Raw genomic sequence first — 144,179 nt, 5'->3', positions numbered from 1 at the left:
GCTCTGCAATGCAGCCTTGTATAACATAAACCCTCTGATTCATCGTGTCTGCTCTAAATGATAACACACACTTTGAACACGGGCCTTCTAGCCAAAGGTCTTGTCCATATCAACACCAAGGTACCTATAGGAGCAGAGCCGATTGATTGGTTCATCAGTTGTGACCTCTGATTCCATCTGACCCATGTCACAACCCTTTCCTCAGTTTGTGAAATGGTTAAATGAGATTGTTGGCATTGCACAACTGCACACAGGTTTCTGTTTCAACAAAATATGCCAAATGACTTGTGTTGGGATTTAACCCTGTAAATGCTGGATAGTGTGTGTATTGACTGCTTCAGGGCTCCTATCAAAGAGCATGAGTCACCAGGTGGAGTTCAACTTTTTTACTCAGTAGTGCATTACAGGCAGTCACAAGCTGTACATTGTTGCATGTATGACGCCGATTTCTTACGTAACTTAAGTAGCGTACGTAACTAACATAGCCGTAACTACACCCACTGTAATCTACACCCCACTCTGTAGGGTGAGGAATTCACAACAACTTGTGTCTGTGTGCAGTATAGGCTGAGGTAGAAGTGTGCAAAAAATGCCAAAACAAATGTTGTATATGTACACATACCCATACAAAGCTATATACATCTTACTCTGTGAAAAAAAACCTCGGCAACAATCTGCTAATCCTTTCAATTTCCTGAAAATGCTATTTTTTTTGTTTTTTCACAACAGTACAAGTATGTATTTCTAAACACTGGACTGTAGGGCTAAAAATACCAATAATAACAAAGCTGTATACAGCTTCTCTGCTGCAACCGACTGGCAGGAAGAATCGTGCTGTGATCACGAAAGCGCTTCCCACTGAAATACATTAGTTTAAAAAACGTGCTGACCAGGTGATTCTAGGATCAGGCTTTTAGGGAGTTCAGCCCCTTATGAGAATGTGTTACGGATACAGTGCCTTGCAAAACCTTAGAAGCCGGCCTCGGCTTCTGAGGTTGAGTTGAAAAACTGAACGCCAAACTAACTGAGTACGAGGATCGGGAAAGGCGAGTAAATCTACGCATTTACGGGTTCCCGGAATGTGTTGAGGATAAATAAATAAATAAATAAATAAACTTTTTGAGGGTCACTCTCCCCGAAATCCTTCAGGATGACTTCCATGGGGACTTAGATTTGGAGCGTGCTCATCGGTCGCTACTACCAGCTAAGCTCGGAGCCCCCCCAAGGCCATTCATCGTGCGGTTCCTGAGGTTTCAACAGAAGGAGCAGGTGAGACAACTTGCTAGAGAGATCGGGGACGTCCGTTGACAGAACCATAAGATAAGCTTCTGTCAAGACTTCTCTAAGGCCACGCCGGAGCGACAGCACTCCTTTTTGGAGTGTAAACATCTGCTTCACTCAGCCAAGATCCCGTTTGGCATCGGCTATCCTGCAGTGCTCTCGTTCACAATGCCAAGTGGGATAAAGCATAGTTTTGAAGATCCCAAGAAGGCCTTGAAATGCATCAAAAACCTTTGACTGTCCCCGCCCTGCGTGGTCCGAGATCGACTTTAAAAAGCAATGGTGCCCCTTTACAGGCCCCTCTTACACCACACCCATTTCAAAAATTGTTCCACTCTGCTGGGAGTACAAGGGGTTTTGTGTTGAGACTATACTGGTTCTTGCTGCAGTATGCTTATAGACCTCTGGCGTTGGACACGGTGTGGAGGAGAGATGTTCCAGATTTGGAACCTACATTTGATTGGGATAAAGTGTGGATCAGTGTGGGCTTAGCATCCAGAAACCCTGATCATCAGCAAATACATTACAGTTATATACACAGGGTATATTTAACTCCTAGGAAGCTTCATTTGATGAAGGTTATTGACAATCCTATGTGCACTTTCTGTTCCTCCAAAGTGATAGGCAGTTATTTTCACACGTTTTGGGAGTGTACGCCAGTGGCTGACTTTTGGAAGATGGTTGCCTTTAACCTCTCTAGGTTGTTTAAGATTAGATTGCCCTGCTTGCCTGCTACACTTATTTTGAATGATTTGTCAAGGCAGGATTTGACACTGAATAAGAAAAAAAGCATTGCTGGCTGGACTTACGGCTGCAAAAAAACTAGTTGCCACACGTTGGAAACCTCCACATTCACTTTCTTTTCGAGCTTGGGTTTTAACATATTTGGATATTGTTTACTTGGAGTTGTCGACAGCTAGAGTCTACGGAGCAAAAGAGTCAGCAGTAGAGGCTTGGCATTCACTTTTAACTACCCTCCACGGGCTTCAGGTGTAATATGTACCCGAGATTTGGAGTTCTGGATCCAGGGGGTGGGTGGGTTATGTCTGGGGTTTTATTTAGTTAATTATTAATATGTATATATATATATATATATATATATATATATATATATATATGTTGTTGTTTTTTTATCGTAGTTGTTAATCATTATACGTTTCTGCGTATATGTATAGGTAGGTATGTGAATATATGTTTTGTGCTCTATTTTTGAGGCGTATACATATCTGTACGTTCTATCTCTTTAAAATAAAATAAAAATTGTATCACAAAAAAAACAATTATTAATCAATCAATTAATAATTTGTATTATTGTGTCATGGATTTTGAAAAAAATATGCCCAGCCGGGACAGTCTTCCAAGTCAACATTATTTCCAACAAAGGACCAGATAATAATAATAATAATAATAATAATAATAATAATAATAATAATAATAATAATAATAATAAGTTTATTTGATATAGCACCTTTTACAGACAAAGTCACAAAGTGCTTCACATGATAAACGTTGATAAACACAAAAATATAGTACAAGCCAATAGAAGATTAACAAGGGAAAAAAGAAAATAAGATACCAGAGTAGCAACATAAATGACATAACAAATAAACCTTCTTGACGTGTTTCCCATGCTTTAGAGACAGAGTTTGCCAACTTATACACTTAATATTTAAACAACCACCCTCATTTGTCGTCATCACAAAACAATCTGGATTTTGAACAGGCATTTCATTTAAGATGGATGTCCTTAACTCATCATAATACGGACAATGGCCTATAAAAGAAAATGGGAATCATTCTCAACTCCTCCTAGTTCACATAGTTCGCATAACAGTTTTATCTTCTTGGATGTATGATTGTCTTGATCTGTCAGCCTGCCTCTGCTCGGTCTATGTTTTCTCGGGAAGCACACAGCAGGTCACAAACACCTCCCTCTCTGTGTGTGTGTGTGTGTGTGTGTGTGTGTGTGTGTGTGTGTGTGTGTGTGTGTGTGTGTGTGTGTGTGTGTGTGTGTGTGTAGCGTGCGTAGGCTCCACCACTGGCTCTGATAAACATGTTGACGCCACACAGATACCTGGCCGGCCTATAGGCTATAGTCCCCATCAGGCGCGCTACAGGAGAACGGCATGTACAGATAGGCGACGGCTGCTGCTGTTGCGAGCTGCATACTACAGAGCATCTGTGCCTTTAACTATACGTGTTCAGTGCGCCTCTATCTCAGCCCGCACTCAACTTCCCACAACTCCGACGCGCTCGGCGAGTAGACTAGAGACACCTTAACCGGAGAGGCACTGGCTCACCTTCACAGCTAGACCCATGGAATGATAACTATGGAATACCACTGGATACTGCTGACTGTGTTTTTGCAGTTAACCTTCCATCCAGGTAAGACTGAGCATATTTGCGCTTGATGCGCCAGTTTACGCACGCAGGCAACTTGTTGCTGTTTGGACAACGCAGGGTCGAGCATCTCTGAATGACTTCAGGTGTTTAGCTCCTTTAATTACATAAGGTAAAAGGGACTCTACATTATTGTGAATTGAATTGCTCCACGTGCTCCGGGTCGCCTTCATGATGCATTTCTCTACACTTTTCTTTGTTCTGGGAAGTGGTGCAATGAGATCTGAAGGCTGCTGATAAGACAAACGCGAAGTCACTGAAACCTGATGAGGAAAGTAGATACTTTGGCTGATGATCTGGATGCCAGCGCGCTACTTTAATAATTCATGTTTTAGTCCGAGAACAGAGCGCCATTAACAACAAAAAAGTAATCACACAGTGGAGGTAAAGTAAACTGCTGATATTAATCAGAGCGCGATGCAAAGAGACTATTGTACTCGATGGACGCGACATGTTTATGCGGTTTTGCTCTTCGCCCATAACCGTCGTTATGGAAATATATATTATATCCAACTCCTGATTTCTAGGAAAGATGCAAACTGCCAGCTGGTTTATCCTGAACCAGTTTGCATTCTGCTGTAATTTCTCATTTGTTGGATAAATATTGTCACGTTTTACGGAGTGCTTTAGGACATTTTGGTTTGTTGCTTTTGAAAACACATTGCAGCTATTATGGCCTTCAGAGTGTAGCTGCAGAGGTTAAGGTCCATAAACACCTAATTGTATTTTTTCTGCCTTTTTATTAATCACGCTCTGTTGTTTTTATTCGAGGGTTTTGTTGAAGTGTTGTTTAGTATGTTCTCATGCAGTCAACTCTATTCAAAGGCAGCTTTTTGTTTTTGTTTTTATCTTGTCAGGAAACAAGTTTGGAGTTTACTCAGAGTTTCCTCGCAAATTTATGTAAAGCTGTACTGGAAAGCTACACACACACACACACACACACACACACACACACACACACAAAGCCATCGTTGCTGAAACAAGTAACAAAGAGTGTTGCTGTCAAACTTTGCGATCCTTTTTCGACCATCATCTGTCCTCGCAGATGTTGAATTTTCTGCCTCCATTTCCATTTGATTTGAAAGTATACGATGCGCTCGTGGAAGGCTGTTGATGTCCACGCCATGTCGGTATCATCAGGGAACTTGAATCTTCACGCAGTGTGCGTAAGCTTGCCTGTCATGTGATGCAATAAGTCACCCCATGAAGTTTGCCTGTAAGCCAGTTTATACAGGCGAGAAAAAGCTATAGTAACTTTTCAATGTTTCTTGCGCTTATTCAAATATGATTCAAATAATTAATTATTAATTAATACGGAGAATTGTAGATCCTCTTTTTTTTTTTATCTCGCCCTGCCCTGTTGACAACCAAACCTTTACGGTAAATTCCACAGTTGTCAGCCAAATATTTACGCACAGATGCTCTGTAAACACAGAAGCAATTAGAACTAACAATGATTCATTGCTGTTTGCTGACATGTTACCAAATCACGATGAGCCAGTTACAAGCGTTTCTGTTAACACGCCACCACACCCATTTTTTTTTTTTACGTTTTATGGTAGATCTGTATATAGCCATCGTAGGCCTAAAGACTGTGGGAATGGGAGTGTAATTGATTTCACATTTGAGATTAATTCATTTATTGTATCAAAGGAGGGATGGGAGGATGGATGGATGGATGGAGGGAGCATCTTTGTCAGCAGCACCTTGTTTCGCACTCCTGCTGCAGTCACACAGTCCTGCAGTTTGTCACAGGTGGCTTCAATGGAAAAATCCCCACAATGGTGGTGTTTTCTCAGGGAACATCAACATTACTCATTCGCTTCCCCCACCTGTTTTCAGTTGGTGCAGCAGATTACATCTCTGTCTTTGAAAGCACTCCACAGTTTCTCTTGTCCTCATGCTACACATTCCTTCTTATCTTTCACCATGACTGGTAAACAACAGTACAGGGAGAAATTTGCATGTGGCAGATGTTACTTTCTGAGGACCATGAATGTTAACTTGTTATATAATATCACTTAATTTCCTCTGCCTTATGATTATCTGCTCAGATGTCAAAAGCCTCATGGTTCAGTCCCTGCTGTCATACTAACCCTCTTTACCTGCATTATGATGAAAGTCAAGACTCAGTCTGTCACTTTTCAAATATTCTAAAATTTATAAAAAAGTATAGTCACATACTGCATCGTTAATGTTGGAGCTATAAGAATATCAGAATCGGAATGTTTGGGTTTTTGAAATGATCAAACATAATAATAGTTTTGTTACTGCTGCTTTTACAATTATTACTAATGTAAACACACCTTAAACACAATGGATCCCAACATCGAGCCGGGACGCCCCCGCAGGAGGTCCCAAGATAAATCTGAGGGGTCACAAGATTATTCAAGCTTTATTTTTTTTTGTGCTCCTTACTTGTGAAATACTGCATAGTTTCGACTGTTTATGTCAACTAAACTATGGTTGAACTGCTCACAGCTTGTGTCCACCCTGAGGCTCTAATCCCAGTGCTTAATGGGCCACAAGCCATTATCTGATTGGCACCATTGCTGCTTTAACATAACACCTTTTATTTATATCGTATACAGGTGGTGTTGTTAAGTGTTAACCTGTGTATCGCCAAAAATCTCCCAATCGGTTTGGAAATGAAAGCGGCTGTGGCTCAGGTGGTAGAGCGGTCGCCTACCAATCAAAAGGTTGGTGGTTCAGTACCTGGCCCTACAGTCCCATGTCGAAGTGTCCTTGGGCAAGACACTGAACCCTGAGTTTCCCCTTATGCTGCACCATTGGAGTGTAAATGTGTGCAAATGTATATCTGAGGCGCAGGTGGCAGCCTCGGCCACAGTGTGTGAATGGTTCATGTACTCTGTGAAAGCGCTTTGAGTAGTCGTTAAGACTGGAAAAGCGCTATATAAATACAGTCCTTTTAAATCTCTTGTTTTGAAGTTTGGAGGAGGGGCGATCCTGTTGATTACTTTTGGATCAGGGATTATACATTTAAGCTGTTCAAATGCACATGGATCATGTGGGTCTGTAGGTGTTGACACAACAGTGGTGAGAAAATGACTTCCCTTCTGTAGCATTGCTCTAAACTTTGAGGTTTTTCAAATGGAGCTTGACTGATATCGGATTTTTGAGACCGATCGGATACCGATTTTAGAGTGGAAAAGCTCACCGATCACTGGCATGGCGGCCGATATATTGAGTTTTTGAGCTGGAATGAAGTTAGACTTTTCCTAAGTGGATTGTGCACCGATTTGGCACTGATATGAAAGGTACTCAGAAGGCTGCTTTCTTAGACAAATAACTTTATTAAAGCTATTTCTCAGTATGACTATGATCAGAAGATTGTGGTGTTAGGTGATTTTCGCTCGCAGAAACTGGAGTGAAGATAATGACCTCTTCTGAAGAGTCCGTCATGTTCTTTTAATCCTGCATGTCCTCCTTGGCTACTAGCAACTGTGTGGAGGAGGGGTGGGGGTGGTGCGAGATCACGGAAGGAGTTTTGTTGTCATTACTTAGAATTCGTCATGGGGGAGACAGAAACTACGCACTATAATATTTAACATTGTTATACATTGTCAACCAATTCTAGAAATGAACACTGAGAAAATAAAGAAAAAGAAAAGAATCCCTAAATAAACATCAGTACTGTTCAAGTATCAGTATCAGTCAATTGCTACGTAATGACAACATTTCTAAATCCCCCAAGCATCGTTTTCTGCATTATATGTACTTTAAAAAGTTTTTACATGGGCACACAACATACCGATAGATACAGATATTTCTATGATAAGCCAATATTTTCCGATAAACTCGTCCGACCAATCTATTTTCAAATTATAAAAACTCTTAACTATCTCTCTACCTGAGTGAACATAGAGAAAAGCAATGTGGCCATCATCATGTGTGATGTTTTCCTCCAGAGTGTGGTAAAATGGGACTGCTTTGTAACATATCAGTAACACAATTTGGCTCACCATGATTTTAGTATGTTTGACATGCAGTTGATTTCCCTCTCTATCTCTTTATAGGCAACACCAAGCCCACTATCACCCCCGTCGGCCCCCACCTTGTCGTCCCACTCAACGCACCCTTCGAACTGCTTTGCCAGGGTGAGAAGGAGATGCAGTGGCAGCGGCAGGACCGGCCGAAGGTGCGGGGAGAGAAAAAGAGCGCTGGGATGTCCTCACTGCGCATCCCCAGAGCTCAGCCCGTCCACATGGGCCGCTACATCTGCCTGGAGGAGAGCTCCAAGGAGCAGATCTCCATCTACGTCTATGTGAAAGGTAGCTGGATGGAACCGTAAATGCTTGAGTGTCTTTACCAGGGCTGGGATGATATGCTTTTGTCCCCATTCAATTCTTTCACGATGCATGGGTGCCAATTCAATAAGTATTGCGATTCGATAGTATTGAGTATTGCGATTTCTTTTTCCTTCTTTTACAAAAACAGAAGTTTAATAACACTCTTCTAGAGACAATATATCATGAGGCATTTCTAAAAAAAACTAATTGTTTTCTAAAAAATAATGCTCATCACATGTTAGTCAGTCAGTCTGACATTTACTTCATCTGTACATGACATGGATTTTCTGCATATTCTGCTTCCGCTCTGTTTGGCTGGAAACAGATATGATGTAGTCGCCGTCGGCGGTACTGTATAAACAAAAAATATTTAGGTGAATCATTGGTCATCAATTCCAGGGAAAAGAATCGTCACACCCCTAGTATATATGTATATATGTGTTTGCATGTGTTTGAGACTACATGGTGTTTTTGTGTAAGAGAGAGGAGAACGAGAAGTGAAATCTAGAGCGGTGGAGACAGAGGAAGGGAGCAGTGTGTGTGGGTGGGCTCGCAGAGAAAGGTGTTTGTTACTTTGCCCCGGACAGGTACAGTAGATACTGTAACTGTTTATCGAGTGCATGACTGAGTTTTACTGTATTTTCTTCTCGATGTGACTCCACATCCCCTTGGCACACTGCCATCACTGCAGGCCTATATCATGTGCCTGATCATTCACTCCACAATCCACACATCTACCACTGAAGCACCCAGAAGTTCTTAGATGAGAGGCTCAGATGTAGCATTTTTTTTCTTTTAAGATTTGGATTAGATTCACATGGACAACTACAGCAGAGTCATTGATTTGGCATATCAGGTCTTTGTGCCTGTTAATTCCACAAATTAGAAAAATAAACCAGTTGAATAATACGATTTAAAGTTGTAATCCCTGCGATTTCTGTTCCGGTCGATTTGGCGACACCTGTGGTTACCATGGTAACAGCAAGTGCCATTTAATAAGTCCCAGAATAAGTCAGAAATACAACAGAAGAGCAGCTGGTGTATCTGTTAACAGGGCAGCTAACCAAACTTGTGTTGTTTTAAACAAACATCTGCTGTCAAAAATCACTGTTGTTTTCTTCTTTGGACACATTTTGATAAAAGATTGCGGTCAGTGCTAAGCATGGTGACAGATACAAAAAAACGCTCATAGGGCACTTTTTACACCTATAGTTCAGTAGACTCTGTGTGATTCGTGGGTACAGTTACAACATTGTTGCATTTTTCATTTGGCTCTGTTAGCATTCACACTGCACTTTGTCAAGCAAACCAAACATTGTAAACACATGTCACACAGTCGACATCGGTTGCTCGTGGACAGAATATCCGAGCGAAACTCGCCAACACTTCCCGGTCTTAGAAATAATAGAGCATCACCAAATTTATGCTGTCTTGGGTTTTCAGGTTTGGCTTTGATGTTTTTATCAATCAAATATTTTAGAAGAAGCCGCTGACAAGAATTTGAACTTTTGCTTGTTTTTGTGTGCGTCCACAAGCAACTGTGTTATGCAATCGTCTGACCATATTTCAATGAAAGCTTGCACCTCCTCATTTGACCACGTCTGTCCCCAAGACATTTTTTTTATGCCTGCTACTATCTGACTTAATGTTGATTCCCAGTGCGCGATCAAAGTTTCCACTCACCTTTAACCCACAATGCACAGTTTCTGGGTTCACTTCCTATATATGGCACATTATGCGTTCTATTTAACAGCACAGCAGCCAGCCAATCACAGGGCCCATCACTGTCCGTTATGAAAAAGAGAGTAATTCCTAATAAACATATGGCAAGAAGTCAAATTAATAAAAAATAATGGCGGGAAAATGGATGTTAGCACTGTTACTGTATATTATGGCTGTCGCAAACTAAAGCTTCAACAACTCAGTGTGCAGCCCCACTTACACCTCTAACGCCTCCATTCTTTGGCAGATCCAGACAATCCCTTCAGAAAATCAATGGTGTTCAACATTCTCACTCGAGTGGGAGACAATGCTTCCATCTCCTGCCTGGCAACTGATCCAAGTCTGGACAACCTGCGCTTGGAAACATGTTCCAGTAGAGCTCTGGCATCTGGTCTCCAGTTTACTGCGAGCCTAGAGCAAGGCATCCTCATCCACAACACACAAAAGGCCTACGAAGGTTGCTATGTGTGCACAGGAAGACTCAGGGAAGAGTACGTCCGATCACACGACTACTACCTGACAGTAAGACCAGGTAAAGTGGTGTAAATGCACGTATATGCACAGATGTGCGTTGCTGCGTCAAAAGCACAGGTTGAAAATTCAGTCCTATTTGTTTTTGGTTTCCTTTCAGTCCCCGTTGCTCCTCCTGTGATTGAGATGGCAACCAAAAGAGTGATTCTTACCCGGAATGAGAGTCTCTCCCTCACCTGCAACACCTCTAATGTCAACGGAGAAATCACGCTAAAATGGGTCACGCCGCCTGGCTCGGTGAGACCCTTCTGCCTTTTCATTGCTCTGTACTGTGCCGTTGGTGGAAGATTCGACTAGAAAATACTGCAAATTGAGTGTTGATGGTTGCCTTGTAGGATTTAAACGGGCTTTGATCAGTTCAAACAGATATTTGACTTAAAAGTTTTGGAACCACTAAATATCAGCTGTCCTGGGGATTTATACCCGCCACCAGTGTCATTTTCTGAATCCACTGTAAACTATACTTCATAAATAACCTTTTACGTGAATTTAGGAAATGGCACTCAATCATAACTACCTCCCAGCTGCATTGATTATTGTCTGAAATCTGGTCAAAATTAAGCTGTCTCAACAGCTGGCCTTTATGTGTCCCAAACAAAAACCGGAGCGACAATCATGAAAAAAGTGGCGTTCTAATCCACAAAAACATTACAAATTGAATAATTGTTTTGTGTCTTATTGGTTTCCCTTTACTGAGGGGTTTTGTCCTTGTGTACAGTACCTGCTATCACTGGTTGTTTCTTATCATAAACAAGAGTGAAAGGGGTCAAAGTTCAGCTGTCTAGGCTTCAGGATCTTGGCTGTGTGTGTTCCATGTGGAGTACTGTGTGTATGCGTGTGATCGACAGTGTGTGTGTGTGTGTGTGTGTGTGTGTGTGTGTGTGTGTGTGTGTGTAATGGCATGCAGGCGGTTGTGTGTCTGCGTCTGTGTTTGTGTGCTTGGCATGGGTAGATGGGGTTAATCTCTAGAGATCTCTGGGCGTTGACAGGGTGCCGTCTGGTATCCACAGCAACCAGCAAAGGTTGACGGTGCTTCGCGTATCCTGACGGAGGACTTCACTCATGTGCGCAGCGTCACGTTGCACAACGCAGCGGTCAGACATCAAGACGCTGGGAGGTACCAATGTGAAGCACAGAATGAACGAGGGACCAGCTCGCAGTCAGTGTGGCTCGATGTTTATGGTGAGTATACCAAGACTCCAATACCAAGAAGAGATAATTGCTTTCAGTTAAAGCTGCAGTTGGTCACTTTTTAAGTCGTGAAAAATATGACTCCAATAAATATAGGCAAAATGTTACCTTTGCAAATCCTTGTAACAATATCTCATGTCCTTATTTTTCAGAAAAGGGATTCATTAACTTAACACCCACAATCAACGAAACCATCCAGGTCCGTTCAGGTGAGAGTTTGCCCCTAAATGTTGACATGGAGGCTTATCCAAAGCCTCACACTTTCTCCTGGAGCTTCATGGGCCGCGAGCTCAGGAACACAAGCGACCATGTCATCACCACACACAGCCATGAATACAGGTGAGACTGCACACAAACACACACTTGCTTTAAAGGCACAGACACACAGAGCCGACGGCCAAACGTCGGCAGAAAAGGCAGTTGGGCTGATCAGTCTCCCCAAATTGGTCAAAATAGTGCCTCGAACACACCAAAGCGACGAGACGTAATACGTCTCCATAACAGCAGGTGGCGCTAATCTGTATTGTCGCCCAAAAATGAAAACCGGCAGCTGATTGGACGAACGCGTCACGTGGGTCTGGTTTCTCCGGAAATTCAAAGACAGACTGTCATGGCGGCTTGTTCAGAATACGATCTCATATTGTCCTAAAATAGTTCACTGAAACGTGTTTCTGAAAACATTTTAAGAGAGAAATAGGCCGCGCAGTTGCTGAATCTGTCTTCATTTCAGATCAACAAAGGTCAGTTTGAAAGATTTTTGTCAGATTTTGAGAGACTCTAGTCACGCTCATTCCGCTGCCCGTTCCCGGGTTAGCACTCCACCAATCAGATGGGTGTGCCCGCCCCGCCGATTATATGTGTCAAATCGGCCAAAATGAAGGCCGGCGGCCCCTCGGACGGACGACGGCACAGAACACAACGAACAGACTCAAGTCACTGACCTCGCCAGACTGTCCAACGGCCGTTTGTCGGGTTGGTGTGCCTTAAGTATCCTAGTTTTAACACATAGATGAAAATGTTCATTACCCTCATTCAGTGGAATTTCACACCTTTGGTTTGCCTGCAGATTTAGTGGAGGTACTAGTGTAACAGCTGCACTTGTCACCGCTCCCTGAGAAATACAGCTTTCATTCTAAAGAAAAATGCTCAGGGGTTTTTAGCAAAACAGGAACTGTGAGAATATAAATGGCTTTCAGAGGAAAAGAAACCATGAAATATCTGCAGTATTACCCCTGTGCTGCATATAGAAGTATTACATAATACTATCCAAGGCAGCATGTTCAGCGTAATGCATTTTAGCTCGCACTTCATGGTGTTTGTTCCAAACATTTGTAGAACATGTGAAGAATAGGACATGACCTGTAAGACTTAATTGGATGTGGCCCCTTTAAGCAAAAGGGACACGAGGGAACACAATAATCAATAAGTCCATGTCAACTGTGGGAAAAAGAGATTTCTAAAGTAGCCTCGAGACTACTTGAAAACTGCAAAGCCTTAACATAAGACTGCAAATATCGGAACATTTAGAGTTCTTTCTCTGGCAGCTTTGGCATTTTCTGTTAATGTATTCAAAACCATTTTTACTGATAATTCTTAAACAATGATGACTACATGAATGCTCAAAATGTAATTCTTTTATGATTAGGTACAGCAGTGAGCTGAGGCTGGTGCGACTGAAAATGTCAGAGAGCGGAGTTTACACCTTTCAGGCCTCCAATGGTGACGCTTCAGTAAACCACACGTTCACCATCTTTGTGATCAGTAAGTTGTGTCAAAGAGTATTTTTTCAAAGGTTTTTTGTTCCCTAAAGCCACATAATGAGTCACGTTGCTCCACGCTGCATTAATCTTCAGGAGGTGACATGCGGGAAAAGGTTTCATTGACCTTTTTTCCTTGCGTGAAATGAGACGGCCTTGTTCTCTACCTCACCTCACTCTGTATTTTTCATGACTAGGGTTGCAAAATTCCGGGAATATTCAAAGTTGGAAACTTTCCATAGGAATTAACGTGAATCTATGGGAATTAACGGGAATATATGGGAATTAACGGGAATAAACGGTAATTAATGGGAATAAACTGGATATTTTTAATATTGCTTGTTATAATACTGTTAGTCTATAACAGGGAACTCAAATGTAGTTGAAAAAAACCCATCTTGCAACATAATCTTGGTTAAAACAACCTGATTTAATGCAACTTCAGTTGAATGTCCTCCCTATATTCATCAATGACATGCACACAGTAATCCGCATAGGCAACTACATACTTGCCAACATTTAGTTTTTAAAATACTGGAGTTTTTTTTGTACCCCATTGCTATTAACCTATGTGTATATGGCTTAATTATATAGCCCACTTGTTCTTGATAGGCTGGAAACAATAGACAGCGCTGATGGTTAGCTTAGAACGCATATAACCATAACCATAGTAAATCAAAGGCAGCATGCTAGCTACCTTCATATGTTAAGCTAAAGGTCAATGGTTTGGGCTACTACTTAGCCTATTGCAGGGCTATTGAGGATAACTCACTATAATCATCTCAACATAGACAATCATTTCTCTTTTTTTATTGCAGTATTTGCACATTAACATTGTACATTTCATATTTTATATATTATTACTGTATATTTGTTTTTATTATATATGTTAAAAGTCTGGATAATATATGTTGTTTGTATATGTTGTTTGTATACCTGGAGTGGTAACAAAAATAATTTCCCCCTGGGATTATTAAAGTATTTCTGATTCTGATTCTGATTCTCAACATTTGCTTGAATGAAACTTTTGGGGAGGGGGAGGGGGCATACGGAATATGTTTATTTTATTTAACGTTCATGTGTTTTTGTTGTTCAATGAAAGAATATTAAAGTTCTACTGACAAATAACTCAACATTTGTATTCACTGTATATGCCTGCTTATTACAAAACAAAATGTTTATATTTATGTTTGAATAAGATGGAGTTTGTATGAATTACCCAACATTTCCAGTTCATTCTCGTGAATTCCCATTAATTCCCATGATTTCCCATTAATTCCCATGAAAGTTTCCAAATTGGAATGTTTCCAAAATTCCCCAGCTTAACATTCCTTCTTTCCGCCCCTTTTTAACCCTATTCATGACTCACTAAGGTTCAACACAGTAAAATAAAAATAAAAGAAACTCTCTCCAGCTTGTTATTTATCTCTGACCTGACATATTGTGACATCAACTTGTGTTTGTTAGGTAAACCTGAGATTGTCTCTCGTGAGGGCCCAGTGGATGGACAGGTACGCTGTGTGGCAGAGGGGTTCCCCGCCCCGCAGATCACCTGGTACTACTGTGAGCAGCCCTATGCCAGGTGACAGTTATAAAGGCTATGAAATCCCTATTTCTCAATCAGCTTCTTATTCTATCAGTAGCAGGGTTTCCATTCAATTGTCAAGGGAATTTTAAGCAAACTTTTAAATGTTAGAATTTGAGTGAGAAAACAAGTAGATAATGTGCTTTCTTCCAATCATTTCTAATTGTAAAAGAAATAAATAGGCTAATCAAAGCAAAATGCAAAGGCAGAATACTCTGGGATTGTGCAATTAGTGCACTGAACTTTAGAACTACAGCCTAATGTAATTACATGGATTGGACACTGATATTAGGCAGAGCAGTCATGAAGCTGACTAAACAAAAGAAAAACTGCCAAACCAAAACCAAAAACAGCATGTGCTATCTAGCGAACAAAATGCTCTAAAATAATCCAATTATTGTTATATTATTTTCTGATTGCTAACAGATGTCATGGCTTTAGCGTTGGCAATGCGGCCTGCCTGTAGATACAAGATGTATTTTTCAGTGACACTCTATCGCTGAACCCATTCTTTGCAAAGCACCCACCCACCATTTCATGACATGTCTGAAAGGTCACACTAAAGACACATTGGATCGAGTCAGGAATGATGATCACGGTGGAATGTGGGATTGTGGGATTTGACGGGGCTGACTTGTGATTGGTTGAGTGATAAGTTGCCGCTCATGTGACAGGAGATTGGAAAGAGTTGACTTGTGATTGGTAGGGGCCCGGGACGTGTGCCTGAATGGATGCGGCTTATTTCGTGTCACACATAAAGTGTGTGGAAGGAAGAGCACCTGGTTGCTATAGCAACACCAATCCCAAATAGCACAGGCAGTGAATCATAAGTGATTATCCAAACTTTATCCTGTCATTTTTCAATTATAATCAAATCCACTTAATAGTCATTACGTACAGGCACACAAATGTCTTCAGTGGAAGAAGTATTCAGATCCTTTACTTAAGTAAAAGTACAAATACCACACTGTCAGAATACACTGTTAGAAGTAAAGGTCCTGCATTGAAAATGTTACTTAAGTAAAAGTATGGAAGTATCATCAGGAAAATGTACTTAAAGTATTAAAAATAAAAGTACTGAATGCTGAAAAAAATCCTCACATTTTAGAAACTGTAAACAATCAAAACACTTCTGTCAATCAACTAAGTGTTTAATGGTCTAAGCTGGACTTGTAGGCCTGTGTATTGTTGGGTAGTTTCATTTATAATAAAACATAGCATTTTATAAACTATATGTGTTTTGTGTGCAAACATCCTAATTTGTAACGCAACTAGTAACTAAAACTGTCAGATGAATGTAGTGGAGTAAAAAGTACAATATTTCTCTCTGAAATGTAGCGTAGCAGAAGTAGAAAGTGGCATGTAAAGTATCACTTGAGTACAGTACTTGAGTAAATGTACTTAGTTACATTCCACCACAGTCAAATGTACAGAAAGAGAAAGCAATGTGACCTAAATGAGTCTTTGACCAGAGAGCACATGAAGTAGATAACAGCTGCTTTTTTTATGGTGAGGTGATGTGAAATATGGATCCCTGGGTAATTATTTACACATTTCACCCATGAGGAATTTCCCGATTTTATTATGACTTCTGGTGAACATCTTTCTGTGGTTCTGCATGTTGTGCAAAGTTTGTATATCACAAAAGTGTTTTCAAGACTCAGAAAGAAAACAAGAATGTGTGTTTTGCAGAGACTTAGGGGAGAGATGCCTGCATGAGAGAATGAGGAATAGCTCAGTGATCCCTTAAGCGCATTGTAAACAATGTATAATCATCTGCCTTCAGGTGCTCCCAACAGGTGAATGCCACCCAGGAGGAGCACAATGTCATCACCGTCACCCTGTTCAGCCCTCTGTTTGGGAAGACGGAGGTCGAAAGTCGAGTGAACGTAAGCAGAGGACGGTTCAGTACTCTGGAATGTGTGGCTACGGTGGAGGGAGAGCAGGCCTACACACTCTTTTCTATCAGCGGTGAGTTGACCTCAGGTATATGCATGCTAGCGTAAACAAACCAAGGGGCCATGTGCTTTTAAAGGGGGCGCCTGTCAGTCTCATGTTTTGTTGCTGATGTGATGTAATCCTCTGCATGTCCTCACCTTCAGATTAGAATTAAGTGCAGAGTCAACAGCACAAGAGAGGACATACAGACATGAACATCTCCTCTTTTCAGGTTGCAAATCTTGATCCACCTGTTAGTTTTATTAAAACTTACTGACTCCCTGCCCTCCCCTGTGCACTAAAAAAAAACTAAAGATATTTTAGCAGATCTGTAAACCCCACATGGGATTTAACCCTCTACTCAGAGTATTTACTACAAACATGATTGTGGCAAGGATTAACCCATAAATGTAGTCTCACAACTAGAGGTTGGTCTTTTATAATCTGTTAGGTAAACATAAGCAAAATGCGATAAGAACATTATCACTTACACATAGGAATTAGCTTTAGTCCATTGTTTATTTTGTCTCCAAATCTGCTCTGTTATAACGGCTTCCCCATCTGCCATACAATTTCCCTCAAAGTGGTGCGAGTGCAGGAACTGAAAGTACAGCAAAGTTGCCCCTGCCTGAGCCTGGAGACCCAGGTTTATGCAGGATACGGGGGGGGGGGGGGGGGGGGATAACTGTAGCTACAGCGGGTATGTGGGAGAGCATTATGAGGTTAGGACAGTGTTTGTGGCCAGGCAGGACAGGCCTTTGGGAGCGTGTGCCCAAGACTTTTATGCTTCACCGAGTAACAGCAGACCAGGCGGAGGCGCTGAGAGTGTGGAGCGCAGTGGGAGTCCTGGCGGTGCTGGGCGTTCTGGGGCTGTGGGAGGCTTGGAGGTGTCAGTGTGAGCTGCAGCAGAGAATACACAAAGCTTTAGCAACTACTGACAGGTTTACAGCGGATTAGTTCCTGCAGACTCTGCATTCTCAGATTTGAAGTGGAGAGAAAGCTTCTTATCTCTAAAGAGCTTATTACACCGCACTGTACAGAGGAGCAAAACAATAAGGGATCACAAACAGCCAGACACAAAGGAACAGAACACTGATAACATAGAATTACTCACAGCCACAGCTATAGAACACTACAGTATGTTCACATATATAATTTGATTAGTTCGCTGTGATTTGACCAAAGTGAGCTTCACTGTGACTTAGCCTTCTCTGGCTTACCTTAATGCCCCATTTGCAATGTCATTTAGAGTGTGAAGATGGTAAACCATTGAAAGAGTCACTGATTGACTCTATTGCCACTGCTCTTGAATCTAACATTATCATTTCTGTCTCCCTGCAGAGAGAACTGTTCCCCATGATCTGTTCACCCCTCTGCTAATTGGCTCTGTATCAGCAGCATGCATCCTCTGCCTCGTCCTTATAATGCTGTTCTACAAGTACATGCAGGTAAGACAGTTCTGCACTTATCCAGCATGGCACACACTCTTCTGTCACATTATGAGTCATAGCAAGCCAAGCAAAAGAGTAAAGCATGTTGAAATAGCTTATGGTAATTGATGTTTTTGTTTTTATTCATACCAGAAACCCAAATATCAGATTCAGTGGAAAGTTATCGAGGGCATCCATGGAAACAACTATGTGTACATTGACCCCACCCAGCTACCGTACGATCACCAGTGGGAGTTCCCTCGAAACAACTTGCGTTTTGGTGAGTGTCCTGTACTCCTTTATTGAAAATGATCTGTGGCGTGTCTAAGCCTCATTAATTCCATTAATCTTTAAGTCATTTCTGACACTGAAGTGTACATCCTGGTTTTCATGTCATGGGTGTAAATCATCGTAGGAGCATAATAATGTTGAGATAAATGATGGTGTGTGTCTGAGACTATTACACTAATAGTCTAATAGTCATAAAAACCTGAAGTGCAGACCGCATGACATCACCGCTGCCAGCCTCAGGCTACTTCATGCAGATTGTCAAACACTCTTGTTTTCTGTGTATATGGATGCCATGTCTGTTTCAGCTATGTTTGTGGTCACTAACCAGTTCCACAGCTGATTAAAGATGAAACCCAACTCCCTCAATGCAAACATAATATTGTTGACATATTCTGGGTGTTGTTTTGAGCAAACCTCCTTAAACAGGATCCTGCGTGTCCTGGTGCCTATGTATACAGCCCGGGGGCTAAAAACTGGTGTTGTCCTAGGAACGCTGGCATGGGGCCAGTTTGTGGGAGGGAAACAGGATGGGGAATAACAGTATTGTGTCTGTCTTCTTGTCTTCAGGGAAGACACTGGGATCTGGTGCATTTGGGAAAGTGGTGGAAGCCACTGCATATGGACTCTCCGAAGCAGATTCAGTCATGACGGTGGCTGTGAAAATGCTCAAAAGTAAGCACTGTCAACACACCTGCAAATAAAATGGGACGAGCACAGCGTGGCTATTTTAACCCTCTGAGGTCTTAAAGGCAATTTCACATATCTTTTTAAATTTATCTTTTTAAGATATTTGCATAAAACTGACCCCAATGTGTTTCATATCAAAATGTTCAGAACAAACTCAGCTTTATGCATAGTGACGCCCACATGTTTTTCTATTGCAATGTGTAAAGAGATAATTTGGCGCTAAAGCTGAAACGTTGATGTTCGCTTTTTGAAATTCCTAAAATCTCTTTTTGAAAACAAACCTTAACTGATGATTTGTTGTATGAATTGTTTCGGTGCTTGAAATGAGTTTACCAAAGTCCATAAGCAGAGCGTCTTTCGTCCTCAGAGGGTTAACTATGGGACAAATGTGCACGGTAGCTGTGCGCTTTTATAAAGTAGTGATGATTAAATAACTTTCCTGCAGGTGTTTGGGTATTTTAATGTAGTGGCTTGAACACAGCTGCCAAATCAACATTTACTGTAACAGCCACTTTTAATAAAAATTTTCCTCCTGCAACAACCACTTTCTTTTATTCCTGCACATTACTGTATATGTACTATGTATTAGTCATCCTAGTTCAACTTCACCTGAGTTTACTCCCAATCCTTTTGATTCTGATACTGATTATGTTCCAATTTCTTTTCTTTTTTTTTCCCACAGCAAGCGCTCATGCCACAGAGAAAGAGGCGCTGATGTCAGAGCTGAAAGTTCTCAGTTACTTGGGAAACCACATGAATATTGTCAACCTGCTGGGAGCCTGCACTGTTGGAGGTGCGGCAGCCATGTTGTCGTGTAGTATTATTTAAGACTGCGGAGTGAAAATGGAAATTTGAGAGATTGTTGACAGAATTTAGGGGACAAATTTCATTGTGATTCTTGCTAATCAGTCAAAGTCATGTATCTTGAAAGATCATCAACATGAGGCATGTTTTCTTGATCTGCAGGCCCTACACTAGTGATCACAGAGTATTGCTGCTTTGGAGACCTCCTTAACTTTCTACGCAGAAAGAGGGAATCCTTCATCTGCTATAAGCTCGAAGAAGACTGCTACTACCGCAACGTCATGCCGCAGAGAGGGTCAGCTTCTTTTTTATTTTATTTTATTTCAGGTTGATTTATCAGGGGCATTGCACACTAATAATACATACAACCAAAATGTGCCAGAATTAGAATTAGAGATTAATTATTTTACATCTGCTGTCCCTGGACTGGTGGTAAGAGGTCACCTTAACAAAAAAAGATATAACGATTAAGCTATCAATAATACACACAGATTTGGCCCTATACAATAAAAGTTGATTATACTAATGCTAAAAGACGATAACATAGAAGCAAGAACAGTTGGTTAAGATCAACACACATATACACACAGCTTAACTGTCAGACCAGATAACAAACAAGGCACAATAGCATAGACATTGTGTATAAAGAGCGGTATATTGTGTGTAAGAGAAAAGCGTACTAAAGAGTAAAAGAGTACTAGTATTTACTATCCAGAACGTGCGTAGGAGGAGGGTATTTGGACAGCAGCGTGCCTATGTGTGGCTTTGCTCAGCTGAGACCAGACTGCTCCTTTCCTCTTCACAGTGGCAGCTTGAACGGCTACATGTCCATGAGGCCTTCTGCTGCCGGCAACCTGCCGTTCAGCTCATCATCGGAGAAGAGACACTCACTACGCAAAGGCAAGCCAGGCAGCCATTCATCCAGTCTTAAAATACACAAAAAGGCAGTTAAAGTAAAATGATCTCCGTCGTGTGTGTCCTCTCAGGTGACTCCTACGTGGAAGCAGATGTGGAGAGTGAGATGTTCGACGAGGATGGTCTGTCTCTAGACACCGAAGACCTTCTCAGCTTCTCACACCAAGTGGCCAAAGGCATGGAGTTCTTAGCCGCCAAAAATGTGAGCATCAAATAGCACACTATCATACTTGCTTTTTGGATGACCTCTGATGTGAATTCTACAAAGTATCTGACAGATCATGGATCAACTTTCCACAGCTAGTAAACAGATCTAAAACGCATGTTGGAGCATGCTGCTAAAAGATTTATTAGCTGTGGAGGCAAGATACTGTGGCCAGTAAGCTCATGTATCAGTGTCAGTGGTTGTGTGTTACACATCCAAGTGTGGAAATTCAGTACCAAACTGCGTGTGAAAAAGCACTTTATCCATGCCTAATTGATTGGTCATGTATATGACATGTATCATTAGATATTAAAGATAGTGGTGCATCTGTTTTTCAGTGTATCCACAGAGACCTGGCTGCCAGAAATATCCTCCTGACTCAAGGAAGAGTAGCGAAGATCTGTGACTTTGGCCTGGCCCGAGACATCAACACGGACTCCAACTATGTCGTCAAAGGCAACGTAAGTCTGCACTTAAGATTCGACACTTTGGAATTTGAAATGAGATGGATACAGGATACATCCATCATAAAAGTCCCCCTTCAATGTGTCATTGTTATCTTAAAGTAAACCCTGTGCTTCAGTGTCCTAGTTTAAAACAGATTGGTGGGCCCCTGCTAGTCCATCATGTCTTTCCTTGAGCTACAGTGTAAACCAACTTCGTCTTGTTGCAGTTTACTTAGTCTATAGCGACGATGATTCATTTACTGGAGTGTTCCGCAGCCACCAGAAGATGTGCCGGATCTCCCTCATTTTGGGCCGGATGTCCGTCACCTTCTAAACCGGTGGATTTATGAGGACTATGGTTAAAGCTATAGTGCGTAGTTTCTGTCACCCCTATGAGGAATTCTAAGTAATGACAACAACACTGTCGTTGCGTCCACATGATACAAGCCTTCACACTGGGAATTAATTCTCAGAAGGAGAAGCAGTTAGAAGATGGCTGTGTCTCATGTGATGTTGTTATTTGTACATGCTGTGACTATACAAATCACATGTAAATATGAAAATGAGAGATGAGAAGGGTATGTATGGACTTATCTGACTCTGGGGGATACGGTGAATAAGCTAAAGTCCCAATAAGTCGGCGTGTTCCTTTAACTGCTCCTCAGATCTCTGCAGGGTAAATCCAGACAGCTAGCTAGACTATCTGTCCAATCTGAGTTTTCTGTTGCACGACTAAAACTACTTTTGAACGTACACGTTCCACCAAAACAAGTTCCTTCCAGAGGCTGATTTGCAGAGACACCGTCATTGCATCTGGGGCTTAGCGCCGCCCAAGACAATTGTGATTGGTTTAAAGAAATGCCGATAAATCAGAGCACCTTTTTTTCCCATCCCGGAATGCTGTGTAGACTAACCAGACCCTCTTTCACAGCGCTGTGGAGGAAGGTCTGGCAATGCGGAACTACAGTTTACTAGACTGACAACGTCAGTTACGTAAGCATAATTAGATACTGTGGCAATGATATATTTGTTATGTAACTTCAGCTATGTACATGAAGTATTGTACGTAAGGTAATTTATATAGGTACTTTAAAATAAGTCAATGTTCACTTTTGGTTTCACACGGGACACAAACAGCAATTTCCTGGGTCCACAAGACCGCGACCTCCTTCTTACGCAGACTTTTTTTTCTTCCCATAGTGCTTAATGTATGAAAATGATGTGCCACCACCACGAAATGCAGAGCTCATGGTCATTTCACGTATTTCTGTGAGATCAGGCTGGTTCCGACCAAGCGGAAACCTGTGCCAAAAACTACAGTTCCTCGAATGGCCACTTAAGGCTGGCTCCAAAAGGGAGTCAATCCCCATAGACACCATGTTAAAATGCCCAACTTTAAAGCAGATTTAGTTAGATTTAATTTATAACCCATTTAAATTATATCCAGGCTTAAGCCTAATTTAAGTTTGCATAATAAGGGAATGCATTTTTATATAGCACTTTTAAGTTCAATATATCGTTTGGCCTTATATAACTGTTATTGTTGGCAGCACAGCTTGTGACGCTACATTGTCTTTAAACTAGCTTGTAGTTAGACGTCACACACAGACTTTGTAATGGATTTATAACCCAATCCAGAGGTATGAAGGTATATGTACCTGCAGCTGTCTTTGCATTTTTCAGTATTTTAGATCCTCAGGCGAACACTGTGTGCATATCTGGTATTTGGTGATTCTGTCCATTTAGCGGTCCTCACTCACAATAATTATAGACCTGAACCACGGTAAAGAAAAAAAGAAAGGAAACAAAAAACTGGGGAAAGGTTTCAATGAATGAGTTCAACTTTCCATCTACTCACAGAGTGTTCTTTTTTTGTTTAGGCTCGTCTGCCAGTGAAATGGATGTCTCCAGAAAGTATCTTTGAGTGTGTGTATACATTTGAGAGTGACGTCTGGTCCTATGGCATCTTGCTTTGGGAAATCTTCTCACTAGGTAAGTCTATCCATCCGTTGTGTGTGTTTGTCTGGCTGTCTGTGTGTTTTCGGAGGCACACAATGTAACTGAATCTCCCCACTGAACGTAGGAAACAGTCCTTATCCGGGTATGCCAGTGGACGCCAAGTTCTACAAACTGATAAAAGAAGGATACAGAATGGATGCTCCAGAGTTTGCACCCAGTGAAATGTGAGTTGTTGTTGCAATGAAATATGAGTTAAAGGTGTCGAAGTGAAATGTGTGCTTTAAAGGAATCATAGGGGAGATGGTGTGAAATGGTAGATGGAGGTGGTGAGACTATAAAAGAATGCAATGTGGGGGATTTGAATAGCAGTCGGCTCTCATCCTGTTGCATTTGGCTATCCACAAGCATAACTAAAACTCTTAGATGGAACTGGGGACAGAAAACAAAATACAAACAAAAAAGAAAGCGGATGTAATAACTGCAGAGAAATAAAAGTGTTTGTGTGTTTCTATGCTGCTGTGCAGGTATCAGGTTATGAGGTCCTGCTGGGATGCTGACCCTTTCAACAGACCCCCCTTCAGGAAGGTCGTGGAAAGGATCGAACAACGGCTATCAGATGCCACTAAACATGTAGGTTGCACCCCTTTGACCTTCTTTACTCTCACTATAAATATTTCAACATTCCATTCCTTAAAAATAATGAAAAAAAACATAGAAAATGTTCAGAAATATTAGGCAACATGAATCAAAGCATTGTCCTCTATGCTAAACGCTGAACCCAGACTAATGGACACTAGGTTTATTTCAAGCTGAAATGCTGAAAAAAAGTTTATTTGAATTTTTTTATTCTTATATATTTTTATGTAAATGTACACAGCTAGGCCTCGTAGCTACGTGTGTGATTGTAAGACACATCAGTTCTCGTTTTTTTTTAAAACACCTCCGAAATGTTTGTACATGATTAGCTAAAGGTCAGGGCAGCCTGCCCACCAATGCTGTTTCAACAGGTGAGGGGGAGAGAAAAAGTCACTGCAAACGTCAAAAATGCCTGGAGCACATTGGACAACGCCTAGGTGCTACAGGAGCTGTTAAATCTAAACAAAACTGTCATCACATACAAAGCTTTATGTTACATTTATTACTTTATATTTATTAATCAGAGCATTCACAATAATCACTCAAAATCAGCAGAGGGAGACGCATGGAAACAGCTGTTAACGCAGCTCTCTCTCTCTCTCTCGCTCTCTCTCTCTCTCTCTCTCTCTCTCTCTCTCTCTCTCTCTCTCTTTCTCTCTCTCGCTTCCCTTCTGTCTGTGGATGAAATGAAATTAAAGCAAGCCAAAAGTTCTATTCATAACCACAAAATTGACTTCCCTTAGGTGCTTCATTGCTCTGAGTTGACATTTATACAACGCTAAGCATTTAGTGCGAAAAATGTGAGACGCTTAGCTGTGGGGCTTACAGTAATCCTGTGCCAAAATATTCTGTATTTATTTTTTACTACGCTATTGATCTGCATGATGAGAATACTGAAACAATATAAAATATCGAATGATGTTCCCTTTTCTCTCCGTTTTCTCTCTTCCACGTCTTCCGTATCTTCAGATTTATCTGAACTTCAGCTCCAAGCTTCCTGTGACGCCCAGAGCCAGGGGGGGACCCAGTCCTCAGAGCGCTCCATTTCACCGTCTCAACTCAGCCAGCAGTAACAGCGGACCAACCCAGTCCTTACTGCTCCAGCACGAGGTCTTCCTCGAGGGGACAACCCTCAGAGCCCAACGGGTGTAAGGACTCACCCAACCAGTTGGGCTGCCTCAGAAAGTGCCTCTAATGTTCCGCCACAAACTACCCAACCACTACACCCGCCAACCTCCCCGGTACTGGCAGTACGTGTTGCAGACAAATGGTAATTGCCATCTATTACCAAAAACAACAAAGGAGGAATGGCTTTTATCATTGTTTTTTCTACTATTGCCTACTGATTACAGGGAGGACAGTTGGACTAAAGCTCCCCTGTTCATAGCAAAAACTTTTAAGGCTCCGGGCGAGGGTGTAGGGACATCAAACGTAACTCTAAAACTAAGTACATTATTACACTGTTATCGGTTTTGGTATTTTTCCTTCTTTTTTTGTGTGTGACATTTTGGCTACACATTTCATAAAAGGTTGTTTTGTTTCTTTCTATCTATTGGAGTTTTTTTTCTGTTCTGTGGTTTTTCTGTCATGGATATTTATGTTGCGTATTTTTTTTTTTTCTTTTGTTTGTTGGCGGTTGCAATTGTTTGGAGGAAAAGCACTTGAGGCACTTGAACTTCACGTCATTACACACACCACATAATGCAGCTTTCGTTTCTTTCTTTTTTTACTCTTTTTATTGTCAGTATTATTTTCAACTGTTCCGATCTACGTTGTCACGAATGAGATACTTTCTGGGGCCAATTTAAATGTAGATATGGAGAGTGGTATATAAGCTATTAGACAGCATGGTCGGTCATGCTTAGGGTCCGTAAGTGCTTCAAGTCGATAAGGAAATACATTTTTGCCCTTTTAATGTTGATGTCACCACTACAGAACTGTCTTTACTAGATCTGTTACCACGTGACATGGGTCAGCCCACGATTACACACACACAGTTGTCTTCAGAGATATGGTTCAGACATGGTACGCTAGCTTTTCATTTATGTGCTTGTTGACTGTAATGTATATGTGTACATATCTGCAGGTAATGATATTAGACATTGCTATACGATGCGATGGGAAGTTAAACATTTGACAAAGAAGACATTCTGAGAAGCCTTGGCATTCGTCTTAGCTTTGTTAAGCATGTGATGCAGGTGTATAGTTTGACTTTTTGACACCTGGACTGCTGGAAAGTTCTCTTGTAAATAACTGTTTGGGTTTATATGGTTTGCTCTACTGTCACATCCAGTGTATGGTCTTTGTTTACAAGCAGGAGACAGGTACTGCCATTTCTGACATGTGTTTTCTCTGCTTTTTCTTCCACTTCATGAAGGACCAGGAAACGGGAACCTTTGTGTTTTGCAATCGGTGTGTGTAGTTCCCTATTTTACAGTATTAGGGCTGCACCTTGCTAATTATTTTCATCATCGATTAACCTGTCGATTATTTTTTCGATTAATCGATTAGTTGTTTGGTCTATAAAAGGTCAGAAAGGGTTGAAAAATGTTGCTCGGTATTCCCAAAGCCCAAGATTTTTTTGTCTTCTTCTGTTTTGTCCACCACTTCCAAAGATATCATTTCACTGTCCCAGAGGAGAGAAGGAACTAGAAAAAAAATCACATTTAAGAAGCTGCAATCAGAGATTTTTGAAAATTACTCAAACCAATTAATCAATTATCACAAAAGTTGCCGATTAATGTAATAGTTGAAAACGAATTGATTCATCTTTGCAGCTATACACAGTATACATCATAGCTAAAGTCAGGGTGATGGGCATGTGAAATGCCATTAAGTGGACTCTGCAATGTTCCCTGCGAGTGGCGACAAGCTAGTCAGTCATCAAGGCTCTCTGTTCAGACGTCGCCGCTGGGTAGTACAGCGCTCTGTTTCAGTGTGTGGGTCATCTCATTGTTCTCTGACCAGTAGCTGGTTTCCCAGCAGTCCTTCTCTTCTTTGTATCCAGCTGTTTCCTCCATCAGAAGTGGGACTTTCAGCACCTCTCAGCCAGTAGTCTGTATCAGCCCAGACCATTATAATTCCCCTCTTCCTACTGGTGGAGGTTGTTGTGAAGAGCACCTGTGTGTGTGTGTGTGTGTGTGTGTGTGTGTGTGTGTGTGTGTGTGTGTGTGTGTGTGTGTGTGTGTGTGTGTGTGTGTGTGTGTGTGTGTGTTTGCGGGTGTCTACTTGTCTTTGTGTGCATGCCTGTATGATAGCAGAATTCAAAGAATGATATATCTTATATGAGTATCAAGAGGTGCCACTATTAAATATTCATCAAGTCCTTTAGGCTACTGAAACCCCACAGTCTTACTGCTCTGTCTTTTTGTAAATATGATTGTGCGTTTATTGTAAAGTAATGTTGATGCTTTTGAGGTTTATCTCAGTGACGATGTGGTACATTGATGCAGAATTTTCTTATGCTGTATTTTCTTATGTGTGCAGATTTCGAACAGTAGGTCCAACTGGAGAAAAAAAAAAAAGCTGCTTGTGTCTCTGTCACCATGGTAACTTAAACGGAAGAGATTCACTTTGGCTAATGTTATTTTGGCTGTTTCATCATTTCAATCAGTTATGGCAGTTCACTTGGTAACTGCCTCAGCAAAACAGACTAAACTGCTCCCATTGGTCATATCTGATCACCAATATTCACCGACATTAGTGAAATTTACAACCAGGAATGAGATGTTTCAGAATAATAGAGATTATTTTTCATTTATTGCTCCCCTAAGAGTTCTCCCTGCATTTTGCTACATATTTATTGAACCTGAGGCTTTAGTGTTACTGTGTAATTTTGATGTGTTGCTAATACATGTGTCAATGTAAATAAAATTGTGTATAATGAATTCCCAATGAAACTGTTTTGGTCCCTTTTTACAGTCTTGCACACAATCACACGTGCAGTTTTTTTTCGATTGCTAAACGACAGTGGTCACAATGATATTTTTTTTAATTTTATACCATACCAGTTTTATATGTAAACAAGAAGGAATGAAAATCAGCAGTTTGCTTTACTGTAACACACTGCCATTCTGTGCAGCTACTGGAAATGCATGGAAATCTTCTCATGGCTGACATATTATTCCAAGTGCAGTGTGTGTGTGTGTGTGTGTGTGTGTGTGTGTGTGTGTGTGTGTGTGTGTGTGTGTGGTGTGTGTGTGTGTGTGTGTGTGTGTGTGTGTGTGTGTGTGTGTGTGTGTGTCAGTTTGTCCCCTGAGGCGGTTGTCATAAGTAATTCAGATCCTCTCTGCTTTACTGTGAAATGGGGGTTCAAATGCTTGTGTAAAATACAGTAATGGATGACAAACTATCCATCCATCCATCCATCCATACACACAAACTATCTGATTTATTTTAACCAGTCTTCCAGCTCTACTCATAATCCTTTGGCTGAAGCCCAGAAAGGGACATCTGGTCGTGAGGGGAAAGCTCAGCACGGAGAGCAGACAAGCCGGGTGCACAAATTTGCGTGGGCAGAGTCCATTGTTTCACGATCTAACTGATAAGAGACAAGCAGGAAATCCCACCATTCAAGTAAATGTTTGTTTGTCAAACATAGGAGGAAGTTTTAAAAGAAAGAAAGGCTGAGATGTATCTTGTAGCATCATAGTAATTAGGCCAGTAGTGCAATATAACACTCGACACAACTCTTACAATATAAAATGTTACTTCTCACAACACTCACTATGGTGGAATTTACAGAAACACCATGTTGTGGTAAGATGAGACAAGGGGGAAACTTACATGTAGGTAACATCAGGTTACTCCTAGGTCAAAGGTCAGGGAACCAATAGTCTTGCATTGCCAGACCTTCCTCCACAGCGCTGCGCAGGAGGGTCTGACTAGTCCACACAGCACTCTAGGATGGGAAAGAAACGTGCTCTGGTTTATTGGCATTTCTTTAAACCAATCACAATCATCTTGGGCGGTGCTAAGCGCCAGGCAGAGTCACGGTGCCGCTGCAAAATAGCCTCTGGAAAGAACTTGTTATGGTGGAACATGTGTACGTTTAAAGGTTGTTTCAGTCGTGCAACAGAAAACTCAGATTGGACAGATAGTCTAGCTAGCTGTCTGGATTTACCCTGCAGAGATCTGAGGAGCAGTTAACCACAGTCCTCATACATTTTAAAATTTACAACACAAAGAAAGAGGAAGGTAACGGACATCCGGCCGAAAAGAGTGACATCCGGTGGAATTTCCGGCGACATCGGAGCAATCTCGGAAGTGAAACGTCGTGGATATAGACTAGGGGACCAGAAGATCTATTTGGCCATACTCCCAACCAGGGCTTTAAATTTACTTTTTTGATCACCAGCCAACATGGCTAGCATATTTTTAAAGATACCAGCCAATCAGATTTTCCACTAGCCACATGTTTGTTTTTTCCTAACTAACTTTACTACTTAATTTCAGCTCCTTTGGGTTGTCCATTCATCTTCTCCGTTTCAACGCTCTAGGCACGTAGCCAATGGTTGTATGACACGCCACAAACATTGTGTTCATGGGAAATGTGGGATTGGTACCACAACCAGTGTTGCCAGATAAAGATTATGTTTCCAATATTACGATTTCAAGCCAAACACACACAAGACCGCCCGAATCGTTGGCGGAAAACAGACCCATCTGGCAACACTGATTTGTTGCGTTGTTTCTGAAGCCTTCCAATTCGAACAGACGCAGTGTTATTTGCTTCATTCATCAACAGCCAAATTGGCTAGTAACTAACGTAACTAACAATGCTTTAAACTTTACCATGCTTTAAATTGACACCCGCTCAACCAACATTTGCTCTGTCATGTGATCGAATATGAATGAATGTGTCTTTGGAAATTGAGGGAGTTTAGGCTTAGGCAAGTCATCAAAGTCTCCCGAACTTTCATCACATATCCAGAGTCGAGCTGCTCCTGAGTTTTTCCGTAACAACTCGCAACATTTTAATGTCAATCAAATACACATAGATGTATTTATGAAATCTAATTTATCATCTTGCCTTCAGGATTGGCTAGGAGCATGGGTACAATAAACATATTAATGCTGTTTCCTAAGAAATATTTTTACTCACACAGTTGCTCCTTTTTAATAGTGTGAATAAATTAAATTACAAGCCCCAATCAACTTCTTTAAACCTGTAAACTCTGATCTCATTGTGTTGACTTTATTGCTCCAGGTTTTCCTCGAGGGCTAATAGGTGTGTGCACTTCACTGGGAATTCAAGTTGTCTTTAGAATAAAGATGTTCTTGTTGAAACAAGCATACTACAGTATTATTAATACAGACCGTTTTATTGTAGTGGTTTGTTTTTTTTAATCAGACTATCATGCAAAAGATCCATCATTTATTTCTCTTTTCTCTTTCCCTGAGAAAGATCCAACTTTGAGATGTGATCTGGCTCCAAAAGAGTAGACTCATTAGTAGTATAGTAGTATGCATTTTGTTATATAAAATAAAAAAAATAAAAAAATAAGTGAGAACGTGCATGTAGCCTCTGTGTTTTGTGCAACAGGTCCCCTGTCAATAAGCGCTGGCTGCGATTGCTCCAAAAGAGTAGACTCCTATTTTGTTATGTAAAATAAAAAAAAAAAAAAAATAAGTGAGAATGTGCATGTAGCCTCTGTGTTTTGTGCAACAGGACCCCTGTCAATAAGCACTGGCTGCGATTGCTCAACCTGCTGCGGTTCCTTGCTGCGGTAGTAAATTTGATAAGCATGTCACACTCCTTCCGACACTGTTTGTGGTAAATCTGGCAGTTTAATAGGAAACACCTCTTGTGTGTTTCTAAGCTTAAGGTAAGAAGGAAACAGAAAGGCTGGTGCACTTTGGCCAGTTCTAAGACTAGAGGCTGGTTCTGTGAACAGGAACACAACTTTTTCTGATTTAAGATCCAGAAATTCATATGTTGCGGAAACTGCCTTCAGCTTCTCTGAAGTTGCCTAAGAAGTATTTAACAGTATACCTCCAGGGCCTCTATTAAATGATCTTCCTTGACCATCACAATGTCTTTCATCAGCATCATGTGATGCTTCATACCTTACCATGTGATGTTTTTCAGTGAGCTACTATGTCCTGAAGATAGCATCAAATCTTTGGTTATAAAAAAGGGGTTTTCTTGATGTGCACCAGAACAAATTCCCATACCCACTAGCCTCCCACGGCTTGGCTGAGCTGAATACAGCCATTGTCACGGATTATGTCACAGACTGTGTCCTGAATGAACGAAAATGAACCAATACACCATAGTCTCTCAGTTGTTTTTATTGTGCACTTCCTTTTTCAGCAGTTAACCGATGTACTGGGGTGTAATAGGAAGGCAACATGGGTGCCACATATGGGTTAATTTTCGGGTCACCACCACTTCCTATATTTGCTCAAGTTGCTCAGGAAACATGCACCCCTGTGTGCACCCTGACAGAGCCGAGGAGGGGTGCTGCTGTGGCCTGTCAGCCAGAAGCGCCGAGATACACGGACCGCAGAGGGAGCAGGCAGAGATGGTTGTATGAGGAGGAGTAGTGTGTGTGTGTGTGTGTGTGTGTGTGTGTGTGTGTGTGTGTGTGTGTGTGTGTGTGTGTGTGTGTGTGTGTGTGTGTTCTTGTTTAACTATATTCGTGGGGTCCAAAAACCGGGAGTCCAGTATACTTGTGGGGTCCCGACAGCTTTGTGGGGCCAAAATGCTGGACCCCACAAGGTTAAAGGTCTGTTTGAGGGTTAAGACTTGGTTTTAGGATTAGGGTTAGAATTAGGTTATGGTTAGGGTGAGGGTAAGGGTTAAGGTTAGGCATTTAGTTGTGTTGGTTAAGGTTAGGGTAAGAGGCCAGGGAATGCATTATGTCAATGACGGGTCCCCACAAAGATAGTGCCACCTGTGTGTGTGTGTGTATGTGTGTGTGTGTGTGTGTGTGTGTGTGTGTGTGTGTGTGTGTGTGTGTGTGTGTGTGTGTGTGTGTGTGTGTGTGTGTGTGTGTGTGTGTGTGGAAGGGGGGTGTCGAGGGGCAACATTTTATCTAAGGTACACTGCACTTCCTCATGTGTTAAGAGTGAACCTTCTGTTCCCAGCACTGCGTGTTGGGTCAGTAACAGGCTCAGGGCTCAGGACTCCAGCAGATGGCTGTTATGACTCTGTTGTAAATACAACACTGAGCAAACTTGATGGACAAACAACTTTTTCATACTTTGTTTGATTTGTAACATTTTATAGTGTCTTCTCATCACATGTTAAAGCAATAGTGCGTAGTTTCTGTTGCCCCCATGAGAAATTCTAAGTAATGACAACAACACTGTATCGCGCACCACCCCCACCCCTCCTCCATGCAGTTGCTTGTAGCCAAGGAGGACATGGAGGATTAAAACAACATGATGGAGTCTTCACAAGAGATAATTATCATTGCGCGAAAGTCGCTGGACGACACCAATTTCTGAACATAGCCATACTGAGAAATACAGACAAAGTTGTGTGGAGCTGATAGTCTTAATTAGCTTTGTAGCAACTAATTTTGCAATGGCTTGAATGTAACGGACGTTCATTAATATAAAAAGTTACGGACTAAAGCTTTAAGAGACTATAGACATTTTCTTGTTTGGTTATACTGGTTGAATGTAGGCTTAAGGTCTTGAAAATTTAAGGGAACAGTTCAACATTTTGGGAAAAATGCTTTCTTGCTTGCTGCTTGATGACAAAATTGATGCCACCCTTACTTTTATATCTGTCTGTTTAATATGAAGGTAGAGCGAGGAGACAGATAGTTGTGCTTAGCATAAAGACTGGAAGCAATCCTAAACCCTAAACCTAAAAAAAGATCATGTTATATCTTATTTGTTAATTCCATATGAAACTTAAGTGTAAAAGCCATTAATTGTGGTTTTATGGTGGGGTATGGGTTTTTTGGCCTGAAAACGGTGACTTCTTGGAGCCATGTTGTCTCTCTGGCAGAGCATTAGATGAGCAGATAGATACGTCTCTCGTAGCTGTCTCTGAGGCTTTAGCCAACTGCCAATTAGCTTAGCATAGCACAAAGACTGGAAGCAGTGGTAAGCGCTAGCTTGGCTCTATCAGAAGGTAACACTATCCTTCTACCAGCACCTCTAAAGCTCACTAATTAACATGTCATATCAGGTTAGTTTAATCTGTACAAAAACCAAACAGAGAACCAGCAGAGACTCCAGGAAGTTATTAATCCCAGCCGGGTAAATATTTTGGGCATAAAACCCTGTACCCCCAACATGTAATTTTTACACTGTGGTTTTCAGTCTGTATGGGAAGTTTAACCAACCATCTCCTTGTTCCAGCGTGATATTTATCCTACAGAAATGAGAGTGGTATCGGTCTTCTCATCTAATTCTTGGCAGGAATGTGTATTTCCTAAAATGTCTTAAAATTCTTTAAAGTGCACACAACCTGGATTAATTACTATTATATTAATTACTTTTCTGCAATTTTTTCAAGACAATAAAGCATACTACATGTTTCACATATACAGAGCCTGACAAAATGCTTTCATGACAACACGTCCAATATTTGTTTTGGAACGTTTCACTTGAAACCAAAAATAGGGACTTCGTAATGTAATCGTATATGCATAGCCTATATATAATGTATATCATAATGCATAATCAAGATGAAAAGTCAGGGGATCACTAAAGTCAGCTGGCTTCATCCTCTGAAGCCAGAATGTCTGTACAAAATGTCATGGCAATCCTTTAAAAGGTTGTTGTGTGGTGGCCCGACAAACTTTGTTGTCCATAAAGCCATGTTCGTTGCATAACCAAAAATATATCTACAATATAAAAAAGATGTACTGTATAAGATATATAAAAAAGTATACACACATTTTTTTAACCAGTCTTATAGGGAATGAAAGTGCGTTTGGAGGAATGTGTAAGAGCCATGTCAGTATTTTTACATCTTTTAAAGTTGACTCAAGATGCCATTGTCCTTTTGCAATTAAGGTAATCCTAAAATTGACCCATCACTGCTCACCTCAGGTTTGATTCCACATTGTGTCGGCGCACAACAGGGCACAATGGCAACCCTGCTGTCTTTTTTAATAGGCCCATATTTCTGGGTGTCAGCCAATCATTTGAGAAAAATGTGTTAAAGGATAACTTTTAAAACCTGTAATTCAATCTCTGACCGTTCTCACCAGGATAACTTTAATTAACAGCTTTAATTCAACTTCTGACAGTTCTTACACCTGAGGTGTGTCACAGAGTCAGACCTCATGCTGACATCCCATTTGAAAGGTGATGTGTTACTTTTTTGTCCTGTATTTTTAACACTATTATTTCTGACTCATCTTCAGGGAATGGTTCTGACATATGATAAATTATACTCTCTGGTTTTACAATTTCATCAGCTCCCTTATCTCCACTAACCTTTCAGCTGTTCATTAGGGCCGGCTTTCTGTGCGCCGGAACATTCCGTTGGGCACGAGGATATCACCTGTCCGCTCATCAAATATTTAACTGGAGCTTCAAGGCTGACAAAAGCAAGGTATTGAGTTCATTTTAATCTCCAGTTTCCTTGCAACTGGCACATAGATCATGACGTTTACCGAGAGGTAACTCTGCCAAACATGCCATTTCAAACTATTGTTCGCTCCACTGTTGTGTCTGATCTTGACTTTGGAGCAATGTATTCTAATGCTGCAATTGAACCCTAGTTGATCACAGTATATTGTGCTTTATCACCAGTGATACATTTTATTATCTTAATTGCTCTGTGTATTGGAAAGTTGGATAACCTTCCATGCAATGGTGGAATGTAACTAAGTACATTTACTCAAGTACTGTACTTAAGTAAAAATTTGAGATATTTATACTTTACTTTTCTTTTCATGCCACTTTCTACTTCTACTCCGCTACATTTCAGAGAGAAATATTGTACTTTTTACTCCAATACATTAATCTGACAGCTTTAGTTACTAGTTACAAATTAAAAAATGTTGTACACAAGTAGTTTATAAAATAAGATGTTTTATTATAAATTAAACTTCCCAACAATATAACGGCCTACAAGTCCAGCTGAAATGATTAGACCATGGATCTTCAACAGGGGGTCCGGGACCTCTAGGGGGTCCTCAGAGTCAATGCAGGGAAGCCTCCAAATTATTGTTAATTTTTTAAAGGTTTTTCAAAAATGTCTTAACATGAATCCAACATATTAGCAAATATAAATCCCCATTGCTTACTAGCCTATAGGTAAGGTAGTCACTAAGGAAGCCATCCACAGATACAGTTCATCCTAAGGATTCACTGTGCCACATGTATTTTGAACATTAAAACATTATTTATAAAATGATGCCAACAATTAGTAGGCTATTTTAATAGCTCAGTATTCTATGCAAAAAAGGTATGTGTAAAGGCTTTAGGCCGCCCTACACATTATTGTAGGCCCAGTTTATTATGCAACTTCACATTATACAATATATGTAGTAGTCCTGTAGTAGGTCCCTGCTTTGTCTCTCTTTCAGTTGAGGGGTCCTTGGCTTAAAAAATGTTGAAGCCCCCTGGATTAGACCATTAAACACTTGACTGTTTTGATCGTTTCCAGTTTCTAAAATGTGAGGATTTTTCAGCATGGAGTACTTTTACTTTGAATTCTTTAAGTGCATTTTTGTGATGATACATACATACTTTTCCTTATCTAACATTTTCAATGCAGGTCTTTTACTTGTAATCTTCCAAACTACCACACGTCTCCACTCTCATTTTGATTTTGCAATTATGATACACGATCCAATACTTAACCTTGGAACGCCATTATTTGCTTACTAATCCTTGCAGGACTGGTCTTGTATTGCGCACCTTCAAAATGCTTGAACTGCAAACAACTCTGAAACGCAACTCAATATTTTGAATTACCAAAACTTGTTTAAACCTTAATGACACTTGAGCTTTTGTCAGTATTTGAAAGTCAGTTCTCTATTAGTTTCACTGTTCTAATGTTTCCCCTTATGCTTGGTGTATGTACAGTAAACTAGTTAGGGACTTTCTGTAAAGGTTATATTTGTTCTATGATACATCTTTTAAAAGATGACCTTATAAAATATAAGATTTACAAACATATGTATAATATGTACATACAGTATATTGCCATATGTTGCAGTGGATTAGGTGATGATTGCATGCATTGGATTGTGGAAGTCAAGCTGTTTCTCATATTCCCTAAACCCCTTTACATATGGTTTAAATGAGAGAGGAAATCTGGAAGAGTAGGCATGACCAGAGGCAGGAAACCAGGGAGTAAGGCCTTCAGTTCAGTGATACATAGGTCCCCTGCTTCAAATCCCACTCCATAATAAACTTGGGAAATTATTTTATTAAATCATTGTTGTTTCAAGTGAAACTCGTTTTCTTCTTTTCTATATCTTCTCAACTAGGCTCTAACAAAGATCTTCAGTTAAAGTGTTGGACTGGCTGTGAGGCTGTACTTAGGCACAGCGGTGCTTTGACCTAAATTAGGGTGACCAGATTTCCCGGAACTAAAACCGGGACACTTTGCGTGTGACCTTAGTGCTCGTGCACGCACACGCTTTTTAACATGAACATGTGCCAGCCCAGGTCAGACATAGATATAGACAGATTAGACACAATTTTGCCAACAGCACACATAGGCCTACTGCTCACAACATAATGGGGTATCTCAGTTAATATTCATGAATTTTCTTGGTATGTAGCCTACATATCTAAGAAATAATATTAAAAGACATTGAGTGAGTTTCGTGTGGGACCAACTTTATTTTTCAGAATTAAAGTATTCTTTTGGAAAATGCACCCACTGAACTTATGAAAAACTTTGTAAAAAGGTATTTTTCATTGCATGGCACTAAACGAATTATTTGGAACTGCTGCCATAGGCTTGAACTAAAGTTATGGTAACACGTTACGGTAAAGGTACATGAATTATGAATTCATGCATGAATTGTGCATTACTTCCATTATATTCCTTTATATCTTATGAATCATCAGGAACTGACATGAGTCCATAGCCTCTCATTCATGACCTCATGCATGAACAACACATCAACTAAAGCATTAGGTAAGGTGGGTACAACATCATTATGCACAAGTTGTGTTCAAATCAGAATTTGTGCAGTGATGACCACATTTTTTTGCAGAAAATAATAATCATGATCATGCTTAATAAATCATAATTCATAATTATGTGCCCACGTACCTAATGCTTTAGTTGTGTTGTTCATGTATGAGGTCACGAATGACAGACTATGAACACGTCAGTTCCTGATTATTCATGGGATATTAGGGAATGCAGTAATACATAAATCATTAATTACATAATGCATAACAATACGTACAATCAATTAATTCATGCATGAATTCATGATAATTCATGTACCCTTACCGTAAAGTGTTACCAGTGTTATTCTAACCAACAACACACACACACACACACACACACATAAATGTAATCTCATTTGATAGAGCAGATAGCTTCCCTATTGGAAACATTTATTCCGTATACAGTATTTGTTAGAGGAGTGAATTTGCACAAGAATCAATTAGTTAGCTGAAAGCCTACTGTGAAATGCAACACAGGTGTCAGCAAAAGTGGCCCATGTGACGAGTAGCGCCTTTAACGTGGGAATGGTCATGCGGTTCCTCTCGTCAGTCCATGTGTTGTTCATGAGAGAAAAGAGCCGCTCAACGGGAGCATCTGAGCCCAGTAGACACATGGCGAACTGACGAAGGGGACCTACATTTTTTAAACGGAATCTCCCTGCTTTTGAAATGTGCGAACATTTCCACCCAGCGCTCGTCAATTCCAGCAGACCTGGAGGGACTGGTTAAAACGAGACAGATAAGAAGAGACATTGCAACAATGTTTACAAATATACATTGTAACGCTGGCTGCACAGATTATGCAGACGCAGACCGCTACGATTGACTGACACACACACACACACACACACACACACACATTGTTAAAATCATACGCTGGACGCTTTATTAGTCTTTGTACATGGGTTTAGTTAATGATCACGTCGGCTATATAATTCCTGACAACTGGGACAATTTCATAGTGGTTGGTGTAAACCGGGACATTTTAGCGTCCCGACAGGATTTTGTCGGGACTCGTGACACGCAACTCAAAATCGGGACTCTCCCGGTCAAATCGGGACGTCTGGTCACCCTAACCTACATGCTAATGCCTGTGTGCTAACATGCTTATAATGTCAATGCTAATGCTGATGTTAAGCAAGTATGACTCAAGGTACTCACAGTTTTTCACATGGCACCAAAAAGAGAATGAGAGTCCAGCATGCTAGCTTTTTGGGGATTTTTACTTTTTGGGAAATACGCTTATTTGCTTTCTGACAGAGCGTTAGATGAGCAGATAGATACGTCTCTCGTAGCTGTCTCTGAGGCTTTAGCCAACTGCCAGTTAGCTTAGCATAGCACAAAGACTGGAAGCAGTGGTAAGCGCTAGCTTGGCTCTATCAGAAGGTAACACTATCCTTCTACCAGCACCTCTAAAGCTCACTAATTAACATGTCATATCAGGTTAGTTTAATCTGTACAAAAACCAAACAGAGAACCAGCAGAGACTCCAGGAAGTTATTAATCCCAGCTGGGAAATATTTTGGGCATAAAACCCTGTACCCCCAAGCAAGTATGGCAAGTATGATGCAATGTACTCAAAGTTGTTCATATGGCACCAACAAGGACAAAGAGTCTACAGCATGCTGTGAGCATGTGAGGCTATGGATGTATAATAACTGGATACCGGATCCCAAAATTGCGCCTACATGCCAAAAGCATTTCTAAGCTTCCAGGTTTACTTCAGTTATATGCACCCCACTGAATATGTGCGGTGGTGGTTCTCACGCAACCTGGGTTGTCTCACAAAACCCGCTCCGCCCTTAGACTTTACATTGTGGTGACGTCATAGGTTTTTTGGCTGCGCCAAAGACTGAACCCCTGAACATGGGGCGCACGCCAAGCCAGGTGTGCTACCAGGGCGCCCCATATTGGACACATGTCTAGATGAAAAGTCAGAGTATCACTAAAGTTATTACAATTCATCCTATGGGAATATGACTCGTACCAAATGTCATGGCATACTATCCTGGCATACTAACAGTTGTTGAGACATTTCTCTCAAAAACATTAATGTCAACCTCATGGTGGCACAAGAGAAAAGGTCAGGGGATCACCAAACTCATTAGGATTCATCCTCTGGGCCGTTGCTAGGTCATTTCACAAAAAATAAAAAATATCAACCTGCTGGTGGTGCTAGAATAAAGATCAGGGGATCATGAATGTCCGCACAAATTTTCATATCAATTCATGTGATTTGTTTTGTAGACATTTCAGTGTGGATTATAATAGCAGATCAACCAACAGACCGACTTTAGCGTCACGTCATTCCAACTAAACATAATGCCTGTGATGTATAACAACATACTTTAAGTGTAAGAAATACCTGCGGTTTTCTGTTTTTTTGTTGCTCTGCAATGCACTGCACACAAACGATTATTGAGACCTTTGAGCTGTACAGTTGTGACAACTGCAATTTAGCGGTCTTTGTTCTGTCGCATACCAGAGGGGTTAAGAGTATCTTTCATCACTTAAGCACTTGTGACTGAAGCAGATGCAGCTATTTGCAGAGGTTTAAAACAAGGCCTGAGGCTGTTTCCATTGCTCCACCTCTGATAAGTGCATGTTGACATACAGTGATACAAGTGTTGTTGTCACAAGGTTCTGTACCTACACCCCTCTGTACTACCACGAACCATGCAAAAAGCCAACAATGAGGTTATCCCTTCTAACATGTTGTCATAAGCATCAACATCAGCAATGATTCAAGTTCATTATTGTGGTTTGGATTGCTTCATTGTGAGGCAAGTTCTTTACTTTCATTCCGAGGAATTCTTCTCCTTCTATCTTCTCTTCACCCTGGGCTGATCTGTAGGTGAATGTGAGTTTTAGTAGATACTTACTGGGAAAGAGAAAGTAAAGAGGACAACGTGTACCGTTAACCTCTTGAAAATGAAAGGAACTTGATTTCAAGATATTTCTTCTCTATTGAATAAATTTACTTTTCATAATACATATTTTCGCCCCATGCTATTATACCTCCAATTTAAACATGTTTTCTGTGTTTTTGAGTTTGAGTGTTCCAATCATTAAAATGGGATTTTGCATCAGCCTCAACTCAAAGTCAAAGCCCAAGTAAGGAAAGCTCCATGTCAGGGAAGACTGCTCCTTGCTGACTCAGACTGAGGAAATAATTACAGTTTTTTCCAACTGCTTACACACAAAATCTTTTCATGTCACACGATTTTTGAAACCTCTCACTCAAAGTGCAAAACTACACACCAATCTCCAAAACCAGAAGCTATTTCTCAGCCTTTCACTCAGTTTTCAATGGCATAAAACACTTTTTTCAAAACACTACACACAGTTCTCTACCTAAGACACAAAAATGCTACACTTACACTTAGAAGCCTATGAAAGACAAAAGAGCTTTAGATTTAGAACAACAGTGTGTACATAGTATATCCAAAAATTTACTATTATGAAAAAAGCGTTTGATGCAAATGCTTCATTTTGAGATGTGTTTATGGTATTTTGAATGCAGTGTTTCATTTTGAAGGAGATGTGAGGCATTTGGCATTTTGTGTGTGCAGTTTGGGGAATTGTGTGTAGAGTTTTTTTTTTGTAAAAAAGGAGACGTGTTTTGAAAACGTGTGTAAGCAGTTGGAAAAAAAACTGTAATAGACTGTGAGGGAAAACTGCAGTTTGAGGTTCTGCTGGTCCAGGATCAAGAGGTGGAAGAAGTATTCAGATCCTTTACTTAAGTAAAAGTACTAATACCACAATGTAAAAAAATACTTTGAAAGTGGTACTTAAGGAAAACTATGTATATATCATGAGGAAAATGCACTTAAAGTATTTAAAGTAAAAGTACTGCATATAGAAAAATCCTCACATTTTAGAAACTGGAAATGATCCAAACAGTTCTGTCACTCAACAAAGTGTTTAATGGTCTAATCATTTCAGCTGGACTTGTAGGCTGTTATATTGTTGGGTAGTTTAATTTATAATAAAACATCTTATTTTATAATCTACATGCGTTTTGTGTGCAAACATCTTAATTTATAAAGTAACTAGTAACTAAAGCTGTCAGATGAAATGTAATGAAGTAGAAGTAGAAAGTGGCATGAAAAGAAAAGACTCAAGTAAAGTACAAGTACCTCAAATTTGTACTTGAGTGCAGTACTTAAGAAAATGTACTTTGTTACATTCCACCACTGCCAGGATCCATGGTAATACTGTTTTGTTTCCTGGAGATTATGTCACCTGCACATGATTTTGAGGCTATAAGTGAATGTTTTTTGTTCATGTGTGGTGTTATTATAAGCGGATTGTTGGAATTATTAGTTTTAACAACCCCGAAGACAGACTGCCCTGAGGATGCTTTTTGTTATTTTAGGGATCCATGGTTAAAGCTGTCTGAAATTCCACAGGATGTTTGGAAGTCATTGGCCAGAAGCTCCCTGCCTAGTCTCTAGTGCTCTGTTTACTTGACTTGTTTTCAATTTAGTGAAAGTAGATTTTGGAAAACACAAAATAACAAATTCACTATCATTTTATACAATCTATAGTGATTGATTTTCACTTATACTTCTGTAAAAGGACTCTACCTTCAGATCCAATCAGTAATTTTATGAGGATTGAGGATTTTAAGGACATGGGTCAGAATTCAACACTTGTTGTTTTCATTCTACTTGTTACAACAAATGCCAATTTATTCTCTTGGCTATCTTTGATTATAACAATCTGCCTGTTAGAAAAAAAACTCATTTAATTATATTTTGTCACATTTTTTTACGTTTTCACCTCAATATGAAATGTCGAGACTTAAATTGAGCCTGAACGACTTGAGGGGATGGAAGTCTATTGCAGCACTCCCAATGACCATGCTGTACACAATGCTGTTATCTCGTCACCTTGTACGTACCAAACATCCTGTTTCTGCATTCATTATTTTGAGAGAAAGGATATCAGTCTTCCTTCCCTTTCAATTTGAGCTGTTTACAGCAAAATAAACATCCATACGCACACATGCACACATTCTCTCTCTCTCTCTCACTTAGTCTTACGTCCCAGATCATTTAGCTAGCACCAGATTCACTCTCCCTCTGACCGTCAGTAAACCATCATCCCCCATTTAAGATGCATTAGAATCTAACCCATGCGTAACCACGAGTAGTTCAAAAATGTCAAATGCTGTGGTTCTGCTACTTTTACTAAAAATTACCATCTTGACGATCTCCTTTTTGTTCTATTTAAATATGGCGATAACTGCAGGTGTGAATTTGGATCTCACTTGCCAGAGATCTAAACAGTATCACCTGTGTGACGTCAGTCAGTTGGCAGTTGAAGAACTTTAAACCCGATTTGCTCTACGCATGTGTGAAGATTGTTGAGGTAGACATACACCTTGAATGATTTGGGTCAGGATAGCCAATTGGTGATCCAGGGGATAGGACCTGCTCCGCCTACCCTCTCTGGCAGACCAACCACTGCTGGGTGATGGTGATGGTGAAAACGTGTCACTAACTGTGCGCCGCTTGTGATTATTTCTGGACACCCAGTTCATAATACTGCAAATGCAAGGGCTTTCATCAGTGGGCTATAGACTCAATCACCATTGTGTTAGCTCATTTGGCGATAAATAGTGACTCAAAGAGCCCCTATTATACTCCTTTTCAGCATCACATTTGTACTCTTGGGGTCTACAAGAATAAGTTTACTTGAGCAAGGCACCGAACCCCCCCGACCTGCTCAGGGCGCCTGTTCAGCAGTCGCTGCCCATCTGCTGACATCTCTCCATTAGTGCATGTAAAAGGACCTGAGCATGTGTGTGTGTGTGTGTGTGTGTGTGTATTTCAGGCCTGTGTGCAGTGTGTAATAACAACAGAGTGTAAATTGTAATTTCCCCATTGGGGATCAATAAAGAGTATAAATTATGAAATTATTATTAAAATGATGTGAGGTCCCTGACCACACCTGGCAGACAGAGAGGGAGGGAGATACTCAGATAGCTGTTGGTGAGAAAGGAATCTTTTTAATACAGAAGCCACAGTCATGCTACATTTTATTTGTTTTATTTATTTGATGATTTAAAAACACAACACTTATAACACTGCACCGCAGGAATTGCATAGGACGATATTCAAGACAAAAGGTCTGCTTTACCATATCAGGATCCCTAATCTTCTCTCTCTCTCTCTCTTTCCTGACATGAGGCCCTCTATCTCTAAAGCATCTCTCACTATGTATTTATTTAAATACCTAACTGTGAGCCTGGTATTTCCTTCTAAACACCTGGAAAGAATAATAGCTGAACAATTATGTGGATATTACTCGAGTGAATTGGCTTTTGGCCCCATTTCAAACTCCCTTCAGGTAAAAGCATGCAGAGAAGTGTATTGTAGGGGGTAAATAGCACACCAATTATCAAGATTCCTCTTCCTCAAACAGTTTTAGTTCCTCTTCATTACTTCCTCCAGTTGAATTGATCAACATATCTCGACATTAGCACCTGTAAGACCACATTTAAGGATTGACTTGCAGAGTTTTTTTATTACAAAGTCATCCCCTGGTTGCTCTGAATTTGACTTGGCATACCTGAAGGTTCATTTATAGCCCCATGGCCTTTGTCTTGTAACATGTGAGCTATTGCCAAAAAACAATTTACCAACTAGATCTGCAAGGGAAGTTTGGGGTCCCCTGCTGGAGCTGCTGCCCCCGCGACCCGACCCCGAATAAGCGGACGAAGATAGATGAAGTTGAAGTTCCACCGAGTTTACATGCAAAAGGTCATGCAGATCAGACTCGTGGTCTAGAAGGAGTTTGAAAAAGTAGGTTTCACATACATCGCAATTTTGCTAAATATAAAAAAATAATAATAATCAAAACAGCGCCATCTAGTGGCCGATACCAATTAGGCCTAATGACAGATCCCAACACTAAAGGCTGTTTATGTATAGTCCACTAAGGGTTGCCGTTAAAATGAAATGTTCCCAAAAGATAAGCATGGGCCCTAGGAGAAAAAAACATGCTGCTAACAAATTAACATGTTTCATAAATAAACATATAACAGGATTGGCATGCAACAATTTCTGTTTGTTATTGAGTTTATTTGGTTTTATGATTTTGTCTTGATTTAAATGTCCGATTATTTTGAGGAATTGTGCAACAACACCACACAGGACGTCTCTGTTTTATGTCCCCATCACTGCGGTAGTTTCCCTGCCATGTTTTCCATCTGAGGACAGAGAAAACACATCTGCGGTGTAGCTGGGGAATGACGCGAGACTCCGGTGAGAGAGCTGATAACCTGAGAGCATCTCCTTCCTGTACAGCTGTGCTTGACCGGCACAACAACACTTGAATGAATGAATTATTCATTAAAGACACGTGTGCACACACACACACATACACACACAAAGACACAAAGAAGTACCGGTGACATAGATACCACTCTTTTCCTTGATATGTAGTGTAGTTACTGTAGTTGGACATTCCTTTTTAGAAGGAAGGAACCAGCAGTGCTATCATGACACGAGAGAAAAACATCCTGAAGGTTAATACTTTCTTGTCTCCCCCTGCCAGCACTACCTCAGCCACCCCGCTGGCTTTTCATATCCGAAAGCTAAGTGACCTAATGAGAAATTTGTGAATGGACAGACCAGCCAGACTCTTATCGGGCTCTGCAGATTTCAGCCCCTTGTAGGACTATGATACACAATAAGAGTGAGGCAGCACATCCTGCTTCACTCAATACATAATGGATAATTGTGCAATCAATTGTTGTGAATAACCAGTGCAGTTGCGTAGGAATCCTTCAGTTCATGCCCTGATAGCAGCTGCAGATAGCTGCATCGGAGTAACAATGTTTAGCTGGATCGGGGCCATTTTATTCATGTCCTTTTACACCACACTAACTTTTGCAAACAAACTGATGTGGATAAAAAGTACCATGGGAAATCTGAGGCTCTGTATTATTAAATAAACTTACATTAAAATAATCTCTTGACAGTGTTTGTTTTTACTGTGATCCAACAATGAGCATCACATCCACATTTTTCATCCCTAACAAAACTAACACACTTTTGAAAAACTTTATGACCAATCTTGCGTTCCCATACATTTTTGAAAGGCTTTGTGGTGTTATTTATTACATTCCCATTGCTGTCCTTGCTCTTCATCTGATATTTCACTTCCAATAGCTGGGATATGTGTAATAAAAGAAGGTATACTTTATTAATCCCTCAAGGGATATACATTTTTTTCTCACTCTGTATCTAATAAATATTCACACACACACACACACACAGGCTCAAGTGCAGTACCTACATGCACAAACAGGACCTAAACATACATGTTATGTATGGAGAGATGTCACAGTGAGGGGGTTGCCTCACAGGAAGTGACCGCAAGCAGTTGGAGGTTGGGTGCCTTGCTCAAGGGCACCTCGACAGTGCCCAGGAGGTGAACATGCACCTCTCCAGCAGCCATTCCACACTCCATACTTGGTCCATCCGGTGACCCGATGGTTCCCAAGCCAAGTCCCCATGGACTGAGCTACTGCAAAGCTACAAAAACTGAAGGGGTGTCTTGATAAATGGATACAAAAAAGCAATATCAGCATGTTTTTTTGTTTTTTATTTCATAGCTGATATTACAGTAATCAATGTGTGCATTGTTCAGAGTTTACACAGGTGTTTACAACATGCCGTCTGTACTGCAAAGCAATATTTCAAATTGTTTGCATTACTAAAGGTTAGTAAGTTTGGCTGTCTGTCAGCTGTTGGCTGAATTATGACTTCAAATCACACCTGTCTTGGCAGATGTTTGGTAAACCAGGTGTGTGTGTGTGTGTGTGTGTGTGTGTGTGTGTGTGTGTGTGTGTGTGTGTGTGTGTGTGTGTGTGTGTGTGTGTGTGTGTGTGCGCGTGTGTGCGTTTGAGTGTGTTTGTATTTGTTGCACTCACATTAAATCTGTCATCTGAGTTTTTAGAGAGAGAACTATTTGGTTTGGCCTTTTCCCCCTCTAAGACGAGCTGCTCTGAGGTGTTCATGGCTCCTCTAACGCTGAGATGGACTGCTGATGTTGACAGGGTCTACCACCTACCTGATACATATAGGACACTGATAACAACAAAAGCACCTTGGAGGAATTGGGAGAGAGTAAAGGCGTTAAAAAGAACCTGCTGTAAATCTGAGTGCAAGTGGCATAAAACCACATTGCAGGTTGACGATAATATCTATAGGGACATGCTCAATAAATGTAACAAAGAAATGAGAATATCAAGACATTACTTTTCTTGAATTATTAGTGAAAATTTGATCTTGATCCTTTTGTTCTTGACAACTACAGACCGATTTGAAACCTTCCATTCCTGGGAAAAGATTATTGAAAAGGTTGTATACTACCAACAATTGCAATGCATCAGTGTTCGAACTATACCGTGGCCTTGCGACTTACAACGACTTACAAAGATACATAACAGCTACAAGTGTATGCACTATACAGGATTTATCCTATTATACTTTATCAACAGGAATTGATCGGTCAATTAGGAAACAGCCACCCACAAATCGTCCATAAACAAAGCATTAGGCTGTCTTTGAGATTTCACATGAACAACTGTTAAAGTTACTCAGGCTACCAAAGAATACCATAATTCCTCCGTTCAATTAGGCCTAAGCGACGCACCCCAAGCTTCTATCCTTAACAAACAGCCATGTATATCGGCTCTTCCAGTCTCTCCACTGCTGGCTCTTCCAATTTAACGGGAGAGAGAAGCAAGAGGGGTTAGGATCTTGACCGGCCTCTGACGAGCTGTTACCACCACCATCTTCAGCCAGAGAGGACATTATTTCTTCAGCTTCTTCTTGCGTTGTCACCCTGGCGGGAGGTGTGCTAACAGAGCCTGCAGCAGTTGAATCGGTCGTGCTATTAACGTCATCGCTACACAATTTCTTAGTAAAAACCAAAATTAATTAAACTGCCTTGTTTTCGTTTTGCCTTGGCTGTATGATGCTAACTGCAGAATGGATTTCAAGGACTTGTTAACATGTACTAAAAATTAGTTGAATTTGCACCGCGGTGCCGCCACACTTTGATGCTCATGACAAGAATAGCATTTAAAGTTAACTTTATTGAAGTAAATTAGGTTAAAATCGTCACCATGCATGAATGAATGATATTTTTGCAATTTCACACATCATAATCCACGATAATCACGATGTCATAACAGTGTACCACTGAGGAGATACAGTATGGGCCATGATTTGTCCATATTTTCTTGATTTTAAGTATAATCCTGTGGAATATTGACATGTAAATTCAGTTAAAGGTGCCCTGCCACACAAAACCTTTTTTACTTGCATTTTTTGAAATATGTTAGGTCCATATGTGTTTGTGTTATGTTGTGAATGTGGAAATGAACTGCTACCTCCTCTGTCAGCTCTAGCTACTGAAAAGAAATAAGTGGAGAAATCAGGCCAATTACAAAAGCTGGTCAGTCTGACGTGGTGTTGCCTGAGCTCATTACTATTCATGAGCTCGCCCAGTTGTGTTGGGTAAAGGATGCTGATAGCCAGGCTCTCATTGGCTAGCTGTTAGCCAATCAGAGTCAAGCAGCTTAGCTCATTGAATATTAATGAGAACTGGCACAAATCAAGCTGAGTCTTCCTGCAGGCTTTCTATACCACGGTAGAATGGCTTGAAACAAGGTAACCAAGGCATTTTTTTCCACAATTTTTTTTACAGAGTCCATGGTAGAACTTCAGACATTACCACAAAGTAATGAAATATGTGTGGCAGGGCACCTTTAAATTACAACACTGAATTAATGAACACGTGTTGTTTTTTTACAGGCCATCATAAGGATGGGTAAGAGAAAACCAGTTCTAGAATTTCTTTCTAATTAATCAAATGATAATTACCCACATGCACTACTCTGCCAACAGCAGGTATAATCTTATTAAAAATCTCCCAGCATCCAGAGCATGTATGAACAGCTGGATTCAAAACACTTTTTTTGTGTTTGAGGAAGAATTTCCCTTCAACCTAACAGCATATCCTGCAGGCGAATGGCAGGTCAGATTGACAGGTTGATACACTGCTTACGGTCTGTGCCCAGAGGCTCCAACAGAACTCCATATCAAATACTGCTCCTGCCAGACCACGACTCCCCTTCCAGACACTACGCACAGTGAAACCAAAATGAAATGCACAGTCAGTCCCAGGCCTTGGGTAACTGTAATAATTCATCCAATTTATTCTGCCCTGCACACCATATTATATTGTCATTGCTCATTTGTGGTTCAGTTAATAATTTAACAACAATGTTGTATTTGCATGAAATCATCCCAGCTTTTATTTGAGAAACTTTCAAAGCATATTCCCTCAGAGCTTACCTATATCTCATCCCTCCCTGCATCTCAACACCAAAATGCCACAGGTGTTAATTTGTACACAAAATTATTGTTGTTTATCACAGAAGTCAATCTTGACTGCCAGCAAGTGAGTGACAGGCTTGTATAAGCGGCATTTAAAAGGCGGAGGATGTGACAAGAATATGAGATTAGATTGCGGGCCTGTCGGTGAAACAAGCATATCTATCAAATCAATGTGTGTATGTGGTTGTGCGTGCGTGAGTGCTTGTGTGTGTGTGTGTGTGTGTGTGTGTGTGTGTGTGTGTGTGTGTGTGTGTGTGTGTGTGTGTGTGTGTGTGTGTGTGTGTGTGTGTGTGTGTGTGTGAGGTTGGTGATGTGTTAAAGGTCCCATGGCATGAAAACTTCACTTTATGAGGTTTTTTAACATTAATATGAGTTCCCCCAGCCTTCCTATGGTCCCCCAGTGGCTAGAAATGGTGATAGGTGTAAACCGAGCCCTGGGTATCCTGCTCTGCCTTTGAGAAAATGAAAGCTCAGATGGACCGATCTGGAATCTTCCCTTTATGACGTCATAAGGGGAAAGGTTACCTCCCCTTTCTCTGGCCCACCTTCATTTGGCCCACCCATGAGAAAGAGAGAGACATCATGGCTTGCAAACAAGCGAAGCATGGCAGTTGGTCAATGCACATCCCAAGTAAAGAGACTTCAGATACAGTATTAGGGGACCACTAAGGCCTATATAAAAGAGACTTCAGATACAGTATTAGGGGACCACTAAGGCCTATATAAAAGAGACTTCAGATACAGTATTAGGGGGACCACTAAGGCCTATATAAAAGAGACTTCAGATACAGTATTAGGGGACCACTAAGGCCTATATAAAAGAGACTTCAGATACAGTATTAGGGGACCACTAAGGCCTATATAAAAGCATCCAAAAAGCAGCATGTCATAGGACCTTTAATGGTCTTAACCCTTGTGTTGTCTTCCTGGGTCAAAATTCACACTCTTTTAAACACTGTTTTTTTTACCTTTTTGATGCTTTTTTCACGTTTTGCTTGTTTATTTAAACGTTTTTGGCAATATTTTTTTTCTATTACCACTAGTATCTTCACCACTAGAACCAACTCATTTACACTAGTTTTACACTTCTTTTTTTTTTTTCGGAATTAATGGTCAATAAACCTCATTTATATGAAATTATACCTAATTTTTAAAGAAAAAAGCAGAAACGATGAATGATTTTGACAAATGGTTAAGATCAGAGGAATGAAGGTAATGGATAATAACAGATATGTCAAAGTTTGCAAAAATGCAACTGAGCACCTGTGTTGATTGGTAGCAGTTATTTTTTATATTTTAGATTATGTCATGACTGACTGAACCTGGTGAACCTGGTTTCACAATTCATTATGTCAGGATGACACGTCGATTTAAGTCTGACAGTTTCACAAGCCAATCTATTAACTCCATACTGATAAGTGTGTGTGTGTGTGTGTGTGTGTGTGTGTGTGTGTGTGTGTGTGTGTGTGTGTGTGTGTGTGTGTGTGTGTGTGTGTTGTGAACGTGTCATGGATTTCAGCTAATCTATTCTGATATGATTACGCAGATAAGTGGAAAGAGCAAGGTAGATTTCATGTACGTATGATCCTACAAGGCGCATACTAACCTGCCTAATTTCCTTCCACATACCAAATGTCACATACTGTCAGGTTATTGGGGCTGAAAAAAAGAGGGTGTGCCATCAAGTGACAAGAGATCCTGCTTGCTGCACTGCCTCTTTTTTTTTTATCTCAGACGTGGAGTTTGGGGAACTGATGTTAGAGCGCTACTACCACTTACTGGTGGAAGTTATATAGCCTCTATTAAAATAGAAGTCAAATGATCCTTCTGCATCATCCTTGTATGAGATCATGTGGTGATATTTCTATACTGCAGTGGTTTCTAACCTATTTCCTTTCAGACATACCCCCACAGCCAGATCAGATGATAATGCTGATAACACTGTACTTTATTGCTCAGCACCCACCCCAGACCATGCCTCTTGTCTTTTAACACGGTTCAACAGAATGTTTATGATTTAAAACTTGTTCTATTTTTGATATGCAAAATAATTCAAACCACCATACCTGCCTTCAAGCCTCACTTCTCAGAGCAAAAAGATTGAGTGTGTTTCTAAGTACAGATATCTTGGCATTTTAACTGACAAATCTCTCTCTTGTACACATCATGTTCAGCAGCTGGCAAAAAGATTAAACCTGAAACTAGGTTTTTATTTCAGAATCAAATCCTGCCTTTCTTTTGAATCCCAAAAGAGACTGGTTGCAAATAAAAACAAATAAATCAGATTAACTCAAGTATCACTGACACCACCCTCATGTTCCCAAAAATGTGTTTATCTGAATACATTTCAAACAGGGTATTAATTCATTATATAAAATATGATATTGTTACAATGTTCTTTGATACAATTGAGCTGTCAGTGTTTAGGTTTGTTTGGCCAAGCACTTGCAGTGGGAGGAACTGGATGTTTTTAACCATATATCCATCAATTTAGCTATTTCAATTGTTTATCCATCACTGTTAGGTTTTAGCTAAACTCCTTTGTAAGCTTGCTAACTTGTTCCTGCACTCTCCATCACAGCATTGCAGCTGACTTAATTTGTGGACATATTTCATCTCTATTTTCCCCGATTTGTTTTCCTCAAATAAACTAATCTAAGTCACAATGACACCACGTCCCTCCCTGGTACTTTTAACCTCACTAGCTATACTACATACAGCTGTATCATACACTCACATTTGTCTGTCTGTCTGCCTGCCTGCCTGCCTGCCTGCCTGCCTGCCAGCATGCCTGCCTGCCTCGCTGTCTGCCTGACTGCCTGCCTGCTTGTCTGTCCGTCTGTCCGTCCGTCTGCCTGTCTGACTATTTATCTGTCTTGTCTGACTCTATTTGGTGAGCTGGCAGCCCGGTTTGCTGGCTGTGTATGACATTGTGGCTGTGAATGCCAAAGTATTTCCTGGCGGTGCAGAGCTCTGCCCTCAGCGTGTCTGTCCATTCCTGAGGAAATTAGAGTTCCTGCCGTAGAAGATGTGTCATTCCTTTTTTTCAGATGTCCGTTTTGTAAAACATCAGCAAAACTCTGTGAGATTTCTTATAAATAATCTATTTATATTTACTTGGCAGCTTTACATATGTCAGATATCCACTGATCAACTTGTCTGACCTACTGAATTGCAGTCAGTTTTACACAAGGAAAAAACTGACATGTAATTACACATTTTAGTACAACAGAGGGCACTGTTGCTCAGTTATCCCTAACGATAAACAATGCTGTCATATTAATCTAGTGTTTGAAAGCCTCTGGACCATTCTGTGAATACAGGTTGTTTCTTAATCACAGTTATTGTGTGCCATTTGGGCTTCAGCAAGCGTCTGCAAGCCTCACATTAGGTTCAAAAATCCTCTGTCCCCGTCTTGAATGCACCTACAGCTGTCCTCCGGCGGTAATGGGAAGGATTTTCTAAATTTACCCCCCAGTGTTACGTGTGGAAGTGTGGAAACAACTCATTTAGAGGCTGCAAGTCGTTTCCTCTAGTATGCTATAATTAGCTGGGTTCGTCGGCCTTGATTGCAGACAAAATATGTTGGTTTTCTCATGACTATCCAGCAAAGTGCTCATATTATGCTCATTTTCAGGTTCTTATTTGTATTTAGAGGTTATATCAGAATAGGTTTACATGGTTTAATAAAAAAAAAACAAAAAAAAAACATATTTGTTATACTGAACATTGCTGCAGCTCCTCTTTTCACCCTGTGTGTTGAGCTCTCTGTTTTAGCTACAGAGTGAGACATCTCACTTCTGTTCTGTCTTTGTTGGGAGTCGCACATGCTCAGTAGCTAGGTAAGGACTACTAGCCAGTCAGAAGCAGAGTATGAGGGCGTGCCCTGACAGTACCTAGGTAAGGACTACTAGCCAGTCAGAAGCAGAGTATGAGGCGTGCCCTGACAGTACCTAGGTAAGGACTACTAGCCAGTCAGAAGCAGAGTATGAGGGCGTGCCCTGACAGTAGCTAGGTAAGGACTACTAGCCAGTCAGAAGCAGAGTATGAGGGCGTGCCCTGACAGTACCTAGGTAAGGACTACTAGCCAGTCAGAAGCAGAGTATGAGGGCGTGCCATGCTAGCATAGTGTACAAATGGCGAGCATTATAACGTGTGTTCCAAAGTGACCACGTTTGTCTCTGAAGTAAAGGCTGGACTACAATAGAGCTGTTTGGAGCAGTTTGTGAACAGTGGTTTCTGTTGGAGATGGTAAGTCCCTTTGGGGTGGACTTTGGGCTTTTTCACTTTGTAAACCTATAACGTGCACAAAAAAGATATATAACACAATAAAGGAAAGGGAAAACGCCAAAAAGCATAATATGAGCACTTAAAGTTTTAGGCCAACCATCAGTTGCACTGTCACAGTAATACATCCTGGCACAACAGTAAACCAGAGGTATAACAATGTAGTGACATGATCCTCAAACAAAAGTCATCAGTGTTACAGTAATAAAAAAAATAATATGTAAACAAGTACTGACATTCACAAACGAGACTGCGGTTACACGCAGTAGTGTGAGTATCATGCATGACTAAACATCCAGGATCCTGTGTGTGGATGATTTTTTTTTCTCCTCAGCTCTCAAACCTGCTTTTTAAATGTGCCCTGTTGGCCTTGGCAGGGCTATTATGGGCATTGTGTGCCAAACACGATTAAGAAAATACCAAAGGTTGGAAGGACATTGTTCCTATAGGACACACACACACACACACACACACACACACACACACACACACACACACACACACACAATTACGAAGGCTGAGAAAGTATTGTTTTCTTTGCGTTAGACACAGAGAAAGGAAATGAAATGAGAGGTGTATGATGCAAAGAAACAGACAAGCACACTCATGTGTTATTATGTTTGAGGTGAACAGAAACATACAGAGACTTTCAAATAAACGAGGAAACAAGACCATTGTTCTGTCGCACATGATACTGTCATGTATTTTGCTCTTTGTTTTTTGTTTAGTACAACAGATGTTAAGAGAGAAACTTTGTTGTGGGCTGGGACTGGGGGCGGGGGGGCTTGTTAAACAAAAGTTGTAATGTACAACTTATGAGTGCAATGAAAAATCAATAAAGACATTGCTAAAAGAAGAAAAAGAAAAAAGAAAGAGGAAACAAGAGCTGTCTTAAACAGAGTGAGTATTTTTTTATTTTATAAAACTAGTTACATGTATTGCCGGTTTAGTTATACACTTTCAATGAAATACTGTAAGTTATACATATATGCATAAGGGAACTGTACAAATGTGACTCTACAGATGGTAGAAATGTGTTCTGATTCTTCTGAGAAAACTGCCTCCTTACCAGACATTTACTGTGCCAACACAATACAAAATAAGTAGAGAATGAAAAGAAGAAAAAAAGAAAGAAATGACAACATTTGCAGATTGAATTTTCTAAAACTTCCAGATGTCATTTCCTGCAATAGAGGAAGTGGGGTGTATTGCGCCTCAGGAAGTAGGCGTGTGGTCGTGTCTCGGCTCCCCAGACCTTTTACTCGCTGAGGAAACATGAAAGCATTCCTCCGGCTGTCCAAAGAGAGCTACGCTTACAAACTTATCATACAACCTTCATTTTGTCCCAGCTGACTTATCAAGTTATCTCTCGTAAAAAAATTACCTCAACATGTTGACATTGTTCCTAAAGTGTAATACCTGTGGAAGGGAAAGAAACTCTGTACAGTGAAAAGACTCAGGGCTGCGGTGCTGGGCTCAGACAGGCGGCGTGCTGTAGCGGATCTCCATGTTGAATTTGTCAGGCGTCTTGGGCAGCGGAGGCTTCTTCAGCATCTTGTGCTTCATGATCATCTCCTCGTTAGCGTAGATTGGGGTGTCTGTGTCGTCAGAGTGGTACCCCGACTGGTATCCGCTCGTCTGATTGGATGACTCCGAGGCAAGGGACTCTTTACTCTTACAGCGCAGCAGCTGGCTGAGGAGAGAAAACAGGAAGGGGACATACAGTATATTTACATGGTTTCTACAGGAATCACCTAGTCAAATGGAAGACTTTTAATACCTTGTTAAGACCATTAAAGTTCCCATAACATGCTGCTTTTTGGATGCTTTTATATAGGCCTTAGTGGTCCCCTAATACTGTATCTGAAGTCTCTTTTATATAGACATTAGTGGTCCCCTAATACTGTATCTGAAGTCTCTTTTATATAGACATTAGTGGTCCCCTAATACTGTATCTGAAGTCTCTTTTATATAGACCTTAGTGGTCCCCTAATACTGTATCTGAAGTCTCTTTTATATAGACCTTAGTGGTCCCCTAATACTGTATCTGAAGTCTCTTTCCCGAAATTCAGCCTTGGTGCAGAATTACAGCCACAGAGCCAGTCCCACAATGAGCTTTCCTTAGTATGTGCCATTTCTGTGTCTGTAGCTTTAAATTCTATTGAGGAGGAGAGAGGGGGGGCAAGGTGGAGGGTGGGGGTGTGGCCTTGACCAACTGCCATGCTTCGCTTGTTTTCAAGCCATGATGTCTCTCTCTTTCTCATGGGCGGGCCAAATTCTCTGGGTGGGCAAAGCAGAGAAAGTGGAGGTAACCTTTCCCCTTATGACATCATAAAGGGAAGATTCCAGATCGGTCCATCTGAGCTTTCATTTTCTCAAAGGCAGAGCAGGATACCCAGGGCTCGGTTTACACATATCGCCATTTCTAGCCACTGGGGGACCATAGGAAGGCTGGGGGAACTCATATTAATGTTAAAAAACCTCATAAAGTGAAGTTTTCATGCCACGGGACCTTTAACACATCACCAACCTCTCACACACACACACACACACACACACACACACACACACACTTACGCACACATGCACACAAGCACTCACGCACACATGCACGCACACACACACACATACACACATTGATTTGATAGATATGCTTGTTTCACCGACAGGCCCGCAATCTTATCTCATATTCTTGTCGGTTTACACCTATCACCATTTCTAGCCACTGGGGGACCATAGGAAGGCTGGGGGAACTCATATTAATGTTAAAAACCTCATAAAGTGAAGTTTTCATGCCATGGGACCTTTAAGACCTATATCGGCATTATGGGGCTGGTGTCTAGATTGACTGCAAACTAAGTTGCATGTTGGTCTCATGTGTAGTCATAATACAGCAAATTATATTTGGAACTTAAACACCACAGAATACAAAAAACAAAAAAACATTTTAAAGCGCTTCAAGAACATTTCACTGAGCATTAGAGATAGTGTTACATTGACGTAGGAAAACACAGAACTGTTTAAAATTATTTAAGAACTAGAACACAATACTTCAGCGAATTTAAAACCTTTTAAGGCCTAAAATTTAGATTTTTAAATGTTAGACTTTAAACTATGATTTAAAACTTGATCTGCAGCTAAACTAGATCAGGAACTGCATGGGTCCCAGATAGATGTATGAGTAATAGATATGCTGATGGGTAGCCCTCACCTGAAGATGGGCGTAGTTGGCAGCTGTTGATTCAAACCCTTTACCTCCTCTGGTGAGAAGCCCATACCGCTGTCTGTGTGGCCCTCCTGTAGAAGTGGCAACATTTGAAATGAACACTAGTGGTTAGTGCCATATAGAAACAATGGGACTCCTTCACATTCTTAAATTGCCCCTTTAGTTTGTAAAGTAGGGCTGCAGTGATTATCCTCACTATCGATTATCTGCTGAGTCTTTTTTTTCTGTTAATCGATTAATCATTTCGCCTAAAACATGTGCTTCATCAAATTGCTTGCTCCAAATTTTTTGCCAATCGATTTTCTCTCAACTATCTACTAATCAACTAATGTTTTTAACTCTATTGCAAAGACTGACTTCAAATCGAATAATCAATTGTCAAAATATTTGGGGATTTATTTTCCGACAGTCCACTAATGGTCCACTAATTGAGCACCGACTTATTTCACACCATGTCATCTTAAGGCTCTGGCAAACCAACCCGACGGCCGACTCGGACTGAAGCAACGCTGTCTTGAACGTACGTTCTGCGTGTGCGAGACGTAATACAAAAAATGAAAACCGGAAATGACGAACGCGTCACGTGGGTCTGGCTTCTCCAGCTGACCGTTAATGGCTTGTTTGATACGATCTCTTATTTTACAAAAATAGTTCACTGAAACGTGTTGCTGAAAACATGCAGTTGCTGAATCTCTCTTCATTTCAGATCGAAAAATGTCAGTTTAAAAGATTTTCATCAGATTTTGAGAGGTGTTCGTCACTCATCCCGCTCACCGACGGACGACGGCACGAAACACTCCGAACAGGCTCGAGTCACCGACCTCGCCAGACTGTTCGACGGCCGATAATTGGGTTGGTGTGTCAGGGCCTTTATATCAAGTTAAGTCATCAGAATCATCTTTAGTTCTCATTTCAATTCCAGAGCCACATGACAAACTTCCTTTAAGAAAAATCCTGAAAAATAAAACAAGTAGTGACTCTCGTATCAAAGTATATTTTCTGTTTTTAAAATGTCAGATGTGTTTTATTTCATGGATTTTCAAAAATGTCAAAAAGAATAGAAATGTATGAAAGTATAAAAAAGAATGTGTGTGTGTATGTATGTAGGTTTATGGATGAAAAAAAATGACTGTACTGTACACTAAGTTGCCAGTTTATCAGGTACATCTGTACAAATCAGTACAACCGCTTCATCAGATTCATTTTTGTTGTGTCAGAGAGGGCTGATTCAACTCCATGGTAGTCTCCCATTGCCAGACCTTCCTCCACAGTGCTGTGGAGGAAGGTCTGGCTAGTCCACACAGCATTCCAGGATGGGAGAAAAAAGTGCTCCGGTTTATTGGCATTTCTTTAAACCAATCACAATGGGCGTCATGGGCGTCACTAAGCACCGGCAGCAGGCAAAATAGCTAGTAGTTTTAGTCGTGCGAGAGAAAACTCAGATTGGACAGATAGTCTAGCTAGCTGTCTGGATTTACCCTGCAGAGATCTGAGGAGCAGTTAACCATAGTCCTCAGAAATCAGCCGGAGTTTAAAAGTACAACACAAAGAAAGAGGAAAGTAATAAAAATCCGGCTGAAAAGAATGAAATCCGGCGGAATTTCCGGCGGCAACGGAACAATCCCAGAATTCAGAACATCATGGATCTAGACTAACTCCAAGCTTTACTTTGTGGCGGTGTGCATTTCTAATATTTCCTAATAATTCATGCAAATGTAGAGGAACATTTGGGTAAAGAAAATATCATTAAGTTCTCACAGTAGTAAGTAATCTGACTACATATGTGTTTGTTTGTTTGTTGAATTGATTGTGCAGAGTCCCAGACACTCACCATGACACTGCTGCGTGCCACTGGGATGTCCTCAAACATCTTCACACTTAGGGGCCGACTGCCCCGCTCGCTCTGTTGGGACAGCCTGCACAGAGGAGAGAAGTTATGGAACAAGATTCACAGCTGAGTAGTTTAACTTTTAGAAGTTAACAGTGGCGAGTGAGAGCGAGATTCTCATATTGACCCAAGGGACAGCGGTTTGTCATAGTGCAGCTGAGCCTCCAGGACTTCCCCACTTTGTGGCCTGCTGTAGGGGATCCTAGGATCAGGGGTCACTGGAGATCCATCTGCCTCGCCGCCTGCTGTCAGAGGGATGTAGTCCTTCCCATCCTGGAGACCAAAAGTACTCTGATGATATCTCAAATACATACTTGATCAATACATCCACACGAGTTAAGATAAGATAAGATAAGCCTTTATTGTCTCACGCATAAACACACAATAAACATACAGTTAACCTACATAGAAACATAATCATACATTATCTCATCCAATGCTTCAACTAACATCTAATAAACCTCACACAATATCCCCCCCACCCCCCACCTTTCCTCACAATCACAGAAGAACAGAACAGAACCCACAACACATCCTCCCCCTCGTATTACACTTCGTTTTGCTATTGATTGCACATTTCCCGTTAACTCATGCTGTGGTCAATAACTTCTGTATTGCACAATGCCCAATTGTATAATACCATATCAAATATAACATAGCATATATATATAAAAATATTGCACCAGTACCCTATCAGGCATTGCACATCCTATAACCATAATGGTAAGTACCACAAATATTATTTAGTAGTATTAGTCACACATACTTCACTGCAACCTATACACACACACACACCTCATATGAGTTGAAATATGAATTTACATTAAAGCAATCAATTAGTGATAATAAATGTATTCCAGTAATTATTTTTTCTGATGCTGTAATCAGCTTCTCCTTTTGCAATTAGTTTACATCAGCCTGTTTATGCCTGGGTACCAAATTCAATACTTTTTTAGGCACCGACCGAATTGCCTCTAAAGTATCGAGTATCGAATCAAAACGCCTCATCATTCAATACAAAATTTCAATACCTAAGCAGTGAATCTCATCAGAGTCAGTGAGCCAATCAGCACGCAGCATGCTTCTACCAAGAGCTAATGCTTTGTGATTGGCTGTCTAAAGATACACGTCGCAGAGACACGCAGGAAAAACTCACAGCTCACGTAGTAGAAGCTGAAAAAATAAATACAAAGATTTGTGCCGTAACGTGTAATTTCTTCTTGATTTATAAAATTGGTATCGAAAAAAGTATCATTTAGGAACCGGTATCAAAGTCACGGTATTGGTATTGGTACCAGTACTGAATATTTTTGAACGATATCCAGCCCCACCGTGATCGGAGGCAATATGTTTTCAGGTTGTTCGTCCGTCCATACCCCCTCGTATGAAGGTAAATATGCTGCAAAATGTGAGAGCTTGTAGAATACGACGTGAGAACTTGCAGAACAAAAAATCTGAACTTGTATGTTTCAAATTTGCATATTGCATTTGAATATGTATATATATATATATATATATATATATATATAAACAAGTTCAGATTTTTTGTAGTTCTCACATCGTATTCTACAAGCTTAACTTGGACTTTTAATTATGACAACATTTCACACAAATGTCTAAATGGATGAAATGTATGACATTTTATACCCAAACGGTCAAAGGTTAACTTCAAAGTGACATCATAATATTCTGGCCATTATTCATAACTCAGGAACCGAAGGGGAGACTTTCGGTAATGAATGAAAATGAATAATGAATTGGCGACACTAATCTTGACACTGTGCTGATTATACAGATCTTCTGTCCTGCTGGGTTAAAGAGCACACTTAATACCTTTAGATTAAATTGCTTCAAAGTCTTCACTATATATATTATATGAGTCTGGACGGACATGGATGTAAACCTGCTACTTGAATGTTAGACGGAGGCATACAACCGCGAGGTGGTAATCCTAGTGTTTCTCTACTTCAACTTCAGCTAACGACTTCCTAAATTACCCAGAATTACTTGGCACTGCTCAACGAATGGGTGTGAACTTGTTGCAATGGGTTGTTTGGGTATACAGGGAACACTGACAGCCAAACAATAGCGTAGTAAAACACTGGGACTGAGAGATATTACCAAGGAAACTTGTGTGCCTTTAATCAAAATTGTATTATGGACTATTGAGGCTGTGATGTCAGTGCAGAAACTGCTATATCTGCATCCTGTATGATTGGTTTCACAATGACTGTTGAATGTTGAAAGAACTTCTGTTTTTCTTCTATGTGACTGACAATATTTTAGAGAGCTTTAAATGTTTCACGGACACAGTAGACACGTTTCGAGCCAAACAGACCTGTTGAACGCTGGCCTGCAGCAGGTTGCCCAGATGTTCGACCAGCTCTGCGAATGTTGGCCTGTCTGTGGGACGATCCAGCCAGCAGTCCAACATGGTCTGGTATCTATGAGCACAAGTCAGTTGGATCACGGTAAGACAACGGAGCGACTTACATTACTGTGTGTAACTGCATCATGTTAACTTGCCACTCACATCTCAGTGGTGGCGTATTCTGGGGGTCTCATCCTGGTGCCTTCCTTCAGCCTCCTGCAGAATAACTCGTCGATGCAAACACCCGGATAAGGAGAAGCCCCTAGAGGAGACACAACAGGTGACATTCCACGTATACAGTGATCATTATGTGTCTAATGTTATGTGTACTGGTGATTACTAGGTTTCAGTGGTGGAAGAAGTATTCAGATCCTTTACTTAAGTAAACGTACTAATACTAATACTTTAAATATACTAATACTTTAAATATACTCTGTGAAAGTTAAGTAAAGTAAAAGTCCTGCATTGAAAATGTTACTTAAGTACAAGTATCATCAGGGAAACGTACTGAAAGTATTGAAAGTAAAATTAAAGTACTCCATGCTGAGAAAATCCTCACATTTTGATAATTTATAATAAAACATAGCGTTTAATAAACGTCATGTGTTTTGTGTGCAAAAAAAATGTAAAGTAACTAGTAACTAAAGCTGTCAGATGAATGTAGTGGAGTAAAAAGTACAATATTTCTCTCTGAAATGTAGCGGAGTAGAAGTAGAAAGTGGCATGAAAAGAAAAGTGTCAACTAAAGTACAAGTACCTGAAGTTTGTACTTAAGTACAGTACTTGAGTAAATGTACTTAGTTACATTCCACCGCTGCTAGGCTTACCCAGAGAAAAGATCTCCCAGAGAAGAACCCCAAATGACCAAACATCACTTTGTGTGGTGTACACCCGATCGAAGATGGTCTCAGGAGCCATCCACTTTAGAGGGAGACGGGCCTGCAACAAGAAGATGTCAGTTTCATTGTTTCACAGATCTTAATTGTGTGATTGATCACCTATGCGTGAGTTTGGGGGGGACTCACATCTCCCTTGCGGACATAGTCAGGGTCTTTGTAGACATCTCGAGCGAGGCCGAAGTCGCAGATCTTCACCACATTGTTCTCTGAAAGCAGGATGTTTCTGGCTGCTAGATCTCTGTGGATGCACTGCAGAGCAAACAGAAACAGAGGAATTCACATTCACACACAAAGAGGGATTATTATGTACAATTTTAAATGTCTACATGTACGTACAGATTTCTAAATAATTTCACCTTGCGGGAGGAGAGAAACTCCATGCCTTTGGCCACCTGGAAGCTGTAGCATATCAGGTCTTCCATGGTCAGATGGTCATCGTCTGAGCTCTCTGTAATCACACAATGCATTTCAAATCATAAATGTACACTCTGAATAACATTACATGTGTCCACAACCAGCAATGCACTGGTGCAAAAGTGAAAGCTGTGTCATTCGGAGTTGTTTTCCCCACCTTCCTGCATGTCCACGTTGCTGCCTAAAGACCTGTCTCCAGCTGTGGAGCAGACAGCCGTTCCTGTGCAGATGTCCAGCTGAGCGAACTTCCCCAGACCTAGATCCCCTTCGGTCACATCCTCCTCTGCAGATGCCCACTTCTGGCTGTTCAACCGCTTCCTCTGTTGACCACATGTAAATGCACAAAAAAAGAGTCTCATGATGATTATTTTATTCAGGTTGCACGTTTTAGTAGTTTTGTATGTACTGCAGTGTCGTCCATGTTGGATACAATCTGTGGGTCAGTACATTGCTGTGTAATGGTGCATGGTCAATTATGTGGCTGTGTGCAGCAGTCTGGGCTGACTGCAACCACATCAGAGGGTTGGCTGCAGTTTACTGGCTGCATGATGATTATCATCATCATTTACCTTGTAGGGGCTGTACTCTCCGCGCTTGCTTTTCAGGTAGCTGGAGAGGTTTCCGTGTTTACAATACTCCACAATCACCATCAGTGGCCCTGCGGAGAGAGGGGAAGAGCAAAGAGGTAAAGGATCAAAGTAAGACAACTCATAAGTGAGGCATATTAGAGAGAAAGGAAAATAAATACTAGCCACCCAAAGTAGACACAGATAACTATAATTAGGTCAGGGGAACGCTTGTGAAGTTCCATCACTAGCCCTCATAAAGAAGAAAATCAGCCGGGACATACTGCATGCTCAGGACACAAAAGGAGACAAAGTAAATAGGCCTATCTTTATGCTACAGTACAGCTATGTGCTTTGTATGACTCACCTCCAGGCTTCGTACAGGCTCCCAGCAGGTTGACAACATTGAGATGATGTCCTATATGAATGAGAATTTTTAGCTCTGACATCAATGCGCGGTACTCACTCGACGTGGCTCCCTCTGTAACACAGATGGATGCATTAAACTGTGTGTTTGGAGGTTTTCATGGTGCATAGGCCTACTGTTTGTCTGTGTGCATGTGTGTTTGGGTGGAGAGAAAGGGACTGGGAGGACAACATACTAACCCTTTAGCATCTTGACTGCAACAGTTGTGCACGTGGTTGCTTTCTCTATGCCAAAGGCGGCCGCTTCTACCACCTGACCAAATGCTCCTCGTCCCAGTGGGTCACCTTAAATGCAGGACATTTTGTCATGAAGACACTCTTGCAAATAACACCATTAGTGCCAATATTGTTTTCTCAGATGTAATAACTCTTCATTGACACCACCCATCATGAGATGTGTTTATTCAAATTTATTTTAAACTTGAATTTATGTAAACTATTAACTATATAAAAGGGGCTCCTTCATAGACATGCTAGCTGACTAAAGTGTCTCAACAACTACTGGATGGATTGCCAGGAAATTTGGCACATAAATTCATGTCACCTCAAGTGGAGGCCTGCAAAATGTATTACATTCCAATCATCCTCAGCTGTAATTTGTGCTACTGTCAGTTAGCAAATGTTAGTATACTAACACGCTAAATTAGGATGGCAAACATGGAGAACTTTATACCTGATAAACATCAGCATGTTAGCATCTTTTTTTTTTTTGTCTTTTGTCTCAATGTCTATCTAGCCATGCTAGCTCCTAAGGCTAGTCTTAGGTACAGCAATGCTTTATGCTAATAGCTAACATCAGTATGCTAAGATCACGATTACAAAACTAACACACTGATGTTTAGCAGGTAATGTTTACCATGTTCACCGTCTTAGTTTAGCATGTTTTTGAGGGTTGTTGAGATATTTCAGTGTGGACCAAAGTTGTGGACTGACTGACATGCACATTGCCATGCTGGCATGTCGCTAGCATGAACTGTGACCCAAGACCTAAAAATTTAAAGAAATGTGAGGGGAACTAGCTGAGCTGGGACTTGTAGTGGGCTCGGCGTCTTGCTCAATGACACTTCAGCAAAGCAGATGCTTGTTGAAGCACTGTCTCCTTACTCACTATGCCCCCTTGCTGCCTATGGTATTCTCACCCAGCTTCAGCCTATCCCGAGGGAACTCCCATTTGTTAGCATCATAAGTGAGCCTTTCACACTGCTCGTCCATGGGAATGTCCTCCGAGTCCAGGATCATAGACAGGTAGCCCGTCTTCAGATCCCCACCACTTGGCTGAAACAGTGTGAGAGAGAGAGAGAGAGAGAGAGAGAGAGAGAGAGAGAGAGAGAGAGAGAGAGAGAGAGAGAGAGAGAGAGAGAGAGAGAGAGATTATGTGTGATTTAATGAGCCTGAGTTCATTAATGTCTCTTCCCTGTCACTAGAATAAAACTGAACAGCAGTTTTCCAGTGACTCTGGTGCCCTTCCAGCAAAAGGGGCCCAATCAGTGCTGCGGGTCTACGTGACTTATGGGAGCAGAGAGTGGCCCTGTTTTTCCTAAATACAAAGAAGAGCGGCCACTGAGGGCCAGATCAGTCACTTCTAATCAGTGATACACCCCAGCAGTGTGTGTGTGTGTGTGTGTGTGTGTGTGTGTGTGTGTGTGTGTGTGTGTGTGTGTGTGTGTGTGTGTGTGTTTTAGCTGTAACTTTATTTGTAATTTTTTTAAGTCAGTATCTGCTCCCTTGTGTGTAACAGGAGGGAAAATCCAAGGAAGGAAAAGTGTTGCAAAGGGAGGATGAGGAAGTTCTTACTCTCTTTCGTCCACGGATGACAAAGACGATCAGTAACCAGAAAAACATGGCGATGACCACTGAGCCTATAGGAACAATCAGTTCCACATTAGTCTTTTCCTCTGCACCTAGAATAGACACAACAATATGAATTGCAGGAGTGTTCACAAACGGCCTCATGATAAAACGTGTCAAAGAACAGATCATACAACAATTTGACAAATTTTGAGACAGTTCTTTAGGGAAAAACGTGGGACAGTCACAGTGCAATGTTGGTTATAATTGAAGTGGCGTGCCTTGGCAGCGCTGCCTAAAGTTCAGACAGGTTTGTCATTGTCTTTGGAGTGTACACATGTGTATATGTGTGTCTCTGTTTGGGTTGGAGGAAGGAGACTGTTGGAATCTGGACTGTAAGCAAACTTACAAAAAAATGGTCAAATGGTCAGGAGTCCGCACAGACAAGTACTGTTAAAGACCACTTGGAAAAGGCCTATCAGAGCCATAGTGTGTAACTACAGGCTGTAATGAACGTCTCTCTCCACTGCCCTTCAGCTTAGGGACTGTACGGAAATTATTAGGGGGAAAGAGGGGGTCAGAAAAGGGGATTTTACTGCTATTCTTTCTTTTTGCTGAAGGGAGAGTAGTGTAAATGCTTTATCTTTTCACTTTTTCTTATCCCAGATTAATTCTACCCTTATGAAATGTATTGTAAACATGTTTTTTCAATCAAATAGTTACATTAGAAAGATAACTTCCATTTTGAAGAGATGAAATAAACATGCCCAGCCATGCGACTAAGGCACAATGTAATTGATTTGATGAGCAGTCAGACATCTGATCTCATAAATGTCAGGTATAAGATTCAACCCCCCTCCCAACCCCAAAAACCTACGCAACGTCTCTTTTAATTGCTTGCTCTCCCTCCCTGTTGCTCTGTGAAACTCCCTCACACGCGGAGACTTTCTTGTTAGCGGGTCCGTCCTCTACCCTCCCTCGTTCGAAGGGCTGGCGCCTGAGCAGGGAGCTGCTGTAACTGGGTCTACATTTTGCTGGCGGGGACCAGGTCACGTAGGCCCCAATTCTAGTCAGAGCATTTGTTTGTTTGTTGCTGTGTCTCTGTGTTCAGGACAGAAAAGAGTGGACAGGAGAGCAGAGGCTGGAGCTGGGGCAGGGCTGGCCTCTCCCTTTGTCCCGCAGTCCCCTCATTGTTTTCTATTTAGAAACTCCCGGGAGGATGTTTGCTAACTGGGCCAACTTCCTGTCATGTGGAAGTAACGTTATTCTTACATCTTTGATATCAAACATGTTGTATTCATGATGTCAATTGGTGAAGCCTTGAGGTCAGATATAAATACAGAGTCTTCATTAGTAGTGTGGGTATTGTCAAGATGTTAAGGCTAAAGTCTTTTGCATAAGCTATGAGCAATATATTTTTTACTATCAGCTAGGGATGGATTACTGAACGGGCCTACCGGGAACAGGCCCAGGGGTCCAAGAGGTCAGTGTCGCCCCTTACCAGAGAGTTTGAAGTGTGTGTGTTAATATTTCTTGTTGGAAAGTAAATGTTCACTAAATCTAGTAAATGGCTACAAAGAGACACAAAATGCCTACGAAGAGATGCAAAACAAATACAAAGGACATAAAACAATTAAAAGAGACTCAATACGACTAGAAGAAGACACAAGACGACCAAAAAGAGACGCAAATAAACTTCTAAGAGACACACACAAACCGATCGAAAATAGAGACACAAAGAGACAGAACAATTAAAAATAAACCCATAAAACATGTACAAAAAGCACAAAACAAGCAGTGTTGTGGAGGAGCGGAATACATGTACCGGCGTTACGTATTCAGAATACAAATTATGAGTAACTGTATTCCGTTACAGTTACAAATTAACAGTTGGCATTTAGAATACAGTTACATTGTTGAAATCAATGGATTACATAACGATACTTCTCTGTTTCACAAGTTTATTTACTCTCTAAATAAATTAAGGCGACCCCATTCATTTCCCAGAAGCCCCAATACGAGTGCAACTTTACATTCTCCTACGTGCTGATTTACTAGCCCCAGAGCCGTTGAAAGACTGATTAGCCCCGTTTGACATGTTAGCTAACGTTAGCTAAAATTAGCTCATGGTAGCTTAGACTGCAGTTAGATTTTTGTAGTATGCAGTTCGGGACTACAAATACAAAACTCTATCTGCTTGTTTAGGTACACATTCAGCCAGTTGGAACAGAAGAACACACCAGAATAGGCCTGTTTAGTAAGCTGGATGTGATGGCCGCATTCCTACACTTATAAAATGAAATTCAATGCGGAAGTAATCCAAGTATTCAGAATACGTTACTCAGATTGAGTTTGAGATTGAAATTGAAATGTACATTAAATTACAAATGACATTTATTCTGTATTCTGTAACGGAATACGTTTTGAAAGTATCCTTCCTAACACTGAATACAAGTACAAAGAGAAGCAAAACAATCACAAAGAAACTACATTGAGACAGAATGACTACAAAGAAACTCAAAAAGACTACAAAGAGACACAAAAAACTACATTGAGACAGAACAACTACAAAAAGAAACAAAACAATGACTCCTTTCAGTCTGGGGGGGGCTACATGTAGGTAGAAGGGGTGGGGAGCCCTTTTACATGTCTGTACCAAGGAGCCCATTGTCTTATAGTCCATCTATGCTAACAGCAAACAAAAACTAATATATCAGGTATGATTCGGGGAGGGACTGACCTTCAGTAGTCAAATAGGCCTGTGAGGTGTCACAGCCACGGCTGTTACAGGCACTGCATGTGTACAGACCGCTGTCCTCCTTTTTCACGCGCTGAATTGTCAGGATGTGGTTGTGCTGACTCAGAATCACACCTGAAAGTAGTCCGTACAGTTATTTTAAAAAGCTGTTGCAACTGATGACGTGAGTCCATGTTGATTGGAAAGCCATGCACCGTCTCACCTGAGCCCTCCACCACAGTGTGGTTGTTCTTGGTCCACACCACCGTCGGCTTCGGCGTCCCGGCAGCATCACAGAGGAGACTGATGGTTGCACTCACGTTAACTTTCTGATCGGTTAAATTATTAAGGATCCTTGCTGCCTCAAGACCTAAAACCCGGAATCAAAGTAAATTCATTTCAAACATACTATAACTTTACTATACTATAATACTTGCAGAGTAATCCTCATATTTTCTTATTGTATGGTATTTTATATTCTTCATGATCCTAATATTCAATATTCTGCCCTGTCTAAAGATAGTGTACCTGCACTGAAAACAAATAGAATAATCTCACCCTAGAGGCATTAAGCAGCACTTAAATACTGAAAATCTGACAAATCTTTTTTTTTTCAATTCACAAACCTGTGAGATTTACTTAAAAATTGGTCATTGTATCAACCTTTACAACTCAAACAGATGAAACACACAACATCTAAACCCTTCCTGATAATAGACATGTCATGATTGTGATGTTCTGTTTCCTGTTTTATTTTGAAGTCTGTCTTGTCTCCCTTGTCCTATCTAGTTAACTTCCTGTCTTTTGTTTTCCCGCCTGTTTGATTGTTGTGCCCTGATTTGTTTCACCTGTTGTGTCACCTGTTTCTTGTTAGTCCTTGTTAACCTGTGTATTTAGTCTCTGTGTTGTCTTTGTCTTGTGTGGGAGCATTCTGTTTCTGTTCATGCTGTTTGCTGTTTGCTGTTTGCTGTTTGCTGTTTGCTGTTTGCTGTTTGCTGTTTGCTGTTTGCTGTTTGCTGTTTGCTGTTTGCTGTTTGCTGTTTGCCGTGTGTGCTGTTGCTGTGTGTTCTGTGAGTGTGTTCGTGTCTGGAGTCAACCTTTCTGGTCAAAGTTCCGGTTTTTGTGATCCTGTTCTGTTTGTTCTGGAATTAGTTTTTGCCTGCTGCTTTCTGGACACTTTTGGTATGTACTTCATTTTTGTTTAATAAATCATCTAAACTGCATTTGGGTCCAAGCCATTCCTGACAAACCGTGACAAGACAACTGTACATTTTTCTTACTTTTGAGAGAAAGACGGCGTAGCAGGCAAGTTCTCTCCTGAGTCTTGATGTTTTCCACCTGACAGGCATACAGACCCTCATCCTGACGGGACGCGTTGGCCAGCGACAGCTCCAGGGCGACGTTGGCGCCCTGCAGGCTGGACTGCACGACGCGTGACAGTGCAAGGGAGCGACAGGGCTGTACCGGCGCAAAATGCTCAGACTCTGAGATGTTAGTCACACGGAACCATGCAAGGTTGCCGTAGATCAGCCTGTCGGCCTTACACCGCAGAACCACATGGTCCTCCTCTAAGGGCTCAGTGGATGGAGACACGCTCACCTCAAGGCCACCTATACCACGCACAGATGAGGACTGAGATGTAGTCATGGTTACAGAGAGAGCCAGTGGTGGAAGAAGTATTCAGATCCTTTCCATAGTAAAAAGTACTATTACCACACTGTCAGAATACTCTGTTACAAGCAAAGGTCTTGTATTGAAAATGTTACTTAAGTAAAAGAATGCAAGTATCATCAGGAAAATATACTTAAAGTATTAAAAGTAAAAGTACTCAATGCAGAAAAATCCTAGGCCATTATATTGCTTGAGTTAATGTATTTAGTTACATTCCACCACTGGAGAGAGCCTACAGGAGCGAGAAAAGGAAAAATTGCTCACGTGTAACGTGGAAAAAGATGACGTGTGAATCCTCTCCTACTTTGTTGGCAGCCATGCATCTGTAGAGGGCATGGGCCTCAGCTTTCTGAATCTTCAAGGAGCTGGCGATTTTCTGGGGAAATGCATTTTACTTTGTTAATAATTGCACATGAAATATAGTCAAAATGCAACATCCACTGTTTAACTGATAGGATTCTTATTGTGATGGACAGCAGGGTGAAAGGGGGTGGAATCAAGAGGAATCATTTACATTTTGGGCATGCTCAGCGTCCATCATAATTCGTTCTACAGGCTTGTGACCGGTGCTATTGCTGATATCTCTCCAACCTGTACACTCGGCCAGCTGTACCTCAGACTTTACCAGCCCTGACCTGTTGGCAAAAACAAACAGAAACCAGGTGATACTTGCATATCTTTTTGCTATGATGGCAATTTTCAGTGCAGTGTCACACTTTTGCAGAAGTTTCTTTCACTCGCTTACACCAAATACATTTTTTTACACTTACAAATGAAGAACTGTGACTTTCACGGTTACGGTCATGTATTTGTTTTCCATATGTATCATTTTGTTTCCATTTGCAAAAATGTCCAGCTTAATGTTTTATGCAACTTAAGAAGACACGCAGCTTCAGCAGGAAGAAGCCTTTTTGGACAGAGAGCACGACGGGAACAACAGGAAACATAGTGCAGGACTGAGGAAGTGCTCGGATGTGTAGGCAGGAGATAAGGGAACCTGCTGATGGTCTTCTCTGGCCAAAGCCGACACTCACACACACACACATACACCTCCTCCTTTCTATCAACACTCGTGCCAATCACGGCATACCTGAGGAAACTGTCGTGTAACCACCCGTCTGTGTACTGTACGGACAGAGCTGCCATCTTAAAGGAACACGCCGACTTATTGGGACTTCAGCTTATTCCCTGTATCCCCCAGAGTTAGATAAGTCCATACATACCGAGGTAACCGGCTCCAACTAGCCTACTGCTCCCAATAAGTGACAAAATAACGCCAACATTTTCCTATTTACATGTTGTGATTTGTTTAGTCACAGCGTGTATAAATAACAAGGTCACATGAGACACAGCCATCTTCTAACCATGTACATACTGGGAACTATATTCTCAGAAGGTGAAGCACTGCTACTCTCTGCTACTTGGGCGCAGTAATTTGCTCGCAGCACCTGAGAAGCCCCGTGATGATCGCCTGAAGTGCGCTCAGAGTTGGAGTAATATCATTCCGCCTATTTGTACACGCTGTGACTATACAAATCACAACATGTAAATAGGTGTTATTTTGTCACTTATTCGGAGCAGTAGACAAAGTCCCAGTAAGTCGGCGTGTTCCTTTAAAGGGCTAATCCAGAGAGGTTAAAAACAAATCTCTGATTGTACAAAAATACACTCTGAGTAACTGATGTCCTTCTAATCAAAATGGACATTGTGACAAGCATGAATCACATCCGCTGATCTGCATCAGGTCAGAGTGCACTCTCATTGTCTCCTCTCTTGTTTTTGTCAACATCACGAAAGCAGCTACTCCAAATTTAACAACCTGTTGACAATGAGTGACTGGGAAGCATGTGAACACTGCGTGTGTACCCAAAAGGAAGTCCCAAATCTTTTTTTTTTCTCTCTCTCTCTCTCACACACTGAAGAAAGGTGACTTACAGAAAGGCCTTTGGACAGTTCTCTTTAGACATCCACTGCCATCCAATGACAGAAAGTGTATGAAACCCATGACCACATTTGTACATTCTGTCATTGTTGTACTCATGGATGGAATTATTGGGAAAATAAATTATTATATTTGTTGCTGGGGACCCCCAGGAACCCCTTCAAGGACCCCTAGGACTTTGGAAACCACTGCTTTAGTGGACCCAGCAACATGAAGTATACTGTACTGTACTCACTATAATTCACTTTGAATATCCTGATAACTGTAAGAGACATTTCTAACCACACTTTACTGTAGCTTTTATACTATTTGTCATAGAAATGTCCAACTTTTCTCTCTCTCTCACTCACACACACACACTGAAGAAAGGTGACTTACAGGAAGGCCTTTGGACAGTCCTCTTTAGACATCCATTGCCACTGGATGTGTGCAGGTGTGGGAAATCCACGGGCCGTGCACCTTAGGGTGGGGCTGCTGCCGTACGGGTACACATCAGTGTCCACCGCCACCTCCTTCTCGATGATATGAGGAGGCACTGTAGAAGAAAGAGTGAAAACAAAGAGTTCTCACCACAGTCTCTCGAACCAAAAAAAAGGCAGCTCAAGAAGAAATTTAAAAAAAAAAAAAGAACCAAAAAGGTAAAGTAGAGAGAAAACATGCCGTTGACGAGCAGCTGGAAAGAGCGTCTCTGTTCCTCTCTGGTTATCCTATTGGTCAGGACCATGGTGTAATTCCCTGCATCCATTTCTGTGACTCTCCGGATGATGAGGGCATCACTTTTTTGTTTTATTCTGTAATCATCCTTCAGCGGCAGGCCATTTTTTAACCTGGGCAGACAACGGAAAGCACTGTTACAAAGTCGTCTGTAACATAAAGTATCTGGATCAACATACCAAGGTCTCAACGGAAAGTTATCCTCAGCACACAGACGATAACTTCTTAATATGCTACCAAAGATGTGTAGCAGGGATGCACCGAATCCAGGATTCGGATTCGGCCGAATATTGGGCTTTTTGACAGGGTTGGGTTTCTGCCGAACCTTAGAATTTTTTTCCACCGAAACGGAACCCTACGCTTGCACTACGCGCGCTACGCTGGTCGAGGTAATGACGCCGCCGTTGATTACGGGAAGGTGTTTACGTAGGTTGAGCGTTCAATGCAGCAGGCTGTGAGAAAGTGAAAATGGAACTCATGAGCAGAAAAAGTGATGTTTGGCAGTACTTTCAGTCAAAAGAAGGCCATTCAAGGCCAGCTACATGTTCAATCTGCAATGCTGATTTGTCTCGTGGTGGTGAGGACCCTAAACAACACACAACATCACCGCTGTTACAACATTTGCGTATGAAACATCCAAAAGAATACGAGTTGTGCATGAAGGAATCTACAGACAGCAGCCAAAATGCAGCAACTTCAGGTACGGCAAAGGAAGGACAGGGATTCGGTATTCGGTTTCAGATTCGGCAGAATCTTAACCAGTGGATTCGGTATTCAGCCGAACCCCAAAAATCTGGATTTGGTGCATCCCTAATGTGTAGTAGGCATTTAGCTGATTAACTGTATGACAAACTGCTACTTGTATAGTTGTTATGCTGCAACTGGTTCTTCTACTGAGAACATACCATTTATAGTCGGGCTCTGGGTAGGCCGAGTACTTGACAGGGATAGATGTTTGATCTCCCACATTTACCTCCGAAACCTTCGTCCACGGCTCTTTCATATCAATGAAAGGCTTTTCTGGAAACATAACCACAATCACAAAATATTACAACATAGAACTACGCTTACATTAAAGAAAAACAAACACATCACGTGAGATATCAAACACAGTCAAAGTGCTGAAAGGAGTATTGTAATCTGACTATTTAACTTCAATCATTGTTACTGGGGAAAAATACGGCCCATGTGAGATTTCTGTTGTTTAAAGCCATATTTTAGCTGAATTAACTATGGTCTTTTAAGAAAGAAAAGGTGGAATATTTTATGTAAGAACCTCCTCATGAACTTTTATGATTCACAATGAGCCCCAAAACTGACAAACTGTAGTAAAATGTTATCAGACAATAAGTCAAAAATGTCTCTATTCCTGTTGCGGATCTAATAAATAATTATCTTATCTTATCATATCCAGCAAAAAAACTACAAGAAAAAAAATTACTTTCTGGGAAAAGTAAAGGAAAAGTAATTAAAGGATAAGTAAAGATGATAGAAGAAGAGATGTTCACAGCTACTCCACCAGGGGCAGCTCTACTGATTTTGTACCTCCTAGAGTTAAAGCAAAACCAAAGATTCTTTTGTACCTTAAAGGTGCTCTAACCGATGTTTTTTAGGCTACAACATTTTTTGTCACATACAGCAAACATCTCCTCACTATCTGCTAGCTGCCTGTCCCCTGAACACACTGTAAAAAAACGTGGTCTCTCTAGACAGCCCAGGCTCCACAAACGGCAACAAAAACAAACTGCGCCAACCTGCACCACCAAACATAACAAACAGTCTTCCAGCCAATAACTGACAAGAAGGATTTTGGGGGTGGGGGTTGGGGGGTTAGTGCAAGCAAGCACGAAAGGGAGGGGTGAGCTAGCCTCTGTTTTGTTTGAAAATACTTCGAACGTCAACAAGACGTAACGTCACACAACATCGGTAAGAGCACCTTTAAAATAATGTTTCCAAAATCGTTTCAGTGGTTCATCAATTCGTAACAGGGTGAAAGGCACTTCTGTATTCGCTTTGCGGCCGTCTATCAGCTATGACCGCACTTGGTGTTGCTTTAAGAGTAATTTAGGTAAGGAGTCCTTTTTGTGCCTGTGGAACAGGTTGCGTGGAAATCTAAAGATGGTCAGAAGTTTAGGAGGTTTTAAGCAGGCACTGAAAAAATGGCTCAGATGTCAATCTTAGTATGTCCTTTTTATTACTGTATTGTCTTGATGGATCTATTTAATAAATGTATGGATGTGATGATTGATGCTTGATCTGCTGTCATCATGGGACCACCATGGAAATAAGCCCCAGGGCTTTATTGTGTTATCCTGACTTTGTTTTGTTTTTTTAATGTATGGTGCAAAGCTGTATCATATCTTATAACGAAAGGGTCAAATAAAATCAATCAATCAAAGGAACTAAAAAATGGTCCTCCTGAATGAGAGGAAACTACATGCGTTGTGATTAGAGCATAACCGACCCACTTTAACTTTCATATCTTTATATCATATTCTTAACAATATCACAGATTCTCCAAATATAGCATATATGTAAGGCTGAATTACAGGGAAAATACACTAATAAAAAAAAGACACACATCAAAACCCTCAGCGGTCTGTAAGAGAGAAAAACATGTCCTAGGGTCTCTAAGCTCTCATGAATGTAAGTAGCATAAAAGAACATAATAATAATAATTTGTCAGATAGTTTTTGGTCAACATACGTACTTTACTCTTCATTATTGACAAAGTATTAGAAACTGCTGCCTACAACAACATTATTTTACAGTTCACCTACCATACACTTTGAGAAATGCTGAGGCACTTTTCTCCATCTGCCCACTGGATGCAGTGCAGGTGAATTCTCCGGTGTGATCCACTGTCACGTTCTCCACTATGAGTGTGTTGGACAGCTCCAGGGAGTTCCACAGCTTCTTCTTGTGGGGTGTTGAGTGGCTCGTCTTCGAACCGTTCACCGAGGTCTGACATGAGAGAGACAATTATGTGGGCCCTTCAGAATAATTGTTTAAATTGAGACCAGAAGAGAGAAATGACCAAACGCTGGCTTCAGTCTACCAAGCTTTAGAGCTGCAACGATAGTCGACTTATCGCTAAGGTCGATTGACAGAAAAATCATCTATTATCTATATCAACTATTTTGATAATCGAAAGAGTAATTTTTCATGCACAAATGGCAGAAAATGCCGTTTTCAGCCTCTTAAATATGGAGTTGTCCTGCTCTTTTCTGTTTGATATCATATTAAACTGAATATCTTTGAGGTTTAGACTGATAAAACAAGACATTTAAAGACTTTGAGAAACTGGGATGGACATTTTTCACTATTTTCTTACATTTTAAGGACCAAACAACGAATCTAATCATTATTAACATAATCAGCAGATTAGTCGATAATGAAATGAATTGTTAGTTGCAGCCCTACCAAGCATATTTTTCTTATGTGAGCTGGCACGACATTAAAAACCCATCTGGTCACCTTTGCACTTTGGCCTGGTGTAGAGATAAAGGGAAGGATTCCTGAAAGCAGGAAGTAAGGAGTATGTGCCGAGACAATAGGAAGTAAGATATAACACTTCTAGTGTCTCTGTCTGTCTGTCTGTCTGTCATTAGCGGTGTGTAAAAGCGGCTGATAGAAGGCTGTCACATTAAGTAGAAGCCTCGGGCACTGACCAGGGCCCAGCCGGAGTGCGTCCAGTTGAATTCGATGCCCACGTTGAGCTCGGTTTTGGCAGTGCAGCTGAGCACCAGCAGCTCCCCCACAGACAGCCTCACATGCGTGGGGGTCAGGGTGAGTTCATAGATCTTGTATCCTGCGGAAAAGGGAGGGAAGACACGGCAGTCAATCGACGGCCCATTGTTCTCCTGAGACTACCGACTCTCTCTCTCTCTCTCTCTCTCTCTCTCTCTCTCTCTGCGCCTACTCTGCCTCGCTCGCTCAGTACTCCACCAAGTCCATCTTTCACTTACTTACTATCAGTCCACACTCTCACACACACAAACACGCACACACGCATGCACGCACACACACACACACACACACACACACACACACACACACACACACACTAAAATCTGCATTAGGAGGTTTGTTCACTGTGTTGGTAGTCATTCAGTCCAATAACACACACATGCAGTCACTTACTACTATTTTGACATACTTTGCTGTATGTGAATCTTTCTCCATCTTACCGACAACAGCAACAATGTAGCGAGGGGACTTGAACGTCTCATTTCCAATCTGGGTCTGGCAGTACACGACGCCGGCGTAGCTGATCAGATGACTGGGAACAGTGAAACCCGTCCTGGCGTCCCACAGAGAGTCCTTCCCATCAGGATGAAGCTCCTTATTTGGATACTTCTGACAGACACAGACATTTACTGATTTTGAAAAAAAACAACAACACCAGAACATTTTACACATGAGCACCCTTTTCTGGCTATGTAAATAAGATCATATTACTTTCTGTCTTTTTTTTTTAAACACCACATTAGATGAGCAAGCTGTGTAAACTGATATGAAATGATCAGGGGGTGTTGATAATAAAGGAACTGATGTCACTACTGAATTGTGTCTTTAAGCATGTTAGCCGGAAGCCACATTTTGTCTCGGTTCAACTGGTTTAAAGAGCCACTCCACTGGTTTTACACATTTTGTACACATTTAGCAGTTTACTCTTTATGTGGAGTACAGCTCATTGAAAACAGTTGTATAACATCTATATAATCTGTGACTCTAGAGGAGCTTCAGAAAACCAAGTCAGAAAAACACCCCCGATGATGTCATCATTGTTGTGTCTTGGGCTTGGAAACAGAAGGAAAAAAATATAGCAAGGAACTGGGGCACGAAGTTTGAAAATCATGTGCATCAACCACCAGATATGGAGTGGGAAAAGGTCATGATGCTATTGGTTGCATTTTGTAAGATCCTGTGATTTTAGAGCTTGACACATACTAGGGAGAAAAAAAAATCATAACATATTTTTTTGCTTTGATTTTGACCATTCTTTTTTAAACCTGCAACCCTTGAATGAGATGGGATATGAGTTTGTTGTCATGCCTTTCATGCTACAGAAGTTGCTCCAGCTTGTGCAATACTTTCTTTTCCCAAAGAAAGAACATGAGGAGAACGGAAACAATTCTTCCTTACAGTATGGAGCGTAACGTTGAGATTCTCCACCGAGCCTCGGCACGGTATGACCACCCGCTCTCCCTCACGGATGAACACCACCTCGTATTCTTTCTCAGACGGCACAAACGGCACCTTGTCATCTGAAATCAAATGTGCAAACATCAGATGATGTGTTAAGTTAAGAAGAAAGTGGAATCAACACAACACTGACAGGGCCACAGTGAGCAGGTGGTCAGGGTGGAACTGGCTGCTCTTGTATTTGGTCATCTTTTTTTTATGGTATTTTTAGGGTTTAAATGTTGACAGTGACACTATTTGCAGTAATATTACTCATAAAAAATTCAACAATTTAACTAAGGCTATGTTTAGATGGAAACGATCTGAAGAAAAAAAGAAAAAACGCAAAAGTGGCGTTGCGTTCTCACTTTTTATTCCGCGTTTAGACAAGCGTTTTGGGGGGGAAATCTGTGTGCATATGGTGACGCAAAAGTGTGTGAAATTCGATGTAGTATGCACACCAGGCGGCTAGGTGGTAGTGTGAAGCACTGCCACACAACACCACCAAGTCTGCGTGCCTGCGTAGAACCTTCCTTCTACTTCTCTCCCTCTCCTCCTCCTCTGCCTAGTAGCGAGAAACCAAAACATGGCGAAGCGCACAACAAAAGCTGACAATTTGGTCTGGATAGACGAGGAGGTGGAATTATTGCTCCAAACAACCTTAGATTACAAAGCCACAAAGGCACAACAGGGCGTGGACTGGGAGTCCTGCCAGTCAAAATATATAGACATATGGACCGACTTTCTTCAGCAGTATCCTGTACCTGGAGAGACGTCATATCCACTCGAGAAAGACGCTATCTGTAAAAGTCAGATATCATCAAAGCTGAAAGTCATCCGGACCAAGTATAGGCAGGCTGTGGATACCTAACGGCGGAGTGGCCATAGGCGAGTAAACACTCTATATTTTGATTTATATAACGAAATATGGGGGTGCCACCATGAGCAGATTGGAGCAGACTTTTGCGTTTTTACCCTTTAGACGGGAATGCGACGGTGGAGCGTTTTTAAGATTTCCACTCTGGAGGGTGGTTTCACTTTTTTGCGTTTTTAAGCCCCAAAACACGCCGTCGCCGTCTAAACGAAAGGCACATCTGATAAAATATTTTCACCCGCGAGCATCGTCGTGTAAACAGGGCCTACATTTTACCAAATACATAAACACGATGTCACAACAAACCACAGCCTCATCATGCCACTGCCATTATCATCACTGCAGCTACCACAAAAAAAAGGTTAAAATGGGTTATACCGCGAACAAACACATAAGCGGCTGCTGAAGTCTTGCCATCTTCGACTTTCAGGTCTCTGTAGGAGCACTGGTACTGCCCGGTTTCATTGACAGTGGCGTTGGAGATGCGCAGTGTTGTGCAGAAGAGTCCCGATCCGCTGCAGTCACTGGTGGAGAAGCGAGAGCTCGTAGGAGGGGTCTTCCACCTCAGGTACTGACGGCCTCTGTTAGTCAAGAGATAGAGAGTTCTGTCTGTATGTTTGGGTATGGATCAATGGATGGATTCAACTCAGTAACGTTCATACATACCTGCATGTCAGTTCCAGGTTGTCAGATCTGTTCATCCTGTGAATGCCATAGATGTTCAGCATTGGTGGATCAGGCATAAACCGCAGTTCGATCGCTGCAGGAATCAACAATTAAATCACAACAAAGACACGATCAACAGAGATGACGTCAGCCTGCGGGTAGAGATGTTCTGTAAAAGCTCCGATACTGCCTGAAACGCTGGTATCGGTATCGGGAGTTTATGCACCGATCCGATACCCTAAAGAAAATCTAAGTTAAAGTAGTTTATTTATGTTATTTTTCCGTTATAACTGACTGTCAAACTGCATATCGGCCGATACGCAAGTTCAGGTATCAGAATCGGTATCGGGAAGCAAAAAATGGTATCGAACCATCTCTAATAAAAGGGTTAGGGGTCTTTATTGTTCCCAATAACTCGCCCAGTATGGTCCTTAGACATGTTTTATGGAAATTAAATCAGGTCAGAAGCATGAGGTAGAAACTTGAAGTACAATACAGAAAACAGTAGGGCTGTTTTGTAACTGGCTCTCTGGCTACTCTGGGCCATTTTTCCACTGCTGCAGAAAATAGCGGAGCTGTGTCAAAACAGGAAGCAGGGGAAGATGGGAAGGGTCGGGCTCAATGACCAAGCACAGTGTGGCCTAGGTGGAGTTCCTGTTTCTGAGGATACAGGCTGCCCACCTCCTCCCTGTGAGGCCCTAAAGCACATAATGCATTGTATGGAGAAAAAAAAAAAACGTTTTAGGCCCGACCAATTAGGCATTATATAAGTTTGCCTTAGTTTAACTTAATGGCCTCTACATTAGCGTTCCACTTTAACAATTAAAAGCTAGAATTAAGACTGCAATAAATTCTTCTTTGATTTTCTATAATAATAATAATAATAATAATAATAATAATTTCCTTCCTTTTCGCAACAGAAATTAGCTTGCACACACTACAATACTGTTCCATACTCTTCCTATTTCAAATGTATCCAGTGAACAGATTTATGCAGCTGTTTATAAATCACAAAAGTATTCAGCAGTATGACAGTCCTCATAGTCCCAACTGTTTGGACGAATTGACAAAGAAATAAAAACAATTTGGTAGAAAATGATTTTAGACTATGACAAAGCTCCTTTAGTTTGTTATTTATCTGAAGACATTAGTTAAGGTAAAAAAGAACTGATGAGTATTGAATGTATTCTCTTACCAGCAACGCAACTGATTTTCAGAATAATGCCAAACAGTGGAATGACAGAGACTGCCTGAGCCATCATCCAACTGAAGACATAGACAGAGTCCTCATGAACATCTAATAAAATTAAAATAAAAAACTTCACTGCAGTATTGATGATCCTACGCGCTCGGTGCTAATCCATTGATTTGTGATGTTTTATATTCCACTCCGGAGAAAGTTTGCGGCGCCACAAAGTCACGAAAAGTAGCGGCAGCAGAGCGGCAGTGGCCGGAGATCAGCAGCGGGACTGTAGAGTGTAAAGTGCGGCGGGCTCAGTGTGTCCCCATGGAGCTGCTACTGCGGAGAGGATGGAGAGACGGAGACGCGGGGCAGTGGATCAGCCTGCAGGGGAGGAGCGACACTCTCTCCCCCTGGAACTAAAAGCTACCACATGAGCAGTGTTGTAACGTGACGAAGTACAAATACTTAGTTACTGCACTTTACCCTTGTGTTGTCTTCCCGTCGACCAAGCAAGTTTTTTGTCACCTTTGCCGTGTGTTTTTTTTTTGTAGAAGGTTATTCTCTTTTTTTTTTGCGCCACGTTTTTGAAACTTTTTTTCGACGTTCTTTTAACATTTTTTTTTCTTCAAATGCTATAAAATTGAATAAAACACCCAAATTCAATGTAAGTAGTGAACTGATCATTTCTTTTACCTGTGAGGAGCGTTGTATGGAAACATCCACGTTATGTTTTTGGACAATTCTGTTGAAAAAAACCCAAATTTCTGATACACAAACTTTTTGAAAATGGGTCAGATTAAGTAGAATTGTCAATTATCTGTACTTTACTTCGTTATTTATATTATTGGAAACTTGTACTTTTACTCCACTACATTTCCTCTCGGCGTCTTCGTTACTCGTTACTTACAAGACATGTTTTCGGACGTTGGAGTGAACAAAAACTTAAAATTCTGTTTCTGTTTTTCTCTTTGTTGATGTCAGACTTTGAATTTGATGTTTAATAAGGTGTGGAGACCCTGAATATTATGCTTTACTAAAAGGAAGCCACAATAAAGTTCATTATCAAAGTTTTTCTTTACTTTCACTTCTAATAGTTAAGTACATTTAATATAAGAACATTAGTTCTGATACTCAAGTACAATAAATGTCAGATACTGTCAGACTTTTACTCAAGTAATATTCTAAAAGGAGACTTTAACTAATACCAAAGTCATTTTCTTGTAAGATACTTGTAACTTTTACTGAAGTATTGCTTTGAAGTACTTTATACAAGACTGTACACAGTGGTAAAAAAGAATGTAAATGGTTTTAAAACAGTATCCTGAAACTGAACTTTGACATAAACTGTGATCCACTCAACATCCTCTGATCGTAACTCAAAATAATTCCTAATTTTTGCTCTTTTTAGATTAGGGTTATTGACTATGAATTACAAAAGTGTTGAAAAAAGTGACAAAAACTTTTAATAAAAAGTGTCAAAAGCATCGTAAACATTTTTCAATTTCGACCCGGAAGGAGAACAGGTTCATGGTCGACGGGAAGAAAAAATATCAAATAATAGCAATAATACGGTATATAAATGATACAAGTAAAATCCATCCATGCAGTTTTACTTTAGTAATACAAAAGTATTAGCACCAAAAATCTAATTAGCCTATTAATTATGCAGAATGGCCCACTTTAAAATAATACATATTATATTATAGGAATATAATTATTGATACATACATTTGAGGCAGCGCTGATTTATAGGCCTATTATATAGACCTAACGTTTTGTATTTCTAAGTAAGCTAACTACTGTAGTTGTCTGTAGTTAACTAAAGATGTTAGATGAATGTGAGTAAATAGTACAATATTACTTAAGTAAGCCTCTACAGAACTTGAGTAAATGTACTTAGTTACATTCCACCACTGGTAGTTATTAATAAGCTACTTATCACTAAGTCAAGTATTTATAGTATATTTATGTAAAACTTTGATTTTTAAATAACATTTATTAATCTGTTTTCCACCAAAAGAACTGCTGCATGACTGCAATGTTTTTTAAAATGCATTTAATGTAGAATGAGAAACAACTGAGCACTTGATTACATATAAATGACAGCTGGATGCCGAATCAGGCCAGGGGCGTAAAGCATTTTTTTTTTAAAGAGAAATATTGTGAACTTATTCAAAAACAATTGCTTATTCACACTTCCAGGAGATATGGAGCAACATAAGCATTGATTTGGAGTAATGCTTGTGCCCACCTGAACAATATGGTCCAACATTCACTCTCCTTTTAGCTTTGTTTTTGGTCTCCACCCAGTCCACTTTGTTCACCATCGTTTTAATATATTTCTATTTAGACTGTGTTTGCGTACCAGTTCACAAATGGAAAATGGAACTGACACAACTGTAACTCAACAACAAAAGACTATGACATGTCATATTTAGTAGTCTTCTTACAGGGCCAAATAAATCTATGGATCCAGTTTCATCGCCTGCCCAAAGATATCTTAATTTAAGTTTTGGAAGTTAGAGCTTAAAGGTGCCCTGCCACACAGAACCGTTTTTACTTGTATTTTTTCAAATACGTTAGGTCCATATGTGTTTGTGTTATGTCGTGAATGTGGAAATGAACTGCTACCTCCTCTGTCAGCTCTAGCTACTGAAAAGAAATAAGTGGAGAAATCAGGCCAATTACAAAAGCTGGTCAGTCTGACGTGGTGTTGCCTGAGCTCATTACTATTCATGAGCTCGCCCAGTTGCGCTGGGTAAAGGATGCTAATAGCCAGGCTCTCATTGGCTAGCTGTTAGCCAATCAGAGTCAAGCAGCTTAGCTGGCACAACTGGCACAAATCAAGCTGAGTCTTCCTACCACGCTAGAATGGCTTTAAACAAGGTAACCAAGGTATTTTTTCCACAAAAAAATGTTACAGAGTCCATGGTAGAACTTCAGACATTACCACAAAGTAATGAAATACGTGTGGCAGAGCACCTTTAAATTGTCAAATAACTTGGGACAGTGCCAATACATGCCAGCAGGAAGCAGCATTTCACCTGTAGAGGAGGAGGAAAAGGAGGAGGTGTGTGTTTTCATGCTGGCATGGATTCAGGAGGGTGTATGTGCTACATCCACATGTTTCCTGACCTGGTCACTTCTACAGGGACTCCCTGCTTACTAAAGCGCCTACCCCTCCTCCTAACCAACACTTCCTGGAGGGTATTCCACACCAACTACACTTCTGGAAAAGCTGGAAACAGAAGACATTTTCCATTTCTCTATCTGCTTTTGTTTTCCAAATTCAACATGAGATGATTGCTTTGAACTCTGGCCCACTCAAAGACAAAGAGACACATAAGAGGTGATTTTTAAAGAATCTGGGGGGAAACGCAAGAGAAAAAAGACCGAAGGAAATGTTTGAAGTTGTATGGGACATATTACATTTTTGGGTCTTAATATGAGTGATATGTGCTCAGTGTCTGCATCACACTTTAAATACAGCATGTTGTCCTTTCTTTCTGATAAAAACAAAAACAAAGCATAAAGACCCCAAATAGTTTTTTTGTTTTCTGCCATAGAGAGCTAGAAGAAGTGGCTCTCTGAATTCAAAAACAGTGTTTGCATTACAATCACATTACATCACAACTCCTATTGAAAAGTCTTCACAAGTAAAAAGCTGTGAATTGTCTTGGCACTGTTTGTGTTTATGCTCTGAGATCACAAGAGGGATTTCTAAAGTCAGTGTCCCACAATTCAATACAGAAAGAGTATGCACACAAAGCACTGACGCACTGAGAGAGAGAGAGAGAGCGAGAGAGAGAGAGAGAGACAGAGAGGAGAGAGAGAGGAGAGAGAGAGAGAGAGAGAGAGAGAGAGAGAGAGAGAGAGAGAGAGAGAGAGAGGAGAGAGAGAGAGAGAGAGAGAGAGAGAGAGACAGAGAGGAGAGAGAGAGGAGAGAGAGAGAGAGAGAGAGAGAGAGAGAGAGACAGAGAGGAGAGAGAGAGGAGAGAGAGAGAGAGAGAGAGAGAGAGACAGAGAGAGAGCAGAGAGAGCGAGAAAGAGAGCGAGAGAGAGACGAGAGAGAGACAGAGAGAGAGAGAGAGAGACGAGAGAGAGAGACAGAGAGAGAGAGAGAGACAGAGAGAGACAGAGAGACAGAGAGCAGAGAGAGAGAGAGAGACAGAGAGAGAGAGAGAGAGAGAGAGAGAGAGAGAGAGAGAGAGAGGACAGAGAGAGAGAGAGAGAGAGAGAGAGAGAGAGAGAGAGAGAGAGAGAGAGAGAGAGAGAGAGAGAGAGAGAGAGAGAGAGAGAGAGAGAGAGAGAGAGAGAGAGAGAGAGAGAGAGAGAGAGAGAGAGAGAGAGAGAGAGAGATAGAGAGAGAGGGAGAGAGAGAGAGACATAGAGAGAGATAGAGAGAGATAGAGAGAGAGAGAGAGATAGAGAGAGATAGAGAGAGAGAGAGATAGAGAGAGAGAGAGAGAGAGAGAGAGAGAGAGAGAGAGAGAGAGAGAGAGAGAGAGAGAGAGAGAGAGAGAGAGAGAGAGAGAGAGAGAGAGAGAGAGAGAGAGAGAGAGAGAGAGAGAGAGAGAGAGGGAGAGAGAGAGAGAGAGAGAGAGAGAGAGAGAGAGAGACAGAGAGAGAGAGAGAGAGAGAGAGAGAGAGAGGGAGAGAGAGAGAGAGAGAGAGAGAGAGAGAGATAGACTATAGATAACCACTCTGCATTGTTGTGCAGAAAAGAGGGCACAGTACATTTGGGGAAACAGAAACACACAAACTACATTCCAAGATGACATTATTATTATTAGCAGAGAAGCCTGCCTAGCTACTAAATAAAATAAAAAAAACAATGTATATAATACAATCTGAATGAAAATATATAGATAAAAAGCATAACATATGTGTTGCGCCTAATAAAACAGGTAACAATTAAGAGATAAAACTTATTGTAAATGCAAATACAATGCATTTAAAATGCTGGTCAGTTTTTTTTACTGTACAGCTTCACAACAACGGTGTCAAATGAGTAGAAACCAAACAGTCTGAGTTTTCTGGGGCTACTGCCCAACTGAACTCAACTTTATAGCACATTAAACACAACACAGTTGACCTAAATAATTACTAAGCAGAGAAAAACAGAACAAAAGAGAAGAAATTAAAATGACAGGTTAATGGCAATGCACACAGAAACCACAAACATACAGAGAAGTAGTGCAGACTTCAGGGGAAATACAGGAACAGGTTAGTTTAGGCACAGTTACAGGAATAGTTGAACATTTGGGGAAACACTTTTTCTTTGACATGAGAAGATTGATATACCATTAAAACAGCAAGCCCTCTAAACCATACAACCAAATAGGTCCTTTATTCTCTGTAATACAGGGGTGTCAAACATACGGCTCTAGAGTCAGAACCAGCCCGCCAAAGGGTCCAATCTGGCCCACTGGATGACTTTGCAAAGTGTGGAATTCGCAGACAAGTCATTAATTCCATTTTTTTTTTATATTCCCATTTGTCCACATGGGGTCATGCTGTCCAAATAAGAGTAGCAGGCCCTATGCTGAATACGCTATTATAGATCCCATGTGCTTACGTAAAGGTTACACACTGTCAAGCTTGGGCTACTGCTAGACAGGAGCCGGCAGTGGAAAATGTCCAAGTCAAAAAAGAGAAAAATGGGACACAGAGTGTTCGGCCTCCTGGGTGAAAGTCCTGTGTTTGTCTGATCCATATACACCACCCCAACCTACCTCTGTAGTCCGTACATAGAATTTGACACTCTTACACTTCGTCACCTTAAGTCCTGCTTTGCTCCCATAATAATGACTATGGCCACTAGTCACTATAAACATAAATATGAGTCGTAATTGCTTCTAACAACTTATAAAAGTGTTTTTCAGGGGAGGACAGTCTTAGATAAACAGGATCTCAGGTCACGATGTCACACTTCTGCAGCAGTACCTCTGGGATTTGTTAGCAGGGACACTAAAACGTGAGGAGGGTTTGACAAATTACGCACAAGCTACCGGATACATTGCACGCTGCAGTGTGTAAAAAACAAAGGAGAAAGAGTAGAAAGTCAACAGTCTCTCTGTCTGTGTGTATCCTTCATTTGTGGTATTTTCAACTGACTTTGTCTGAATCTGTACATACTGATTTTGAATCTTCTGCAACACAAGTCTTATTTTATGGCATTCTACAGTGCCCATGGAGCACCAGCTTAACTGCAATCTTTTCAGGGGACTAAAGTGTGTGTGTGTGTGTGGGGGGGGGGGGGTCCCACTCTTGGCACAGTAAAACCAAAAAAAGAAGACACTGAGGACAGAGAAGGGAGGGAAGCAGGAAACAGTCCACACTTCCTCAGACAGGATGCTGCGCTCCTCTAAGAGGCACCCTGGAATCTAATGCCTCAAAGGCTTTACCAAGTCTTTCACACAAACACATTTCTTTTCCTTTGACACATCACTGCATTGTGGAGAGGAGGAACACATGGAGCGAGAAATGTGAGTGGAAAGCTCAGCAAAAAACTGAGCATGTGTGAAGTACCAAGGCCATGAGGTCGGACAACATCAACATCATGCGCGGTAACACTGGGACGCAGATCAAAGTGTGAAGAACTGATGAGGTTTTTGAAAATGATTTGAACACATCACTTACACATGAAACACCAATGCACTTACATTCAACTTCCTTTCTACTCCGCTACATCTCAGAGGGAAATATTGTTCTTCTCACGCCGCATTAACTGTATATTTATCTGTACATTTATCTGTAGTTGTAGTTTACAGGATATATGGTAGAAAAAAAACTTTACATTAAAAAAATGTATGCACTTATAGTGCTTTATTTAACTACCCAACAGTATATAAAGTGGTTAAAATTCCACCAACCACACTATTAAAATGCAGCTTTCATGTTAATCCATCAGTAATTATAATGATCTAATGTCTATATTAATATTAGGCCATTATAGGTCAAATGTGGAAGGCAGACCTTTTACTTGTAACTATGTGAGTATTTTTTACGTTACTTTTACATACAAAGAATCTTAATTAGAGCTGAAATGATAAGTTGATAAAGTGATAAGTTGGATATCTGATTGACAGAAAATTAACCAGCAGCTATTTTTACAATAAAATAATTGTTTAAGTCATTTATTAAGCTTATTCCAGCTTCGTAGAATATTTGCTGCTTTTCTTTTTTGATATTAGATTTTTGGTTGGACAAAATAAACAGTTTCAATATGTCCACTTGGGCTGGGTCAGATATTGGCATTTCTTACTGTTTTTTGTTTGTTTTTTTACATTTTATTAACCGATAATTTGACAACGAAAATAATCGTTAGTTGTATAATCATTGGCTGCAGCCACAATATGAATACTATTACACTACTGCATTACTACATTTTACTTTGTATGTTCAAAGTCAAACTGATGCATGTTTTGAGAGACATTGACCAGACTGTATGGTCATGATGGCACATGGACAATAACTTTTTGTTAGATAAGTAGCCATGGAATTACATATTTCACTACCTTGCATATAACTAACTTATTACGATGAAATAATTACCTGGCATTTCCTGGCATCAATTTCACCCGGAACTATTGTGACCGTTTCCCGTCGGTTTCTATTCTGCGTCGGACAAAACAATGTCCACAAGCTTGAAAATGACTTTGGGCTCAGTTAGCTATGCTTTCAACTTTGCTGATGTTTTATGGTCTTTTCTGGCTTCTTTTTTCCTTCTGGCTTTCTGTGCTCACAAAATCTCATTACACCTGCCGAGAAAATATGAAACATGTCGTCTTTACATGTTATTTCAGGATCTTATTCGGTACGGAAAAACCAAACAAAACCTCAAAAGAGACGACTGGCTGCGTGCATTTGACGTCCCAAAAAGGTAACGGTCATTTAGGAAAACACGTGATAAACTGTAATATAATGGATTTATAAATGGTGTGTATAATTAACAAATTTGTAATATATTTAACTGAAATTCTAGGCGTTCATTTAAAACTTGACTGTGTCAATACTTATTTAGTTACACACACACACACACACACACACACACACACACACACACCAATCATAACTGGAGCTACTTTTCTCTCTGTTCAGGTGGTTCTGGCATTTCTATGCCATCTCTGTTAGCTGGAATGGTCTTCTTCTGGCCTTCTACCTGATCTCTATAGTTCAGCATCAGTCACACCCATTATTGCTGACTGGGGTGTTAGACTTTTTGACAGGTGTTCCCAGCACTGACAGTCAAGGTAGGCTCTTTTTAAAGCTTGTGTTATCCTGTTTGATTCACACTGGTACTGTAACGGGACAGCTAGTTTGAAATATCCAAAACAATTAGGGATGCACGATATTGGATTTTGGCCAATATTCGATATGCCAATATTTTCAAACTCATTTTGGCCGATTCCGATACCGATGTATATACACATTTCCGCCCTGATATACTGTATATATACACTTTAATTTTACTGAAAAGAAATCCAAGTATCTCTCCTGTACTACCTTTATGTTATTACACTCATGTGTTGCAGATAAGGCAATACACAAGACAAACAACATTTGATTCTACCATAAGTGTATCATTTTACAAAAGTAGACAGACATTCACCCCTGAAAAATAGGTACATTATTTCACTTGGAGGAGAATATAAATGATATGCCAGTGCCACATTTTATTTTTAAGTTCAGACTTCAAACAAATCATCTCCTACTTGAGCAGGTCTGCCAAATGCTTCCCTGACATAGTAGTTGACATTGTACTGAAACTTACAGTGGTCAGGTGCACAAAAAAAAGCAAAATACACAGTTGTTTTAAACAATTGTGTATTTTGCGATAAAAGCAACACATTTGGAAAATATGTAGGTTTCTGTGTTATGAAAATATATGGATATGGGGATGCTGCAAATGTAGCCCCTGAAGGGCTTTTCAAATCCAAGGCCCTTTGGAATACTATGTGCTGCAAGGTATCTGAAATGTTTGCGTGTTCCGAATGCAAGCCAAGGCTCAGTACCTTCTTTAAGACTTTGCACCACAGAAACAGCTAGCACAGCAACATCTGAATCAACAGTACAAATCAATATCTGATGGCCGTGAGGTGCAGCATGTAAAACATGGAGTAACATCCTACTATCAGCCTCCTCATGGCTGCCTGGAGACATACAGTATAACTGCATTACTATGTCTTGTAAGAAAATAGTACCTTTACTAATAATTGTAACAAACATATGCAACGTAACTCGTTATTTTACATGTTACATTACATAGAAGAAAGAAAGCATCCTTAAAAAAAAAAAAAAGAGGGAAGGAAGCATGTCTGTAGTAGGGTTGTCGAAATGAATCATTGCATCGATGCATTGCGATGCGGACCTGGACGATTCTGCATCGAGGCGGTGACAGACCATAATCGATTATTGCCTACTGATATTACTTGTTGATTTTCCGGTCGCTGCACATTCAGGAAGTGTCTTTTTTAACAGCAGATACTACAAAAGGGGTGTTCATATATCTGACTGCTTGAATGTGTTGAGGAAAACCACGTGTAGCAATATATAATAATATTGAGGAGGTGACGCATCGTGATCGAATCGTGAGACCAGTGAAGAGTTACACCCCTAGTCTGTAGTCTTATAACATCTGATCTAATCAGCTCAAACACGCCTTGGCAAGAGTCGGAAAAAAACTGCAACATTCAGGCATATTTAGTACCTGTTTGGCGGCCATTCTGGAATATGGTTGCCATGGCCCTAATGGGCAAAATTTCCAGTGCATCAATATCTATATCTTTTTACAACATATAAAATATAATCTGTGCCAAATATGTTGCTTTTATCGCAAATGCACACTTTTTATGCTTACCGTATTTTCCGGACTATAAATCGCACATTTTTTCATAGTTTGGCTGGTCCTGCGACTTATAGTCAGGTGCGACTTATATATCAAAATATATATAATTTCACATGTTTTTAAATGGTAATTCATACTGACTGACACGAACCAAGGAGTAAACATTACCGTCTACAGCCGTGAGAGGGCGCTCTAGGCTTGTGACAACTATATGCTGCTCTTGTACCCCTGATCAAATTAACTGAAACATTAACTTAAAGACAACTGAGAAAGACTGAACACAACACAAACAAAATGCCCCCAAAAAGAAAATCCTGTTCTGCAGATTACAAACTGCAGGTAGTTAAATATGCAGCCAAAAACGGTAATCGAGCAGCAGAAAGAAAGTTTGGAGTGAGTGAGAAACTTGTGAGGGACTGGCAAAAAGCAGAGGTTACTCTTACTGCAATGAAGAAAACGAAGAAAGCTAATCACGGGCTGAAAGCAAGAAGGCCAGAGCTGGAGGAACGAGTCCACAGATGGGTGCTTGAACAACGTGCTGCCGGGTTCTTGGTCTTGGATTTTGTGAAATAAATTTCTAAATAAATGCAACTTATAGTCCAGTGTGACTTAAATATGTTTTTTTCCTCTTCATGACGCATATTTTGACTGATGCGACTTATACTCCGGAGTGACCTATTGTCCGGATAATACGTTAACTGCCCAACTTCTGGTAATCATACTGTCTTTAGTCCCGCAGCTGTCTACTCTGCTGGTGCAGCTGCTGATCTGCGTCCACTCCCTCCGGAGGCTGATGGAGTGCCTGTTTGTCAGTGTCTTCTCTGATGGAGCCATACATTTGATGCAGTATGTGTTTGGCGTGTGCTATTATATCGTATTGGGGTTGACGGTGCTCTGTTCAGATCGTCTTGGAAAAGGTTGAACTGAAATCACTTCTCTCTACATCTGCTGTTCGCTGGTTCTCCTATGTGGTATTTATGTTTGTGATGTTCTTTTTAGGGACTGGAACCCTCCTCTCTCAGATGGACTGGTTTCACTTTGCTGGAATCGCACTTTTCATTGGAGCCTCACTTATGCAGCATCAATCCACTGTCCTGCTGGCCAGGCTTCGCACTGGAAAGTCAGGTATGCTGTTTCTGGGTGTTTTGGGTCTTTTACTACAAATTATGTACAGTTGTGCTCATACGTTTACATACCCATGCTAAAGTTGACAAAAAAGAGGAATAAAAAAACCATCTTTTGGAAATTTATCTTAATGCCTTAATTAAAAAAAAATAGGAAAAATCCAACCTTTAAGGACACCAGTTTTCTTTGTGAATGAATAATGTATCATAAATAAATAAATGTTCTTCCTTAAACTACAGGGGGCATAAGTCAGTACACCCCTATGTTAAATCCCCATAGAGGCAGGCAGATGTTTATTTTGAAAGGCCAGTTATTTCATGGATCCAGGATACTATGATCCTGATAAAGTTCCCTTGGCCTTTGGAATTAAAATAGCCCCCCCACCCACCCACACATCATCACATCCCCTTCACCATACCTAGAGATTGGCATGGTTTTATTTCAGTTAGCCTAATAGCTGGTTTGATTTGCATTGAGAGATGATCTTATGTAAAGTACCCCATGCCAATCTCTAGGTATGGTGAAGGGGATGTGATGATGTGTGGGGGGGGGGGGGCTATTTTAATTCCAAAGGCCAAGGGAACTTTATCAGGATCATAGTATCCTGGATCCATGAAATAACTGGCCTTTCAAAATAAACATCTGCTTGCCTCTATGGGGATTTAACATAGGGGTGTACTGACTTATGCCCCCTGTATTTTAAGGAAAAACATTTATTTATTTACGATACATTATTAATTCACAAAGAAAACTGGTGTCCTTAAAGGTCGGATTTTTCCTATTTTTTTTTAATTAAGGCATTAAGATCAATTTCCAAAAGATGTTTTTTTTATTCCTCTTTTTAGTCAACTTTAGCATGGGTATGTAAACTTATGAGCACAACTATATACTGAAATACTGCTGATTATTTACCAATTGACCATAATTATTAGATTCAGGGGACAGTGTACAGCTTCTTAGCTGTACCAGAGTTAGCTATAAGCTCATTTATGTCTGTAGTCCCAGTGAGCATCACCTTTCAAATTACACAGTCATGTAATCCATATAAATATTCATTAGTGCAGCTTTACCATAGCACATACATAACCAATTGAATAGTAATGTAATAATAATAATAAATAATAATATAATAATAATGAATTGTCTATCAGTTCCATGCAGACTGATGTGTTTTTTGTTTGTTGTCTTTTGTGTCTTTCAGGGAGAGTGGAAACGCTGGCTCACAGAGTGCCAGAGGGAGGCTGGTTCGAGCTGGTGTCATGCCCACATTACCTCGCAGAGCTACTGATCTACGTCTCACTGAGCTTGGTTTTCGGAGGCCTGTCTCTTACCTGGTGGCTTGTTGTTCTTTATGTGTTGTTCAACCAGGCCCTGGCAGCACAGCTTTGTCATGAACTTTATATTAGCAAATATGAGTCATATCCGAGGCATAGAAAAGCATTTATACCTTTTGTGTTGTGAGGTTGTTTTTTTTATACTTTATTGTAGTACTTTTCTTAGTGTCAAGTGCAAAAAACATTACATTCTTTATCGTACTACTTTTTCTTTTTTTTTGTCATATTAACATTCAATAGAAACACCAAGGGGGAACACATCACACAACAAGGAAGAGAAAAAGAAATAGAAATAATTTTAAAAAAAAACACAGAAAATAATGCTGCGTTCCAGACACAATATTTAGCCCGTAAGTTACGACTTCAAGTCACGACTCACGACTTGGTAGCGTTCCAGGCAAAGTCACGACAAACCCTTCTAGCTAGCGGCTACCTAACGTTAACGTGGAATTACTTTACGTTGCCTATTTATGTCTATTTATTTCTGTTTCTCACTGTTAATCACCGGCGTCTGGACAGCATCAACAGGGGTCACCATTGTTGTTTATGTGTGTGAGACGTCAAAAACTCTAACTGGGAGTACAACGATCTGGTACGAGTTCACGAGTAGTAAGTTACGGGTTTGACTGCCGTTCCAAGGCGCTTTCACGGGTAGAAGGTTGTAAAAAACACGACTTACGGGTTGCCTGGAACGCAGCATAAGACCGCAAGAAAACACACACACAAAAAAAGAGGGGGCAGCTCGTGTGTGTGTGTGTGTGCGCGCGCGCACATGTGCATGCACGTGCATATCCATCTACAGTATGCACTTGAGTGAGTTGTTATTGGTGTCTTCTGTTTTGCATTCCTTATTGGGAACTGTAAAGTCCCAGAAAAATGTCAGAGACGCCTGATGATATGAAGGTGTGGGAGTAAAACTCACCTCCCTCTGACAAGGTGTTCTCAACTAATGAAGCTGCTCAATAGCCAACGGGACAAAATGGACTGTAGTCAACAGCTCCCGAGTGTGAATGTGAGGCATGGCAGTGCTGCAGGAACATTGTTCCACAGCAAAAGTCTCTCCAGGTGAGAGGTGAGCTGTTGTGTCATCAATGTCACCAAAAATCACTTGTTCTTTTATGAAATAAAGGATAAAATGGGAAGTTTACTTAATGTGAGAATGTTGAGAAATGGTAATATTCAGATTTTCTGTAAAACAGAAGGCCAAAAAACAAATGCTATGAAAGTCCGCCATCTCATTAACAGGCCAATTGAATGCTTTGTTCCTGCAGGTAGAGATGTTAAGGGAGTAATATACATTAACTCTGACATTACTGAGAGTGCCATAGTTAAACATTTACAGGGAGCTGAGACTGAGTCTGCCCGTAGGTTTAAAAAAGAGGGCACAGCTGTGTTGCTTACCTTTAAGCAAGAAACCATACCACCACGAGTAGACATGGGGTATATGAGTTTCCCAGTGCGAGAGTACAGACATCCTCCATTGCGATGCTATGGCAGGCTTCACGTAGAGGGAATAGGAGATGTGGAAAGTGTGGGGGGGACCATGACTTTGCACAATGCCAGGTTGTGGAAACAAAGTGTTGCAATTGTGGTGGTAACCATATAACTTCTTTCAGGGGTGTGGGTATCATATAACAGCTGTGGAAGTGGAAAAGATTAGAGCTGGAGAGAACATGTCTTATGCAGATACATTAAGAAAATTGAAGGGCTCAGGGGAAGCTAACAGGTCAGTAGGGACCAGTGTCCCTGCACTGCCAGAAAAAAAGGGGAACAATGCAGATAAAGGAAAATCAGTCACTTCTTGCATTCATGGTAGATGTGATATGGGCAGCTAGAAATATAACCAAAAGGTCAGATGCTATTAAGATTGTGGTAGAGTGGCCGGATTAGCTCAGTGGGTAGAGCAGGCACACCCATACTTGGAGGTTTATGCCTTGATGCAGAGGTCCAGGGTTTGAATCTGACCTGTGACAATTTCCTGCATGTCTTCCCCCCCCCCCCCTTTCTCACCTAGCTGTCCTATCAAAAAAAGGTGGAAAAGCCCAAAAAATAATATTTAATAAAAAAAAAGATTGTGATTGCTGCGGAAAGGTTTCTTGAGGAGGTAGAACTAGGCCCAGAGGAGTTGCACGTGTTCATGAGACAGAAGGTGGAGGTGCAGGAGAGAGAAAGGAGGCCCACAGGTAGGAGTGAGGAAAGTGGTAAAGAGGCGGAAATGGATGTGAATGAACATGATGATGTTTTACATCTTGCAACGGAATGCAAGGAGCTTAATTGCAAATGGGCAGGAGTTTAAAAGATGTGTGGATGTAAATAGCAGATAATGCAGCTAAAATGGCACTGAAAAGAGACATTGATTTAAGGGTATGTGTGGGGATATCTGTATGCCGGTCTGTCATTAAGAAAAATGTTACAGCAGTGTGGCAAAGGAAGTGGGAAAAGGAAAAGAGGGGTTGTCATTTTTCAATTCAAAATAGGGTACAGGCAGAGCAGTGCTATATGGGCAAAGAAAGAAGACACTCCGTGATAATGACAAGGCTAAGACTCGGGCATTGTGGACTTGCATGGGATCTATCAAAGATGGGCAAGCATGAGGATGGACTTTGTGGAACCTGCAAACAGAAACAAACTGTACTTTTGGACTGTCTCCAATACAAAAATGAAAGAGAACAGTTGTTCACTGCACTATGTCACATGGGACTACAGAACATGACATTGAGATCCTTACTAAATCCCCCTGAATATCATTTTGAGATAGTGGAAACCGTCATGGATTATATCTCTGCAACAGGACTACTCCACTGAATTTGACAATACTTTCGAATGTTACTTAAACGGGCAAGCGGGCAAAGAACATCACCAAAGATCCCACACATCCTGCACCTCCTCTCCTCTGGCAGGCGCTACAGATCCCTGCACATAAAAACAACCAGACATAACAACAGCTTCTTCCCCACTGCCATCACTCTACTGAACTGAGGATAAGTGGGGTCATCAGCACTTTGGCCACTCACCCACTTCTCTACACATTACATACTTATCATTCCAATATGCGTCTTGCACACTAGTTTGCACTATTACTTTTTGCACTTTACATCCCACTCCATGTGTACTTGTCTTGATATTATGTCTTATTTGCATATTTGTATATTATGTTGATGTGTCTATATGTACAGTATATTGTTGTCTCTATTGTACAGTATGTGTCTATATTACTATTTATCTACTGAATGTTTACTACTACATGTCTATTTGTTGAATGTTTAGAGAGTTAACACCTACCGAAGTCAAATTCCTTGTTTATGTAAGTATACTTGGCCAATAGTATACTTATTGCAATAAAAACGGATTCTGAACGAACTGTCCTGTGAGAGGCAGCAGACTTCTAGTCTGTCGGAGAGCCAGAAGAAGAAGAAGACGCAAGATTCGGACTTCCGCGTGGCTGGGTCGTTGTGGTCGTGACGTGTATAACCGAGGATTTCCTCACATTTTATAACTAGCTAGGTAGCTAATATGAAGTTAGCCCGTTTAGTCACCGATGATATTAAGTGATTTACAAAGGGCAAATTCAAGCGCAAACTGTGGTCAGTGTTTTGGAAGCCATAATGCCTCTCATGGTCGGCGGAGGAGACCGACGGGCTGATAGAAATGTAATGTCCTTCTTCTTTCTGCTCTCCGCCGTGTTGTTTCTGTCGGTCGGAGTTGCTGCTGTTCCAGAGGAGAACCCGCCTGTCCAAGAGCAACCCCCACAAGAGGTAAAAGCGTTGAATTCATAATTAACAAATACACCTTTTCTTTTCGCCGGTGCTGCTGCCGCCACTGCTTGCTAGCGCCTCCGAGCTAGCCACCACATGCTAACTGAGCTATAGCTAGCTACCACATTGTGTTCCGGGTGTAACGTTAGCTCAACTGGGTAAAGTCTTTCATTTTAGATATGGCCAGCAAAGCAAATGTTTGAAGGAAAGTTAAGATAACATGATAGACGTAGGGATGTTGGCATGAGCGGGCTACGCTGACATAATGTCGCCACTAGTTTTGTTTACATTTTCAAAAATGTTCTTAAAGCATATTAAGTTAGCCGGGACAGACATGTCGATTTGACTTTTATTATAAACTGAGCGTAACGGGGTCAGCCCAATGGTCCCACATTTCTAGGACATTTTCAAAAGTAGGTCTTGTGTTCCTACATTTCCCTTCAATTTAAACCCTATCCTCCCAGGGTTAGGGTTAGGGGGATAAAATCTGATACAAATTTATGAAAAAGGAAATGTGGGAACATAGGGCCTAATTTTGTAAAAAAAATCTTAGAAATGTGGGAACTTAGGGCTGTGGGAACATAGGCACGCTCCCAGTGTAAAGTAGCTGACTGTCATTGTGTGTTACTCTGTTGCCTTTCTTTCCAGAAAGCCGCAAGTCCCCATCCAATAGGCCCAGCAGTTTCTGAAGATGTCTCCAAAGAAGGAAACACGGGTTTCATCCATGCCTTTGTGGCCTCTTTCTCTGTCATCATCGTCTCTGAGTTGGGAGACAAGACATTTTTCATTGCAGCCATCATGGCCATGCGTTACAACCGCCTCACTGTGCTGACAGGTGCCATGCTGGCCTTGGGAGTGATGACTTGTCTTTCTGGTTAGTAGAAGTGAATATTTAGTTTTTGCACCAAAGTCCCTTGAGATTAAAGTCCCTGTTTCGAGTGAGACCTCGTCAAAGGAGCACACTATTACAAGGTTACAAACATTATAAAATAGACTGTCAAAAACAGACAAGGGACAATTAAAAATGGAGCACGTTAAAAAACCGACGACGGACCACAGATACATTATATAAAATGCAGTTTAAGAATTGAACCTCCTCAGTTAGTTTTTTCTATCAGTTTTGAACTCTCCCAGGGAGACGAAATCACAACAGCTGTTGGTGAGTGATAGGAGATTACACAGAAATGAAGGGATATTACTTATATGGCTATTACTTATATGGCTTTGTAAATAAAAAATATACCAATGCTGCTGTCTCCTTGGGCTTAATGAAGGCCAGGAAACCAGATCATAAAGTACACAGCGATGTTTTAGGTAAAACGCAGTGAACTGTGATACACAGTTAAGGTATCGAAGTGTAGAGGAGGCTGCGTGCATGTAAATAATTTATTTTGTGATTTCAAAACCCAGCCTAGCCTTCAGTTTCTTCACTAGGTTCTCAGTATGCACTCTGAAAGAGAGCCTGTCGTCCACTCAAATACCCAAGTACTTGTAGGATGATTCTCTTTCAGTTGGTTCCTCTCCTAAGGAATGAATGCCAACATGAGATCTGGAAAAGATCATACATTTGGTTTTCTTAGCAGTAAGAACCAGCTTTAGACCAAATAGTGAGGCTCATCAACAGCCTGACTCGGAGAAGAGGTAGCTGAGTAGAATATTGTATCAGCATAAAAATGCGCTTTAGCTGCATTTCCTTCCCTTTTTTTTATTTTTATTTTTTTTATAAAAATGGAAAATAAGACAAGCTCTCCATGAAGCTTGACTTGTGACCATCTGTATATACACACTGGTTTCTATCTCCAAGGTAGTTCCTGAACTACTCTAAAGCCTTGTCACCCATACAGACATCGCTGAGGCTGCCGACCCGCAGCTCATGGGCGAAGGAATCAAACAAACAGGGCAGCACAGCGCTGATTTCTGTCCAAGTCATTGCTAATATTTGTTACCAACATAGCTGATGTAATGGTATTATGATCTAAAGCCTAACAGATTTTTTTCACTTAAAATATTCACATTATTTCAATTGAGATTCTAAAATCTTTGGCAAGGGTAACACATTTGAATATATGGGCGGTAGTTGCAGGGAGAACAAAGGCTGCTTTCCAGATTTTGGGGATGGAATTAGTCTGGAGGCCCAGGTTAAAAATATGAGCAATATGCTCAGCGATAAAATCAACTTCAAGCTTCAGAAGATGAGGATCCAGGTTGTCTGGGCCAGACGACTTTTTGGATCAATAGCAAGGCGTGAGTCTGTAACGTGTAGACGTGTTACAAAGCTGGAATTAGAGCTCTGTGCTTTTAAATATGTATGTAAATAATGAAGTAATTGTTGTATCCACCCCCCAGTGCTGTTTGGCTATGCCACCACCGTCATCCCTAGAATCTACACTTACTATGTGTCCACCGCTCTGTTTGCCATCTTTGGTATACGCATGCTGCGAGAGGGGCTGAGAATGAGTGCCGATGAAGGCCAGGAGGAGCTGGAGGAGGTGCAGGCAGAGATCAAGAAGAAGGATGAAGAGGTGAGCCAAGTTCTTACTTGGAAGACCTAGAAAGACACTCTTACCCCCCGGCAGATCAAGTAGTACAACTCCAGGGTGACTGTAAGTAAGCATACATAATGTATAGTGTTTGTGACTTACTCCCAGCCTCCCAAATGGTTTCACATGACTCCACTACCAGGAATGCTCTGTCATGGTGTTAAAGATAGTGTCGTACTCGCGCATGCAAGGAGGAAGAACTGAAGAGATGCGGTTCATGTGTCAGTGTGAAGATTTAAATGTGAAATTGATTGAATCCAAAGTTAATGCAATGAGTGTTGAAGCCATGTTTATTACCTCACTGTATGAGAGTATGGGGCTGTTTACTGTTAAAACCACAGCTCTTATAGGTGGGGGGGGGGATCAAATGGCGATTTTCCTGCCAGATATTTAGATTACGATTCGATTTGTGATTATTATTTTTAGGTTTAGCTAAAGTTCAATATTCACTGTGTAACAGATAAAACTCTTTATTCTTATGCGAGGACGAGAACATAGATATGAATTGCCAGCAACAAGTGTTGTTCTTTTAAAAAGCATGGAACAATGAATCTGTGATATGTAACATTATTCCAGCATTTATCGTATGAAATAACAATAGATATAATAATAATAATAATAATAATAATAATAATGATGATAATGATAATGATAATTAATAAATAAATAAAAAAGCGGAATAAAAAATGTTGAACCAAATGTTCCACCAAACATTCAGATAAATATTGCACATTAATCGCGGTCTTCATGATTCGCCAATCTCATTCTTTCAAATCGCGATTTGATTTGAAAACGATTAATTGTTCAGCTAGGTGAAAGTTTCCCGAAGAGATCTGCCTTGCATCTCGTCACATGACCAACTCATCTGCTTCTCCTTATCTTGGGAATCCTACCAGTCGTAAACGGCAACCTCTCTGAACCTTGTACTTAATCTGAAATTGCTGTTGAAAGCCGTACTTTCCCAGCGGTAGATGGAACCAAAGGATTCCCAGATGATTAATCAAACCGTTTAGTCAAGTCTGAAAATAGTGTCCTCTAAAGTAGGTGACTCCTGACATGTGATGTGTGGCAGGTACTGTTTGTAAGAGAGTGAAAATACTCCCGTATTTCAATACGTAAATTTACAAAAAGCCCATTGTCCTCTGTTGTCTGTGCAGCTCCAGCGGTCCAAGCTGGTTAATGGGGCTCCAGATGTGGAGGCTGGATCAGGGGCCGCCATGCCTCAGGGAAAGTGGCACAGCTTCATCTCCCCCATCTTCCTGCAGGCCCTCACCCTCACCTTCCTGGCAGAGTGGGGGGACCGCTCGCAGCTGACCACCATTATTCTAGCTGCGCGGGAGGTTTGTTACATTACCTCTAAGGCACAAGCCTGTGTGTTTTTAGTACCTTTTTGTATAGTATTTTACAGTATCGTAGCGCTGACTTTTCACCTTGGGGGTGGCCCCAGTGCAAAACAAATCCTCCGTTTATCTTATTCAGCCATACCACAAACAGCAAAAGCCCTCCCTGCTGTGATAATACGCTGTTATTTAAACATTTATGAAAGGCAATGCATTATTTTCTTAAGCATCGACATAAAAGGCCACTTCTTTTTAAATTCCCAGAATCCATTTGGAGTTGCAGTGGGTGGTACAATTGGACACTGTTTGTGTACAGGACTGGCTGTGATAGGAGGGAGAATGATCGCCCAGAAAATATCTGTCAGGACAGGTGAGTTTGTTTCTTTTTTTCTTTTTTCAAAAGCAGTTTTTCATGTTTACAGTCCATCCTTAAAATGTACCATGATATAATTATATACGCTAAAGAAGTTACTTTAAAACACAGTGAATCTCATTCTTGAAAAATGTGTAGACGCAGACGAGATCTTGACTTGGGCGTACACGCAGATTAAGAACTTTTAGAGGGTGGATTCATATTGAATTATATACAAAATGTTAAACATCTTTATAGTTTTTATATGAATTATGAACAGAGTTGGTCTTATGTTTTTAAAGTTTGTTCTAGTGCTAATTTAACACTAATGAGCTGAATAATAGTTTTTGTGATCATTGGGAGCCGAAATCATAATCACGATTTACATTTTGATTAATTGCATAGCCCTACCTCATGTCTAAGGTACGTTGACGCAGATTAGCAGGGACCCTGGACGTCTTTCTTTTGGTGTTTTTCAGTCCCTAGAAAGGTCTCTTTACTTTCCTCATTTTCTTATAACTGTAGGGGTGCATGATATATCGACTCAGTATCGTTATCGCGATATCACGTTGCGCAATATTATATATCGAAAGTGTCGCAATAAGTATGCAATATTTAGTTTATTTTGTGTAGCGCTGCGTCCCGTCCGTTGGCTGTGTGGCTTAATTGTGTTTGATTTAGAGCTTGAAACGCTACAATGATCATGTTTGATCGGCCAGTTACCGTGGTTACCGTGCCACTTGCACACGTTAGTGCACGTCAGCGCACGGGGCCACTACGTGACAAACCCTATGGAGCGTACCACGTGTGTTCATATTTCGACAGAGTGACAGTGAAGTGAAGAAATAGAGACAACAAAACAGAAGGAATCAGAGAAGTGAAAGAGAAGTTGTGTCCTGTGGGGGGGGCGGGGGGGTAGACACTGTCATGAACATGAACTCTAACCCTAACTTGTCATGACAAAAACCGAAAGACACTGTCTGACATGTCATAAACGTTTGACTTGTTTATGACACTCCAGGACAGTGTCATGTCACTCTTATGTAGATACCTTCAAGTACAGTGTAACTGTTTTTCTGTTTTATGATTCCACATTAATGACATAACGCCGCCACACCCCGGGGCAAATTCTCATCCATCCCTTAATGTTTGCATAACTTGTCCTGGTCGGTGTTGGGGTAGCAACAGGGCGACCAGAGCAGCTCAGACTGAGAGCACCTAGACCAGCTGGGACATTCCTCCGGGCCGTTTGGTCTATGAGCGCATAAAGCATGTCTTGATCTTTTTTGAAAAGCCCATTTTAAGCAAGATCAGCTGTAATGCAAAGAAAGACGCAACAAATCAGTGGTCTGCACACATTTTGTGGATCAGATTCTTTGTCTTATTTTTCTCCTTTTCTTAATTCCTCAAATTTGTTCCTAAAAAAATAAAAAAATAAATAAAATAAAACACACACTAGTGAATGACCCAACACGTGTTTAATTTCCCCTTGAACTGTAGAACAAAGTACATGCAGTATACATTGGTTGTTTGTCCTATAATCTACTCTATAACTACATTTTCTCTTCTTGTTTTGCTTCCATAGTTACAATCATCGGAGGGATTGTTTTTCTGGCGTTCGCCCTGTCTGCCCTGTTCATCAAGCCAGACGCTGGATTGTAATTGGACAAGACTTTCAGGTTTTCTCTGTACATACATGTAAAATGTGGAGTTGCTGTAGACAGACTGTAGTTTTGACTCTGTGTGTGTCCCGACAGACGATGTGACACGGGCTTAACAGAAAGCCAAAGTCCCGCCCTCTTCTCCTAGCGAGCCTCTGTTCCCCCTGCAGTCCGTAACTCAACGGGTTTTCTCTTAAAGCCTCCGAACAGCCACACAGGTCTTTTTCAGTTCTTCTGGCTTGATTAGACTCTTCTCAGGTTGAAGGTGGGCCGGAGCTTTGATGGGAGCTTATTAGGTCACAAATTCTTTCAGCCAACAAGGATGATAAAGGTGTCAACAACAATAAGGCTACGTTCAGACTGCAGGCCGTAATGCTCAATTCCGATTTATTGCCAGATCCGATTTTTGTGGCCTGCATCAGACTCAACTGGGCATGATCTGACTGACTGAGCTCGCGTTTAAAAAAAGAATCTGACCTGTAACGGATTTGGACCACATATGAAAGTGGCCCAAATCAGAACTAGAAAAGATCGGCTGCCTTGTGCCCAGTTGTTGAATGGTAACTAGTCAATGTTTTCTCTCAAGTACAGAAGTTGGATTCGCATTGAACTCAAAGCCCTGGGAACTTCTCATAGTCTCGATGACGTAAAAACCTCAATGAGAAGACACCGTTGAGTTAGAGAGGCCGGCTAGGAGAGAGGGGCAGGACTGTAGCTCTCTATCAGGGCTGCGTAGTCCTCACAAGGTGTGTGAGAGACTGAAGACGGGATCGTTACTGACCGCGGCCCTCCGAGCCACCTGTCAAAGGTTCTGTGGCTCGTAAACGGACCCTGACCTGCAGTACCTCCCTCACACCCAGCTGTCACTTAGACACTGAGTCCCTTTAAAAAAAATCTTTGCCTTTTTGTTTTTTCTTTCTTGTTTTTAAATGTTGGTGTTACTTGGTTGGGTAACACTTAACTTGAAGTTATCTACATAAGAGTGACATGACACAGTCATGACACATGCACCCTAACCCTAAACTGTCATGAAAAAAAACCGATTGACACTAAAAGAAGTATGTCATAAATGTTTATGACTTGTTCATAAACGTTTATGACCCGTTCATGACAGTGTCATGTCACTCTTATGTAGATACCTTCAAGTAAAGTGTAACCCTTGGTTGTTTATGCCATCTTCCTCTCTGGGTGACATTTTCTGCCACACTATATTTAAATCACATAATAAGCAATTTCCCAGTGTGAGGAAGAACACTTAAAAAAAAGTTTTTTGAGATTTGATTTTAAGCAGACGGCATCGATGTAGTTCCTTCAGTTAATCCTCTGTTTCACATAGGAGCAGTTTTTTGAAGAGACGGAGACGTAAACCACTAGAATACCTCTGCGTCCAGGTGGAGCCACACCTATGTCGGAGTATCTGTATAGGTACAGTGTCCCAGAGAACTACATAAACAGCTTAAAACAGTTTACGTGCACCTCCTTTTAAAATCACATATTGGAGATGTTGATTGATCCGGGTGCTTCATATTTACTGATTGTAGTTTCAGGTGCCGATAGTGAACAAAACATGGATCAAGTCGAAGAAAGGCCAGTAATCGCCTCTACAGATTCTCCCACACACGTTAACGCTTCCTCAGTGATTAAAGCCATTACGGTACGGACCAGTATGGACCTCGCTGCCTCCTATCGTTTCGCAAAATCATCATCGGGTACAAAATAAATCGGTCACAACCACACTACTGTCATTTATCCTACTACAACTCTCCAGTACAAGTCACTACCTTTGCCATAAGCAGCTGTGTTGCAGCTACAGCGACACCTGGACACGGCAATGGAATTCAAGCCTACGTTTCACCTTTTTATTTAGTGGTATCTATTTATTTAGCGTCATTTTGTTTCCTTTTTAAGCTAAAAGGGCGCCATAGGTCACCATAGGCAGAGGACTGGAATGGAAATATATTTTTTAACGTGAACAGACTGAAGCTGCATTGTCAATATTTGACAGGCTGTGCCGAGCTGTGAAATACTTGTGTTTGTCATACAGGTCGGTTGAAATGCCTATAAATCTGAAACACTCAATAAAAATGTTTTATGTGTTGTCTGATTTCTGGACCAAATGATTTGTGGTTTACTGAGCGGAGTGGACCCATCTAGGAGAACAAGTAAATCAAGGTAACGGCAGAGATTTCAATACAATTTTATTTTTGAAACTGAAGGGGAGCAAACGATTGATACGTTTGCCTTCAAAAAGGTCATGTTTTAATTTATGACTGGTTTGGCTCAAGAAATAAATGCAAGGCAGCAGGCTTTTAGCATTAATTCGTGAATTCAAATGCAATGAGGGTTGGTATATTGAGAAGGGCCCATTTCACATTATTTAAGAATGTAATGTGTGATCTAAATGTATTGACATCGAAGCCCTTCAAACCAGAGTAAAAATGGTGTTTAACCTAAAACTGACCAGCAGGTGGCAGTAGTGGACGTAAAGAATGCTAAATGAGCCCTACATCCTTGTGTCTCAGCATCAGAATATAAAGTGAACAGCCAAACATTTCAGGGGGAGATCTACAGCGTAGTATAATGTGGTATGGATACTGAAAGACACTTATTGTTTTAGGAAAGATTAACAATTTGGTACCACTTTCTTATAAGGCTATCTTTTAAAAAGGTGGACGTTGAAACTTATAAAGGGTGCTTTCTTGGAAAGTGGTACAAACGACATATGTAACAATACCCAGCCGTACTATTAATTTTGCTAGTCAGGTCACACCTGAACGGCTGACGTCAGAGCAGCTGCTCTGACATCACTGATTCAGGTGTGGCCATTGAGCGTACTGCAGCAGTGAATTTCACGAGCCAAACGACACGGCACAAATATGAACTGAAAACAGAGAGAATACTGATAGACATTGAGAGATTCTAGTGTGTACATCAGAACTACACAACATTTAACACAATGTCCTTTTCATTCAGGGCTCCCCTCTCTTTGGATAACAAAACATTTTCCCTCGTGTTTTTTTTTTTGTTTTGTGACTTGGCATTGACTAATAACTTTAAAAAAAAAGCTTGTGTCAATTTCAGTTATTCCCAGCGTGAAGCAAAACTTGACCGGCTGGTAAAGACTCCAAACAACCTTTTAAATTAGATACAAAGTCTTTGCGTAACCATCAACTCAAGAGTTTTTGTGTGTATGTCACAGTTCGTTTAGATCCTTCACGTCCCTCGACGTTTGCACATTTGAAAGCAGTGCCGTTACCGTTTGATATTGTGTATCTATGCAAGCTCAATGAGGTCAATTCCGGTAATAGAAAAATAATGTAGTTCTCTTATTTACTGCATGTCCTATCACACATTGTGCAAAGTCTCTCACAGCCACACGTCTCATGCAAAAATACTTGTCAGTGACATTTAATTACATTCTTGTAGGTATATTGCACCACTTGTTTACACTCCCGAGTGCTGTTTGCAGTAGCACAGGACAAAGAACAGTTGTACAGTTGTACTTCAATTTAAATTGATGCGTTGCAGCACCACAACTGATTTGAAAGAAGAGAGGAGCGCTGTGTAACATACCAGACTTTGAGGTCTACCGTCTACATATACTCTAACTAGATGCAGGCATAATAGAAGCACATAAACAACACAGTGGAGAAAGCAGGTATTAGGGACTGTATGAAAATTATGAGTAGGGTCAGAAAAGGAGGAGGGTTATGTCTTATTTCTCTGTTGCTGAAGGAAAGGGAATTGTTTTACATGGCCCGGATTTCTTTATCATTTTCTTGCAGGATTTACTGTGTTAAAAAATGAATAATTACATCAAAAATAGTAAAGTGAAAACATGCCTTGTGACAGTGCCATGGATTGTAAAGTTGTTTTCTGCCATAAAGAGGACAACAAAGTAGTTGTTTGAGTAGTAGTAGTTGAGTAACAGTGGATCTGAATTATTATCCTTAGTTGGGATTGAACATTATATCTGAAGAGCGCAATCTTTTTGTTACTAGCCTACAGTTGCCTTCACTTTGTTCCGCGTTACAAGATTTTATTTACGATCAAGTTAAATGTGTCCTATAGATATGATATGATATGCATTTAGCACAACCCAACCTGTGCTAGCACAAGAGGGGGTATTGCGCCACTAATGGGTGAAGCTAAAAGACCTTACATAAATATGAGGCAAGCCAAATGTACTCTGAAATGAGTGATTAGTACTTTAGATACACAATGGGAGCAATAATCTAATAAAATGACAATCCCACTTACTCAACATTTGAAACTTTGGAGTTAAACTGAAGCATCATAATGCCATGGCAGTAATGCGGGTTAAAATGTATTTATGTTCAAGCACACAAACTAAGCTCCAAACATTAGGAGATGCATGCTGTAAGCGCACACGATATCACCAGACAACTTGGACCAAAGATCAAAGACCGACTACAGTACACGGAGGGTGGTGGGGGGGGCTGCATCTGTGGCGAGATTGTAATCTCTCTTTATGTCATCATGAGTTTGACAACAGTGCCTCACATTCAGCAGACAGGATGCTGGTCCCCATTTTCAAATGGTACATAGATTAGGTAGGTGTGTTTAGAATAGATTCTGCTCGGATTGCTAAACAGCGAAGCACCTTGTTACCCTTTTTGCAGATAATGAAAAAAATAAAAATAAAAGGACAATATTAGACTTAGATTTCAGGCAGACACATACACGACTCCTGTATGTCAGTGTTGACAGCTTGTTTCAGCTGCCGCCATGTGACCCAAAAACAGAAATCTCTGCAGGTTTAAGTGAGGGAGTGAGTGAACATTGCAATAAGTTGAACTGGCTGTAGTTGAATCAAAGAACGGAAGCAAAGTTCTCAAGAGACAAACTTCATCCCAACCACTTAACACTGGTTAGTAGCTACAAGACTGAGGTTTCAGATATAAGGAGCCTAAATGAGGTCTCTGTGGGGGGAGACTGGCTTCTCTCTTCCTGATAGTTGGAAGGGGGGGCAAGAGCCAAGAGCTAGTTAAGCTGGTTTGGGACTCTTGCAGCTCACACAAGAGTGACTGGAAGTCTCCCAGAAATAACTAGAGGAGGATGTTTGGGGAGAGTACGCCTGGGCTGCAGTCCTTCCCCTGCTGACCCAGATAAGTGGCTAAAGACTGGATGGATGGTCACACTGCCAATGAGGACATTCATTTGCCCCACGCTGACACAAATCATGCTCAAGCTTAGTCTGAGAACATTAGCCCCCGTTGACATGTCTGATTTTACTAAATGTCTTTATATATGTTAAGGGATAAATATATCTATATATTGAATAAAGCCTCTTCAGGAACCATACAGACATTATGGATAGCTCTGAAATGGAGACATCTCATCTTAAGAAATACGAATATGAAAGATTATCTTGGCAAATTATAATGTTGCATACATTTAGCTTCACCTTGGCAGTCTTTAGTTCATTCACAATATTTGACTCGAGTTGACTCAAGTCTTTAGTGTGCAGACTTTACGCACATCTTAAAAAGCTTAAAAATACTTTAAAACATGTCTTCATCATTTTGACAGTTTTATGAAATTCTGTGGAAATATGGGTCAAGGATTAAACAAACTGTGACACAACAAGCAGCATCGGCAATGTCTGCTATGCAGACACACAAGCCCATCCTCTAGGAGAAAGGAAGTCTGTGAAAATATCAGCCTCTGAGCATTTTAAGAGCTTTTCTTCATAGCGTACTAGAAAAAAAAAAGAAAAGTATATTCAACGCCGCGAATAACAGACTAGGCATTTCATTTCATGCATCATATAAAATATTAGTTCCTTCTTTTTCATTATATTTACATAATATATTACACATGATGTTCTGTACAGTAAAAGTTCAATCCAGACCACATTCTTAAAAATATTTTCTGACCCATAATTATTTTTACATGAAAAACAACAGATAGGAGAAAACATCCAAAACAAACAAGCCTCTGGCTGTTCTGCAGGATGTCCTCGGAGCTTGACAGAAGCTTTGCTGCATTGATCAATTAACCAGAGAGATCTGCATAAAATAATCCTGTGAGGGGGGCTGGAGCGCACGCACGCACACACACACACACACACACACACACACACACACACACACACACACACACAAAGAGCGGGCCAGAGGTGTGAGGGGGAGTCCATTACAGGGCTTGTGGCTCCCTGTTGTCTCGGAGAAAAGGCCTTTGTCCCAGAGCCAGAGCCACAGCGAGCTCAGTCCTGTTCTCTGCAGCACTCTGTGCTCTGGAGTTAAGTGCAAACAGCAAAAGATCCTTGTGAGGGGAGGGAAGCCACAGCCAGCCCATCCAATCACTTTTCAATCTCTGAGGCATGGTCTCAGTGCTGCACTTATAGCAGGACTCGTCTTTAGACCGCCGTCACAAAGCCACCCACACTTGGGTCCGGCTCACTCCACTACGGATTTAGCTTTAGCCGGCTACTGTGGCTGCGTGGCAGAGCGATCAGACAAACTGTCCGCCCTGTGAGGGGCCAGTTGCTGTTGCTGTTGAAGTTGCTGTTTCTGCTGTTGTTGTTGATGTTGGTGATGATGATGCTGTTGTTGTAACTGTTGTTGCTGTTGTAACTGTTGCTGCTGCTGTTGGGTTGTGGCAGCAAAGGTACCCTGCTGCTGCAAAGGGAACGCTGCCTGCAGGATCAACTGGGTGGACTGGTTTCCGTGAAGTAGCCGGGAAGCCTTGAGTGTGAAAAAAAATGATTAGCTAGATCTTAGGATGGAAATTAACTTGTTGAGCCATGAAGAATACATCAAGATTCAAATTAAAAACTGCACAAGGCAACTTTGGGGTTTCGAGATTTGAAATGACGGCCTTTTTGATTCACTTTCTGGAGGGTTTTGCAATGACAACCACCTTTTCACAGCCACTGAGCGGCAGAACTCACTCACTGTGGCTGCTAAGAATGAAGAGAACTGTGGTGCTGAGAGGCAAACTAACACATATCTTGATAAAGTGAGGCCATTTGAATTGATACCAATCCATCCATCCATTAGAGCTAGACCAATGAATCATCCGGGCCGATTTATCAGCTGGTATGAGCTCATTGCAGATATATCAGTATAACACACAGACCTACGCCCAGCCACTGGACACTTACACTCGGACTGTCACTGCCTCTCTGGCTGCTGGCTCTCACTTATCCAACGCTGCCAACTACACATTCACTTAAATACTCCACCATATACAATCTCACACACCCAGCCACTTATACTACAGCTCTTACTGTTCATACTAACCTATAGGGTAGTTATATTTATACCCGTCTATATTGCACATACTGGATCTATAGTTTATACCCCTACTTATATCATACCATAGCTTTTATTCTGTATATGTTTACTATTAGCACACCTTGTACTAATGGTATGTGTCCACATAAGCGTTTTTTTGATGGCAGGGATCGCCCCGCTTCCCAGCATTGGATGCTTGGTGGGCTCGCCACTAGCAGTTATCAGTTTCTCTTCAACGACCACTGACGCCCTCCTACAACCCTGATGGCTGCACCTGATTGGACGAACGCTTCACGTGGGGCTGTCTGCTCCCGGATTTCAAAACAGACCAACATTGCAACATTGAATATAGTTCAGCGAAATGTGTTACTGAAAACATTTTATGCGAGAAATAAGCCCTGCAGTTGCTGAATCTGTCGTCATTTTTGATAGACAAACCGTCAGTTTAAAAGATTTCCGTGACTTTTCGAGAGACGGTGGGTCGACCTGGATGCCCCTGATTTGCATAAAAAAGCCTGGACTTTATAACTTTAAGCAAATAAGGAGCGACTCAACGCGCCACTTCCCAAAAGTCGCCACGACACTAACAGAATGCATTGCCCAATGAATGGGAAGCGTGGAAATGACGCTTACCAGTATACACGTACCATTACAGTACACTTTCTGCACTATTTTTATACTTACCTGCACTGCTTACTATGTTCAACTGTATATATCTTACCTTATCCATACCAAAAGTGAATGCACAGTGCGGATGCTGATTGGTGTTAGAGTCGTGATTGCCATTCAGTGGGGAGTGGCAGTGGTGTCTTCCATGTACAGTGACATCACATGCATATCCCTCCATTTGACCAAATTAAATTTGGATATGATTGTGTGTAGTTTCTATGAGCACATGGATAAATAAATTGAAACTTACAAACAAATTTAAAAAGGTCACTTTCCCAGCAGGCTACATATACTGAGCTCACACATACAGAATACACAGTTGCTCAATAAATGTCATTTGGAACCACATTAGTGTAAAGTTACCTAGTTACCTAAATTACCATTTCCACCTGAGTGTTACCTGTAGGAACTGTGTTTGCTGCTGGGCCAGTGGAGCCTGCCCTGGCTGCATGGCTATGACCTGTAATTGCTGCTGTACCTGCTGCTCCTGCGGCTGCTGCTGCTGCTGCGGTGGCTGCTGGGAAATGCTGATAGTCTGGGTCTGGCCCTGCTGAGGAGCGAAGGCCGTCACAACTTGGCCCATAAACATGGTTGTGGGGACCATGACTGCACCGCATGCCATCTGCCCTGTCACTAGCTTGGTGAGCAGCTGAGGACTGGCAGGGAACCTGTCAGACAGGAAGTGGGCAAACGTCAGGTAGAGGTCACTGAATCTCTATTGCACAAATGGATTTGCGTTGTAGAAACACAAATTAAAAGTGGTGGGCAGCACGATGCAATAAATGAACTTACAGAACACGCCGACTTATTGGGACTTGAGCTTATTCCCCATATCCCCCAGAGTTAGATAAGTCCATACATACCGAGGTAACCGGCTCCATCTAGCCTACTGCTCCCAATAAGTGACAAAATTATGCCAACATGTTCCTATTTACAAATAACAAGGTCACATGAGACACAGCCATCTTCTAAACATATACATACTGGGAACTATATTCTCAGAAGGCGAAGTACTGCTACTTGGGCGGAGTGATATTACTCCAACTCTGAGCGAACTCCAGGCGATCACCACAGGGCTTCTCAGGTGCTACGAAGATGGCTGTGTCTCATGTGACCTTGTTATTTGTACACGCTGTGACTATACAAATCACAACATGTAAATAGGAAAATGTTGGTGTTATTTTGTCAGTTATTAGGAGCAGTAGGCTAGATGGAGCCAGTTAGCTCCAGGATCTGCGCTAAGCTAGGCTAGCGGTGGGTGCGTCAGACAGAGTTACGACACGCACGGAGATGAGAAGGGTATGTATGGACTTATCTAACTCTGGGGGATACGGGGAATAAGCTAAAGTCCCAATAAGTCGGCGTGTTCCTTTAATAACAAATTCAAATTGTGTGAAGATATAAAATATAACACTGACAACTAAATGATAATAGTTTTGATATGAGGATGCATACCTTATCTGAGCTGAACGATCCTGTGCAAATGTAGCCACAGCAGCAGCGTTTGGTCCAGTATTCTGAGCCAGGGTAGTGGCAATCTGGACCATGTTAGCAGGGCTTTGCTGAGGGATCATCATTGTGTTGTAGAGAGACGCAGGCAGTGGATTCTGTTGAGGCTGTAGAGTGAGGGACGGCCGCTGAGACTGAAATACAGAGAACCAGAGTAAGTGACAAGATGTGGCTGTGTTGGATGTGTTTAATGAACAGCACGGGGAAAAGGAGAACTACTTGGTTTGTCAGACCTGTGAGAGTGCTGTGCTCTGTTCCCGCAAGAGAGTTTGTTGCTGGGGATGGGTCTGGACAGCATGTTGTTGCTGTATGCCGTTCTGTAGAGTCCCTGCAGACACCACCTGGCCCTGCATGCTGAGTGTTCCCCCCTGCTGCAAGGCGTTCCCCTGGGCCGTCTGAACAGAGCTGAGATTCAGTCCTCCGGCTCCTTTCGACAAGAACATCTGAAACAAACAGCACAGATTATAACTATGACAGCAAAACATCAACCCAAACAGTAAATCAATACAACAATAAAAAAAACACAGGCTGCATGATTACCACACACTCCTGAGCAGCTCTTGCATCTCACCTGAAGGCTCTGTCCCTGCAGGCTCTGTCCCTGCAGGCCCTGTCCCTGCAGGCTCTGTCCCTGCAGGCTCTGTCCCTGCACTCTGTGCAGCTCGTCCTGGATCTGCCGCAGCTCATCCTGCTGCCGCTGGATGTTGGCCTCGATCATCCTGGTCCTATGCTCCAGCTGCTCTTTCAGGTTATGCATGACTTCTAGCTGGCTGGAGAACTGCACCATTGACTGTCAAAGAACAATGACATGGGGACACAGTGGGAAGTGAAATGGCAGCTGTTGAGGTAGTTCATATGTGGCGTAGCATCAGAGGAGCGATTCATTCTCAAGAGTGATTCAGTGGCACGTGCGAGGTCTAATGCTGACTAAAATCCAACTGAAACTGTGGTCTAGGTATAACTGGGGGTAGCCTGCCTTCAATAAATGCCTTAGTGTAGGAAACTAAAACTTTGATTGGCACACATGATCTTATTAGGCAGAGGAGAAAGCTTTATCGTCCTGCCACCTGCAAACATCTGACTTTTATATATACATTACATAAATATATATTTTCATTTAGGTTGCATCTATGAGCTAGTTCCAGAGCACCATACATGTACGTTCAGATTTTAAATGTTTCCTAATAGTGCTGTGATCATAATACTGTTTGGTTTGTGCTCAACAAAAGATTAAACCATAAAATAAACTGTACAAATTCCGTATGCTAGTTTTTCTATTTGGGCATAAAGTGGGGCAAAAAAGTATTTAGTCAGCCACCAATTGTGCAAGTTCTCCCACTTAAAAAGATGAGAGGGGCCTGTAATTTTCATCATAGGTACACTTCAACTATGAGAGACAAAATGAGAAAAGAAAATCCAGAAAATCACATATTTGGATTTTTAATGAAATTTATTTGCAAATTATGGTAGAAAATAAGTATTTGGTCAATAACAAAAGTTCATCTCAATACTTTGATATACCCTTTGTTGGCAATGACAGAGGTCAAATGTTTTCTGTAAGTCTTCACAAGGTTTTCACACACTGTTGCTGGTATTTTGGCCCATTCCTCCATGCAGATCTCCTCTAGAGCAGTGATGTTTTGGGGCTGTCGCTGGGCAACACGGACTTTCAACTCCCTCCAAAGATTTTCTATGGGGTTGAAATCTGGAGACTGGCTAGGCCACTCCAGGACCTTGAAATGGGTGGTGTGTTCACCACATTCCAAACTCCACTATGGCCAAGACCAAAGAGATGTCAAAGGACACCAGAAACAAAATTGTAGACCTGCACCAGGCTGGGAAGACTGAATCTGCAATAGGTAAGCAGCTTGGTGTGAAGAAATCAACTGTGGGAGAAATTATAAGAAAATGGAAGACATACAAGACCACTAATAATCTCCCTCGATCCGGGGCTCCACGCAAGATCTAACCCCATGGGGTCAAAATGATCACAAGAACGGTGAGCAAAAATCCCAGAACCACACGGGGGGGACCTAGTGAATGACCTGCAGAGGGCTGGGACCAAAGTAATAAAGGCTACCATCAGGTATCACTACGCCGCCAGGGACTCAAATCCTGCAGTGCCAGACATGTCCCCCTGCTTAAGCCAGTACATGTCCAGGCCCGTCTGGAGTTTGCTAGAGAGCATTTGGATGATCCAGAAGAGGATTGGGAGAATGTCATATGGTCAGATGAAACCAAAATAGAACTTTTTGGTAAAAACTCAACTCGTCGTGTTTGGAGGGGAAAGAATGCTGAGTTGCATCCAAAGAACACCATACCTACTGTGAAGCATGGGGGTGGAAACATCATGCTTTGGGGCTGTTTTTCTGCAAAGGGACCAGGACGACTGATCCGTGTAAAGGAAAGAATGAATGGGGCCATGTATCGTGAGATTTTGAGTGAAAACCTCCTTCCATCAGCAAGGGCATTGAAGATGAAACGTGGCTGGGTCTTTCAGCATGACAATGATCCCAAACACACCACCCATTTCAAGGTCCTGGAGTGGCCTAGCCAGTCTCCAGATCTCAACCCCATAGAAAATCTTTGGGGGGAGTTGAAAGTCCGTGTTGCCCAGCGACAGCCCCAAAACATCACTGCTCTAGAGGAGATCTGCATGGAGGAATGGGCCAAAATACCAGCAACAGTGTGTGAAAACCTTGTGAAGACTTACAGAAAACATTTGACCTCTGTCATTGCCAACAAAGGGTATATCAAAGTATTGAGATGAACTTTTGTTATTGACCAAATACTTATTTTCCACCATAATTTGCAAATAAATTCATTAAAAATATGTGATTTTCTGGATTTTTTTTTCTCATTTTGTCTCTCATAGTTGAAGTGTACCTATGATGAAAATTACAGGCCCCTCTCATCTTTTTAAGTGGGAGAACTTACACAATTGGTGGCTGACTAAATACTTTTTTGCCCCACTGTACATAAAATAATCTATTAGAAGCTGAATTGATCAGAAGAATTTATGAATGAATTGTTCACATTCTTTTAATGCATGTCCCTATTTATCAGAGGAGCTCAAGAGACGATTCCACTTGTAAAACTATTTGGCACTTTTTTTGCCGTTTTGTTTTATGAATCAAACTATGGCATACCATGGGAAATTACATTAAAATGATATGTAAGCACACATCCAATCATGAGGATCCACTGACAGAATCGGCGAGATCTGAGGTGCACGAAAAGTTGGCTGTCTGGCAAACATGAATTAGGCTTTAAAACAAATGAGATAAATGTCTTACTTGGTCGCTGGTCTGAACTTGTTGCTGTTGTTGTTGTTGCTGTTGCTGCTGTTGTTGTTGTTGTTGTTGTTGCTGTTGTTGTTGTTGTTGTTGTTGTTGCTGCTGTTGTTGTTGCTGTTGTTGCTGTTGTTGTTGTGAAACCATGGATGGTGCCATGTTCTGTATTGTATTTTGGGAGCTCATTGACTGCTGAGAATTAATACAGAACAACATTAGCAACAACATTAAAGTAGAAATCCGGCGCAAAATGAACCTAGGGGTTAATAACACGTGTACCGAGTCGACCGTTCTCTGGGATTTGTTTTCATGCTAATTGAATGTGAGCAGTTTCATCGCAAACTGCTAATTAGCTTATAACGCTAGTCGTCAGGGCAGAGGGTAAAGTAAAAAGAAATCTCTATTTCTATACCACTAACAAGACTCAAAATAGCACCACACTTCCGGTCTTTGGTGTTTTTTTCCCCCAACGTCTCCTCCCAGGCAGCGCGGCAATGGTTTGGGGTTAGGGTTAAGGTTAAGGTTAAGGTTAGGGTTATATTGCCTGGAAGGCGCCGTTGGAGGCAAAAAACACCATCGAGCCACACTTCCACGGTAGCATAATGAGGGTCCCTACATGTAAACCGAAGCATTGAGAACTTTGTAAGTGTACAGACAGTTTATTAAAAAGATAGTTTAGAAAGACAGTACCGTTCATGTATACAGGCAGGCGCCATTTTGGGAAAACAGTCACGACCAGTCGAACGACGAACGTCGTGCAGCGTGAGCTGAACTGTCACTTGAAATCTCCCATGGTCCGTGGTTTCCCAGTGGGTCGATAGGAATTACATTTGTGAAATGTAATTACATGATAATGCATGAATTATATCTGTTTATTAAAATATATGGCACGGTGTTCGATTGGTCGTGACTGTTTTCCCAAGATGGCGCCTGCCTGTAAACGTGAACGGTACAGTTTTTCTAAACTATCTTTTTAATAAACTGTCTGTACACTTACAAAGTTCTCAATGCTTATGTTTACATGTAGGGACCCTCATGATGCTACCGTGGAAGTGTGGTGCTATTTTGAGTCTTGTTAGTGGTATAGAAATAGAGATTTCTTTTTACTTTACCCGTGCCCTGACGACTAGCGTTATAAGCTAATTAGCGGTTTGTGCTAAAACTGGTCACATTCGATTAGCATGAAAACAAATCCCAGAGAACGGTCGACTCGGTACACGTGTTATTAACCCCTAGGTTCATTTTGCGCCAGATTTCTCCTTTAACAAACAGAAAAGGATGAAGAACAGGTCAGAGTACAGCCAGTCTAATCTCTTTATCCCTTATTAAAGCCCTTTTCCACCTGACTCTGTTCTTGTCCCTTCACTGACCTGGCTGCTGACAGATGATCTTCGTTGTGATGTCATCTCCACAGCAGAGACAGACTGCCGACCTGGTGTACTCCTGTCTCCTTGAAGCTTCATCTGTGACGCTGAGAGGAAAATATAAACATGATAAGAACATTTTTAAAAAGAAGACCACCTAATATAAAATAGTGTCGGTGATAGAGATTGTTGAGGGTGCTTACAAGCTGGGTCAGACACAGCTGTGTGCGAGGATTTGCGTGAGCTGCGAGACGAGGCCGAGGGCGTCCGGCTGTGGTTGAAGCGCTCTAGAGCCTCCTTCAGGTTGGACGTGTTGAGCTGGGACTCGGAGCCTGAATCCTGGGACTGCTGTGAGGCGAGGGAGAAAGTCAGCTCTGAGCCGCCATACAAAGAGCCTCGTCACAGATGACTGATGTTGAACAGGAGCCTCACCTTGTCTGCTGTGATCTCAGGTTGTAATTCTTCAATTCCAAGCTCTCTGCGCTGTTCTGCTCTTACTTCAGCATAACTTTGGAGCAAAGACAGTGAATAAACTACATGTATATACTGTATGTGTATTAAAATTGCGATTAAAGTGAAAGATGTGGTACAAAGATGATGCGTTTTTCTACTAAATTATCTCCATGTACCTGACAACAGTGTGCGTGCAAACAATAAACTCTGGTCTGGAGTTCCACTGGTGGTAGGTGATGTAGTAGTGGGTCTGAAGCCAAATCCACTGCTGCCCTTTGGTGAGGAATCTGTAGTAGCAGGACTTTCCTTTGCCATACTGCATTACTACAAACACACAAGAGAGAGGGCGCTCACAGATATTCACTATTTGAAAGCTTAAGAAGAAGCAGACACTCTAGATGAACTCACTTTAATGATGTCCGAGAAAGATGTACTCACAGTGTTCGTGGCATTTGGCCAGTGTCTCCAGGTCATCTATATGGTAGTAGTCATATCCTGATGTACCCAGCACCTCAAACGGGAGGTAACCTATAATGGGTGGAGCTCTGGACAAACAAAGAAAATGTTATTGAGATGAGTCATTGGAAGACCTCTGCACACCTTCTTCTCCTGTTAAAGTACACTAATGCTAATGATCATAAACCTTTACAGTAGTAGGAAAGAAAAGTGTGTTTTTCCCCAAAGGGCTCACAGCAAGGTTGCTTTCACACTGTAGTTCAGTTCATTTGGTCCAAAAAAACAAAGAAGTAACATGCTGCCTTCGCCATGCCGCTTCATGTTCACATTGGTTTATTACAACCAAACCAAGAGGGGTAAACGTGAAGGCACATACACTGACAGGCAAGTCATTGATTGGACAGTTTTGTGTGATGACATCTAGGGCTGGGCGATATGGAGAAAATCAAATGTCAATATTTTTGACCAAATACCTCGATATCGATACCGCAACGATATTGTAGTGTTGAACTATTGGTGCTTTCACAAAATATTTACACAATGAGATTTTTGATAAATAATCATCAGTAATGTGGATATAATGACTTAGTGGGTAAAGGCAAATAATAGAACAGTTACAACAGTCTGGTAAATTCAGAAAATGACATCACTTTACTGTAATGCAGCCTTTAAAACCAGAAAGACTCTTGTGCCATATTACGATATCCAAAATCTAAGACAATATCTAGTCTCATATCAAGATATCAATATAATATTGATATATTGCCCAGCTCTAATGACATCCTGCATCATCAGGACCCACGTGGGAAAATCTAATTCTGGTGTCTGACAGCCAGTTATGCTGCACTTAACTGTGTCTTTATGTGTTTATTTATCGTCGCTGGAATCAAAAAGTGCTCACAAAGAAATAACTGATTATCATCATTATAAGTCAAGATTGCAACTGGATCTCGTGTATCATAAATAGAGACAAACAGATAAAGAAAAGGTCAAAATACCAGGCAATTTTTATGATACTACTATGGGGATAGTTACTGTGTCAATACATTACATACATACATACATACACAATCACTTTATATTGGGGAACTGCTACAATACATAGGACACAAGCTCAACACAGACGCATAACATCGCCTGTAGGAACGGGAGAGGGCATCTTTTACATTTCACAATCAGCAGATGCATTTATTATTAGCTTTGACATTCCTGCTTATGTCACACATCTACTCTTACACAGTCCCGCGGTGGTGGACAGAAACCCAACCTTTCAGGTGTTCTCAGAGTTTGATTGAATTTGAACCGAGCAAACAGGACAGGTGTGAAAGCACCCTGAATAAATGATTCACTGGTAAAGAGTTACGATACAAAAACATATAACACAAACAGCAGAGCACATTGGATAGAAGACACCGTAAAAAAAGAAGAAAAAGAAACTGTACCTGTGGTCCAAGAAGAGAAATTTCCACTCTAAACTATGTCTGGAGGTGAATTCCTCATTAGGCTCCTCTACAGTGCACATCTCCTGGGAGGGACAGGGTGGAAGTGTAGAATGTTATTCCAAACTCAATGTCACTTTATTTCCAACAGTAACAGTAAAAGTAAAATCAACAGTAGCTTTTTAACTCAGCTGGAAGAAAGATACATAAAGTGGTTGCCAACAGAGTACCACACAAAATGGTTGACAGGGGCCCAAATGTGTTTGCCTGGGGTGACTGGGCAAGCGTTACTGCTGAGCCCTGTCCTAATTTTTTCAAACCTTGAGGCACAGACGGAATGGGTGTCAACAGGACAAAAGGAGAAGTAAGAAGTGGAAGAACGGCTAATGATTTTTACCTTGATAAACTGTGGTTTGGCAAGCCTCACAGTAGCTATAAGACACACTCTGTCTTCAAAGGCAGAGTGAAGCGATCGCTGGATCACTCCCTCGAAACCATTTCGGGTACAGTTAGGCACTGGTGACGAATAAAACAAAGAAAAGGCTAGACTTTACGGCCAGGAAAACTCAACTTGAGGCTCAGACAATTAGTGGCGTGTAACTCACCATTATTCAGGGACTTGAAGTTTCCAATGAACTTGACATATTCGTACACGGGGGGCTCGTTGGGGTCGATTGTCCCTCGGAGCATGTGGCAACAGAACTCAAGCTGATTTTTTGCTGGGAAAAAAAATGAAAAAGTAAGAATCAAAGTAAGTAATTGGCACTTGAGATGACCAATTATACCAGTAAGATAATATCATAGCATAATAAGACAAATGGAAATGGTGCAAATAAAACATTCCACTTACTTTTCAGGTATTCAGGTGTCGGTGTCTCTCCTTCCATGATATGAGAGGACAGAGCCTTGTACACATCTGAATGCTCCCCCATAGGCAGGAAGTTCAACAAGTTCTGATCCACAAGATCAGACTGAAACACATACAATATGTTTCATACTAATGCATCGTTGAGCATGTGTAGCTCTAAACACTTAGCTTGTAACACTGTATCAAACAGGTGGCACCGTTGACATGTTTGCTTTGTTATATAGACTTGAAATATTCTAAAACTCCAATACTGACTCTATATTATCATTCATTCACATTATACTCACAGGTAAGTGTTCTAGTAGGGACGTCACACTCTCAGAAGCGTAGATTATGTTCCCATCAGTCATGATTGCAAGAAAAAATCCGTCTAACGCCTTATGGAGATAAAATGAACTTTTTTAATTCGCTAATAGTCTTGCATGTAAACAAAAACAAAAGGACATGCAAAGACTACTCACCTCCAACATCAGCTGAGTGAACTCTTCATTACTAAGAAAAGGAGGCTTCCAGTCTTGTCTGATCTCAGTTGACTCTGACTGAGCAGCGATTTCTGATGGAGACATGAAACGTGTCAACAAAACGGGTTCAGCCGAAGAGTGTGAGCCACAACTCTCTACATCAGACAGATTTCTGCCCATCGTGAGCAGTCCTCACCCTTGTGTTTGTGCAAAAAGTCGATGCTCTTCTGCAAAATAGTGGACTTGTCCATCTTCCGGGTGTTGCCCGGCAACATGGTGCCCAGCTCCTTGATGAGGACATTGAACTGGTCTCTGCGTTTCTTTTCAGACTTGTTACGGGACACACTGTCGGATTAGACACAATAAGAACCCGTTTTGTCTTCATTACATACAGTAGTTTGGGGATTGGTTACAATGCTGCATTATTGTGAGGCAGGTAAGATAGCTGCGTCTCTGCATGTGGAGCTTTAATAATCACACAAATATATAATCAAGTCTCATAAAAACTAAAAATTGTAATATCACGGAGGATGTTTTAAAGAACATTGAATGTCTTTTGATCTGAACACAAATCACATGGATCATACCGTTTAGCTTTATCCTTTTCATCTTCTTCCATTAACCCATCAAAGATACTGCTGTCATCCCTGCAGAGCAAACACACCGACAGCTGAAGAAGATCCTTTAATATTCGTTCTCTAATAATCTTTTATAAACACTTTGAAAAGAGGGTCTGCTCATCTTACCTTTTTTATTTTCTGGTAAAAGCAGTAAAGAATTAAACTGAACACAGAACTTGGATATTGTATTCATCCCAATGCTGAGACAATTATACGATTGATATCGAGTTCAAAAATCAATCTATGGCCATACATTGAATACATGTTTTTTTATTGTTGGTCAGAGAAAAACTACAAAATTAATAGAAATGACTAAGAAAAACAAGCTAAATGCAGGTAACTCAAAACCTTTGTCTTACCGGTCAATGCTCGAGGTCATTTTGTATCCTGTTTAGGGTCGCAGAGTTGGAGAGGGGTCTTTTAATCGTGAGGTAGACATTTGGGGATGAACCTTTCAGGAAAAAAGAACCCCACATGAAATAACAACTTGCAAACAGCTTCATCACCAAATTCAAGACCAATGGTAAAACTAAATCTCAACTTACTGACAGTACAGCCAGTCCTGTGAGAGGATGAAGAAGTTACTGCTGGATGAAGGCAGGGTGTGGCTGGACACACTGTGGTGATTGGGGCAGTGGAGCTCTGTGTCTTGGAGGAGAGTCGCTGAAAGTTTCCCCAATCAGCGGGTATAAAGTTGAAAAGGGGTCTTCAATGAGCCGAGTTCTTCGTCTGCTTCGCGTGTGAGACTGGCACATGGCAGCAACATCTGAGTCTATAAGAGGGCAGAAAAACACACATTGTCATTATTGAAATACAAACACAATCAATATGTCCGTAAGCTCGGCATATGAAAGGTAGACTGCAGTGTATCTAAGGGAGGTTGGCTAAAGAGAAAAGATTGACAGAGAACATGTGCTTAATTATACCCCTGCCACGCATAAAAAGCAGTCTGGCCAGTCTAATATAGGAGACAGCATGGGATATTTTTTTGTATGCCAATGTGTGCTCTCTGACTCCAGATGGCCAGCTAACCCCTGATGCACTGTGACGCACCTTTGCTTTAACAGCCGAGCTAAACTTAAAGTGATGCAGCAGTCAGGCTAGGTTTTTGTAGCTGCATCCCAAAATGGCACACGTCACATCACGCCATCCAATAAATAAATTTAGCAAATGGCTGGCACAAAATAAAAACTTTAAGTGAAATTACAATTTGCCATGGAAATAGTGTGATATGATGTGGGACTAAGAGCTTAACAACAGTTGGCAGCAATTGAAAAGGGAGAGGGACCCACCAGTCATGTCCTGATGTCTGCCTAGTGACCAGCACCATTATCCCAACAAGTGCAAAACTATTTGGGTGGGAAGGTTTGGTACATATGAACATATGACTGTTTGTACGATGTCAGTCTAATTTATAGAGGTGATCATTCTTTGCATTAACATCCAGGAAATACTCTGGGATTATATTAAATGTAATACATAATATAATGCCTTTAAAAGGTAAATTATTGCCTCATGTTTGATACCCTGAATGCTGATGTAACAGATACATAAAAGCACCTATCTTGATTTCAATTTGCCACATAAAAAAAAACATCTACAGTAATATTCCGCACATCACTGACAGCTGATGTTTCTTCCTATCACCTGACTCTACTCTTCTCCTTGCGCAGGTAGGCCTACAATAGATTGTCCAATTAAAACAAGAAGGCCCACTGGGTCTCTAGCCTAAATATTTGACCCATTTATCCCATGAACCAGTTACCGTCAGAACCTGTGTGGGAGGTTTTCTCACCATAACGGCCTATTTGTGTTGGTGAGAAAAGCCCTTCTCTCCTTGTATCATGGTATACATAACATTTCTATTATTACAAATTTGGCTGAAACTTAAATTGTAGTTTTTGCTATTTTAGGGATTTATACTTAAGTCTTGTACTGTGAGCTAATATAGATATACACACAAAAATAGTTGAATTGAGGTTGGTTATTGTAAACAGCATAAAAAACACCTGCACTTATTGATATAACTAGCATTCTCACACATTCACGTTCAGGGTAAGTCCCCAAAACACCAAACCAAGACACCACACAACCGCACTTCACAAAAATAAAACTGGGTTTCCTAATTTGATTATTTATTATTTATGCTTATTTACTGTTCCAATTTTAGAAGCAATACAATATGTTTTTCAAAAGATGTGTCATTGCCTATATAAAGATAATAAACTAATAGATAAGATAATAGATCAAATACCTAAGTACAGACTTTTTGAGGTTTTGATGTGACTACAGTACATGTTTAAATTCATTAACAACTGACCCAGGATCAGTGTGTTAGGAGAGCCCCAGACAGCACTGTTGTTATGAAAAAAATTATTTGTGTTATGTTCAACTTACTGCTGCTGGGTTCATCAAAACGAGGAAAGGACGTCAGAACTGGGAGTATTTACACGTTCATGTTAAGACATGCAAGGGAAGGATAGGTTTTATCGTGGCCCATTGACTTTCAGCTATGCAGTGTTGTTTTACTGCCCACTGCATGCAACTCTTTCGACACAAATACAGAGAATGGGTGCCTTATCTAAGATTACTGCTTTGTCAAGACAAGGGGTCAACTACACTCTGCGACAACATTATAAAGGGAGTGAATAGTTGTAGTAAAGAGCTTTATCTACATACTTAGTACCTACTAAAAAAACAAGCAGAGAGCATTTGCATTTCTGCTCTACAGCATCTTAAAAATAGCTAACTGGAATGCAGACCCAGACTGAAAAAAGAAACTAAAATAAAATAAAAAAATGACATGAGTGATATGAGAGGAAAATAAGAGTAAGTAATGTGTGTTGACATAAGTGTATCAGCAGCAGTTGCAGCAGTCATAGTGAGCGTTGTATAACCGGGAGAGCAGAGGTTGTATAACTGTGATGTCATCTGTGCTTCAATGACCTGCTGGCCCAGTGACCTACTTTCCTCCTCCTCTGATCTAACTTAATCACAGCTCCACGGGCAACACGTTCCTGTTATACCAATATCACTACATTCCCTGTCAACAGAAATCCTTCAAAAGCTGACCATTTTACAAAGCAAGTACCTTCACTAAAGGTGTGAGCAGGGAATCACGCTGTCTGCATATCGCATTTCCTCCTTTAATCATAGGATATGCAAAGGCGTCCTGGTGTTCCCTGAGCCTCAGCGGGCACAGATGTCAAGGAAAGGTGCTACATTTTTAACAGTCAATTATCAGTTTTTAGTAATGTCAATCATGTAGACTAGGCAGACGTATTCAAATGAACACACCTCACACAAGTAGAAGCACTTTTGATCCTGAAACACATCAAATCACAGACTGAAAACACTCTTTTATCACCATGTTTCTGTTGCTCACACAGCATTGTTGAATGTGTGCACCCATGCGCAGATGTAGGGCAGCAGAGCTCTGAGGATATGAGTCACTCTTAAGTAGATGTATGGCGCCACTCGACACGCACTCCACCACACCCCGCACTGAGATGCCAGCACAGCAACGGTGTCAACGGGCAACACCATAGCAACCGGCCTCACCGTGCCGATTGAAAATAGCCTAGCTGAAATTCCTCCACAGCTGATACTCCCTCCAACATACACTGAGAATGATTCGACCGTTGGTTAAGGCTGTGGATTTAAAACACTTTGACAGGTCGACCTGCATTAACACACGTGTCATGTGTGTGATGTTCTCTCATGCAGTGGCCGTCATTCTGCATCATTCAGAGGAAACTAATCACAAGCAATCCCTCCCATCCTTATTGTATTATGAAGCAGATTCTTTCCATCAGGAAGAGTGTTTTTACTATTACATTAGGTCGACACAGCAACTAACAAACAGAGAATACAGCAGAGCTTAACAGCTTTCTCTTATGACTCAGTAGGCTCAGAAATTCAAACAGGTTATGTTTAAAATGTGCCAGGTGATGAAAATCCAAATGTAAACCAAAGACCAATAATTAATATCCCCAGGGATACAGCTTTTTACTTTCATAATCCACCACAGAGGATAATATCACTGGACATTAGAATGCCAAAATGAGGACAGAAACTACTTGTTGATATGCAAAGGAGCAGCAGTCCTCTAATCAGAAGCAGACTAAAGCCAAAAAGAGCTTGTTTTGCCATAGTTCTTTAAAATTAAATAGCAGGATGCATCCATTTGAACTAAAATGCTACCAAATTAAACCTTTATATTAGGCTGAAGACAAACAAATGCATAGGATTGTCTGAATGAGATTTGTGCCATATATCTCCTGTGTTCAAAACATTTATACAACTAACAAGTATGTTTTTATATCAGCTTGTACTATTATGTTGTAGTGTGGTTAGGACTGCAATGGGCATAGGGGAAATGTCCAGGTATCTTTCTATTGACAGTCGATTTTCAGTCTTATACTTGATAAAAGGGAATGTCATATGTTTTCTTCATCATCTACGTCACACCCGGACAGCCTAGAGTAGGGGGTTAGTGAACCCTCAAAGATCCCAAGTGTTACAACATAGACCTCGGCTTTTACAACATTTCTAGAAAGACTGGTACATTCAGTCAACCATTTAAAACGTGAAACTCGCTGGTACTGGTAGACACAAAGACAGTCTACAACAAAACCGACGTGGTACTCGGGTTAGGAGCAAATAAAGAGGAGGGGGTGCTTGGTCTCATTCTGCTCCAAGTGTTGGGAAGTATCTAGGATAATGTTATGCAGATTTTAACATCTGGCAAGACTCACTGCCAAAGAGGTCACACAAATCAACAAAAACACATACAAATAAATTACTCAATCACACATCCTGTCTGAGGCAGCTGCATCAAGGCCTAAACATCCTGGTGGCATCCACATAGCAATCAATCAAAGATGTGATTCCCTCGGTTCACAGACATAGAGGTTCCCTTGTCAACATGGGTTTAATACATGCCATGGTCATTTTGCCGGTAAGCAAATAAAATCCACAACACAAGCTTGTCAACACTGCCCACCATACAGCTAAAACATTTTAGCAACTAACCCCTCAACTCTGGGCAGCCAGCTGTGTACCACTCAAAGCACACACATCCACAGGCCCAGCAGCACAAAATGGCTCTTTGTTTTGCATTTTTCCTCCACAGCTCACAGACGGGAATGTTTGAGAGGCAAGCAGCAGTGGTTGGCAGGTGCCCCTCGACTGCTGCTGGCCTCCAGTCCCAGCGGAGCAGGAGCTCAGCCAGGGGCCTCATAACGATGCCAAGTGGGTCATTGGAGTTCAGAAGGATGACTGGCAGCACACGAGAAGCAGTCAAAACTGACTCCAGCCCTTGTGGCCGGTTAGCTCAGTTGGTAGAGCCGGCGCACATATGTAGAGGTTTATTCCTCGACGCAGAAGGTCAAGGGTTCGAGTCTGACCTGTGATTGTTTCCTGCATGTCTTCCCCCCTCTCTCTCCCCTTTCATATCTCAGCTTTCCTATCCATTAAAGTCAGAAAAGCCTGTTAGAAACTAATTGATGCCTTTACATGACTTTGCTCTAAGTGAGTATATGGACTTGTAGTTTCCCATAAGACTTTGCACCACTCTACAGATTGTGTCAAGGCAAAAATCACACTTTATTGAGTGCAGTTAATGTCAGATAAAGAGAACACTTCCATATTCTGCGACTGCACAATTTTTAATTAAACATCTTTCGTTATGCAGAAACAACTGATACAGGATCTGACAACCTCACAAGTCTCATTTAGACATGGACTGTGGTAAATACTTTTTTTATTCCTGAAAGAATTTGTGAATTTATCAATTAGTAAATAGACAGAACACAAATCAACAATTTGAATAACTCATCAATCAAGCAAACATGCAATATTCTAGCTTCTCTAAATCTAAGTCTAAAATAGTCATGAAAATAATGATAAGTTAGAGTCACTGTTAGTTAGCATCATGTTTAAAAATAACCTCAAATTGAAATGTCACGCTGCCTACCTGGGTAGACAGATCAAGGCACGCAAAAGATTTCTACTTTATTACATACAACATTTCTGTGTGAAGCATTTCAACCTATGACGAGAGATAAGAAAGTGAAGCTTTAAATGCTATGCTTTACGATCATTTTAAGATGCAAATATGATTGTTTTGATTGTTATGATGTTTGTTACTTTTATTGTAAACCAGTATTATTACTATTATTGTTTTTTCTATTAACAGATGGCTCAAGTTTGTGGGAGGTGGGCAAGAAGCATATCTTTTTGATGTATTTGAATACATATGTTGAAAGACTGTTGATTGTTTAAAATCAATACAAAAATAAGGATACAAAAAAAAAGATGCAAATATGACTCATAAAAGACACCTTTGGAGATACGCTACATTTGTAAGAATGAATTACAGACTGCAATCCTTTTACACCAACAAAAGAGCTTAGCCGCATGTTGCAGCTAACAATCTCTCAACACGTGCATTATATGCATCACATTCATAGCCTAGTCTTGTGTGCCACATGCTGAATATCTTGTGAGGATTGAGGCTCTAACGATCTTACGAACTTTTTCATAACAGGGACAGATGTAGGCCATGAAGCCATTTGTTTAAAGGGGAACTCTGTGGGTGAATATAACGACACAAGGTAGCTAATCAATAACATCATAATCCAGACTGACTTCAACCCATAGTTTAAGACTATAGTTTGGGTGATATTAAACTGTTAACAAGTTAATACTAAGCATGATTAACACCCAGGTCAAGATTATAAAAAGAGATGTTTGGTTTAAGTTTAGATATTTGGAAGAAAAAGATTCTGTTATTATATTAGTGATATAGCCTAGATTTAAACCTTTTAGTACTAAACCTATTGGGACTTAGATAAATGCAAACAAGTACACACGCACGCAGCTAAAAAAGACAGCAATATTAGCAATACAAACTAATCAAGAGTATCAGCAGATGCAGTCAAAGAAAAAAGAAAATGATTTGAAAGGCTCCAGTGACTGTGTCAACACCATTTCAATTTCATATGCATTATATTCAGGAGAAACATCGACAGACTGCAGATCAAAAATAGAACATTACTGAATGGATGTATAATAGCTCCTGGTGAATTAGGCTTCAAAAGACATTAGCCAAGAGGAAGAGTCCATCCTAGGGCTGTGCAATTAATCTGAATTTTAATCGCGATTACGATTTTGGCTACTAATGATCACAAAAACAGAATAATCGAGAAAAATGACTGTTTTGCACATCACGTTTCGCAAGTAAACTCTTATTTTGTCTTGTGTTCTGAATGAAAACAAAAATGTTCAAATGGGTTTCATGTGTTTTCACTGTTGATTTGTTTAACTTTAAGTTCAATAATTGCAACATCTTCCCAAAAGTCAATGAGTAATCATGTTAAATAATCATAATTTCAATATTGACCAAAATAATCGTGATTATGATTTTGTCCATAATCGAGCAGCCCTTCTCTGACTGACACTAAAGCAGTCCACCGCTGCAACCAAGACCCAAATTACGTAGGTGAAGTCAACCATGTCTTACCTTTTGTCTTTGAGTGATGGCTAATTAAGTAAGCGCTTCACCTCAATACGGATGACTCTGCGGCAACTCTTGTCTGAATTATTGACCTGTTAAACAGAAAGAGAAAAGCTAGACTTACAAATGAGCAAAACAAAACTCACATTTCTGAATCAGAACTAAAACAGCTGGGTCATCATGAGCCTCCCACACACAGCACTGAAGAAATAAGAAACAGCTTTGAACACACACACACACACACACACACACACACAGACACACACAAACACACGGCTTGCACGCTTGGGAGCGCTGCAATTAAAACCTTTTTTATACAGTCTGTTTAAAACTCACAGAAGAAAGTAGTAGTGTTAGTGATGCAGTCGGCTCGTAAAATTAAAAATCAAAGTTATTTAAACATTAAATCGTGAAAAGAGGGTGAATCGAGATTGCGATTTTATAACGATTAATCGTGCAGGCCTAACACACACACACACACACACACACACACACACACACACACCTCTTGAAAGTTCATCCATTAATAACCCGAGCCCCTGGCCATCAGCTGGGAAGGGGATTTACTTCCAGGCAATGTAAACATAAGCATCTGCTCATTATTGTAAAAAGTGATGCTCAAAGTGTGTAAGTGTGCATGTGACTGTATGTTTGAGCACTAGAACGTAGACATTTTAAAACCCTCGTCACGATCAAGAACTTTATCATACTAGCACTTACAAATGGTGTCATAAATTGATTAAATTAATTTGCTACTTGTGTCAATATATTGGCCTTGTATTACAATAGCATTTATTTAAAGGATTCCTGCAGTTTTCTTACAACGCTGTATGTAGCCTTCTTAATTTATCAGTACCTCCAATATCAATATAGAGAAATTCTGTCACTGATTTCTCAAAACCAAGAACTTGATTAAGTGGAATGACTGGAATACCGATCAAAGTGTTTAGTCAAGTAAAAAGTGTTTTTAAACAGATACATATTTAATTTCTAATTATGCTATATGAAACAGAAATGCAGCAAATCTACATATGAGAGGCTGGAACTGGCAAATGTTTCTCTACAGTATTTTCTTTCTGACTTAAACTATTATTGATTAGCAAAAGTGTTGTCAATTAACTTTCTGTTAAAGACTTCAATCAATCAATAATTTCTTTCTGCACTAAATGAATATGTCCTGATCAGGGCTGCACAATATATATCGTGTGTCTGCCCGGTTCAGCTCTGAGATTTTCTCGCATTGCACAGCGCTGTAAAGGAATAATCTCTGAGATTACGTTATGTTCTGCCTCTGGTTTGAAGTGGTGAATGTAGGCTACAGCTCACAGCAACTTAATACTATATAGTGTCTGGCTGTTGTTTGATATTTAGTGTTGGCAAATGGCTTTTTGTTCAGTTTCCTCTTAGCGAAAAAATAGACACGGAAAAGCGTAGCGCCTATTTTTTGCCAACCTTATTCCACACAACAGTCGCGATGTTCCTTTCAGCTATCCGCTCGTGCTCCAGGAAAGTGAAGAAAAGTAAGTTTGGTATATCCAGCAATCATGTAGCTAACGTTGGAAACAGGAAAAGAGTCAAAGGCGGGAAAGTTACCTTCCCACATCCCACAACGATGTGAGTGTCTGGTAGCCTGCCTATGAGTGACATCACGCTCTGTCGGCCACTTGTTGTCTGTAGCTGGTTGTGTTTTGCATGTGTGGGATTGTGAAACATCCTGAAATTTGGGAATTGTCATTTGTTTATTCAAAGTCAAAGACAGTCCAACGTAGTGCTGCTTTGCATATTTTTGTGGGTCTGAGGTGTATGTCACATTTTATTTTTTATTATTAAAAATAATTTTATTTTTTTTACAGTAAATGCATATTGGTTTCATTCAACTACTAATATTCTGTATCAGCCCTGCAAAATCATTATCTGTTGACCCCTAGTAAAAACACATTTAAAGACAAAGGGTCAAACGGATGACATATTTCTTCATTACAATGAACATGGTTAGGGCTGTGTCAGATGGTCTGGAGGCAATTGGTAAAAAAAGCGAGCAGGACAAGTGTGACAGCTGTCTGATAAAGCCAGTTTCAGATTATCTCACAACAAACTATAATTCATTTAAACTGGCAATATAGCTCAACAAACGGCATTAATTACGGCGTGTGAAACAGACCAAATATTGGTGGCACGAGATTAGCTGCTGCAAGGCCGTGAGAGGGAAACGTCAGTGTGTAGCCACAACAAGGCTCTACAGGTACATGGTACAAGTCAGCATATTAAATAGCTGTCATGACACAGTCACATGCCATCTCTTAAATCTGCAGCCAACATTAAGAAGAAGAAAAAGCTAAACTTAGTTAATTTGTTAATGATTCTACACAAAGCCATATCAAACACTGAAGGACTTGGAAAATGAGAAGTTACTCTTTTACCTGATGAATTTAAGCTTATAATATAGTACTATTAGGTCACATTACAAGGTGAAGGCAAAAGTAAAGACTATCAAGACCTATCAAACCCTGCTTTAAATAACCTCACATGACGTAGAGATGGCCCGATACCATTTTTTGCTTCCCGATACCAATTCTGATACCTGAACTTGCGTATCGGCCGATACCGAGTACCGATCCGATACCACTGTGTCATATATTTTATTATGTTTTAACAACTGTATACTACTATCCCTGTATGGATGTGATATGATTTCTATCTTTGTTGTCAGTCTGGCTCAGGTTAAACTCTTTGTGAAACATGAACAAACACAAACAATGAACGCCACAGAACTTTCTTTTATTATGCAGTTTGACAGTCAGTTATAACGGAAAAAGAACATAAATAAACTACTTTAATGTAGATTTTCTTTAGGGCTTTACCATTACATGGTATCGGATCGGTGCATAAACTCCAGTACTTCCCGATACCGATACCAGCGTTTTAGGCAGTATCGGAGGCGATACCGATACTGGTATCAGTATCGGAACATCTCTAAACTTAACCTGGTCGGGCAGGTTTTCGTCAATAAACCTTGAATTTCTCAGTCTCCTCCCTCTGACACAGCGCTCTTTCATTTCCTCATTCATTCATTCATTCATTCGGTCTGTATCAGGCACATTTTAGCGTAGTGTTGTCATCTGCATGAATAAAACGTTTTGGTTTATTAACTGTGTTAGGCAGATTATAAAACGTTTTTTTCTCGAACATGGCATGTCCTTTTGTCGACGATCCTGTTGATGAAAAAGCTGTATTAGCCTACTTCACAGAGAGTTAAATCTGGAGATGATATTGAGGCCCCGACTAGATGTATTTTCATTTCCAGATAACTACCTATTTGAGAGGTATCGTTTTTCTTCAGTCCATCAGATATGCACATAACTTATCCATCCTCATATCACCAACATCCACCATCCAACATCCCAGCAGATTCTTTGTGTCGCATGATGTTTTTTTGCAAACAGCAGTTTTCTTTACATGATGCGGAGCATATTAGTAAAGCCACTGTATGCAGAGCCGTCAGAAAAATGTGCCTCGCTCTGTTTTGTAAAGTAGTGTTCCCTGGACACAAACCAGTGAGAGCCATTAAAAAGAAATAAATGATTATAAATTATAGTTCTGTTAATGACGTGGTGGTGCAGCAACCTCAGAATGGGATTAGTAGTGGTTTACTTTTTCGCCCGCAGGACTGCACCTAAATGAAATTATAGGTGTAGGCTAATACCATTCCAGTTTTCACCAGCAATATTATAGGTTACCTGTGATTAAATATGAAATCAATACACTATATTAGAGCTTACGCATTGACTCGAGCAGCAATTTTCTCCCACACCAATTCTCGCTATTTTGCAGCAGAGGCCGTGTTGCTTTTTTTAAACAAAATACATGTTCAAACTCGCTGTATGTGCGTGTGAGTATTTCCGCCAACCAGTTTGTTTGTGGTTGTTACCATGGTGAATCGTAGTATCATGGCTCCATTCATGCTGCCTTTTTATTGTGGTGGTGTATGCGCGTGAACCTACTCTTGAGTGGATTGAACCAACTCAAATCAGCTGTTCTGGAACCAAAAACTCAGTTTCCCATCTCGGGGTAAATCAACTCAGAGATCAGGGTTAGACTCAGAGTTTGTTAAACCTCCTTCCCAGGGCTTAATTTAAGCCGGAACATGTTCCGGCACCTCCGACGTTGGATCCAGAACCTTTTTTATTGGATCCGGCACCTCGAGTGACACTATGAAAAATGAATCGCCTAAATGAAAAAAATTAATTACTGTTTGTGTAGTGTTCAATGTTGTTATTCAATGTTGATTAATTGGCTGATTTTTGGCTTTTTTTTTTTTACATAATCGGCATCGGCCAATATCCCAGTATATCAAGCCGATTAATAGGCAGGCGTATCTGCGGGCAGCCTAGTGTTAAAAACATGAATAGGTGACATTTTTTACAGCCACCCAGACCAAGCCCCCAGGAAGAGCACCAAGTCTAAAAGCATGGGCTTAGCGGATAACGGTGGTACTGCACCCCATGGCCCAGAAAGACTTTTCACAGAGACTTTGCATGGCGAAAGAAAGGTCTATATTTCAGCGGATAATTTGTTTCTGGGTATATCAACTTACCAGCCCGAACACTGAAAGGGTCCTTGTTTAAAACGTCACGTTTTTAACATTTTTAACATTCACTAGAAGCGAATCCAGAATTATTAAATTTGGCATGATGAACGCGCATAGTGGACGCAAGCAGAGCCGCAGGACTGCGCCCGCCCGCTCACATGACTGTTCTCCCGAGCTCATGTAGCTAGCTGTAATAATGGATATAGCTAATGGTTGTAATTCACCATATGTTCTATTAATACGTCCATGGTATTATCTTATGAAGTTATGATACATCCGAGGGATGTATGTAGCTATGCTGTAAAGCCTGTTAGCTACGTGGATGTAACGTCATTAGCGTTTCCCAAACTGGCGGGCTATCGGCTAGCTAGCTAGTTACTAACATCAGGGGTAGCTAGCATGGCTGTATTAAGATCTATACATAGCTAGCTATATGCCTACATAACGTTACTACAGACATAGTGATTACATCGCCTTGGTTCTTTCTTATGATACATCCAAGGGCTGTATGCTGTAAAGCTTGTAACGTGGATGAGAGCTAAAGCCATGGATGAACTTTGTTCACGAAACTGCAGGCTAACAGCTAGCGCTAGTTAGTAGCACAACATAATTATTAAATCTCCTTGGTTGTCTAGCTAAATACATCTATCGTTTATTTAGCCCAGCATGTAAACGACAACGAAAACACAATGTTTAACGTTAGTGAATATTTTAGACAAGGAAAACGGCGAGTTCATGAGTTCGGCACTTGTAAGAGACACGAGAGAGAAGCTCATGAACGCACATGTTGCTACCAGTTGCTACGACAATACAAACAAATTGTTGCTAGTGCACATGTCCATCGTGAGCCTACCAGCGTTATGGGCCAACAATGCGGAAGCACGCTCCATGTTTGCTTAATGCGCTTTTGAGCACTCTCATTGGAATATACAGGGCTTCCCGCCGAACACTGTATCCAGTTCTCTTAATACATCCATGACCCAGACCAGCTGCCTCTAGAGATGGCCCGATATCATTTTTTGCTTCCCGATACCGATTCCGATACCTGAACTTACGTATCGGCCGATACCGAGTACCGATCCGATACCAGTGTGTCATATATTTTATTATGTTTTAACAACTGTATACTACTATCCCTGTATGGATGTGATATGATTTGTTGTCTGTCTGGCTCAGGTTAAACTCTTTGTGAAACATAAATGCCACAGAACTTTCTTTTATTCTGCAGTTTATAACGGAAAAATAACAAACTACTTTAACGTAGATTTTCTTTCGGGCTTTATTACGTGGTATCGGATCGGTGCATAAACTCCAGTACTTACCAATACCGATACCAGCGTTTTAGGCAGTATCAGAGCCGATTCCAATACTAGTATCGGTATCGGAACATCTCTAGCTGCCTCCAGCCCCTCCCCTCGTGAATTCTTGCGCCGTGTGTCTCGCACAGTCACTTCAGGCTCACGCCGCCTTCACACTGGCAGTTGAAATCAGCTCTGATACGGCTTCAAAACGACCGGAAGTCATTCATTTCCTATGGAGATTCACAGACTACATGCGAATGGGTCCGAACGAGTGTGGTGCGGAAAAAATCGTGTCAGTTGGTCATCCGGATGCGTTAAAAAAAATTTAACTCTTGCAAAAGGCTACGGACGGTTCCTATCCGACAATTCCAGCGGAAGTTAGCTTTTCTATGGTACTGATGAACAAACCTGCTAATGCTAATTGGTTAGCTAGCAACAGACATGGAACTATTGACATTATACCGCTATATCACATTTAACCGATGTGACATGTCAACGTCCTGGACAACTTTTCTCCACGCAGCAGCCTTTCTATTTATATCTGTATAAGAGAGGTCATAGAGAATCGTACATTCAGACACTTATCAGTCGTTCTAGTCTCTCTACCCTTTTTGTGAGTCGCTTCCGAAGCTTTTCAACGGTGTAGTACGATGTCCGCTGGGGGCGTATTGCGGAGCTGATTTCAACGGCCAGTGTGAAGGCGGCGTCAGACGCTACCGTTAGTAGTAGCATTCTGCGGGTGTTCTTGTCTTGGGATTAACTGTAGTAATAAAACCGCACAAAACACCGCGGCCACATCGCTGTTGAAGCTCCCCGAATGTCATTTATCAGAGCCTGGTTGTTACCCCTATCCGTGGCAGTCTCATCCACTCCTATAACGGAGCTAACTGGAGCTAACCGCTAACGGAGCTAACCGCTAACGGAACTAATCATTGCTAACAGAGCCTTCAGTTCTCCGTGCCTGTATCCATTAACTGCATCTATGGACTCGAGCACAAATAAAACCCTTCATTTTATTAAACTGGCTGGACGAGTTTTAAATTACAACTAAGAGTTGTTTGAATGACAGAAATCTGCTCAGATAAGATCCTAATGAGTGCAACAGGACATAAAACAGTAGGGTCCCCAAAACACAGATACAAATGAACAATGATCTAACAAACAAGGTGAACAAGAACTGACTTTAGAGAGCCCTAGTCTGATTCAACAGGAACACCAATAGTGTTGAGATTAATAATAACATGTCACTTTCTGTGAAGCTTGCAGATTTGTATTCTCAGAAGTTTAATAAATGCTGCTAAGTGCACTAAACTTTATTTTTTCATTGAAAAGTTTATTTGACAAAGTTTATTTTCTTCTTACCTGTTTTGTTTATTTAATATATTTTAAAGAGGGAGGGGAGGCACTTCAAGTGACACATGCGCTTGTGCTGGTTGAGATTGGTGTTAGCCTCGTTTCACTCATGTCAAAAAGACAACTAAGTTTGCTTAACTTGTTCAAATCATGGATGTATTAAGAGAACGGTTCAAATATGCTGGTCAGTCGGATCCCAAACGAGCAAAAGTCATTTCCGCCGATCAAGAATGTGGAGACATTACATTTCGCACCAATGCAGTGCATGTTCTGAAATTAAAATAAACATTGCCCTGATGTACTCACACAGCGTTGTTTAGGTTTTTTTAGTCAGAGAAGCTACGCAGGCAGTGTAATTTGTTTTTGTTCCGTTACCTCCAACCCCCGTTTTGAGTCGCCGGATCCACCACCCCTATGCGCTCCGTGACCTCCCACTTTACAAATGAAGCACTGCGCCTTCCTGAAATGGGCCTCAGATGATGTCAAAGTCAGGTTCAAAACACAGAGTCAAGTTTTTAACCACATGATAGCAGGTCTGACAGACTGTAGCATACATACGGTCTAAAGACACTTACTTCAAGGTTTCTGAACAAGGCATGAAAGCCTTGGGCTTGTAAATCTGATACTTGAATTGTCTACCACTTTGGTTGTTGTAACAAATGTCACACTAATATTCACAACAGGAGATTTCCCTGAGGTGGTGACACTATAGAAGTCATGCTTGAGACTAGAGATGTTCTAGTCTCAAGTATCAGCGGCCCCGATACTGCCTAAAACGCTGGTATCGCTATTGGGAAGTACTGGAGTTTATGCTCCGAGCCGATACCATGTAATAAAGCCCTAAAGAAAATCTACGTTAAAGTAGTTTATTTATGTTCTTTTTCCGTTATAACTGACTGTCAAACTGCATAATAAAAAAAAGTTCTGTGGCGTTCATTGTTCATGTTTCACAAAGAGTTTAACCTGAGCCAGACTGACAACAAAGATAGAAATCATATCACATCCATACAGGGATAGTAGTATACAGTTGTTAAAACATAATAAAATATATGACACAGTGGTATCGGATCGGTACTCGGTATCGGCCGATACGCAAGTTCAGGTATCAGAATTGGTATCGGGAAGCAAAAAATGGTATCGAACCATCTCTACTTGAGACACTGAATGTCCAGTTCACATTTAGAGCCGCTGCACTAAGCCCAAGGCCTCGACAATAACACAGACGTTGAGTGAACTTTTAATTCCACCTAAGCTGCAGAAGCAAAACAACACTGTCTGCAATAAAGCCCAAGAACATCACATCTGAATCAACGCAGACTCATCTGTATCAGAAGAGTCTGACATGACAGGCGTAAAGTAATTACATTATTAGGCGTAGCGCATAATAATGTAATCCGTATGTTATTCTCTCTCCCCCCCCACCCCGTCTAATGTTGTCACACCCCCTCATGTTTAAAGACAATTTGCTAGTGTTCTGCTGCCAAGTTTGCCCACTATTCTTTCAGAACTACTATACACAAAACACATTGTATGTGCCAGTTAGATTTTTAACAAACTTGGAGAAACTTGTTAAACTTAATTAACATGTTCCAATGTGTAAAAGATGCCAAGCAACAATGAAACACAATGGATAGTAGATAGCGGAAATAGTTTCCTCTCTTCACCTGCAGCCAGCCAGTGCCAGCAACAAAAAAAAGGTGTCAAAGTATTTCTCCACGATCCACTATCAGCTCCAACAAACTATGTATAGTAAAAATGTATTAAGTCTCTGTGTGTAAAACGCCTGTAATGTCTTACAGTATTATTTAACAATGGCCTATGTTCAATGGATACAACATGAACTAGCCTGACTAAATGAGAATACAAAAGAGCTTGTCTTCGCACCCTATTCTGTTGACATTTTTAGGAACCAAAATCATACATTACTCTTACCCATTTGTTCTATGCATGTTGCAGGTTCACAAACAAAAACACATTTGACCCTCATCAGACTGCTATTTAACTTAACAGGTATGATCCAGAGCCTGGTAAAGCCAGACAGGTAGAACAGCAAAAATGAATAGATAAAGTGGCTGATCAATGTCATAACTGTTGAATGGGGAGCAGCAGAATAGATGAATGCGAAAACTAGACTGGAATTGGAGAGAAACGCAGCTGCCACAGATCTATTAATTAACACCAGGGGGGAAAAACAGGCATACCGTTAAAAAGAGCCAGTAGATGTGGACAGACTGTGCCGGTAAGATGTGGACGGTCGTAAAATATCTCAAGTCACCTGAACTGAAGTCAGCTTTGAAGTGACAAACCACTGATAGCACGTCTATCTGTCTCCCTACTGCCGGTGATACCGGCCGGTTGCCGGGCAGTGATTGCTAGAAGCCGGCTAACGCCACCTAGCTTGCTTGCTAACATCAATTACAGCAACAAAACAACAGCTTTATAGTTTGCCACACTTACTGCGACATATGACACACACACTGCCATGGCACCGTTTATTCGTGACAAATTAAAAAAAGCCGTTTTTTTCGCTGGCTAGTGACTTTACAATAAAATAATTGCGAGCATTCAACTCGTCCGCAACAATATAACGTTATATGTATATGTCAACCCACTTTTAGCTGGAGCTAGCTAGCTTACGTGCAGCATTAAAACGTTAGATAATAATGTGGGTCACTGGGCCTTTGGCCAGACTCTGTCACCAAATGAGCACAAGCTAAACTGTTCCGTTTGTAGCTTTACGTGTGTCAATAGTAACGTTACACAGAGAGGCTGCCGATATAGCGATATAAATACAGAGCAGAGTTCACCGGTAGAGATGTCACACTTACCCCGAACAGTCTCCCCTTTCATCGGGATATCCCTACACCCAGTGGCGCTGCTGACGGTTGACTGCGCAGGGCTCAGGCATATATGGCAGAGGCAGACTGACTGGAGTCAAAGGGGCCTACCACCGCTATAACTCCAGATAACACACATGCCTGGTCAGAGAAAGGTGATCGACATTCTGGTTTACATTACCAGGATTTCTTTATCACACGCAGGTACCTGTTCTGCTAGCCTATAGGTTTTTTTAGTTGATACAGTGAGGCTAAAATCTGTCAGATTAACCTGAACCACTTGTGGAAAGGCAAAATTCAAGAGCAGTACATTGTTGCTTTTAACCCTTACACTACTTTTAACTACTTTTATAAAAGAAGTAGTCCATTCTGATAGACCTTGTGCTGTCATAATGAGCTACGCCACTTTAAACTACATTTATAGAGGAAGTAGTCCATTCTGATAGATATTTCCCACCTGTCAGAATTAGCTACTCTACTTTTAACTACATGTATAGTCAATTCTGAGATATTTCCTACCTGAAAGAATGAGCTACCCTACTTTTAACTATTTGTGTGGATGTAGTAGGCCATTCTTATACATATTTCATACCTGACAGAATGAGCTACTCTACTTTTAACTACATTTATATAGGAAGTAGTCCATTCTGATAAATAATTCCTACCTATCATAATATTTTTAACTACATTTATTGAGTAAGTAGTCCATTCTGATGGATATTTCCTACCTATCATGATGAACTCCCCTACATTAATTACATTTAGAGTAAGTAGTCCATTGGAATAGATACAGTATTTCCCACCTAACAGAATGAGCTACTCTACTTTTAACTACATTTATAGTCAATTCTGAGATATTTCCTACCTGAAAGAATGAGCTACTTTACTTTTAACTACATGTGTGGATGTAGTAGGCCATTCTTATAACTATTTCATACCTGACAGAATGAGCTACTCTACTTTTAACTACATTTATAGAGGAAGTAGTCCATTCTGATAGATATTTCCTACCTGTCAAAATGAACTACCCTGATTAACTACTTAACTTAACTTAATTTATTGAGTAAGTAGTCCATTCTGATGATTCTGAGATATGTCCTACCTGAAAGAATGATCTTTATGAATCGCTTTGGATGATATTGTATAGCATTATAGGTTTATAAGGCTACTTTTTGAGGTTATCCTACCATTTAGTAGGACACCAGACATACGTGTATTGTAAACCTGTAGATTTTGCATAAATTTTTTGTGTTTTTATTAAATTTTTTGTTGTTTTCTCAACTTGAACACAAATGAATTCAGAATAGCGAAATACTGCATTAATCAATAGGAATAAAACTCCATATTCCTGTCTACTTTTTGGTCGAGTGTCTTCAGATTAATTGGCCATCAGATTGTTTTACCATTTTCCCTCATCCCTAGTGTGGTACTCATCACCATGGCAACAGCCAAAGCAAAAGTTGCAATGCAATTTCTGACCACATGTATGCAGTCAATAGGTGAGTGGCGCTGTTTCCATATTTAGATGGGGAGAGATTAAAAGGATGAATATGATTGTCCAGTGTATGGGAAAAGTGTCGTAGAATGCAAATATATAACACCCTTATTATATTATATACATTACCCTTATGTTCATGTAATTTCTTTCCACAGAGAAGAGCCAGGGACAGAGGATGTTCTGTCACATTATACAGTATAAACCCAGGGATTTCTTTCCACCTCTGTATTCACTGATGATGTTAAATGGTTTGCATTCAAACTGGTCATGTCCATCTTACAATGTAGAAAGGAAAATTACCCACTCATTTATTTCTGGGAGTAATAAAAACTGTCCTACAATATAAGGCCTGCAAATACATGATTTCATACTGTTCTAATCTCCCCGGAAGGATGCCAAATCGGCAAATTTGTCAGAATTAGTTTTTTATTATTCCAGTTGTGACAATATTCTTGAGTCAACATTCTTACTCTTGTTCTCAGGCAATACGAGTCACATTGAGTGCTCACAGGAAACAATTTCAAAGGTAGCCCAACATATAGTGTTGTAGTGGTGTTTTATTTTACTGAGATGACCAGAGGACCCAAGATATTTTACACAGTAGCTCATTCTGTTCTAAAAGTCAAAAGGCTCTTAAACTAATTAAAACTTTACTGTAAAAAAACATGTATTGTTGATTGTGGTGAAATCACCATTATTGGCTGGAAATGCAAGCACTCTCTCTTAATTAAAACATTGAGAGACAGCCAAACATGTTCTGTTCTGTTAAATGTTAACATTCATTGTGGTATTTGTGGTTTATTGTGGTGCAGTTAAACCATTAAATAACTCCCTCCACGTTGCACTGATACAGTATAGTCATAATTCAACTAGCTTAAACATTTCTGTACCTGTTTGGAACTTGTCATCTTTGCACTCAAAATGTATTTGTCTGTATTATTGAGAAATCTCTTTACCACAGCATGAACTGATCAAATTTGCAACTTTTAGAATTCATCCTTTTATCATACCTGTAAAGGTGATCCATCATTTTAAAGGGTAAAAAAATAGTGTAATATTAAATCCAACTGAAAGCTAAATGGATAAAAACATTACTGTTCATGTTTCTGCATCCTTGTATCTTTGTCTTATATACAGTATCAATGTAACTGAAACAGCCTTGGATTATGAATGGTACAACGATGGTGACATCTGCTGTTGATTACAGTTATTACATATTCAGGGTAGAATATAACACACTGAGTACGTTTGCACACCAATATTCTACTATTATTCTGAATATGACAATATTCTGAATTTGATACAGGTAGGTAAACATGTAAACAACATATTCCGGTTGGATATTCCGAATAAGGCCTTTTTCCGAATATAGCATTTTCCGATTAAGAAATGTGGCATATGCCGATATTATTCTGGTTTTAGATTCTTTGGACGTGTATACAGCGTATTCGGGATATGCGTCTCAAATATGCTATATTCGGGAAAAAAAACGTATTCTGAATATCCAACCGGAATATGCTATTTACATGACATGTATCAAATTCGGAATGTCACATTCGGAGTAATAGTGGAATGTTGGTGTGCGTGTAAACGTACTGAGTGTAATCTTGCAAATAATTATTTTGCAAGAAGAAGAAAGCAAAAAGAAAATTAATTTGTAAATTTAAAAATATAGATAAAGTAAATCTGGCACTGGACTTTGTTGACGGAAACCTGGCTGAAACCAGGTGACAACTGTGCCTTCTCGGAGCTCCTCCCCCCGGCTGCTCTTTCCACAACTCCCCACGAGTGTCAGGTCGAGGCGGTGGGCTGGCCACTCTCTTCAAGGACAAGTACAGATGCAGATTATTACCTGCATTCTGTTATAATAGTTTTGAACTTCAGCTGTTTGTGGCTGATCTGGATTCTCCTGTGTTATGTGCAGTTATTTATCGGCCACCAAAACTCAACAAGGATTTTGTGCACTTTCATTGTTTGAGTTCTTAGCTGATGTTGTTCCAAAATACAACAAGCTCCTGGTTTGTGGGGACTTCAATATTCATGTGTGTTGCCCCTCAAACCCATTTGCTAATGATTTTAAAACCCTTTTGAACTCTTTTGTCCGACACGTCATCTTGGCCACACCTTGGATCTCATATATAATAACAGAAACTGCTATCTCAGATCACTTCCCCATCAGGTTTGAGATCAGTGTTCCTCCACCTGCTAGTAAGCCTGTCTCCTCAGCTTCTAGGCGCCGCTGCATCACCTCCTCTTCAGCTGGAGAGTTTGCTTCTGTGTTTGTGGGCTCACAGTTTTATGCCATGAATGGTCTGGTCTCTCCCTCTTCCCCAGATAACATTCTCTCTGTGTTCCACTCCACAAGTACTGAAATCCTAGACTCTATTGCCCCTGTTCAGACTAAATCTATTTCACCTAAGGCGGACCCATGGCTAAATGACACCACAAGGGCCCTTAGGCAACACTGCAGACAAGCCGAATGAAGGTGGAAGAAGGATAATTCACATGTATCACTGGGTTTATTAAGGGACAGTCTAGCCGCATACCAGAAGGCTGTGAGGGTGGCAAAGATGCTCCACCTCTCTTCTGTCATAGCTAGCAGTTGCCATGCACCAAGAGTGTTATTTAACACTATAAATTCTGTCGCGAATCCATGCACCTCTGCTCCGACAGAGGTTTCAAACAGTTCCTGTGAGAACTTTCTCTGTTATTTTATCGACAAAGTAGCATCTGTCAGGCAAAACGCCAGTGTTAATTTAAGTGTGTTTGTACCTACTGCTCCTGTGCACTCTGCTGTGTTTGAGGAATTTAAGCCAGTTTCTTTGACGTTGCTTACTGAGGTAGTGCAACACATGAAACCTACCAACTGTCCCTTAGACATTGTTCCTGCCAGGATGATGGAGGTTTTTAATAGCACCATTGGGTCGAGTCTACTTACTTTTTTTTTAAATTTTTGTCTTAGTTTAGGTTATATCCCAGCTGTCTTTAAATATGCTGTGGTCAGGCCCCTACTTAAGAAGCCTCATCTTGACCCCACAGTGTTGTTCAATTTTAGACCTGTCTCTCATCTGCCTTTTCTTTCAAAGGTTTTGGAAAAAGTTGTTTTCATACAGTTACAAGCCTTTTTGCAACAGAATATATCTGTGTTTGAAAAATTTCAATCTGGTTTCAGATCACGTCCCAGCACTGAGTCTGTACTGTTGAGAGTACACAATGATATTGCCTTGTCTGTAGAGGGAATCCTGCTATTTTTGTGCTTTTGGACCTCACAGCGGCCTTTGATACAGTGGACCATGCAGTCCTCCTCTCTCGCCTTGATCATTGTATAGGCATCCGAGGCTCTGCACTTCAATGGTTTAGCTCCTATTTGGCAAATAGGAGCTTCTCTGTCATGACTGGTGACCTCTCCTCGTCAGCTGCTCCTCTCTCTTGTGGGGTACCCCAGGGTTCAATTCTTGGCCCCATCCTGTTTTCCTTATATATGTTGCCTTTAGGGGCTATTATAGGAAAGCACATTGTCATTGTTATGCAGATGATTTGCTAATTTATTTGCCTATGAAACCAAATGACAGTGTCGCACTAAACTCCCTGCTTAGTTGTATTAATTAATTAAGTTGTGGCTTTCACAAAACTTTCTTAACTTGAGCAAAGCTAAAACGGTCCAGCTTTGAGTTTGGGAGCTCTGGCTTCATACTTTAAGCCAGCTGTCAAAAATGTGGGGGTTACATTTGAATGCAACATGAAATTTGACAAGCAGATCAACAATGTTGTTAGAATGAGCTTTTTCCAGCTTTGTCTCCTGGCTAAAGTTAAGCCCTTCCTTAACAGGCATGATCTAGAAAAGGCAATTCATGCCTTATTAGTTTAAGGTTGGATTATTGTAATGCTCTTTATGTTGGTCTGAATCAAACCTCCATCTCACGACTTCAACTTGTGCAAAATGCTGCTGCTTGCTTTTTAACAAATACATCTAGATGTGCACACATCACTCCCGTTCTCTACACCCTACATTGGCTCCCTGTGCGTTTTAGAATTGATTTAAGATTTTATTGTTTGTTTTCGAGGCCTGGCCCCAGAGTATTTGTCCAAGATTTTAACTCTGTGTGAGCACAACCAGTCATTGCCATCTTCCAATCAACTGGTTTTAGAAGTCCCATGGTTAAGGTATAAACGGTGGGGTGATCAGGCTTTTGCAGTTGCTGCCCCAAGACTCTGGAACAAGTTAGCCCCTGATATTCACACTATTACAGATGTAGCTCTTTTTAGGTCCAAACTCAAAACCTATTTGTTTAGAATGGCTTCTAATACGTAGTAGTGGTGTGACAATTTCCCTCTCCTCCTCCTGTTTCTATGTAACCTTTTCTGATTTTTCCGTTTTCTATGTTTCATTCTTTTTATTGTATGATATGTTGTTTTATTCTTGGTTCCTGATGTAAAGCACTTTGGATACCTGCTGGTTGCTGCAAAGTGCTATATAAATAAATGTTGATTGATTGAATGATTGATTTGCGTTTTATAACAAGGGATGTTGAACTACCTTTATTCTTCTTCTTTGTAAAATAAAAAGGTATGATAGGTCAGTTAGGCTTGTCATTTTTGTCATCATAATTATCGCTCATGTAAAATAGTGTAAAAGAAAAAGATGATCAATCCAAATACACCTAATATTCTTGCATGAATGTATGTCTTTTTCTTTTAGCAGCTTTGCTTGTTCAGTGTGTAACAGATGTCTTACTTTATGGGCATTATTATAAAGGACACACGCAGAAGACATAAAAGGAAAAGGTGCAGTTTTTATTCTATCTTAATGTTGATTGTTTAATTAAATCTAAATATCTAAATATAACAATTTATGTGCAATTAATGCTTTTATTTGGTTTGAAATGTTCCTGATCTGTACAATATGTGGTAATATTGTTTGTATCTGCATTCATTCATTCATGAATACAGTACCATGTTTCACACTTTTTCCAAAAGCAATGTGTAGCAAATCAAACCGCACACAACTACAAACCACACCACATTGTAGCAGTTTTAATGCAAAAGACACACATATAACACAAAATAAAATCTTGACAACTGAATAGTAGCTTATTTTAATCGTATTATTATTAGTATACATTCAGACAGCAGTGGCAGAGGGCTGTGGTTGATGTCTAGATGAGTCGTGGTGCAGCGGCTCGGGTCTCAGGGTCTGTGTTGTCTCTGTACATAAGCTTCACACATTAATGTACATGGTTAGATGATGATATAGGGATAATGACAAGAT

The 144,179-nt window shown here is 40.8% G+C and overlaps 5 protein-coding genes across 10 annotated transcripts; 3 read left to right on the top strand and 2 right to left on the bottom strand.

Moving 5' to 3' along the window:
* The first annotated feature begins 3,301 nt into the window (after positions 1-3,301).
* kita (KIT proto-oncogene, receptor tyrosine kinase a) lies at positions 3,302-27,975 on the top strand. Of its 2 annotated transcripts, none has more exons than XM_078259714.1 (21): positions 3,302-3,666; positions 7,719-7,973; positions 9,961-10,245; positions 10,345-10,481; positions 11,255-11,426; positions 11,588-11,774; positions 13,081-13,196; positions 14,660-14,774; positions 16,564-16,748; positions 18,057-18,163; positions 18,299-18,425; positions 19,004-19,108; positions 19,806-19,916; positions 20,090-20,222; positions 20,733-20,827; positions 20,914-21,044; positions 21,386-21,508; positions 23,374-23,485; positions 23,577-23,676; positions 23,977-24,082; positions 25,058-27,975. In XM_078259714.1, the coding sequence occupies exons 1-21, from the start codon at positions 3,603-3,605 to the stop codon at positions 25,238-25,240; spliced, it is 2,949 nt and encodes a 982-aa protein (XP_078115840.1). In that variant the 5' UTR covers positions 3,302-3,602; the 3' UTR covers positions 25,241-27,975. The 2 variants fall into 2 exon arrangements, with proteins under 2 accessions (XP_078115840.1, XP_078115839.1); XM_078259713.1 differs by having other exon boundaries at positions 11,234-11,426.
* A 25,823-nt stretch (positions 27,976-53,798) lies between these two features.
* kdr (kinase insert domain receptor (a type III receptor tyrosine kinase)) lies at positions 53,799-79,820 on the bottom strand. Of its 2 annotated transcripts, none has more exons than XM_078259710.1 (30): positions 79,476-79,820; positions 78,281-78,374; positions 77,993-78,195; positions 76,702-76,823; positions 75,744-75,912; positions 75,225-75,364; positions 74,334-74,517; positions 72,459-72,573; positions 71,500-71,666; positions 71,218-71,374; positions 69,412-69,532; positions 69,162-69,273; positions 68,507-68,836; positions 67,450-67,596; positions 67,230-67,361; positions 64,496-64,602; positions 63,841-63,976; positions 62,882-62,986; positions 62,643-62,756; positions 62,279-62,367; positions 61,867-62,029; positions 61,652-61,743; positions 61,422-61,544; positions 61,224-61,335; positions 60,559-60,658; positions 60,364-60,469; positions 58,153-58,298; positions 57,969-58,053; positions 56,123-56,208; positions 53,799-54,604 (listed from the first exon to the last, which is right to left on the bottom strand). In XM_078259710.1, exons 1-30 carry the CDS (start codon positions 79,540-79,542, stop codon positions 54,388-54,390), a joined length of 4,041 nt encoding a protein of 1,346 aa, XP_078115836.1. In that variant the 5' UTR covers positions 79,543-79,820; the 3' UTR covers positions 53,799-54,387. The 2 variants fall into 2 exon arrangements, with proteins under 2 accessions (XP_078115836.1, XP_078115837.1); XM_078259711.1 differs by having other exon boundaries at positions 75,744-75,909.
* A 7,272-nt stretch (positions 79,821-87,092) lies between these two features.
* Positions 87,093-92,919, top strand: srd5a3 (steroid 5 alpha-reductase 3). 2 transcript variants are annotated; one of them, XM_078259708.1, is made up of 5 exons: positions 87,093-87,348; positions 87,567-87,718; positions 90,045-90,159; positions 90,313-90,438; positions 91,640-92,919. In XM_078259708.1, the coding sequence occupies exons 1-5, from the start codon at positions 87,101-87,103 to the stop codon at positions 91,830-91,832; spliced, it is 834 nt and encodes a 277-aa protein (XP_078115834.1). In that variant the 5' UTR covers positions 87,093-87,100; the 3' UTR covers positions 91,833-92,919. The 2 variants fall into 2 exon arrangements, with proteins under 2 accessions (XP_078115834.1, XP_078115833.1); XM_078259707.1 differs by having other exon boundaries at positions 90,045-90,230.
* A 2,265-nt stretch (positions 92,920-95,184) lies between these two features.
* On the top strand, positions 95,185-101,478 carry tmem165 (transmembrane protein 165). The gene is made up of 6 exons (XM_078259709.1): positions 95,185-95,527; positions 96,176-96,401; positions 97,874-98,049; positions 99,225-99,407; positions 99,672-99,777; positions 101,345-101,478. The coding sequence occupies exons 1-6, from the start codon at positions 95,378-95,380 to the stop codon at positions 101,419-101,421; spliced, it is 918 nt and encodes a 305-aa protein (XP_078115835.1). The 5' UTR covers positions 95,185-95,377; the 3' UTR covers positions 101,422-101,478.
* Positions 101,479-107,553: 6,075 nt separating this feature from the next.
* On the bottom strand, positions 107,554-137,775 carry clocka (clock circadian regulator a). 3 transcript variants are annotated; one of them, XM_078259706.1, is made up of 23 exons: positions 137,404-137,775; positions 127,340-127,425; positions 120,360-120,586; positions 120,174-120,265; positions 119,782-119,841; positions 119,391-119,539; positions 119,195-119,286; positions 119,021-119,110; positions 118,716-118,836; positions 118,471-118,584; positions 118,263-118,381; positions 117,869-117,951; positions 116,409-116,515; positions 116,147-116,294; positions 115,950-116,025; positions 115,721-115,862; positions 115,524-115,624; positions 114,157-114,342; positions 111,432-111,650; positions 111,094-111,303; positions 110,807-110,994; positions 109,752-110,019; positions 107,554-108,130 (listed from the first exon to the last, which is right to left on the bottom strand). In XM_078259706.1, exons 4-23 carry the CDS (start codon positions 120,191-120,193, stop codon positions 107,873-107,875), a joined length of 2,751 nt encoding a protein of 916 aa, XP_078115832.1. In that variant the 5' UTR covers positions 120,194-120,265; positions 120,360-120,586; positions 127,340-127,425; positions 137,404-137,775; the 3' UTR covers positions 107,554-107,872. The 3 variants fall into 3 exon arrangements, with proteins under 3 accessions (XP_078115832.1, XP_078115831.1, XP_078115830.1); XM_078259705.1 differs by having other exon boundaries at positions 115,721-115,865; positions 137,404-137,774; XM_078259704.1 differs by having other exon boundaries at positions 114,157-114,345; positions 115,721-115,865; positions 137,404-137,771.
* Between the last annotated feature and the right edge of the window lie 6,404 nt (positions 137,776-144,179).

Source organism: Sander vitreus, chromosome 9 (assembly GCF_031162955.1).
Source record: "Sander vitreus isolate 19-12246 chromosome 9, sanVit1, whole genome shotgun sequence".
Classification (NCBI taxonomy): Eukaryota; Metazoa; Chordata; class Actinopteri; order Perciformes; family Percidae; genus Sander; species Sander vitreus.
Note: the sequence above shows the minus strand (reverse complement) of the source record. Positions and strands in the feature narration are given on the sequence as shown.

Excerpts from the sequence above, each read along its gene's own strand:
- kdr (XM_078259710.1), bottom strand. The coding sequence starts at position 79,542 with ATGATGGCTCAGGCAGTCTCTGTCATTCCACTGTTTGGCATTATTCTG. Across the intron at positions 75,913-76,701 it reads TCAACGTTACGCTCCATACT|AAGTATCCAAATAAGGAGCT; the intron begins GTAAGGAAGAAT and ends TGTGTCTGTCAG. Across the intron at positions 54,605-56,122 it reads CCAACTACGCCCATCTTCAG|CCAGCTGCTGCGCTGTAAGA; the intron begins GTGAGGGCTACC and ends TTCTCTCCTCAG.
- clocka (XM_078259704.1), bottom strand. The coding sequence starts at position 120,193 with ATGACCTCGAGCATTGACCG. Across the intron at positions 119,842-120,173 it reads ATGACCTCGAGCATTGACCG|GGATGACAGCAGTATCTTTG; the intron begins GTAAGACAAAGG and ends TTTGCTCTGCAG. Across the intron at positions 116,516-117,868 it reads TTTCTCTTCTTGGACCACAG|AGCTCCACCCATTATAGGTT; the intron begins GTACAGTTTCTT and ends TTGTTTGTCCAG.
- kita (XM_078259713.1), top strand. The coding sequence starts at position 3,603 with ATGATAACTATGGAATACCACTGGATACTGCTGACTGTGTTTTTGCAG. Across the intron at positions 3,667-7,718 it reads GCAGTTAACCTTCCATCCAG|GCAACACCAAGCCCACTATC; the intron begins GTAAGACTGAGC and ends ATCTCTTTATAG. Across the intron at positions 21,045-21,385 it reads AGTTCTTAGCCGCCAAAAAT|TGTATCCACAGAGACCTGGC; the intron begins GTGAGCATCAAA and ends TCTGTTTTTCAG.
- tmem165 (XM_078259709.1), top strand. The coding sequence starts at position 95,378 with ATGCCTCTCATGGTCGGCGGAGGAGACCGACGGGCTGATAGAAATGTA. Across the intron at positions 96,402-97,873 it reads AGTGATGACTTGTCTTTCTG|TGCTGTTTGGCTATGCCACC; the intron begins GTTAGTAGAAGT and ends TCCACCCCCCAG. Across the intron at positions 98,050-99,224 it reads TCAAGAAGAAGGATGAAGAG|CTCCAGCGGTCCAAGCTGGT; the intron begins GTGAGCCAAGTT and ends TTGTCTGTGCAG.
- srd5a3 (XM_078259707.1), top strand. The coding sequence starts at position 87,101 with ATGTCCACAAGCTTGAAAATGACTTTGGGCTCAGTTAGCTATGCTTTC. Across the intron at positions 87,719-90,044 it reads TCCCAGCACTGACAGTCAAG|TCCCGCAGCTGTCTACTCTG; the intron begins GTAGGCTCTTTT and ends TACTGTCTTTAG. Across the intron at positions 90,231-90,312 it reads TTCAGATCGTCTTGGAAAAG|GGACTGGAACCCTCCTCTCT; the intron begins GTTGAACTGAAA and ends TGTTCTTTTTAG.